At 46.0% G+C, this 143340-nt stretch overlaps 3 protein-coding genes across 7 annotated transcripts in view; 2 read left to right on the top strand and 1 right to left on the bottom strand.

The window, feature by feature from the left end:
- Nucleotides 1-48305: 48305 nt before the first annotated feature.
- PIGC (phosphatidylinositol glycan anchor biosynthesis class C) lies at nucleotides 48306-72212 on the bottom strand. 4 transcript variants are annotated; one of them, XM_060232556.1, is made up of 3 exons: nucleotides 72126-72153; nucleotides 70834-70907; nucleotides 48306-49767 (listed from the first exon to the last, which is right to left on the bottom strand). In XM_060232556.1, exon 3 carries the CDS (start codon nucleotides 49664-49666, stop codon nucleotides 48773-48775), a length of 894 nt encoding a protein of 297 aa, XP_060088539.1. In that variant the 5' UTR covers nucleotides 49667-49767; nucleotides 70834-70907; nucleotides 72126-72153; the 3' UTR covers nucleotides 48306-48772. The 4 variants fall into 4 exon arrangements, 2 of the variants coding, with proteins under 2 accessions (XP_060088539.1, XP_060088538.1); XR_009555080.1 differs by lacking the exon at nucleotides 48306-49767 and adding an exon at nucleotides 69007-69791 and having other exon boundaries at nucleotides 72126-72212; XR_009555081.1 differs by lacking the exon at nucleotides 48306-49767 and adding an exon at nucleotides 69007-69791 and having other exon boundaries at nucleotides 71793-72133.
- A 13-nt stretch (nucleotides 72213-72225) lies between these two features.
- On the top strand, nucleotides 72226-114222 carry SUCO (SUN domain containing ossification factor). Of its 2 annotated transcripts, XM_060232554.1 has the most exons (24): nucleotides 72226-72674; nucleotides 80841-80949; nucleotides 86340-86447; nucleotides 88442-88587; nucleotides 90682-90822; nucleotides 90969-91110; nucleotides 93181-93292; nucleotides 93428-93552; nucleotides 94263-94330; nucleotides 94527-94634; nucleotides 95332-95437; nucleotides 97750-97770; nucleotides 97996-98051; nucleotides 98434-98525; nucleotides 101107-101172; nucleotides 101727-101801; nucleotides 103454-103538; nucleotides 104444-105577; nucleotides 106216-106303; nucleotides 107479-107583; nucleotides 110012-110166; nucleotides 110582-110673; nucleotides 111868-111923; nucleotides 112336-114222. In XM_060232554.1, exons 1-24 carry the CDS (start codon nucleotides 72610-72612, stop codon nucleotides 112780-112782), a joined length of 3702 nt encoding a protein of 1233 aa, XP_060088537.1. In that variant the 5' UTR covers nucleotides 72226-72609; the 3' UTR covers nucleotides 112783-114222. The 2 variants fall into 2 exon arrangements, with proteins under 2 accessions (XP_060088537.1, XP_060088536.1); XM_060232553.1 differs by lacking the exons at nucleotides 72226-72674; nucleotides 80841-80949; nucleotides 86340-86447; nucleotides 97750-97770 and having other exon boundaries at nucleotides 88439-88587.
- Nucleotides 114223-140385: 26163 nt separating this feature from the next.
- FASLG (Fas ligand) overlaps nucleotides 140386-143340 on the top strand; it is a 7514-nt gene continuing 4559 nt past the window's right edge. The window contains exons 1-2 of the mRNA XM_060233066.1: nucleotides 140386-140673; nucleotides 140833-140878. Coding sequence (XP_060089049.1) covers nucleotides 140386-140673; nucleotides 140833-140878 — 334 coding nt within the window. The remainder of the gene's footprint in view (nucleotides 140674-140832; nucleotides 140879-143340) is intronic.

The following is a 143340-nucleotide window of genomic DNA, read 5'->3' as shown; positions in this document are numbered from 1 at the left end:
AAAATTGAGATCTGCCAGACAAAACTTTTTTGAACATGCTAACAAACCTGGAAGGTGGTTAGCCTACAGAATGAGAAAAGATAATGACAAAAGAATAATACTGGTATTGAAAGACGAAAATAACAAAGAGAAAGTCCAGAGACAGGAGATACGCCAAATTGTGGAACAATTTTATAAAAGATTATATGAAGATAAACAAGTTCAAAAGGTAGACTTAGAAGAATATATTAAACGAAATAATCTTAATAAATTTACAGAAGAACAACAAAAAATTCTAAATGAACCAATAACGATAAGGGAAGTGGGAGACGCAATGGCATCCCAAAAGAATGGCAAAGCTCCGGGTCCAGATGGCCTACCTGCTGAGTTCTATAAAGCCTATGAGGAGCCTTTACTGTTGCCATTTAAGCGTCTTCTTGAAAGGATTAAAGAGGAAGCCCAAATACCAGTTTCAGGGCAAGAAGCTACAATATCCTTAATTCCAAAGGAGGGTGCAGATTTGAAAGATATAAAAAACTACTGGCCAATTTCTCTTTTAAATATGGATTACAAAATTTTTGCAGCAATATTGGCACAACGCTTGAAGAAGGTTTTGCAATCCACAATACATCAAGACCAGGCAGGATTTCTTCCTAGAAGATACCTGAAAGATGTCAGAACAGTATGTGACATAATGGAATACTATGAGAATCACCCAGAGAAACAATTGGCATTAATCTGTCTGGATGCAGAGGAGGCCTTTGACAATGTTCATTGGCAATTCATGTTGCAACAATTGAAGGGAATGGAATGTGGTGAGAATTTTTTGAGAGCAATACAATCAATATATTCCTCGCAAAGGCGATGGTGAATGGTGAACTAACAGAAGCAGTTGCTATTCAAAAGGGTACAAGACAAGGTTGCCCACTGTCACCACTCCTTTTTATTTTGTGCTTAGAGATATTGAATAACCAAATAAGAGAAGATACAAGTATCAAGGGAGCGGTGATTAAAGGTGAACAATACAAATTGAGAGCCTTTGCAGATTATTTGGTTTTTATATTAGAGCAACCAATAGATTCAATTGACTGTCTGATAAATAAGATTAACCCGTTTGGCCACTGGGCAGGATTGAAGATTAATTATCATAAAACAAAATTCCTGACGAAGAATATGACGACAGAACAAATTCAACTTCTCCGACAAAAATCAGGTTTTTTGTATGAGAAAAGAATTAAATACTTAGGTGTACACATTTCAAATAAGTGTAACAGCTTAAAGATGGACAACTATGATAAACTACTTAAAGGAATTTAAAAAGACCTGGGAAAAATGGCAAGATTTGAACCTATCCCTAATGGGAAGAGTAGCCTCAGTAAAGATGAACATTTTGCCAAGATTGTTATTTTTATTTCAAACTATTCCAGTACTTTTAACTAGTGTTTTTTTTCAAGAATTGAATAAGATGGTCTCTAATTATGTCTGGCAAGGCAAAAAACCAAGAATCAAACTAAAGATATTGCAAGACTCTAAACAGAGAGCAGGCTTGGGCCTCCCAGATTGGCAATTGTATTACTGAGCTTCCGTGCTCTCTTGGGTAAGAGACTGGGTACTACTGAACGATAGGAGACAGTTGTTGTTAGAGGGACACAACCTCAATTTGGGTTGGCATGCATATTTATGGTATCAAAGATTAGAAGGACATTCTTACTTTAAAAATCACTGATTCCGGAAATCTCTGTATCATACATGGTCGTGGCTAAAACCGAGGATTTGTCAGAAAATTTCAAGATGGGTATCTCCAGTGGAAGCATTCCCTCCTCCAAATCTTTTGAAACCTAACCAGAGTTATAGATATGAAGAATTGCTGAAAAATGATAACCAACTGAAAACCAGGGAAGAGCTAGAAAACGTGGACATTAAAACGAGTTGGTGGTTGAGAACGCAAGTTGAATCTAGATATGCCAAAGACAAGACAACAGACTTTAGTACAGAACAATATCAGCTTGACAAAATCTTCTTAGGTCCTCAAGAAAAACTAATTTCCAAGCTTATAGTCATACTTATTACAGATGAAGATGCAAGATGAGATAGTAAAAGATTGTACGGTCCAATGGGCGAAAAACTTGCGGTGTAACATCATGTTAGAAGAATGGGAGAGGCTGTGGAAATTCAATATGTACAAATATGTATTTAAAGAAAATATGTACAAGATGTTTTATAGATGGTACATAACCCCACAGAAATTGTGTAAAATGTATGCTAACATGTCTAACAAATGTTGGAAATGTACTAAACATGTGGGGTCTTTTTATCATATGTGGTGGATCTGTGGGGTGGTGAAAGACTATTGGAAGATGGTTCATGAACTATTACAGAAAATTTTGAAGACACAGATCCAATTTAAACCAGAACTGTTTTTATTGAACATATATCCTGGTGATTATTCCAAAGAGATGAGACATTTGTTGGCGCACATTAACGCAGCGGCTAGGATTCTTTTGGCACAGAAGCTTCAGGAGATCCCCACGAGAATGGACTTGGTGGGGAAAATTCTGGAAACGGCTGAGCGGAACTATTTATCCCAGTTGTTGGCTGGGAAATCTAAAGAAGAGGCAAGAAAATATTGGGTGAAACTATATACCTGGGTAGACAATCAAGACTCTTAATATTCTTTGGTGTGAACTTATATCTCCTTTCTCCTGTATCTTTTATTATAATATCATTTTTATTGGAAATGTCAGCTTAAATAGATACTTTAACAAGAAGACTTACAACATAAACATATTAAAACATATTATTTAGATGCTGATGATTTAATGTAAAAAGATAATAACATGTGACAATATCTGTATTTTAAGAAAGTATATTACATGCAGATTAGATTATAATAATATTTTTATCTGTAACTATAATTTTCTATTCCCCCTTACCCGTTCCCCTCAACTTTTTAGAAAACCAATAAAACTTTCAATATTGAATTATTCGTGATGCCACAAGAAGTGGCCTTGTAATGGCCATTCCATGCTTGGCAAAGGAAAGGAGGTGAAGACAGCCTTGTTCAAATTTTTTTATTTCCTTTGAGAACTTGGTCCTAAGTCCATCTTCAGCTGGGCAGCATCAATATACATGCTAAAGAAACCTGTATTTTGGAGAAGATTTAAGTGTCTGTTAATAAATGCATAAGATATTGGGAGTGGGGGAAAAGAAAAATACATTGGAATATTGTGGATGTATAGCTATACTTACTGACAGTGGGTTTAGCATATGTAATGAGGAAAAAACCCAATATCCCCATTCAGTCCTGGAATTTGTTGGGCAGGGTTTGGGGAGGGATCTCCGTGAGATATAATGCTCTAGAGTCCAACTGTTTTCTTCAAGGAAACTGATCTCTGTCATTTGAAGATCAACTGCAATTCTGGGAGCTTTCCAGGTGCCACTTGAAGACTGGCAACTGTAGGTGGCCCAATGCTGGCCATTCACAGCCTGTTGGGCAGCACCCAAAACTTGATCTTCCATTTATAGTCTGAAGGGGCGAGACCCGTTCTTCCATAACAATCTCAGGATTTTTCTCATGTCTTTCTGCCACACAGACTGACTGTCTGAGAACTTGGATTAGCTGAGATGATGAGTTAATTAAACTGCTGCGATGAATTCCTGAGGGGACATAGATCTTGTCATGACAATCTGTGAGTCAAACAGAATTCTTTTAGAAGATTCAAAGGGACTAGGCCTTTTGATCCCATTCTCCCCACCCAGTGTGAAATTTACCACATTAAAAGTCAAAGTTTGAAAAAAAAATCAGAGGAGAAAAGAAATAAGAAACAACTTTACAAACTATGACTTGCAGTGTCCCTTAGCATATATCTCAATACTTACACCATTTTTTACAACTGGTTGCTATGCATAGTGTACTCTAACAACCCATTTTCAGCCAAGATGGAGGCCACTTGACCTTGGTTTATGTGATAATGCGGATCCTGAGTGCCAATATGGTGTTCAGGGACAAGCAGGGAGAGAGAAAATGCCAACATGAGTCACACTGGAAGCCCTGGCAACAGCATAGCCACCACAGAACTAGCAATTCCTAATGCTAACCAGCACTTTTTGTTGTTGTTGTTATCAGGAAAAGGAAAGGTCCCCCGTGCAAGCACGTGTCGTTTCCGACTCTGGGGTGATGTTGCTTTCACAATGTTTTCACGGCAGACTTTTTACAGGGTGGTTTGCCATTGCCTTCCCCAGTCATCTACACTTTCCCCCCCAGCAAGCTGGGTACTCATTTTACCGACCTTGGAAGGATGGAAGGCTGAGTCAACCTCAAGCCGGCTACCTGAAAACCCAGCTTCCACTGGGGATCAAACTAAGGTCATAAGCAGAGCTTAGGACTGCAGTACTGTAGCTTTAACACTCTGCACCACAGGGCTCTTGTGTTGTAGTTATCAAGTTGCAGCCAATTTATAGTGAACACTGTAGGATTTTCAAGACAAAGAGATATTCAGAGGTGGCTTGGCATTGCCTGCCTCTGCATAGCAACCTGGGTGTCCTTTGTGATCTCCCATTCAAGTACTAACTGGGGCCACCTCTGCTTAGCTTCCAAGATCTGCTGCAATCAGGCTAGCCTGTGCTATCCCGGTCAGAGCAACCAGCATATAAAGCTCCCTCCCTAGGCTGCTAGTAACTTTATAGGACTCACGAGGATGCAAAATAGAGTTCAAGAGAGATGCCATGTGGGCATGCAGAATGCCCAGGCAGAGACCCCGGCAGTAGCTTATGCACAAGGCCACCCTACCAGGGAACAGGAGGGGTCAGTAGGACAGAGAGAAATAGCAACAGAAATTTATTGCTGGATGTTGATATTGTAGAAGAGGTGGGAGAGGCCCAAGCCAGAGCCATGCATAAGAAACAGAACGAGCAAATGCGCTGCAAGTGTGCCAGCCATTCATGACTGGCCGCAGTAGTTCAACAACTGCAGGTGTCTCTGCTTTTCCCCCCTTTTGCTAAGTTTCCTCCCCTCTTTGTTGCAGGAATTGCTGCAGAACTTATAGCTTCAATTGGCTCGCTCCCTATTGCCAACGCAGCTGTCCCTCAGATGGTAGGAGAGGGTGTTCCAAGGCAAGCCATCAAGCAGAGGTGAGGGGAATTCTTTCTACACATGCACACCTGGAAAAAGCTGTTATTCAGATTTCATTTTTCTGGGCAGGGAGAAATGGGAGGGCCAGTGAGGTGAGAAAATAACCCAGCAGATGTGTGCTTGATAAGGACATCATCCAACCAAGAGCAGGTTGCTGATCTTTCCACCAAATAGGATCTTCCTGATTAAAGTTTATAGGTTTCCAATTTTCCACCAATCATTGCATTTATCTTAGTGGCTTTGGAAGGACTTTCTGTTTTCATGTGAGTACAGGTCTTGTGTTTGAATGAGGTATTTCTTTTGGGCTGCAGCTGCTAGTCAATTTGTATCTGCTCGCAGGCAGGAAAAGCTGAAGAGATTAGAGCAAGAGATTGGACCTTATAATTGGCCACCTCATTTTTAGACAGTGGGGGTGTTTTAAAGCAAAGTCTACAAACTGCCTACCGATCCAAGAAAGCCACATCTCGTCACCCTATTTTTGTGTAAAAATGGCACCCATTAGATGGGCTTATTAGCTCATGAGGTAGAATTTATGTTCAGAAGACTCCATAGCTTAGAGGGAGCCTTGGAAGCGAGTCAGAAAAGATTCTGCACTCAGGTTTTGGGGTCCACCTGCTGCTCCCAGTATTTGGACCAATTTGAACTTTCGTTTATTTGCAAGGTGTGTTTTCAAGTTCCGATATTTCTTTTCACAATGGACATTGTTTTTCAAGGCAATGTCATAGGGGAGGGACGGTGGCTCAGTGGTAGAGCATCTGCTTGGGAAGCAGAAGGTCCCAGGTTCAATCCCTGGCATCTCCAAAAAAGGGTCCAGGCAAATAGGTGTGAAAAACCTCAGCTTGAGACCCTGGAGAGCCGCTGCCAGTCTGAGAAGACAATACTGACTTTGATGGACCAAAGGCCTGATTCAGTATAAGGCAGCTTCATATGTTCATATGTTCAAGGCATAAATTTATCCATCCTTATCGAAAAAGCTCTGGACATATAATCTTGCCCCAATTCCTGATGTGTGTGTGTAGGGGGGGATTTTTATTATTTTTTTAGCAACTGTCTATAAAATATTGCATAAAGGAAAACGGACCCCCCACCCCCAAGCATTTCACTGTGCAACATCTGTTTTTCATTCAGCTTTTCCTGTATTATACTGTGCACTACAAGAAGGAAGGCAAATGATTTAAATGATGGATATTCAGCCTAAGAACAATATAGTGAATTTGAATGATTCCTTTTAATGGCTGCCTGCCTCCTCCAAGACAGCCTCACATTCAGCAAGTACATTCCTTTGTACCAACATAGGCCATGTGACTCTAAGGCTGTTCTGGAGTAACAGCAATCTGGTGATTTGCTGGTGTGACTGCGATGCTGGTACAAGTCCAATGCCAGTGCGACAGCACCAGTTTTGGGGGGCAAAAATGGATGGCACTCGAGTAGGGTTGCCAAGTCCAATTCAAGAAATATCTGGGGACTTCGGAGGTGGGGCCAGGAGACTTTGGGGGTGGGGCCAGGAGCAGGGTTGTGACAGGCATAATTGAACTCCAAAGGGAGTTCTGGCCATCACATTAAAGAGACTGCATATCTTTTAAATGTCTTCCCTCCATTGGAAATAATGAAGGATAAGGACACCTTCTTTGGGGGCTCATAGAATTGGACTCCCTGGTCCAATCTTCTTGAAACTTGGGGGGTAATTTGGGGAGAGGCCCTTGGATGCTATGCTGAACATTTGATGCATCTACCTCAAAAAACAGCCTCCCCATGGCTCCAGATACCCGGGGAGGTGCCCTCATCCTCCATTATTTCCAGTGGAAGGAAGGCATTTGAAAGGTGTGCGGTCCCTTTAAATGTGATGGCCAGAACTCCCTTCAGAGTTCAATCATGCTTGTCAGAACCTTGCTCCTGGCTCCACCCCCAAAGTCTCTTGGCTCCACCCCCTGAGTCCCCAGATATTTTCTTCATTGGACCTGGCAACCCTACCCACTGAACTCAATGAGGGGGGACCCCACCTCCCACCATGCCTCCCAGCCACAGAGAAGTCTAGTATTCTTACTTGGGTTGCCAATCTACAGGTGGGGCCTGGAGATCTCCCAGAACTGTGCAAATCTCCAGATGACTAAGATTGGTTCCCCTGGAGAAAACAGGAGCTTCAGAGGGTGGACTCTATGGCACTGTACCATGCTGAGATCTTCCTTCCCCGAACCCTGCCCTCTCTAGGATCCATCTCAAAATCTCCAGGAATTTCCCCAACCTGGAGTTGGCATCTGTATTTCTCACTGATGTAGTAGCCGACCACAGGCTGCGATCACACACACAAAATAATGCACTTTCAATCCACTTTTGATGCACTTCCAAACTGGATTTTACTGTGTGAACTGGCAGAATCCAGTTGAAAAGTGCATTGGAAGTGCAATATTTAGTGTGTGTGATCGCAGCCACAGTGTACCTAGGCAGTATATAACCCCCTGTCAGGTCACTCACATGGCATGAATTGCACACCACATGTTTTGGGCAGGGTCTCAGGTCTTGGCCTTTCTCATCATCCGCTATATGATCCCTTTAACTGGAAATGATGAGGATTGAACCTGAGACCTTCGGGATGCAGAGTGGATGTTCTGCCACTCAGCCTGTCCTGTTTTAAGGCTCTGTCAGATACGGTCTGAGAATTCCAAGGGGTTCTATGAAGATTTATCAGCAGGAAAGCAGAGCGAATGGTCCTTTTTGCTGCAGTTTGGGTCAGGTCCTGGCTCTGATGGGCCCAGAGGAAGAAACTGGGCATGTCTACTATGTTGTGCAAGCTTCCAAGACAGAATTTATATGACTTTTGTTCTATCAGACTTTGACCCTTTCCAATGAAATTCAACTCCTTCACTTCATAGAAACCAATGAGTAATTTCTCATTTCCATGTTTATTTTGAATTCAGCTGGTTGCCTTTCTGTCAAAGGTGTATTTCTTTTCACTACCATTTCAAACTTTTCTTATTATCTTTGGCATTCAAGGCTTTTTTTTTTTTTTTTTTTTGCTGACTGCCTCCTTTAACCTTATTTATATGGTTAGTGTTGGTCGTCCGCTGCTTTACTTGAATTGCAATCTTAATTGTAAATTCCTTTCTTCCACTTGCTTCCTTTATGCCTTTTTTGAGTGCTTCTTCGAGCTTGGAAAACAGCAACTGGGAAATTCTATTTTAAAAGACCGATTTCGCGCTCACTCTATGCCGCTCTCACATTCCTCTTCTCAGCACGGGCGTCCTTCCGATTTCCCATTATCTGCCCCCGGGGCTGTAGTAAAGATCGGCACAGAAACCTCTAAACCAGTTTCTGTTTGCTGCACTTAAACGCCGATCTTTGCTGCAGCTCCGGGGCAGATAGTGAGAACTGGAAGGATGCTGCGCTAAGAAGACGAACGGTGAGTGCGAAATCAGTCAAAAGTCTCTAAAGAGGAACTTTCTGTTACTGTGAAGGACTCCAGGACCCAACTCTGTGGTGTCACACTAGAAGCATGTGGTGCTGACGCAGGGTGAGGATATGTATGTCTGGAAAGGTCTTGTAAGCAGCTAGGATTACAAGCAGGGGTCATTTCATCGAAAAAGAGGTGCTGGAGCTCAATAGCACAACTCCTTTGCATATGCCACACACCCCTGACATCACCAGAAGGTGTACTAAATGATATCCGCTCAGCATCTACCTTACAATGTTTCTTGAGCTATCACCTTACTTCCATCATACTTTTAAAATGCTTTTCTCCTATGTGGCCACAGTGGCATGATGAAGTTTTCCATCTGTCTGCTTTATATGTTTGGGTTATTTTCCCATTTTCTGTGGGGGAAAATATTAGAAAGTTGGTCAAATCATAGAGTTCAACAAAATTCTCCCAGAGGGGGTTGAACAATAAAGCCCAGAAGCAAGTATTTGCAGGGGCAGGGGGAGAGAAAGAAAGGGCTTAATAAAATTCAGAGTGCCTGCTAGGGTTGCCAAGTCCAATTTAAGAAATATCTGGGGACTTTGGGGGTGGAGTCAGGAGACTTTGGGGGTGGAGCCAGGAGACATTGGGGTGGAGCCAAGATCAAGGCTGTGACAAGCATAATTGAACTCCAAAGGGAGTTCTGGCCATCACATTTAAAGGGACGGCACACCTTTTCAATGCCTTCCATCCGTAGGAAATAATGAAGGATAGGGGCACCTTTTTTTGGGCCTCATAGAATTGGACCCCCTGGTCCAATCATTTTGAAACTTGGGGAATATTTTGGGGAGAGGTACTAGATGCTGTACTGAAAATTTGGTGCCTCTACCTCAAAACACAGCTCCCTCCCAAGGCTCCAGATACCCCCAGATCAATTCTTCATTATTTTCTATGGGAATAAATCTCCATAGGGAATAACAGAGTTCCCAGCAGACATTTCCCTCCCCTCCCCCCACTTTCTGATGACCCTGAAGCGGGGGGAGGGCCTCCAAACCGGGGGATCCCCTGCCCCCACCTGGGGATTGGCAACCCTAGCACCTGCCAAAAATGAGGCCTGGTTACAAGGCATGGCTGGCAACCAGTGCCGCAGGGCTCGGTACTGGGTCCCATCCTCTTTAACTTGTTCATAAATGATTTAGAGTTGGGAGTGAGCAGTGAAGTGGCCAAATTTGCGGATGACACTAAATTGTTCAGGGTGGTGAGAACCAGAGAGGATTGTGAGGAACTCCAAAGGGATCTGTTGAGGCTGGGTGAGTGGGCGTCAACGTGGCAGATGCGGTTCAATGTGGCCAAGTGCAAAGTAATGCACATTGGGGCCAAGAATCCCAGCTACAAATACAAGTTGATGGGGTGTGAACTGGCAGAGACAGACCAAGAGAGAGATCTTGGGGTCATGGTAGATAATTCACTGAAAATGTCAAGACAGTGTGCGTTTGCAATAAAAAAGGCCAACACCATGCTGGGAATTATTAGGAAGGGAATTGAAAACAAATCAGTCAGTATCATAATGCCTCTGTATAAATCGATGGTGCGGTCTCATTTGGAGTACTGTGTGCAGTTCTGGTCGCCGCACCTCAAAAAGGATATTATAGCATTGGAGAAAGTTCAGAAAAGGGCAACTAAAATGATTAAAGGTTTGGAACACCTTCCCTATGAAGAAAGGTTGAAACGCTTAGGGCTCTTTAGCTTGGAGAAACGTCGACTGAGGGGTGACATGATAGAAGTTTACAAGATAATGCATGGGATGGAGAAAGTAGAGAAAGAAGTACTTTTCTCCCTTTCTCACAATACAAGAACTCGTGGGCATTCGATGAAATTGCTGAGCAGACAGGTTAAAACGGATAAAAGGAAGTACTTCTTCACCCAAAGGGTGATTAACATGTGGAATTCACTGCCACAGGAGGTGGTGGCGTCCACAAGCATAGCCACCTTCAAGAAGGGGTTAGATAAAAATATGGAGCAGAGGTCCATCAGTGGCTATTAGCCACAGTGTGTGTGTGTGTGTATATATATATATATATTTGGCCGCTGTGTGACACAGAATGTTGGACTGGATGGGCCATTGGCCTGATCTAACATGGCTTCTCTTATGTTCTTATGTTCAGTGATTGTCTAGGGAGGGACATGGAGGGCACTGTCAGTGATGGCAGGATCTCACTTCTGGGGAAATTCCCAGAATGCCTCTCTAGAAATGCCAGAAACTGTACAGTAAAACTAGAGTTTCTAGGAATTTCTAGAGAAAACTGACGTCACTTCCAAGATTCCCCCAGAAGTGACATCACATTGTTGACCTAACAGTAATTTCTTGTTTGCTTATTTTTCTCCCACTGCCACTCCAAGTGGGAAGAGAGGGTTGCCAATGAGAGCTCTTCCACCATAGTGGGAACTGGCAACTCTAGAACTTAGGGCCAGGGCTTATTTCGTAGCAGGAACTTCTTTGCATATTAGGCCACACACCCCTGATGTAGCCAATCCTCCAAGCGCTTACAGAACTCTTTTTACAGGGCCTACTGTAAGACCAGTTTCCCACTCTCCTTATGCCGCTCTCACGCTCCTCTTCTTAGCGGGGCTTCCGTCCGATTTCACACTAAATATTGTGGGGGGAGAAGATATAGGAGATTGTAAGCTGCTCTGAATCTCTGATTCAGAGAGAAGGGCGGGGTATAAATCTGCAGTCTTCTTCTTCTTCTAAGAGCAGGAGATCTCTAGCCACCAGCTACAGGTTAAGCAACAGAACTGAGCAGGAAACACCAAAGCCTCTGAGGTAAAAAGATTCTTATAAAATATGCGGTATTGTGATTTGTTATCAAATATTCAATAAAACAAATCTCCTCTACACAAAAAGCTCCACAAAGAGACGCATACAAAGTTAGACTAGAACGGAAAATCGAATAAGTCCATTCCTATATACACCCCAAAATAGGGTCTTCCAAAATATGAAAGTCTCTATTGCAGAATTTTCAAGTCCCAAAAGGTACAATTATGATCCAACAACCTGGTTCCAGCTTCCAGCAATGGGTAGACTGGTGATATTCCAGACCACATTTCGTTGATGCTTTTTACAGCCCAGTCTAAGTTGAAATTTCTGCAAAAGATGCAAGGACAAACTTCCAAGATGCTTGTGACACTGTAGACCTCCAATCAGATATTCATTCAATGAGTACAAGGAAGACTCTGCAGAGGAAGGCTACAGCAAACCACCTCTGTTTCTCACTGGCCTTGAAAGCCAGTGGGATTGTCAAAAGTTGGCTGCGACTTGATAGCTTTGTATACCCACACAAGCTGTAACTCCATTTACATGGCATGAGTCTCTTTTCATAAAGACCTCGCCTTGTTCTGGTCTCATTGCTCCTTTTCCTGTGGCGCTTCTGCTGGATTTCACAGGAGCTGCCCCACCTCTTTTCAAGTTCCCTCTGTGGCAGGCAGGATCCTCTGAAAATCGGTTTCTGCCCGCCACCGAGGGAACTTGGAAAGAGGTGGGGCAACTCACCGCCCCAGGGCAGCTTGTGTGAAATCCAGCAGAAACGCCGCAGGAAAAGGAGCAACAAGACTGGAACAAGACGAGTGGGGAATTGGTCTTTTCAACACATTGGTTCTGGTCCAAACTTTTTGGGCCACAGAAAACAGCTCTGCACCATCGTCTACATGACAGCCCTTCAGGTACTTGAAGATGGTGATCATAACTCATCTCAATCACCTCCTCTCCAGGCTAAACATGCCCAGCTCCTTCAACCTTTCCTCATGGTCTCCAGATCCTTTACCATCTTCATTGCCCTCATCTGGACACATTCCAGTTTGTCTATATCCTTCTTACATTGTGGTGCCCAAAACAACTATTTGTATTTTCTGCCTTAGGCACAAAATATTCTGGACCTCCTCTGTAAGCATCTAAATGCTACTGTTGCATTGTATGATCAAGGTGTATCCTTGTATTCAAAGTGCATTTTAAACAGCACGTGAAGCTAAGGTATCAGAATATAATCTGGGAGGCCCAGGTTCAAATCTCTGCTCTGCCATGGAAGCTTGCTGGGTGACCTTGGGTCAGTCACACACACTCAATCTAACCTACCTCACGGGGTTGCTCTGAGGATAGAATGGAGCAAAAGAGAACAACGTAAGCTGCTTTGGGTCCCCATTGGAGACAAAGGTGGGGGTATAAATGAAGTAAACAAACATAAAATAAATACATTCCCCTACATTTTTGCTTTTGGTTAGCTTTGTAGTAATTCTGCTTTGGGATGGCGTCTTTAGTTGTTTTGTTCTCTGTTCTGTTGTTAGCGTTTTTACTGCTTTAGTGCAATTGTTTTGATGGTTTGGCTTTTTATTGTTCTGTGTTGTCAATTTTATCCTACTGGTGTTTTAACTGTTTTAAGCCACTTCATGAACTTTTAGCCAAGAGGGTGGTGTTTGTTTGTTTTTTAACTCACATAAATAAACAATACTCATGTCCATAAGCAACTTTCTATGATGTATATGTGTCAGTCTAGCCGCATGGCGCAGAGTGGTAAAGCTGCAGTACTGCAGTCCAAGCTCTCTACTCACAACCTGAGTTCTATCCTGGAGAAAGCTGGGTTCAGGTAGCTGGCTCAAGGCTGACTCAGCCTTCCATCCTTCCAAGGTCAGTAAAATGAGTACCCAGCTTGCTGGGGGGGGGGGGAGTGTAGATGACTGGGGAAGGCAATGGCAAACCACCCTGTAAAAAGTCTGCCAAGAAAACATTGTGATGCGACATCACCCCAGAGTCAGAAACGACTGGTGTTTGCACAGGGGACTAACTTTACCTTTTAGTCTGCTGCAGCAAAACTCAACACAGATTCTCAGGGCACCTTTCAAAACCTAACAGATTTATTGAAAGTGTATGCTTAAATAAACCTGTTTAGTCTTCAAAGTGCCACACGATTCCTTTATGTCCTTAAGCGCTAGCATCCGATTCAGTCAGAAAAATCCTGTCCTTTTTCAAACTCAAACTTATTTGTAGCATTGTGTAGAAACTCCCAGATACATTCCTGCATAGAAATCCTCAAATCGGAAAGGCGATACCTGTGCCTTTTCTGTGTGCGCCCCTCCAAATACATTACAAACCTGAAGTTCCCATGTGCCTTTGTCTTCCCCATGGGGGTCTCTCTCTGCCATAAGCCTTGTGTGACCCAGTCAGTCATAACGGCAGTCCTGAGGAGGAAAGGGGCTGGATGAAATATACTCTTCAAACAGTTTTGCAATTAAAAAGAAATTGAAACAAGGAGTCGCTCATACCAGAGTTTTCTCTCGTACATCTGGAAAAGGTCTTATACATCTGGGATCCTTTCCAAAATATCTCTCGGTGACCACTGCCACAGTAATCAAATTCCTAATGCATTTTGCAGTAATCTCTGTCACAATAAAATTGATTATTGTCTGAGAGCTTTTGAAAAGCTAACACGGCACGGCAGGACAACATGCAGGGCCTGAAAGCGTCCTGGAGACAACAGAAACTTCTCTCCTGAAAGCGGGGGGGGGGTGGGGGTGGGGGTGGTTGGGGGGTGGTTAGGATCCCTTGCAAGTGAATTGCGGGAAGTAGGTAGGTGTCCAATTACACACCCGCTAAGATTTCACAATGAAAACAGGGATCTGCTGCAACACCCACAGGATCGTTGCCCGAGGCCTGCATGCCACCAACAGGAGCACAGGTTTGCTGAAGGGCCTACTTTGTCAGCGCTATCGCTTTTTTGGCAATCATTGATTCGTCACTGATTTCAGGGTTGTAGCCAGGATTTTACAAGTTGGGGGGGCTTTTTAAAAAGTCAGGGGGTCCCCTTTCCCATCCACTGCAGGGCTCGATGCTTCTCAGAAGCTTCCTGGGGTAGGGGCAAAAGCTGGAGGCTCTGAATGTGGCCAAATTGAGGCAGCCAACCCTAAAACTTTGGAGTGAAGAAAGGACTGCAGCTTGCGTGCTAGCAGGAGTGGGGGTGGGGGGAGTCCTTCGTCTCTCCCACCCTGGCACTTTGCAGCCAGCAGCTCTATCCATCCTCTCCTCTTCAGCCCATTCCACATGGCTTCCTCTGCCTCCCTCCTCTCTACCTGTTTCTTTTGCTGCCACCGTGAACTGTGCCCTGCTCAGCTCTCCTGGCTCTGGCTGCCACTGATGACGCTTCACCAGCTCAGCCATGGCAAAATGAAAATGGGAAAAAAAAAACCAGACTGCATGCCAGATGTCCCCTGGAAGTCAGGGGGCCCTGCCTGGATGTCAGGGGGCAGTGCCCCCACAGGCCCCCCTGTTTCTACAGGCCTGACTGATTTAGAAGGCAGTCGTTCATTTGGTTAAAGCAAAATGAAATTGTCCTACAAGAATGTTACCAACAGTTCAAAATCTACCTCGGCCACTGCTGGGTGTCAAGTGGTGAACTGTAGGGTTGCCAATCCTCAGGTGGGAGCAGGAGATTCTTCGTATGGAGGCCCTCCCCCCACTTCAGGGTCATCAGAAAGCGGGGAGGTGGGAAGGGAAATGTCTTCTGGGCACTCCATTATTCCCTATGGAGACCGATTTCCATAGAGTATAACGGAGAATTGATCTGCTGTTATCTGGAGCTCCAAGGTATGGGATTACTTTATCTTTGATAAAATTACAACTGATTCACAATTAGAATGCTTACATCTGTTAAAGATGGCTTCCATTTCTTTGGATGGCTTCCATTTCTTTGGCTAAATGGCTTCCATTTCTTTGGATGAAACGATATACATCAAATACTTCACCAAGCCTAGCAAATGCCTGCTCATTATTTTTCCTTGATTTGTAGCTCCTAATACTGATATATATACTCATCTATGTTTATTAATTTATTCATATTTTTCTTAAATTCTATTCCTTTACTCCCCGAGCTTACTAGTACTGATATGTGTACTATGTACTCCATAGCTTCTGTAATAATAATTGAGCATAATTAATGTAATATATGTATACTGTGCCCTATGTTAATCCTTTTTAATGTGATGAGTTACTGATCAATTTTCCCTATCCCAAGTTATCCTATGTTGTATCCTGTTTATAGCCAATAAAATTTGAAAGATTAAAATAAATCTGGGCTTGGGGGGGGCTATTTTTTTAGGTAGAAACACCTAATTTTCAGCATAGCATCCAATGCCTCTCCTAAAAGCACCCTCCAAGTTTCAAAAGGATTGGACCAGGGAGTCCAATTCTATGAGCCCCCAAAGAAGGTGCCCCAATCCTTCATTATTTCCATTGGAGGGAAGGCACCTAAAAAGTGTGCTGTCCCTTTAAGTGTGATGGCCAGAACTCCCTTTGGAGAGAGATTTTCTCAGGACAGATTCTAGAAAATACAGAGTATCCTTAGCGAGCTCTGACCTAGATGGCCTGGACTAGCCATGCCCTAGGGTTGCCAAGTCAAGAAATATCTGGGGACTTTGGGGATGGAGCCAGGAGACATTAGGGGTGGAACAAAGATCAAGGCTGTGACAAGCATAATTGAACTGTAAAGGGAGTTCTGGCCATCACATTTAAAGGGACGGCACACCTTTTCAATTCCTTCCTTCCATAGGAAATAATGAATTCTTTTTGGGCTCAAAGAATTGGACCCCCTGGTCCAATCTTTTTGAAACTTGGGGGGTATTTTGGGGAGAGGCACTAGATGCTGTACTGAAATTTTGGTGCCTCTACCCCCAAAAAACAGCCCCCCAGAGCCCCAGATACCCGCGGATCAATTCTCCATGATTTTCTATGGGAATAAATCTCCATAGGGAATAATAGAGTTCCCAGGAGACATTTCCCTCCCCTCCCCTCCCCCTGCTTTCTGACAACCCTGAAGCGGGGGGAGGGCCTTCAAACCGGGGATCCCCTGCCCCCACCTGGGGATTGGCAACCCTACCATGCCCTGACATGGATGGCCCAGGTAGGTTTGCCAGGTTCAGTTCAAGTAATATCTTGGGACTTTGGGGGAGGAGCCAGGAGCAAGGTTATGAGAAGCACAATTGAACTCTGAAGGGAGTTCACATTTAAAGGGGTTGCATTTCTTTTAAATGCCTTCCCTCCATTGGAAATAATGGAGGATGGGGTACCTTCTTTTGGGGCTCATAGGATTGGACCCCCTGGTCCAATTTCTTTGAAACTTGGAGGGTATTTTGGGGAGAGGCACTGGATGCTATGCCACAATTTGGTGCCATTTGGTGCAATATTTATAGCCCACCTGTCCTGGTGTCTGAAGGCGGATCACAAATCAATTTAGAATATATAGAATAAAACAAAGCCCTCTATGGCAGAACAGCCCCACTGAACCACATACAGTGTCCCAGCTTGCCCTCCTTGGGACTTCTCTCTCCCTCCTTCGGTTCACGCACTGCCACCCACTGGCCTTTGCAGGAATTACTCCCCTTCTCTCCCCTGCACTGTCCTAAGGCCTCATCTTGCGTCTGCATCTCCACCTACCACCAGGAGATCTTGCTGCACTAGTGCACCACTGCAGGGATCGGCAAAGAGAGAGAGGTCCATCAACTGACTGCAGGTATTCAGATGACTCCACCCTACTGTCAGAAGAATAGTAGAGACTTGACAGAATTACTGGTGAAGGTTAAAGCAGAAAGTGTCCAAGCTGGATTACAGCTGAACATCAAGAAGACAAAAGTCATGACTACGCAATTGCACAAAGCTGACAATGAAGAGGCTGAAATGGTTTGAGATCTTCTATTCCTTGGCTCCATCATCAGCCACAAGGGAGACTGCAACCAAGGAATCGGAAGGAGAAGGGCAGACATGAAGAAGCTAGAAAAGATCTTTAAGTGTAACAGGGCTTTTTTGAGCCGGAACGCACAGGAACACAGTTCCGGCTGGTTTGGCATCAGGGGGTGTGGCCTATTTTGCAAATGAGTTCCTGCTGTTCTTTTTCCACAAAAAGCCCTGTGTGAAACAATGGTGGCAATGGGTGTGGCTTAATATGCAAATGAGTTCCTGCTAGGCTTTTTCTACCCCCAAAAAAGCCCTGAGTATAAGGATGTGTTGCTGGTGACCAAAACCAAGATAATTCATGCTATTGTGTTCCCCATTGCTATGTATGGGTGTGAAAGTTGGTCAGTGAAGAAATCTGACAGGAAGAAAGTTGATTCACTTGAGATATGACGGGTTCTAGATCGAATCAAGCCTGAACTCTCCTTCGAAACTAAAAAGACTAAACTGAGGCTGTTGTACTTGGGTCACCTCAATGCAAAGACAAGAGTTGCAGGGAAAGCGAATAATGCTAAGAAGAGCTGAAGGCAGCAGGAAAAGGGAAAGGCCCAGCATGAGACGAATGGACTCTGTCAAGGAAGTTGTGGCCCTCGATTGGCATGACTTGAGCAAGGCTGTGAACAAGAGGACATCTGGGAGGTCATTCATAGGGTTGCCGTAAGTCAGAAACAACTTGACAGCACTTCACACACAGAGAATGGACTGCTCCCCCTCCTGGTGCTTGGTTTAGAATTGGAAATATTTATTAATAAGGAAATGCCTGCATGCGTACTCTCAGCTAGGGTTGCCTGGTCTGGCACAGGAAATATCTGGGGACTTTGGGGGTGGAACCAGGACACTATGGAGACGGAGCCAGGATCAAAGTTGTGACAAGCACCATTGAACTCTGAAGGGAGTTCTGGCCATCACATTTAATGGGGCTGCGCTCCTTTTAAATGCCTTCCCTTCACTGGAAATAATGGAGGAGGAATGAAATCTATTAATTAAAAAAAAGGAAATAATGCAGGAGGGGGAGACCTTCTTTGGGGGCTCATAGAATTGAATCCTTTTGTCCAATGTTTTTGAAACCTGGGGGGTTTTTTGAGGAGAGGCATCAGATGCTATGCCGGAAATTTGGTGCCTCTACCTCAAAGCCTCCCTGAACCCCAGATACTCACAGATCAATTCTCTGTAATACCCTACGGGAAGAGGTCTCCATAGGGTATAATGGAGTTCCCAGCAGACATTCAACCCACCCATCCCCCACTTTCTGATAACTCTGCTGCAAGGAGAGGGCCTGCCCCCAACTGGGGATTGGCAACTCTACTGTCAGCACAGTAACAGACTGGGCAAAGGATCCAAAAGAAAACTGTAGACATGTGATTTCTTCTGAGAGAGTTCCTTCTCATGGGCTCGGCAACCCCCTGGAAACCACCACCCCCACCCCTGATCTTCCTGGGATAGTCCTGGCCCCCATTTGGAGATCGGGCTGCAGCTCTTTTTTGCTTTCCTCCTCGAGAGGAGGCAGAATGCTTATTTAACTGTGGGGCTCAGCCCCACCTGCTCCATCCTGGTCTCACCCATGTGTTTCCCCCGTGCCGTGAAGCTTTGTTGGCCAGCTTAACAGTGTCATGAGCTTGCAGCCACTGCAACTGCTCCATCCCAGCCCCCTTGACAGACAGCAGTGGGAATCCACCAGGTAAGAACTACCAACAAGTTTTCCCAGGATTTTTAGGCAGTAGGTTAGCCTTAGGAACCAAGTAAGAGTTGCTGTGTAACTGGATCTGCAAGGTCTGACTGCAGAGTGAAGGGAATGGCCAAGTGTGATGAGTATCATTTCTTATTCCAGGCAGCAGGGGACTCCAGAGCAGGGGTGTCAAACTCATTTGTTATGAGGGCCGGATCTGACAGAATCATAAAGTTGGAAGGGACCTCTAGGGTCATCTAGTCCAACCCCCTGTACAATTCAGGAAACTCACAAACACTTCCCTCTAAATTCACAGGATCTTCATTGCTGTCAGATGGCCATCTAGCCTCTGTTTAAAGACCTCCATGGAAGGGGAGCCCACCACCTCCCAAGGAAGCCTGTTCCACTGAGGAACTGCTCTAACTGTCAGGAAATTCTTCCTAATGTTGAGCTGGAAACTCTTTTGATTTAATTTCAACCCATTGGTTCTGGTCCTACCTTCTGGGGCTACAGAAAACAATTCCACACCATCCTCTATATGACAGCCCTTCAAGTACTTGAAGATGGTGATCATATCCCCTCTCAGCCGCCTCTTCTCCAAGCTAAACATCCCCAACTCCTTCAACCTTTCTTCAAAGGACTTGGTCTCCAGACCCCTCACCATCTTCATCGCCCTCCCTTGTTGGGCTGGGCCATCCATGTCATAAATATAATGTCAGGTAGCAGAGATATAAACTTAATAAAGGACATAGACAAACACAATGTTTTTTAAAAACTTAAGACATGCTTAAAAGATTAGTGCTCTTGCAATATTTTGTTTATTTAACAGTCTCTGATAACTGACACCTCTTGCTCTGAATTATTGCATCAAAATTTGGAGACATAGTCTGTGCTGTTGCAATCCTGAGTATGCTGTTCAGGAGTGTGTCTGTAAGTTGCAAACCTACTTTTGATTTATTGACATTCATTACAGAAACCTCATGGTCAGTGCTTTGAGCCTAAGACACAGAGGAAAATATGAAATGGCTAGGCATTGCAAGCTTTTGTACATAAGTTGCTTCATGTGCTGGTGAGCCAATGGAGCAAACAGAGGCTTTGCTCTGTAGCTTGACTGAGCCAGCTTTGCAAAACAAGCTGTGATGCAGAAGGATGCAAGAGAGGGAGAAGGAAACAGACAACAGTGAGTGGCTTGCAGGCCTGATAGGAGCCCTCCAGGGGCCTGATCCGGCTCTCGGGCAACACATTTGGCAGAGTAATTGCCCCAAAATTTTACTCAAGTAGCTTAATGGAGCCCAGTTGGTTGTCAGAGCAGCCCAAAAGTTCACTGAGCCCCTCTTTGACAAGGTATGATAGCATTCCATGGTGCTGTCCTTCTTCTAGTAATCTGGTCCCATTGAACCTTGAATAAGGTGTTTATGTAGGAATGCCAGCCTACAGGTGGGACCTGGGAATCCTTTGGAATTACAACTGATCTCCAGACAGTTCCCCTTGAGAAAATGGATGCTTTGGAGGGTGGGCTCCATGACATTTTACCCCACTGAGGTCCCCAAATTCTGCCTTCCCCTGGCTCCAAATATCCAGGAATTTCCCAACCTGGATCAGGCAACCCTGCCCCACATCCCCTACCAGTGGCCAGGGGGGGACCTGGTAAGCCCACTCAGACCATGACATCCAGAAGAGGCTTACCATATTCCCCTGGGAAAAGGTCTGGACGTTGGCTTAATGCAGACACAGTGGCAACATACAGAAGACCTCCACCTCAGGGAAAGCCGCCTCCACTGTGGTGGACAGAAAGATCTTACCGCTTCAAAGCAGGGTTGCCAAATCCAATTCAAGAAATATCTGGGGACTTTGGTGATGGAGCCAGGAGACTTTGTGGGTGGAGTCCCGTTTGTGGGTTGGAGAACCATTTGTGCAAGCTGTAAAGTAACATTGTATTGTAATGTGTGAGCAATTGCCTTTAGCACGGGTTCCAAAGCTAAAAGAAAGCGGCCAGTGGAAGGTGAACAAAACACAGAACTGAACCTAGGGCCTGTGTAGCCATCGCACCTGTCAGACTTCGGTCTGCTACCCATAGGAGGAATCATATACAAGCGTGGTATTGTCTACGTCTTTCAAGCAAAGGAGAACTGAGACAGTGGACTGTAAAGTACTACCTTACAAGAGTGATGTGAAATAACATTCTGATTTTGAAAGTACTACCTTACAAGAGTGGTGTGAAATAACTTTTTGATTTTTCTATGGACATTTAATGAATTTTGGTTTGTGATGATAATAATATAATTGCATCATTATCAAATAAATTGCTTAAGCATTTATCTGCAACATAAAAACTCAGTGGTTTATTTATAGTATTTGCTAATCAGTACACTGCAGTTTCCAGTTTGCCCACCCAGGGCAAACTGACTTGCCAACCCGACTTCAAAGATGCTATGAACGGATTGCCAGCCCGACTTCAAAGATGCTGTGAACTCAGGGGAGAACAAGTGCCCTGAAAAATCCAGCCCATCAGAAGGGGGCAAAAAGAGAGAGGTTTGTGTAGTTTTCCCATTGCTAATAAAGTGATAAAAGTCACCTGGGGAACTTCGGTGGCACAACCGGGATTCAAAGCCACTCATCTTGAGTTCCTAATCCAGCAGTGCTCTAACCACTATACCATGCAAGCTGCCAATGAAGAAACAAAGCAAGAAACGTTAGATGGCCCCCTTAATGTAAACAGCAGCATCTACTACCACATTCCAAAAATGGCATCTGCGGTGTTTCAAACTCCCATTAAGCACTGCAAGGGCAGATTAAAGCAGATGAGATCCTGGTGAGCAGGGAACTGAGAGAGAGAGAGGATGAAATTCAGCAGCCAAGAGCTGACGGGCATGAAAATAAGGACTAGAAGCTTGGAGCCTGTGTAGATCATTAGTAAGGAAGTTGTTAAATACTGGGTTCAATGCATGAGGAGGGTTGTTGCATAGTGATCAAAGCTCTTTATTAGTGATTCACGGGGGTGGAATTCTAGCAGGAGCTCCTTTGCCTATTAGGCCAAACACCCCGATGTAGCCAATCCTCCAAGAGTTTACAAAAAAGAGCCTAAGCTATCAAAGATTTCAGGTTTTCACGGCTGGTAACATCATTAGGGTTTGTAGAATCTTTCGGGCTCAAGTGCTGGGTTCTACTGGAGAAAGTTTTCCTTCCAGACGTTTCGTTCTCAGCTGCGGAGAACATCCTCAGTGGCGTTGCAGCCAGAGCAGGCGCTCTGACCTTCTTGGCTGCTGTGCATTGAGTGAGGCCAGGGCTGCTGGAGAGCTGCTATTTCTAGGCTGGAGGGGATGTGGTGAAAGAGCAATAGGTTTGTGGATGTGCCCATTGTTTGGTGGGGCTTCCTGGAAGGGTAGCCTAAGGATTGGCTACATCGGGGGGGGGGGTTGCCTAATATGCAAAGACGCTCCTGCTAGAATTCCACCCCTGGTGATTCAGCATGTTATTACATGACTACAAAACTACTCCCAAGCACCAGAACATGTGGCAATATATACAGTTGGGGTAGGGGAAGCCCAGCCCCCAAGAAGCGGAAAACATCCTGTGATTGTGTCCTTTTTGGATCCTTCATTAGAACATGCAACCTCATTGGCAGATCCTAGGATCCTCTGATACGACCTCCTGCTTGGCCAGTTTGAATTATGTAGCCAATCGGGATGCAGATCTTTGGATCCTCTCCGTCTATTGTGTTGCTTCTCAAGTTCAGGACACAGCACCCAACATGTCCAGGCATGCCTTCACATACAGAAGAAGAAGACATTGGATTTATATTCTGCCCTCCACTCAAGAGTCTCAGAGCGGCTCACAATCTCCTTGATCTTCCTCCCTCACAACAAACACCCTGTGAGGTGGGTGGGGCTGAGAGGGCTTTCACAGAAGCTGCCCTTTCAAGGACAACTCCTACTAGAGCTATAGCTGACCCAAGGCCATTCCAGCAGGTGCAAGTGGAGGAGTGGGGAATCAAACCCGGTTCTCCCAGATAAGAGTCTGCACACTTAACCACTACACCAAACTGGCTCTCTCTACACCAAACTGGATCCAAAGAAGTAGTGCAGACACCTCAGGCAAGGAATGGGTTGAATCTGGGATAGGGTTGCCAGCTCCAGACTGGAAAAGACCTGGAGATTTTGTAGGTGGAGCCTGAAGAAGGCAGGGTTTGGGGAGGGGAGGGACTTCAATGCAGCTTTTTATTTTGATCATATTGTCTTGTATCTACCTCTTGAATTTCGCCTGTCTGAATCTGATCGTAGGATAATGGTAGAGATGTGTTATTATAGGTTTTGGTCTGGGGGGAGGGGGATTTAAAGGGTTATGTATTTCGTGACTATTTGACTGCTATTGCTGTATATCGTTTTTAAAAGTTTCATTTTAAAAAAGAGAATGTAAAAAAAAAGTGTATAATGCCATAGAATCCACTTTCCAAAGAAACCATTTTCTCCAGGTGAACTGATCTTTCTCCTGGAAATTGGTTGTAATAGGTTCATTCATCTGAACCCTAACTACAGTATTGCATAAGGGAGAGGTGGGTGTCTGTGAGGCTCAGCACCTAAGAGGAAGAGGAGGAGGATTTGATTTATATCCCACTCTTTTCTACGCAAAGGAGGCTTAGAGCAGCTAACAATCTCTTTTCCCTTCCCTTCCCTTCCCCTCCCCTCCCCAGAACAGAACAGACACTCTGTGGGGTAGGTGGGGCTGAGAGAGCGTTGAGAGAACTGTGACTGGCCTAAGGTCACCCAGCTGGCTGCACGTGGAGGAGTGGGGGACTCAAACCCAGTTTCCCAGATTAGAGTTCACTCCTCCTAACCACTACATCAAACTAGCTGTACATATGTATTTGCCTCTTTCAGGGATTGAGGGGTTGGCAGGGATTTGGTCTCTGTTCCGATTTTTAAAAGCAGCAAAAATAAGGCTGTCCATAGACAAGGTGATGTTTTTTACTTATTCAAAAGATGTCCAAGGTATGCAGGAAAATATTACTTTGTGAATTAAGCAGAAGGAAGAAAAACATTAAAAGGACCAATATGTTCCAGACTCCACCCTGCCCCCCACCCCCAATCAGCTACTGAAGCCCTGCTGAGGTACCATCTTTGAGGGGTGCACAAGTGGTATCTGTGAGATGCAGGACCTTTTCTGTGGTTGTCCCATTCTATGGAATTATGCCCCCCCCCCGGATGCTCATTATCCTCTATCACTGGCTTCTTTCTAGGGACACTCTCACCACTTTTTAAATACTGAAAGCTGAGGTTGATCAAAGACAGATTTTGTGATGCCCCTCTCATCCATCCATCCATCCATCCATCCATCCATCCATCCATCCATCCATCCATCCATCTGTCTGTCTGTCTATCTAATCGCTCAAAGGACCCCAGTGTGGTTCCTGTGAGCACCATGATGCCTGCCAACACTTTTTCTGGCACCTGCCCAAACTGCTAAGGTGGGGGCCAGGTAGGACTTCTGATTGACTTCTGGAGATTTGGTTGGCTGTGCAGATATTTTACAATGTTGCCTTTTCAGCAGCTGCCACCACTGCACAAGGATCTGCACTATATGACTGAAATTAAGCTGTGTGGTGGCAATCATTTTGTGGCAGCCATTTTGTTGCTGCCTCCACCTTGCCATGTTGGAATTCCAAATGTGCCTGCAGGCTCAAACAGGCTGGGGACCCCTGATATGTTCTGTCCCAGATCCTTTAACTGATGATGCCAGGGGCTGGGCTTCCAGGTTCAAGGGCAGCTTGGAATGGACTCTGGCTCAAGAGTCAAACTGATCTGGGTTCAAATCACAAGGAACTGAATCCAATCCAGGGCTTTTTTTGTAGCAGGAACTCCTTTGCATATTAGGCCACACACCCCTAATGTAGCCAATCCTCCAAGAGCTTACAGTAGGCCCTGTACTAAGGGCCCTGTAAGCTCTAGGATTGGCTACATGATCAGGGGTGGAATTCTAGCAGGAACTCCTATGCACGTTAGGCCACACCCCTCTGATGTAGCCAATCCTCTTGGGGTTTACAGTAGGCCCTGTACTAAGTGCCCTGTAAGCTCTTGGAGGATTGGCAACATCGGTGTGTGTGTGGCCTAATATGCAAAGGAGTTCCTGCTACAAAAAAAGCCCAGATCCCACCCCTCATTTCTCAAAGCTTGTACCTAGTTTAAAGCAATGGGGTGGGAGTAATATACACTGCAGCCATCCAGTGGCCACAAAGGACATGGCAGGCAGAATGGGAAAATGGTACCATAAAGGCAAAATCTAAGAGCTGTAAATTGTTTGCTTTGTATCAATGCCCTTATAAATCATAACACTAAAAGATTTGTGTTTATGGTTGCTACTGTGCTTCCGTGTTGGCACTGCCCACCCTGCCCTCCAGTGGTAAAGGGTGTAATGACTTGGGAGATTGAAAGGGTTGCCAGGTCTGTGTTGGAAAATACCTGGAGATGTTAGAGGTGGATCTGGGAGAGGGTGGGGTTTGAGGAGGGGAGGGGCCTCAGCATGGTCCGATACCATAGAGTCTACCCTTCAAAGCAGCCATTTTCTCCAGGGGAGCTGATCTCTGCCCGCTGAAGATCAATGGTAAAAGTGGCCTCACCTGGAAGCTGGCAATCCTAGAAATCGGGGGAGGGAGAAAGAGCTGAGATAGAAATGGCTGAGTTATAAATAGCTTTCTGGTCAATGGATGGCCAAGTTCTTGGTTTATTTGAGTGACCCATTGAAAACCGGCGCTAGGAAGGCCTAAAAACAAACTACCAACATTCTCCACTCCTTTTAACCTCCTCAGACACTTACCCACCTCAAGTAACAAAGGCTCTACAGACTCTTATTGGACCATAAGGAATGCACTCTCTGCCATTCACCAGATGCACCAAAGCCATCCCTGAAATGGGAGCAATGCCCCACTTTCTGTTGTAAATTTTGGCAGCATTATCTTGTCCTGTCTATGTAAGCTTTTCTTGTTTTCATAAAATAAATTTGTTTTCCATGACCAACATGGGTCAGTGGGAGGTAAAGCTGGATGTATAAATGGAGGCTTCAGGTTTCTTGGGTGGGGCTTACAGAGCCAGTTTGGTTAAGAGCAGTGGGCTCTAATCTGGAGAATTCCTCTATGTGCAGCCAGCTGGTATGACCCTGGGCCACACTTCTCTCAGAGCTGTTCTCTCAAGAGTTCTCTCAGAGCTCACTCTGCCCCCGCCTACTTTACTTCACAGGGTGTCTGTTGTGGGGACCAGGGAGAGGAAGAGAAGGAGATCGTAAGCCACTCTGAGACTCCGAGTGAAGGGTGGGATATAAATCTTCTCCTTCTCCTCCTTCCCTTTTTCTTCTCTTCCACCCCCCCCCCCTTAAATGTTTGGCCCTTGGCTTCAACACAAGAATTACATTACTTTGCTATGTTCCTGGTGCTATGCCATGATTGGCTTCAGCAGTAGTCAGAAACAGTGGTAAAAATAGGTAAAGGTAGTCCCCTGTGCAAGCACCAGTCGTTTCCGACTCTGGGGTGACATTGCTTTCACAACGTTTTCACGGCAGACTTTTATGGGGTGGTTTGCCATTGCCTTCCCCAGTCTTTTACACTTTCCCCCAAGCAAGCTGGGTCCTCATTTTACTGAGCTCGGAAGGATGGAAGGCTGAGTCAACCTGGAGCTGGTTACCTGAACTCAGCTTCCGCCAGGATCGAACTCAGGTCGTGAGCAGAGGGCTCCGACGACAGTACTGCAGCTTTACCACACTGTGCTACGGGGCTCTTGGAAACAGTGGTACAGGGCTTTAAATATAGTTCAGTGGGAATGTTTTCATTTATCCTTCCCTTGCCACACACGTATGTAATATGACATCATAGGGTTGCCAGGGAGGGTGGAGGGGGTAGGGCTGCTAGATCCAGGTTGGGAAGCTCCTGGAGGTTTTGGGGATGGAGCCTGGGGAGGACAGGGACTTCAGGGGGGTACAATGCCAGAGTCCACCCTTCCAAGCATCCATTTTCTCCAGGGGAACTGATCTTTTTAGTTTGAAGGTGGGCTATAATTCCAAGGGATCCCCAAGTCCCACCTGGAGGCTAGCATCCCTGTTTCACCATCGCGGAGACTGAACAGCTGAGCAAGTGACTCATTTCCAATGACTTGTCATTCCTCCCCACCACACCTGAAACTCAGCACAGTTTCCCCTCTTCTTCCCCCTTTGCACTCATGGTAGGGTTGCCAAGTCCAATTCAAGAAATATCTGGGGACTTTGGGGGTGGAGCCAGGAGACTTTGGGGGTGGAGCCAGGAGACATTAGGGGTGGAGCCAAGATCAAGGCTGTGACAAGCATAATTGAACTCCAAAGGGGGTTCTGGCCATCACATTTAAAGGGACGGCACACCTTTTCAATTCCTTCCTTCCATAGGAAATAATGAAGGCTAGGGGCACCTTCTTTTGGGGCTCATAGAATTGGACCCCCTGGTCCAATCTTTTTGAAACTTGGGGGGTATTTTGGGAGAGGCACTAGATGCTATACTGAAAATTTTGTGCCTCTACCTCAAACAACAGCCCCCCCCCCCCAGAGCCCCAGATACCCGCAAAGGAATTCTCCATGATTTTCTATGGGAATAAATCTCCCTAGGGAATAACAGAGTTCTCAGCAGACATTTCCCTCCCCTCCCCCCGCTTTCTGACGACCCTGAAGCGGGGGGAGGGCCTCCAAACCGGGGGATCCCCTGCCCCCACCTGGGGATTGGCAACCCTAACTCACGGGGTGCTGCTTGTAAACAGGCAGGGCCAGACAAAGGCTGGATTAAACCCTGTGGAGGCCCCTAGGCAGTCAAAACCCCAGGGCCCCTCGCAAATTATCTCAGAGTCGAAGCACCCGCCCTGCTGCAGCCTGCAGGCCCCTCCTCAAAAGCCCCTTTGACAAAGCTGCAGGGGAGAGGCAGAGAGAGGCAAACTTGGCGATGACACCAGCAGCAGCCGCACCAGGCAAGTCGGGCAAAGAGCAGCTCAGTTGCTGGCTGTGGGTGCAGGCTCTGAGGGCTGCATGCAGGGGGAGAAGCTGGCCTGGGGCCCCTAAAGGCATGGGGACCCATAGGCCAGTGCCTACTTGACCTAATTGTTAACCCGGCCCTGGGGCTGGCCCTGCCACTAGGCAAACAAAGCAATTGCCTAGGGCGCCAGCTTTCTGGGGGCATCCAATTGGGCACTCCCATGTGACTTGGTGACATTATCAGTGCAGGGGTGGGGGCGCCAGAAATCAGCCTTGCCTAGGGTGCCGGACAGTCTAGGACTGGCCCTGTGTTACGTTTGTGATATCTTCCCGCTAGCAAAAGAGAATCACTAGGCCAGCATAACTGTTTTTCTGCTGGGGCAGCCTGGTGCCCCAGAGATTTAGGCGCAATCGTATCCTTCCTGGTGGCTGTCACTCCAGGAGAGGATCACTGTGTTAGTTACGCTTGATAAAATAAATGTACCGCCAATAAAGGCCAGCAGGGTGGAGTGGCCATTTAATTGACAGGGGAAGAGCTTGGTGGGCCATTTTTCCTGAAGGTTTTCTGGCAGAGAGGAACAAACCAAGCCAAGCCTCATGTACCTCTGCCAGCATAGCTTGTTCCTCGGTCATTTTAACTCGCCGGCCAATGAATGTTGTACTTCTCCATCTATGATAATGACTTTCAGTAAGGAAGAATTTCTGCATATCTGTCTAAATCGTAAGCAAGGGAAACATGTTACGCTTGAAATACATTATATTATTCACTCCCGGTAATACTGCCTACTTTAAAGCTGTATTTGATCGTTGAATGAATTCTTGCCATTATTTTTTAAAAGAGAATATTAGGAATCAAAGTATGTTACAATGGAACTCATTTAACATCAATTGTGTTCTTTTGGCTTTACAAAAAACAACGCTCCTGTAAAACCCAAGTTGTAGCCCAGGGACTACTTAATTCTTGTAAATTGGCTCTAGTGTACAAGGAGTACTCACAGCACAGACCAGATACAACCTGGTAAGGAACCAAGTTTCATAATGTCTAAACCCAAGTCCCTCTAGGGTTGCCAAGTCCAATTCAAGAAATATCTGGGGACTTTGGGGGTGGAGCCAGGAGACATTAGGGGTGGAGCCAAGATCAAGGCTGTGACAAGCATAATCGAACTCCAAAGGGAGTTCTGGCCATCACATTTAAAGGGACGGCACACTTTTTCAATTTCTTCCTTCCATAGGAAATCATGAAGGATAGGAGCATCGCTCATAGAATTGGACCCCCTGGTCCAATCTTTTTGAAACTTGGAGGGTATTTTGGGGAGAGGCACTAGATGCTATACTGAAAATTTGGTGCCTCTACCCCAAAAAGAAGCCCCCCAGAGCCCCAGATACCCGCAGATCAATTCTCCATGATTTTCTATGGGAAAAAATCTCCCTAGGGAATAATAGAGTTCCCAGTGGACATTTCCCTCCCCTCCCCCCGCTTTCTAATGAGCCTAAAGCGGGGGGAGGGCCTCCAAACCGGGGGATCCCCTGTCCCCACCTGGGGATTGGCAACCCTAAGTCCCTCTCCCCCAGTCTGTTAATAAAGTCAAACAATTTGGACAAAAGTTTAGAGTAGGGCTTTTTTTGTAACAGAAACTCCTTTGCATATTAGACCACACATCCCTGATGTAGCCAATCCTCCAAGAGCTTACAAGGCTCTTCTTACAGGGCCTACTGTAAACTCCAGGAGGATTGGCTCCACCAGGGGTGTGTGGCCTAATATGCAAAGGAGTTCCTGCTATAAAAAAAGCCCTGATTAGAGATGTAGCATAGGTGGCATAGCCATAGAGGAAGAGATTATTAATTCATGTGAATTCTGACATGACATTTGAGGATTTTTGATCTGTGAGTTGAAAGCAGTATCCTGTTTTCTGTTGTGGCTGCTCGGGACTCAGTGGACAAATATCACACATTCAATTCTGGCCATCACATACAATTTGCAGGCTTCTGCCACATAGGGGTTTAAACCCTTCCATCTCCATTCTATTTTCTAACAGACTCTGTAGGCTGCAACTTATGCACATTGGATCAGACCCTTTCTGTGAAGACTGTCTCCAGAAGAGAACTTGATCCACACTATGGAGGCCATAGTCCAGTTAGAGGTTTTGTCTCTTGTCCACATGCACATTTGACCACTGTGCCATAGGGACTGCAACATGATACTGCAGAGTTGTGAATTCAATGTATATGAATATATGAGTACCAGGAAGTTTTGTGCTGGGTGTATCTTGTAGGAAACATCTCAGTAGGAAGGAGAAACTGGGGCGGATTCCCAGGTCAATGGATTCCTTTGCAAAAGCTCTGTTTTCTGTAAGCACAGAATGTAGGCTGAAAGAGCACTATCCATCCATGGGTGCTTGTTCAAACTGTTCACTTGTAGATGTGAGCAGTCAGGTTAAAACGGATAAAAGGAAGTACTTCTTCATCCAAAGGGTGATTAACATGTGGAATTCACTGCCACAGGATGTGGCGGCGGCTACAAGCATAGCCAACTTTAAGAGAGGATTGGATAAAAATATGGAGCAGAGGTCCATCAGTGGCTATTAGCCACAGTGTGTATATATATATGTGTGTGTGTGTGTGTATGTATATATGTATATGTGTCTGTATATATGTGTGTATATGTATGTATGTATATGTGTGTGTGTGTGTGTGTGTATATACACACACACATATATTGGCCACTGTGTGACACAGAGTGTTGGACTGGATGGGCCATTGGCCTGATCCAACATGGCTTCTCTTATGTTCTGGGAGAACCGGGTTTGATTCCCCACTCCTCCACTTGCACCTGCTGGAATGGCCTTGGGTCAGCCATAGCCCTGGCAGAGGTTGTCCTTGAAAGGGCAGCTGCTGGGAGAGCCCTCTCCAGCCCCACCCACCTCACAGGGTGTTTGTTGTGGGGGAGGAAGGTAAAGGAGATTGTGAGCCGCTCTGAGACTCTTCGGAGTGGAGGGCGGGATATAAATCCAATTATTTCTTCTTCTTCTTCTTCTTCTTCTTCTTCTTCTTCTTCTTCTTCTTCTTCTTCTTCTTCTTCTTCTTCTTCTTCTCCTCCTCCTCCTCCTCCTCCTCCTCCTCCTCCTCCTCCTCAAAGGCCTGTGAACCTCAACAGCCTAGATTCTGTGTTTAGCCCAAGATACTTTCCCAATCAACAGACCACAATAGTTCCGAAATGATTTTATAAATGGATGGATGGATGGGTGGGAAGGGAAGGAGGGAGATTGGATTCACACCCCGTCCTTCACTACCTGAAGGAATCTCAGAGCACCTTACAATCTCCTTTCCCTTCCCCTCCCCACAACAGACACCCAGTGAGGTAGCTGGGGCTGAGAGCTCTGACAGAAATTGCTCTTTCCAGAACAGCCTCTGAGAGTTATGACTGACACAAGGTCGGAGTTGCATGTGGAAGAGTGGAGGATCAAACCCAGTCCACGCACTTAACCACTACACCAAACTGGCCAGAAGGCTGAAGGGGAATGCCTGGGGAGCCACTGTCATGGGCCCTGAGCATTTGTGTGAGTGTCCAAATGATCTGCGACCCATTACATTTGTCCTTGGTCACAAGCTGGGGTAATGCATCTGTCCTGGGTCCCAACTTTGCTCATGAACTGTGAAGAGCTGCTGCGTTTTTTGCAAAGTGTGCTGAGAAATTCCATTCAGAACTGCTCTTCTCAAGTGTCTTGAGAGCCTTTCCTTCCTTCTCAGGAAGTTAGACATGATGTAATTCCCTCCCCTCTTGCATATGGTACCAGGCTGTTCGGCTTAAGAGCCACTTAGCTTTTTTCTTGGGAAAATGTACCTACGGCTGAAGATCCAGATGTTGAAATAATGCTGTTAATCAAACATGTGTAATGACTATGGCAGTGGAAAATGCCATCAAGTCATACCTGATTTATGGCAACCCCGTAGAGTTTTCAAGGCAAGAGACCCTCAGAGGTTGTTTGCCACCACCTGCAACTCTGAGTTTCCAGAGTAGTCTCTCGTCCAGATACAGACCAGTGGCAACCCTGCTTAGAAGAAGATGATAATACTGGATTTATATCCCACCCTTCACTCTGAATCTCAGAGTGGCTCACGATCTCCTTTACCTTCCTCCCCCACAACAGACACCTTGTGAGGTGGGTGGGGCTGAGAGAGCTCTGACAGAAGCTGCCCTTTCAATGACAACTCTTCGAGAGCTATGGCTGACCCAAGGCCATTCCAGCAACCGCAAGTGGAGGAGTGGGGAATCAAACCCGATTCTCCCAGATAAGAGTCCGCACACTTAACCACTACACCAAACTTAGCTTCCGAGATCTGGCTAGCTTGGGCAATTGCTATATTTTGTTTGAAAGACCGTATTATTGAACCGTCATATAAAATACTGTCGTAGTTGTTGCATGCCAAACTCTCCCAAAATAAAATGTAAAATAAATAAATAATCAAAAGTATGTAAAAATATTTTGGAGCTGAAAGAAAGCCTGGACACAGGTTGGGCTCCCTGAGTTTTCAGCTTCTCTGGAGGGAATGGTGATGCTATAACAGTGCTCCTTGTGAAAGGCAAAAGCATTCTGGGTTCCCAGAAGCATCTGAAGTCCGATTGTTCCCGGCACAAATGCACCACATGATTCTATCTAGCTCCACACTTGTAAAAGTCCTTTTGTATGGATTGCTTCATGAAATCTCATGAAACTTCCAAGGCATGCTTCAGTTCTCCCCCTCTCCTGCCCACACTGTTCTTCTGCTGTCCAGCTGGAACTTATAAAGGGCACAAGAGCCAAGGCAAATGTTGATCCCACCCTCTACCATTCCGTTTAATGCACCTTCAAAGCCAGGAGTCTGATCTAAATCAGCAGTGCCTACAATGCTGGCACGTCTTATTGAAGGCTTCAGTGCTGGTTTTTATAACCATCTGTGAGTACAAGCTTTGATATACAGCTGAAAAATTCTACAATATGATGTTTCATCGTACTGGAGTTTATGCTTTCTGTGAAGGAATCTTTAGACCATCATCGTATTCCTCATCCCCTCTCAAAACATTATATTTCACTTAGACTGAATATGAGTGAACATTCTGCAGGCAGAACTATTTCTTTTCCAACCCCACCCACCCCCACAAAAACCCAGGTTGAAGCAAAAAGAACAATTATCCCTCTGGAGCATCTGGTTTCTGTATTGCAATTTGTAGAAGCATAATATACAAGCCCTGGCTCAATCAACACACACCGTCGTTGATTGAATAAAGGCAGGAAATGCTTTGGCAGAACACTTGCATACAAGTGGCAATCATTTTTTAGAGCATGAAGTTCCACCGGTGGTATCTGTTGCAGAAGGGAAGCAATGGCTTGATTCCAATGTAATAGCAAACTGGTTTGCCACTGCATGAACAAACCTGGAGTATCCTCCCACTATGCATGAAAATCTGATTAGATCTTTCTGCTTTTGCTAGTTGAGCTATAGCAGCAGCCTAGTTTTTACTAGGCCGTAAATACATCTTGCATTTACTAGAAATACATCTTGCCTGTCTTAAAACAGATTAGTTATCAACTTGCTTCCAAGATGAATTAAAGATTCTGCGTATTACTTTTAGAACTGCGATACAGTGTGCTGGGCCCATAACCTGTTAGAGGAGCTGGCCGTGCACTAGTGAAAGAGGGCAATTGCTTTTAGAATAAAGTCTACACAAGGCTTGTTGCATGTTCTTTATTGTTTAAAAACATACTGTGATGGGAAAGGCATTACAAGCATTCTAGCTATCAATCTAAGCTAGAGAGAGATTCAGTGAATGTATGTTGCTCTCATGGAGATCAGAGAAAGAGAGTACAAAAAGTGGACGAGAACCAAGCAGCTAGAAGGAAGTTCCTTGAGAATAGCAATCTGGGTAGAGCAGCCAAAAGGAAAGATACAAAAGAAATGGACATGCCTACCTTATTAGGTCTACTTAAGGTTGCCAACTCTGGGTTGGAAATTACCTGATGATTTTGGGGGTGTAGAGAGTTGGGTTTGGAGCACTGGCACACCAGGAGCTGTGTTCTCCAAAGTCAATCACAAATGTAAACGGAGGCAATAGTAAACAAATCCCTGACCTGGATAGCCCAGGCTAACCTGATCTCATCAAATCTCAGAAATGAGGCAGGGTCAGCCCTTGCTAGCAGTTGGATGGGAGATCTCCAAGGGATGCCACATATATATGAATATGATAGAGCTTTTTTTTTTTTAACTGGAACGCACAGGAATACAGTTCCCGCTGACTTGGTGTCAGGGCGGGGTGTGGCCTAATATGCAAATGAGTTCCTGCTGGGCTTTTTAAAAAGCCCTATGCAAAACAAAGGTGAAATCAGGAGTGTGGCCTAATATGCAAATTAGTTCCTGCTGGGCTTTTTCTTAAAAAAAAAAGCCCTGACAATAGTCATTTATTAGCCAAAGGCCATTACAGACTCGGTATACATCCAAGACTAATAAGGTCAGACAACATCCGTCATCAACAGAATACGAGTAGAGCATTAACCAAATACTAGACAATTTGGGTGCATTCACACACACTAAATAATATGCTTTGCAACTGGATTTTTACTGTGTAAGAATGGCAAAATCCACTTGCAAACAGTTGTCGTGTGAAAGCACCCAATGTTTAAAGGGCAATTATCAGCTATTAAAATTTATCCCAGAAAACCTATAACTATTCACCCAACAAAACAGGAATTACGGCAAACCATCAGCCTAGGATAAAAACTCTAAATTGACCCATTTTTTCATTTTCAGTGTAATTAGACTGTACAGAAGTCCAGTTCCGATATATATACAAGTATTAATATTAAAAATACATTAAAATATCTCCATAAAACTCAAACCTCAGTATAATGTTGATAAAAGTTATATATTCAACAGTATCTAATACTTGTCTTGGCTTATTCATATTTTCCTCATCTTAATGGCCAACCAACCATATTGAACAACTTTAAAGGTAACTTCCCTATTCCCAGAGCCTTTTTCTGAGCAGGAATGCACAGGAATGCAGTACCGGCTGCCTTTGTGTCAGGGGGTGTGGCCTAATATGCAAATGAGCTCCTGCTGGGCTTTTTCTACAAAAAAAAGCCTGGCTGTTCCTATCAGCTATCATTATTAAAATATAATCTCTTCTATCTTTCCTGGCCAGGCTAGAAATCATAGGGAACAAGGAATACTAGTGTTGTGACATGGAGGCAAGGAATGGCAAACCACCTCTGAACGTCTTGCGCCTTGCAAACCCCACTGGGGTCAGCTGTGACTTGACTGCACTTTCCACCATCACCACTAGGGTTGCCAGGTCCAATACAACAAATATCTGGGACTTTGGGGGTGGAGCCAGGAGACATTGGGGTGGAGCCAGAAGCAAGGTTATGACAAGCATAACCGAACTCCAACGAGAGTTCTGGCTGTTACATTTAAGGGGACTGTGCACCTTTTAAATGCCTTCCTTTCATTGGAAATAATGAGGCATAGGGGCACCTTCTTTTGGGGCTCATAGAATTGGACCCCCTGGTCCAATATTTTTGAAATTTGGAGGGTGTTTTGAGGAGAGGCACCGGATGCTATGCTGCAAGTCTGGAGTCTTTACCTCAAACAAACAGCCCACCCAGAGCCCCAGATACCCATAGATCAATTCTCCATTATACCTGATGGGAACTGGTCTCCATAGGAAATAATGGAGTGCCCAGCAAACATCCCCCCCCTTGCTTTCTGATGACCCTGAAGTGGGAGGAGGGCCTCCAAACCGGGGGATCCTCTGCCCTCACCTGGGAATTGGCAGCCCTAACCACCACTAATATTAAACACAAGAGGCCAAATATGCTTATATTGGTTGGATAAGTCTTCCCCCCCCTTTCCTAATTCTTTCTTTCCATAAAATTCAAAGGAGCAAAACAGCAAGCAGAGGTTCCACAAAAGGGTATACAAACTGTTCACAAAACTGCACAGAGACTGGTCTGTCACTATGCGTTATATACCTATTGAGTGTAAAAGGAACCAAACACCACTTCTAGGATTAAAAAGCAGCTTTGAGATGGGAGATTTCCCCCTATATTTTTGTATGTGTGTGTGTATCTGCACCTGGAAGTCATAGTAACCTTTGGTGACTGACTCCTACTGTGAGCCTGGAACATATTCAGACAGGTGGTTGAACGAAGCCTGCCCGTCCCTCCCGACTGCTGGTATTCCACAGAGATCCCCCATCAAAGTACAGAGATCCCCATCAAAGTTGACCCTGCTTAGCGCTTCCAAGGTCTGGTGAGATCGGGCTTGCTTGGGCTATCCAGGTCAGGGCGAGGTGGGAGAAATTTAAAGTGGAGAATGCTTAACCCCTTCACCATACCTTATCCCTTTGCTCCCGACTGCCCCGCCCAATGAATTTTTTTTCCTTCTGTAGAGTACCAAATATGCTGGAGTTTATATGTGTGGTTTGGAGCCGAGAAGCATCAGGTGGGGTCAGCAGCTTTATATAATTTCCAAATCCTGCCCCCCACAACGCTGTTTTGTTTTCTCATTTGTAGATGGCGTAAGGGGACTGTTAACACATAGCTGAATGTCATACACACAGTTCACATCTGATTTATTCCCTGGTGCTTGGACTTTTATCACACCCGTTGTCTGTCGAGGCCCTTGCGAAGATGACATTTTAAGATGTCGCTGTTGCCAGGTTTTCTGATGCGGCTGCTTAGACAAACTTCAGCGCTCTCTTCTTACTCATGTTGTTTCCAAGGGCTTCCCTGAAGAAAAGGGAAACATTCTTTCCCCATGAGTCACTAACCAAATGGTTGTTTTTTTTATATAAACTTTCCTTTAGTCGGTTAAAATTGGAACGTGGTCATCTTTATCACCCACTCATTCCGAAACTGATTTTTCTCCCTCATTTCTTTAAACTGAACATAGCGGTACATTTCCCAGGTGTTGTGGTCTTTTGTTCTGGATTTCTCCCCCCCCCCCCCCCTTTCAGTGAACAGAGTGGGGGAAAGAGCCTCTCTTAGCAAGCACCAAACATCTGAAAATTGCGGTTGGGTGTTTCCTTTCTGCCATGTACTTTCAGCAGTCCACTCCCCCTGTGGTCTCCTACTACTTGAAGGAGAAAAGTCCTGAGATAATCACATTTTAGAACACAGAAATAGAAGAAACGCCCTGCTTGGAGCAGAGCCGAAAGCCCATCTGGTCCAGCATCCTGTTTTCCACAGAAGTCAACCTGAGTTATCATGGAGTTGTGGTGAGAGTGTCAGACGAGAGTCTGGGAAGCTCAAGTTCAAATCCCCACTCTTGCTTGGTGACCTTGGGTCAGTCATTCTCTCAGCCTATCTTATCTCACAGGAGGATAAAAAGGCAGAGGAGAGAACAATGTCACTAAGTTACTTTGAGGCGTCATTGGGGAGACAATCTGGAGATATCTGGGGAGACAAAATTGGAGGGGGGGGGGCAGCTGGAGGGCCCTGAAGCTAGCGTCCTGCTGCATCCAACCGAATGCCTTTTCGATGATTTTCCTTTTGATGCAGTTCCAGCTGCAGTCAGTAGAGGGCACAGGTTAGCAGAGTAAAATGGCACTCTATGAGCAAGGCTTAGGCCTTCAAGAACATTAAGAGAGTATTAAGAGAAGCCCTGTTGGATCAGGCCAATGGCCCAGCTGGTCCAACACTTTGTGTCACAGAGTGGCCAAAACGCAGGTGCCGCCAGCTGGTCCACCATCAGGGCCAGTTTCTCTTCTTTCTGCAAGACTGTAGCAAATTAGTAGTTAGTGTGTTACAGCAAGGTAAAACCTTTCCCTCCGCTTTCCTTAATTTTTCCCACTCTTTTCACATTCATCACTTTCTCTCTGGCCTCCACCAAATTTTTCCATGTCCCCCCATTTATTTCCAAGTCTTGTCTTCTCATCCCTGTCCTGTTTGGCAACAGTATGTACTTAATCCACAGTAACAAACTTTTGGTATAAACAGAAGGGCGGGGAAGAAATATTTCCCCATATTCTAACAAAGTGGTTGATTGATTATTGTAGAGTAGAGGGTGCAGTACAGCCTGGAGATCCGAAGAGAATCCCATCCTCGTCGCCAATGTAACGTACTCAGACGGGAGACGCAAGTAGGGCAACATTCTTTATTAGGAGCACGTTGCAAGAGAGAGAGCACGCGGGCCGGGTCCCGCTTATGTACAATCCCCGGTTCAGCCTACAGGACAGGTCAGGCCAATCCCTGACCAGTTAAACTTCCCGCCACAGCTGGTGATTGGCGGGGGATTCCGTGCCCGGCGCTGGAGGTGTCTGGGACCGCCCAGTCGCCCCTGCTCATGGGCGCGGACTGCTGCTGATACACTACAGGTAGCCTGAAACTCTAGTTCTTTTTGTGGTAAGCTGGGGAGGGGCCGAGGGGGGGGGTTGGGTTTGGCTGAGAAAACTGTGACTGACCCTAGGTCACCCAGCTGGCTCCATGTGGAGGAGTGGGGAATGGAACCTGGTTCCCCAGATTAGAGTCCATCCCTCTTAACCACTAGACCAAAGGGTGATTAACACATGGAATTCACTGCCACAGGAGGTGGCGGCAGCTACAAGCATAGCCAGCTTCAAGAGGGGATTGGATAAACATATGGAGCAGAGATCTGTCAGTGGCTATTAGCCAAACCATATTGATGGAACTCTCTGCCCAGGGCGGTGGTGCTTTGTATTCTTGTTGCTTTTTTTGGGGGGGGGGGGAGGGAAGTGGGAGGGATTCTACTGTCCTGGCCCCATTGATGGACCTCTTGATGGCACCTGGTTTTTTGGCCACTGTGTAACACAGAATGTTGGACTGGATGGGCCATTGGCCTGATCCAGCATGGCTTCTCTTTTGTTTTTACACCAAACAGGCTCTCTAACAAAGTGGTAAAAGGAAGTTTTCCCCCTCCAACATACTTAACGCACACAGTGATGGAACATTAATCTGTGTTAGTGGTTATACATGTTCAACAAAAGTTAGAGCTCCCAGTTCAGACACTGGGTTATTATTATTGTGTTGGTGGAAGATCTAATAGCCCTTTGTGAAGGCTTCTTTGCTATATGACAAATGATGTAAACATTTTTAATGTCTTTAAAAATGAGATTTATAACAAATGTCATACCCAGTCTTTCCCCCAGCGGGGACCCAAAACTGCATTGTTTTCCAGTCTTCCATTTTATCCTGCTGGGTGACCTTGGGCCAATCACAGGTCTCTCTCAGAACTCTCTCAGCCCCACCTATCTGTTGCAAGGAGAGGAAGGGAAGGAGATTGTAAGCCACTTTGAGACTCCTTAGGGTAGAGTTTCAAAGTGGGGTATAAAACCCTACTCTTCTTCCTCTTCATCGTTACAACAGCCTGGTGAGGTAGGTCTGGCTAAGCATGTTTTACCAAGCCACCTTCTATGAAGGATTGGGTATCTTAGTATTAGAAACAGGTTGCTTAAAAGCTTACTTATTACATGTTGCTTATAATTAAGGTAACCTGGTTCGGGGTGTTTTAATTCTCTTCATTTTTGGCACAGCCACTTCTATCATCATTCTGGAGTTGGTGGCAAGTTGGGGTTTTTTGTATTTTTAAAAATGTGTGTGTGTGTGTGTGTGTGTGAGAGAGAGAAAACCTGGAAGTTACTGCAACCTCTGGTGACTGACCCCTACTGGGGGCTGGAGTGGTGGCTCAATGAATTCAGAGTGGTGGCTCAATGAATCCTGCCCCTGCCTCCCAGCTCTGGTATTCCAAGGAGGTCTCCCACCCAAGTACTTGCCAGAGTTGGCCCTGCTTAGCTTCTGTGATCTGATGAAATTGGGCTTGCTTGGGCTATCCGGGTCAGGACTGAGTTGGTGGCAAGTTTTCAAATGTGTAGCACTATTTCCTTATGCGTTAAGCCTGCCACAAACAAGAGGTGCATAGCTTCCACTGCAAATAGCATTGGGGAGGGGTGTCCCACCTTGGTTAGGATATTCACACGGATCTGTCAGTTTTGGCTGTAGAACTCCCACAATCATCCTGAAGCTGGTGGCCAGATTTGAATCTCTGATGAGTTATGCCTGCCATAAATGGACAGACAAGCCAATTCTTTTACTACTGTAGATTCATGGTAACAGCAAGCGAAGTGATTAATTTTGTTATATTTGGTTTGGATCAGGATCATATTGGGGGGGGGGGCAGGTGGAATCTTTGTCTAAAGGCCCTGGAAATAGATCTGTCCTTTTATACCCCCATATGGGCTGTCAAGTAAAAAAACTGACTTATTGCGACCCCAGCAAGGGCTTTCAAGGCAAGCGAGAAGCAGAGGTGGTTTGCCATTGCCCTCCACTGCAGACTCTTCCTTGGTGGTTTCCCATCCAAGTAACAACCCTGCTTATTTTCCAAGACTTGACAAGTTCAGGCTATACCAGGGGTGTCAAACATGTGGCCCGGGGGCTGAATCAGGCTCCCGGAGGGCTCCTATCTGGCCCCCAAGCAACTGACTCTTGTCTGCTTCCTTCTCCCTCTCTTGCTTCCTTCTGCATCTCAACTTGCATTGCACGGCTTGATCAATTGCACAGGAGCAAAACCTTAATTTTTTTCCATTAGTTGAGGCTCCTCCCCCTCCTGGTCCCCTGGGGAGGGAGGGAAAGAGCCAGAGCTTCCTTTGCCCAGTTCCCTGGATCCCATGGGAGAAATACAAAGAAAGCACCTCTAAGACCAACAAGCGCTAATGTTTTAAAGGTAGTCCTCTGTGCAAGCACCAGTCATTTTCGACTCTGGGGTGACGTTGCTTTCATAACGTTTTCAGGGCAGACTTTTTACAGGGTAGTTTGCCATTGCCTTCCCCAGTCATCTACACTTTCCCCCCAGCAAGCTGGGGACTCATTTTACCGATCTCGAAAGGATGGAAGGCTGAGTCAACCTGGAGCCGGCTACCTGAACCCAGCTTCCGCTGGAATTGAACTCAAAGCATGTTTTATTTTAAGCTTATCTTTAACCGTGTTTGTCTGTCTCTGCTACCTAATCTTAGATAGGTACACACATGGCCCAGCCTGACACGGCTCGGCTCAGCCCAACAAGGTCTCGTTTATGTCAGATCCGGCCCTTGTAACAAATGAGTTTGACACCCCTGAGCTATACCATACCATTTCACATACCTCTGCCCTTTTACCTCCCCTTCAATGTCTGCTTTCCTGGGTATCCTAGCAAGCACCCCGATCCCCAGAAAATCCTCTTCTTGCCTACACTATCCTCCTCCATCACACATTCCACTCACCAAATCTGACAGGTACAAATGTGTCTGGCCAGGGCTTTTTTTGTAGCAGGAACCCCCTTGTATATTAAGCCACACCCCTCTTATGTAGCCGATCCTCCAAGAGCTTACAGGGCCTACTGTAAGCTCTTGCAGGATTGGCGCTATGGGGGGGGGTCTAATATTCAAAGGAGTGCCCATGTGGATAGTGGTATGCGGATAGGAGGCTGCTGTCAGTGAAACAAGACAGCAGCAGGTGGGCCACTTTCTGCTCTGTTTGCACCAAACAAAGGGAGAGACGTGCAAAGAGAAGCTGAAATGTAAGAGAACAGTGCTCCCCACCTCCATAACAGTATGCTATAAACCTACCCACCTGATTCAGAGGAATGGCTGGCATCCCTAGGACCAGGGGGTCTCCAGTCCTGAGCCTGCAGGCACCTTTGTGGTTCAACCACAAAATGGCTGCTGCAGGAGGTGAAGCCAATGAGAAAATGGCTGCCATGAAAGGCAGGAAAGGAAAAAGGAAAGGCCCCCTGTGCAAGCACCAGTCGTTTCCGACTCTGGGGTGACGTTGCTTTCACAACGTTTTCACGGCAGACTTTTTACAGGGTGGTTTGCCATTGCCTTCCCCAGTCATCTACACTTTCCCTCCAGCAAGCTGGGTACTCATTTTAACGACCTCGGAAGGATGGAAGGCTGAGTCAACCTCAAGCCAGCTACCTGAAAACCCAGCTTCCGCCGGGGATTGAACTCGTCATGAGCAGAGCTTAAGACTGCAGTACTGCAGCTTTAACACTCTGCACCATGGGGGTCTTATGAAAGGCAGAACCAACCACAAATGTCAGCGTATGAGATTAGGCATAACCGGGGAAGGGGGGCGGGGTAGCAGGAATGCTCAGGAACGCAGTTCTGGCTGACTTGGTGTCAGAGGATGTGGCTTAATGTTCAAATGAGTTCCTGCTGGGCTTTTTTTTGTAGAAAAACGTGTGAAACATGGGTGACATCAGGGGGTGTGGCCTACTGTGCAAATGAGCCCCTGCTGAGCTTTTTCTACCAAAAAAAGCTCTGGGCATAACTCATAACAATAACTTCAGCGTTTCAGGCAGAAGTTTTGAAACAGATGCCCTTTCAACTGAACATATTTTTTGCGCTGCCATAAAAATGTATTTATTTATTTAGGCTTTTAACCCTCTGTCCCCTGCAAGCAGGCTCACGGCGGGTTACAACAGCAGCAAATACACAATTCAATATATAAAATACAATCGCAGTAGGCAATTGAAACCGATAGTAAGGAATGCCACCATTTAACCCAGCCAACTGTGTCCTCACCTGCTCCCATGCAGGTTCCCAGTATGGTTACAGGTGGTTGACAACTAGTAGCGGCGGAGAGGGGGGGAGACAGCAGACAGAGCAGAGGGAGAAGAACAGTAGGGGAGGGCAGTATAAGTGAATCTCCAGCATCTCAACCATTTTTTTAAAAACTGCACAGGCAATCAAATCTTGAAGCCCTGCAGGGCAAAGCCCCACTTCTAAAATCACTTGAGGGGCACCAGGGTAGTTGTCTGTGGGTGCCAGTGTCCATGGAGACCCCACTGGGAATTATTGCCTTGAACTGTGTCTCCCTACTCACCTTTCGAGACTGGCTGAGTCAGCCCCGCTAATTTGCTCTTGTAAGGTTTTCACTGAACCTGAAATCTAGACCGGATCCACTGATTAATGCTCCCTTCCACGTTTATGAAAGCTTGACGTTTTGAGGAATACTTCTTGAAAAGATAAACATGGAATGTTTTAAGGACTAGGCAAATTGCTCTTGGCGTATAGGGCTTGTGCACACACTCATGAGCACTTCAAGCAAGAACCCTTCAGTAACACAAGGAAGTTGTGAAAGAAATGCTGTGTCTGGTGTAGTCCCTTCATAGGGTTGCCAGGCCCAATTCAAGAAACATCTGGGGACTTTGGGGGTGGAGCCAGGCAACTTTAGGCGTGGAGCCAGGAGACATGGGGGGGAGGAGCCAGTTCCAAGGGTGTGACAAGCATAATTGAACTCCAAAGGGAGTTCTGGCCATCACCTTTAAAGGGACTGCACACCTTTTAAATGCCTCCCCTCTATTGGAAATAATTAAGGATAGGGACACCTTCTTTTAGGGCTCATAGAATTGGACCCTGTGGTCTAATTTTTTTGAAACTTGGAGGGTGTTTTGAGGAGAGGCACTGGATACTGTGTTGCAAATTTGGTGCCTCCACCACAAAAAAACAGCCCCCACAGAACCCAGATACCCATGGATCGATTTTCCATCATACCCTATGGGAATCCGTCTCCATAGGGAATAATAGAGTGCCCAGCATACATTTCCATCCCTGCTTTCTGATGGCCCTGAAGTGAGGGAAGGACCTCCAAACTGGGGGATCCCCTGCCCCCAACTGGGGATTGGCAACCCTACCCCTTCATCAACTCCAAAGGGAGTTCTGGCCATCACATTTAAAGGGACTGCACACCTTTGTGTGGCCCCTTCAATTTTCCATTATACACTATGCCAGGGGTCCCCAACCCCCAGTCTGTGGACCAGTACCGGTCCGTGGCCTGTTAGCAACCAGGCCATGAATTGTATATTTATTTCATTATATATTACAATCTAGTAATAATAATAGGAAGAAGACGACGACGTTGGATTTATATCTTGCCTTCCACTCTGAATTTCAGAGTCTCAGAGCAGCTCACAATCTCCTTTTGGAGAGCCAGTTTGGTGTAGTGGTGAAGTGTGCGGACTCTTATCTGGGAGAACCGGGTTTGATTCCCCACTCCTCCACTTGCACCTGCTGGAATGGCCTTGGGTCAGCCATAGTTCTCGCAGGAGTTGTCCTTGAAAGGGCAGCTGCTGTGAGAGCCCTCTCCAGCCCCACCCACCTCACAGGGTGTCTGTTGTGGGGGAGGAAGATAAAGGAGATTGTGAGCCACTCTGAGACTCTTCGGAGTGGAGGGCGGGATATAAATCCAATATCTTCTTCTTCTTCTTCCTTCCTCTCTCACAACAGACACCCTGTGAGGTGGGTGGGGCTGAGAGAGCTCTCCCAGAAGCTGCCCTTTCAAGGACAACTCCCCATGTCTCTATGGGCTTTACCACAGAGTTCAGGGGAAATTCTTAAGACTGTCGGCTAGAAGTGTCAATAGTTACCCCCAAACTTGTTTCCCAAAGCACTGCCCTCAGAATCTCCCAAGAAAGATAAAGCCAGCCTCTATTTAAAGAGCCATCTCTTAAAACCCTACTAACACCAGAAAAAAAAATAAAGCATAGTGACTTAGGGAAGGGGAGAAATAACAGAAGAAAATAGATTTATACCCTGCCCTTCTCTCTGAATCAAGAGTCTCAGAATGACTTACAATCGCCTTTATCTTCTTCCCCCACAACAGACACCCTGTGAGGTGGGTAGGGCTAAGAGAGCTCTTACAGCAGCTGCCCTTTCAAGGACAACTCCTGTCTGGGAGAACAGGGTTTGATTCCCCACTCCTCCACCTGCAGCTGCTGGAATGGCCTTGGGTCAGCCATAGCTCTCACAGAGTTGTCACTGAAAGGGAGTTTCTGTGAGAGCTCTCTCAGCCTCACCCTCTTCACAGGGTGTCTGTTGTGGGGGAGGAAGGTAAAAGGAGATTGTGAACCGCTCTGAGATTCAGAGTATAGGGCAGGATATAAACCCCAATATCTTCTTATATAGTGCCATTTTCCAAATAGTTTACAGGTCTAAGAAATACACAGACATGAGAGTTCTGCGCTGTCTGTTACCCTCTCCACTTCCATTTAGTCAGGCTGAGATGCATGTTTGCTTCTGACCATGATGGCTTGCAAAGAACGCATACTTCCCTCACGGTTTCCCCTCCATTTCTTTCACCTAGCAGACTTTACAGCAGATTGGAGCGCCCCCTGCTGTTATCTTTAATCCACTGGCATTTGCAGGAATCAGTCCCTCTTTCCCCTCTCCTCAACTAGGCGATTCCACATATTCATTAGGAAAGTAACCACGTCACCCTAAAAATAATCCTAGGCTCAGCTTCTACAAGGGTATGACCGTAAAGCACACAGCAGTCTAGCAGGTCTCAGCCTTGTCTGTGCCTTGAAGGAAGCCCTCCTAGAACCTGTTTTATAGCCCTGTATTCCGTGGTGGAGAGCCCCATAGTGCAGAGTGGTAAAGCTGCAGAACTGCAGTCGAAGCTCTGCTCACAACCTGAGTTTGATCTCCGTGGAAGCTAGGTTCAGCTAGCCGGCTCATGATTGACTCAGCCTTCCATCCTTGCAAGGTCGATAAAATGAGTACCCAGCTTGCTGGGGGTAAAGTCTAAATGACAGGGGAAGGCAATGGCAAACCACCTCGTAAAAAGAGTCGGAAATGACTGGTGCTTGCACAGGGGATTACCTTTACCTTTATTCCGCAGTGAAGGAAAACCAGGAATCAGTGTGGCATTCAGGTTAGATTGCTGGATTATGTCAGTGTTCCCTCTGAACTTAGTGTGAGCTAGCTCAGTTTTTTAGCCTCCGGTTCACACATTGTTGTCTTAGCTCAGGAACAATGGCCCCAGAGCAAACTAATTTCTGCAGTAGCTCACAACTTTAATGCCAGTAGCCACAAAGTAGAATTTTTGCTCACAAGACTCTGCAGCTTAGAGGGAGCATTGATTAGGATGTGGTGGATCCAGGTTCAAAACGCCACATTGCCATGGAAGCTCAGTGAGTGAACCTGGGCCAGTTGAACATTCTCAGCCTAATCTACCTCTCAAGGTTGCTGTTGTGAGGTTGAAATGGAGGAGGGAAGAATGGAGGGGAAAGCAGCTTATAAACGTCTAAATATATAGTATAAAGGGTGCCAAAGCAAGCTGGGTCTATCTGTCTATCTAACTATCTACACACACGTCATAAATAAATTGGCATTTCAAAATGTGCCAGCAAATGCTGTTGAGGCAGACTCTTTAAACACCAGGCAGTTCATTCTGGGACAGAATCATCGGCAATTTGTTGCGTTGCCAAAAAAGCATTTCTCCGCTTGAAGTGACTCTAGGATTTCATAGCCATCAACAGACATGAAACAAAACCTGTCAGTCTTGAATGACAGCCAAGAAGAGGACAAGTCTAGCAAGAGCTATTTTATTGTTCTGTTCTGAATAATGTTTGTGCTCTACTTTGGAAGGTTCAGGGGAAAAAACACAGCTTAGTAAGGCTTTTTTTTAAAGTTAATACATTTTTTTCACCCCAAACCCCAGCAGTTAAAAAAATACTTGCCATCTCTGCTAGTGGCAGACGGGGTACCAACCACCAGAGCAGAAGGAAGGCCAAGAACAGCCATCGCAGGGCTATTTTTGTAGCAGGAACTCCTCTGCATATTAGGCCACACCTCCCTGATATAGCCAATCCTCCTGGAGCTTACAGTAGGCCCTGCACTAAGAGCCCTGTAAACTCTTAGAGGATTGGCTACATCAGGGGTGTGTGGCCTAATATGTGAAGGAGTTCCTGCTACAAAAAGAGCCCTGGTCTTTGGCCATCCTGACTGCAGCCATTGAACAGTGCCAGCTGCTGGCAGCTGAAGGTTTCTATTTTGCACGGATGCAATTTTGGTTTTACTTTGCCGCTTTCAACAGATGAACTGGAAAGGAAAAATACAAAACAAAACAAACTTTTTGAAGGCAGCACATAGTTCTGCTGTGCCTGATTTATACTGGAGGCCTTCTCACCTTAAAAAGTTAGCCTGAAAATGGGGGTTCACAGAGTAATTTTGATTCCAAAAGGATAAATGCACACTATTTTTGAAGAGGGGAATGGGGGAAGAAAAGGAAGCCATTTTCTAGGGGGACAGGCTGGCCTTGGTATTGCCTTCCTTGATCTGCACAATGACCTATATCAGGGGTGGCCAATCTGTGGCTTGGGAGCCATGTGTGGCTTTCACACTTATTGTGTGGCTCTCGAAGCCCCCACACCCCACCCCATCGGTCAGTTCGGAGGAGGCATTTCTGTCTTTAAATCACTTCTCAGAGTGGTCACAGTCTCCAGCAAGAGCAAGTTTGGTGTAGTGGTTAAGTGTGCAGACTCTTATCTGGAAGAACTGAGTTTAATTCCCCATTCCTCCACTTGCAGCTGCTGGAATGGCCTTGGGTCAGCCATAGCTCTTGCAGGAGTTGTCCTTGGAAGTGCAGCTTCTGTGAGAGCTCTCTCAGCCCCACCTACCTCACAGGGAGTTTGTTAAGGGGGAGGAAGGTAAAGGAGATTGTGACCACTCTGAGATTCAGAGTGAAGGGTGGGATATAAATCCAACATCATCTTCTTCTCCAAGCCAAGCCAGCTGGCTGGACAATGCATTAAAGTTGTTTTCTTTCCACCTCTCACTCCCTCCCTCCTCCCATCTATTTGCCTGCCTGCCTTCCTGCTCTCAAACATGATGCTCATGCCCTGCGGCTCTCAAACATCTGACGTTTATTCTACATGGCTCTTATGTTAAGCAAGTTTGGCCACCCCAACCTATATTATGTATGTGTGTAAATGCCGTCAAGTCGCAAACGACTTATGGTGACCTCAGCCAGTGGCTTTCAAGGCAAGTGAGAAGCAGAGGTGGTTCACCATTGCCTACCTCTGAAGAGCCTTCCTTGGTGGTCTCCTGTCCAAGTACCAACCCTTCTTTGCATCTGAGACTTGTCAAGACCGGGCTATACCATGCTGCCGTTCCTTCCAATGACCTATCTAAAACATACTGAAAGATCCATTCTTTTGCTTTCTGAGAAACGCCATGCCCTCAAGAGGGTTGGCCCAGATTCTCTGTTGTTGTTATTTTGCTAATGATATCCCATCAGACGGGGCTTTAAGACCCCAGCTGAGGCAGAATAGCACTGGTGCCAACCCTAAACCAGAGCAGAATCTCTTCCCCACTGCGTGGATGCTGAACGGGCCTGCACAGTGGCATCAGAGCTTCTTGTCTCCGGGGCTGACCCTTTTTGTAGGTTCTAATTTACTGATCTGAAGGACTGCCCTTAAAATACTTCTCAGCTATTTGTCTTAATTAACTTGTTGACCAGCCAACTTCCAGAAAGGAGCTCTGATGTGATTTTGGCGGCTCGGCTGCCTAAATGTTTGCCTTCTTTTTTTTTTCCTTGACGACTCTGGACGTTGTTCTGTGACGAAACAAGCTCCTGCAGTCTAAAGCTCTTTACGGTGTTTATTGTTTGCCATCACAATGGAGCGTAGAGACTTGAGCCCGAGCGGTACTTTTCCTGGCTTTGTTAACTGGCAGTTCCAAACAAAACACTAGCTTACATTGCAGCGGCTCAGATCCGCAGTGGCCCCTCAGATTCTTCCCTCGAGTGCGTTTTCAAGGATGTGCCACCACTCAAAGGTCCCCATTCAACATTTCCTACATCCCGGTATTTGTTTTTAACAATATAACAATAGCAATATTGCAATCGTACGAGACGCTACCCCAAACAGCAGCCGAGGTGTTTAGGAAAGCGTATTACCCAAGTGCACAAGGCCTTGAAGTTGTGTCTTCCGTTTTCCAAAGAAGGCCGCTGATCTTTTATCAACCTAGCGCCCCCCCCCCTTCTCCCCTGAACTGATGTTTCTAGGTTGGCATCTGCTGTGACAGCACCTCCTGCATGGGCCAGGAGTCTACATGAGGAATTTGGAGAGGTCTTCTTTGATTTCCGCCTCATCCCAAGGGCCGTGGATGTTGTTTTTGAAGAGCTGCAGCCTGATGAGGCAGTAGGGGCAAAGGCACGAGATGGAGACCAGCAAGAGGGCAAAGAGAACCGCGCCGACGCTGGTGATGGTCAGCAGGCCCCCCAGGGCAGCCGTGGCAAAGAGCAAAGTGATGACCACGTAGCCGTGAGGAGTCTGGGCTTTGAGCTTCTTCTGCAGCATGGGCCAGAGGGCGAAGATCTGGATGGCAAAAGTCACCATGACGAAGGCGTGCAGGGAGCGGGGCAGCCGGGAGGCCAAGCAGACGGAGGCGAAGATGGCCATGTTGAGAGAGAGGGTGCTGGACACGATGGCGGCGTTGGCCCCGTAGTTGAAAAAGATCAGGTGTCCGAGGAGCATGAAGGCGGACATGGCATAAATGGTGTCCGTGCTGATGGACTCCGTCAGGGTCTTCAGCACCGGGGAGAAGCCGTAGGTGAAGGCCACAAAGACCACAGAGCTCTTCAGGTCTGCCCACCGTGTCCGCCCGCTCTCACTTCTCCCCGCTCCCGAGTCGATGGCGTCGAAGAGGATGTAGCCAACAAGGGAGGACGCCAGGCCGGCCCCAAATAATTGCTGGGGAGCCAAAAGTCCCACATCCATGTACCACCAGGTGACAACGAAGACGCAGACGCTGCACAGCTGTTGGATCACTACTCCGGATTCAAACACCACAGCCTGGTACTGGTACTTGCGAGCATGGACATTCTTGCGGAGCTTCTCCAGGAAGCTCTGGTGCACGTAGTTATCGGGAAACGACTGCTTCTTGTAGAGCACCTTCTGCCAGCGTTGCCTGGGGTTCTGATCCAACTGCGTGGAGGGCATTCTCTTGACCCAAGTCGCTGCTAATTCAACCTGAGGTGCCACCAGATTATCGGACCCCAGTTTAATTCCACCTTCGCTGTTACTGACTCTTCTCTTTGCAGCTAAAAGAAAAAACGAAACAAACGTGTGGAGCAAAGTGTTTCAAGCCAAGAGCTTTTGCAGACACTCAGTCATGCACAGCCTCATTTTGGGCAGGAGCTAACAGGAGCAGAGCTCTGGAACCTCTAAATTTTATTGTGCTCTTTCTTCCTTACCCCCCCCCCCCCAAAAAAAAATCTTGCTGCTGAGCTCCATTGTTCAAACCCCCTGTGAGAATTTTGCTGAACTCTTAAGATTTGACAAACTTTCTAATATCTCCCCCCACAAAAAATGGGAAAATAACCCAAACGTATAAACGAGACAGATGGAGGCTGCTTTGGCCACACAGGAGAAAGTAATTTAAAAAGTATGATAGGAATAGGGTTTTATTATGACAATTATAATTCAAGAAACATTTTATGGTAGATGCTGAGCTGACAGAATTTAGTACACCTTCCGATGAAGTCAGGGGTGGGTGGCATATGCAAAGAAGTTATGCAAATGAGTTGTACTAATGAGCTCCGGCGCCCAATGTCCCCTCTAAGCTGCAGAGTCTTGTGAACAAAAATCCTACTTTGTGAGCTACTGGCATTAAAGTTGTGAGCTGCGGCATACCTTATTGTGCTGTGGGATATTTTTCCTGAGCTAAGACAAAAATGTGTGAGCTAGAGGCTAAAAATCTGTGAGCTAGCTCAGGCTAACTCAGCTTAGAGGGAACACTGCTGGCACCTCTTTTTCAATGAAATGACCCCTGGTCATGCACATCTAGGCTTGACAGCTCTGGATTTGGAAATACTTGGGGAGTAGGGATGCAAGTCTCCAGGTGGGACCTGGGGATCCAGCAGAACAGCCCACCTCCAGTCTGTACAGAAATGAGCTCCCCAGGAGAAAATGGATGCTTTGGAGAGTGGGCTCTAGGGCAGTACCCCACTGTGGTCCCCATCCTCCCCAGCTCCACCCCCAAATCTCCAGGAATTCTCCAACCTAGAGCTAGCAATCTTACCCCCACCCCACCAGCCGAGGAGACCTTGCAATGCTAACCTGGAGATTTGTGGAGCCCGAGGGGAAAAAGGGTTTAGGCAGGGGTGGGACTCTGGTAGGATCTAATGCAATGCAGTCTAAACCAGCCATTTTCTTCAGGAGTGGAACAAACGTTGTAAACAAATAAATAATACACCATTTTTGTAGTCTGGAAACCAACTGTAATTCTGGAAGCTGGAAAAACGAATATACCCCAAATGGACGCAAGGGGCATCACTGCAGGCGTGGATGACTCCATTTGCCCGTAGACCTGCAAGCAGCGTCTCCAAAACGTTGGGAAGCAGCAGCAGCAGCAACCCAGCAGCTAAATTTACCCTGTGGAGCTGCAAGAGAGCAGCCCCTGCTGGCGCTGGGATGATGCAGCACAGTGCAAGGCCGACCTGATTGGCTCTTATCAGAAAAGAAGAAGCTCAGTACCTTAGCGGCGCGCGAGCGCCAAGGGAGCGGCAGCTTTACCTGTGCGACTTCCGCCCTAAGGAAGGCCGCGCGACCCCTCCCTGAACTCCAATCCCGCTCGCAGGCCAATGAAACAGCTTGGAAGGACGAGGCAGGCCGAGACTAGGGTGGCCAGACCGTCCCGGTCTCCCGGGACATTCCCGGATCTGGCCACCCAATCCCGGATCCCGGGCTGCCTATACCGGGACCATTAAAGGTCCCGGTTTAGGCAGCCCCGGAGCCGGTGGGCCGCGGGCGCGGGCGGGGAAGGCGGGGAGTGAGGGAGGGAGCGTCCCTGCGCCTGCGCAGGGCCCCTGCGCACGCGCAGGGACGCTCCCACCCTCACTCCCCGCCTTCCCCGCCCGCGCGCGGGGCCCGGCGGCAGTGGTGGAGGCTTCTCCGTGGCCTCCGCTGGTCGCTGGAAGCCCTCCAGAGACTCTGGAGGGCCTCCAGCGACCAGCGGAGGCCGCGGAGAGGCCGCGGGGCACCCGGCGCTGGTCCCGGAAGGCCTTCCAGAGCCTCTGGAAGGCCTTCGGGGACCAGCGCCGGCCAGCGAAGGCTTCCCCGCGGCCTCCGCTGGTCCCTGGAGGCCCTCCAGAGTCTCTGGAGGGCCTCCAGGGACCAGCGGAGGCCGCGGGGAAGCCGCGGGGCACCCGGCGCTGGTCCCGGAAGGCCTTCCAGAGCCTCTGGAAGGCCTTCGGGGACCAGCGCCGGCCAGCGAAGGCTTCCCCGCGGCCTCCGCTGGTCCCTGGAGGCCCTCCAGAGACTCTGGAGGGCCTCCAGGGACCAGCGGAGGCCGCGGAGAGGCCGCGGGGCACCCGGCGCTGGTCCCGGAAGGCCTTCCAGAGCCTCTGGAAGGCCTTCGGGGACCAGCGCCGGCCAGCGAAGGCTTCCCCGCGGCCTCCGCTGGTCCCTGGAGGCCCTCCAGAGACTCTGGAGGGCCTCCAGGGACCAGCGGAGGCCGCGGGGAAGCCGCGGGGCACCCGGCGCTGGTCCCGGAAGGCCTTCCAGAGGCTCTGGAAGGCCTTCCGGGACCAGCGCCGGCCAGCGAAGGCTTCCCCGCGGCCTCCGCTGGTCCCTGGAGGCCCTCCAGAGTCTCTGGAGGGCCTCCAGGGACCAGCGGAGGCCGCGGGGAAGCCGCGGGGCACCCGGCGCTGGTCCCGGAAGGCCTTCCAGAGCCTCTGGAAGGCCTTCGGGGACCAGCGCCGGCCAGCGAAGGCTTCCCCGCGGCCTCCGCTGGTCCCTGGAGGCCCTCCAGAGTCTCTGGAGGGCCTCCAGGGACCAGCGGAGGCCGCGGGGAAGCCGCGGGGCACCCGGCGCTGGTCCCGGAAGGCCTTCCAGAGCCTCTGGAAGGCCTTCCGGGACCAGCGCCGGCCAGCGAAGGCTTCCCCGCGGCCTCCGCTGGTCCCTGGAGGCCCTCCAGAGTCTCTGGAGGGCCTCCAGGGACCAGCGGAGGCCGCGGGGAAGCCGCGGGGCACCCGGCGCTGGTCCCGGAAGGCCTTCCAGAGCCTCTGGAAGGCCTTCGGGGACCAGCGCCGGCCAGCGAAGGCTTCCCCGCGGCCTCCGCTGGTCCCTGGAGGCCCTCCAGAGTCTCTGGAGGGCCTCCAGGGACCAGCGGAGGCCGCGGGGAAGCCGCGGAGCAGCCGGCGCTGGTCCCTGGAGGCCTCCAGAGGCCAGCGCCGGTAGCGGAGAGGCCCGGCGCTGGTCCCTGGAGGCCTCCAGAGGCCAGCCCCGGCAGCTCCCTCCCTCCCTCGCCGCGAGGCCGCCGCCGGAGGACTCCCCGCCGCCGCCGCCGCTGGATCCGCCGCCCTGGAATAAGGTAAGGGGGCCGAAAGCGGGGGGGGCGGGGGGCGGCCTTCCTTTCTTCCCTCCCTCCTCCCTTCCTTCCTTTCTTCCTTCCTTCCTTCCCTCACTCCCTTCCCTTCCTTCCCTCCCTCCCTCCCTCCCTCCTCCCTTTCTTCCTTCCTTCCCTCACTCCCTTCCCTTCCTTCCTTCCCTCCCTCCTCCCTCCCTTCCTTTCTTCCTTCCTTCCCTCCCTCCCTTGCCTTCCTTCCTTCCCTCCTCCCTTTTCTTCCTTCCTTCCTTCCCTCCCTCCCCCCTTCCTTCCTTCCTTCCCTCCCTCCCCCTTCCTTCCTTCCCTCCCTCCCCCTTCCTTCCTTCCTTCCCTCCCTCCCCCTTCCTTCCTTCCTTCCTTCCCTCCCTTCCTCCCTCCCCTTCCTCCCTCCCCTTCCTCCCTTCCCTCCCTCCCTTCTTCCTTTCTTCCCTTCTTCCCTTCCTCCCTTTCTCCCTTCCTTCCTTCCTTCCCTCCCTCCCTATGTTGTTATGTGATGCAGAATGTTGGACTGGATGGGCCACTGGCCTGATCCAACAGGGCTTCTCTTATGTTCTTATGTGACGCAGAGTGTTGGACTGGATGGGCCACTGGCCTGATCCAACAGGGCTTCTCTTATGTTCTTATGTGATGCAGAGTGTTGGACTGGATGGGCCACTGGCCTGATCCAACAGGGCTTCTCTTATGATCTTCTTCGTGGTCTCTGTGCATCACACTGATGGGATTAAGGCGCCTGCGCCGATCACGATCGGTAACTTCAAAAGCTGCGGATTTCCGCGCCCCAGGCCCGGTGCGCATGCGCACAGCCCCCACTGCGCATGCTCACCACGCCCGGAGCAGACATCCCGCCAGTTCTCTTCTGACCGCCGCTCGGATCAGTCGATCTTTTCGCTACGGTCGGTATTTTTTCCTATCTATATTTAGATTGTGGATTTCCAGAGTTTCTTATTTTCTTTCTTATTTTAGTTTATTATTTTCGATACAAGAAGGGAACAAAATTGGATTCTCCGTTCCAGTTCCCAATTTTTCCTCGCCCTCCCCCCCCCTCACCCCTTCCCGCCACGGATGGAAAGGCGCTGGGGATTTTTCCGGAGGTGCACGAGGTGTGGCAGCAAGATAGCCCCTCCAGACGGACACTCCCTCTGCCTACTTTGCCTTGGGGAGTCCCATATTCCTGACTCTTGCATACATTGCTCGAGATTTTCAAAGCAAACCAGGAAAAATCGCGCAGCCCGGCTGGCCGCCGCTTTAATGGAGAGGGCACTTTCGCCGAAGAAGATGTCGACCACTCCAAAACCGTCGACATCCGAGTCGGTCGGTACCGACAGGGCCCTTACCGACGCCGATCGCCCCAGCAAGAAAGCGGGCTCGGCACCGAAGTCGGACTCCTCTACGCCCACAAAACGGCCTAGAGAGGAGAAGGTCGCCCACACCGGAACAAAGAAGAAGAAGGCAGACAAACCCAAACCCAGTGGACACTCTGCCTCTTCTGCCCCGACATCGCCATCGGTGCAGGCGACGGGGAAGGTTCCACCACTCAGGCTATTCGCCTCGCCTAGCCGTCGCCACAGCTCACCGACACTCTCAGCCATGTCGACGCAGATAGCGATTTCATCGGACTCCGACATCGAACTCGCCCAACGCTCGGGAACGGAGCAGAGTCCTGCGGATGAGCACCGCCCTCGAACCCCATCCCCGCAACCTAAAGGAGATGACCGGGCTACTCCCCCTAGGGGTCGGTCGCGAAGCCCACGGAGACCTCTCACCCCCCGCCATCGCTCCCGTAGCAGACGTCGGGACCGATCACATAGCCGCTCCAGGAGCCCTAGACGTCGGCACCGATCGCGTGAGTCGACCAAGGCCAGATCACCGGTAGATCGCTCACCGAGATCGAAGCCCAGAGACAGTTCACCACTTCGGAAACCACCACCCCCGATACCCTGGGACCAGAGACAATGGCAATACTTATACGGCTCTTACCAGATGCCCTCAGTTTTTCCCTGGATACCCCCCAGACAATTGGACTGGGACCAGCAATCTGAGGCGTCAGTGAGATCCAGAACCTCCTATCATACACCGAGGCATACATCATCGGCGGCACTGGCGAAGCCCCCGAGCATCGAAAAGCCCCCAAAGCAAAGCTCTCCTCGACCTCGAGGACAGGAAAAGGTGACCCCGGAACCAATTAAGACCCCGGAACCTCATCCTAGGTCAGAGCACTCAGAATCGCCAGACGACTCGAAATCAGGGGAGGAGTCTGCTTCAGAAGAACAGGGCACCCCTTCCTCCCCGGAGGAACCTTCACCTTTGGAGAAAGTCGGGGAAGAACAACCGATATCGCCATCTGAAGATCTCAAGTCTTACGGAGATCTTATTAAACGCATGGCCCAGACACTGGCTCTGACTACAGTTCAGCCCAAACCGATAGTAACGGACAATGTGTTCGATGTGGTGCAACTGGATACCTCCACAGCAGTAGCACTCCCTCTAACGTCGGTCATGCTACACACGGCCAAATCCGCATGGGACAAACCTGCGTCGACACCAATATCATCACGCAGGCTTGACCACATGTATAGAATTCAGGAATCGACCGCTGAATTTCTATTTAACCACCCTAAGCCGAACTCGGTGGTGGCCGCCTCCTCTTCCAAAGCTAGGAAGACCCATTCGACCCCCCCTGACAGGGAGGGAAAGAAGTTGGACAATCTGGGTAGGCGGTTTTATACGGCGGGTTCACTTGGCGTGAAAATGGCGAACTACACTGCATGCATGGGGCGATACCAATATGCGTTATGGGACCAGCTCTCCTCCATTTTACCTACTCTCCCAGAACAAGCAAAGACAGCAGTCAGGAAATTGCAAAAGGAGGGAACCCTACTAGCGAAACAACAAATCAGTTCCGCAAAACACGTCGGCGATATAGGGGCTAAAACCATCTCCTCGGCTGTGACACTCAGGAGGCATTCGTGGCTAAGGTCAACGGCCCTCCAACCGGATACCCAGTCGTATATAGAAGATTTACCATTCGATGGCAGCGGGTTGTTCAGTGCAAACACCGACACCGCTTTACAAGAATTGGATAAAAGCATCAAAACATCAAGAAACCTAGGGGTATCCACTTCATCTAAAACACAGTCCAAACGACCTTGGTCAAAGACTTGGAACAAGAAACCGTTCTCAAAACAGCAAGGGGACCAGCAGTGGAGACCTAAAAGCTCGGGCTCTTTCTCCAAATCTCAGTATGGTACAAAGACGAAGTACTCACCGACTTCTACGCAGACCCCTCGCCAAAAGGGGAATCGGCAACCCAAACAGAGCCTTTGACTGCCTCCCCCTATGTTCTGCCCTATCCCCGTCCCCTGGGAACCAGACAAGACTCTACCCCTTCTTCCCAGCTTGGGCCAAAATTACTACAGACAAATGGGTCCTCTCTGTTATTCGGATAGGCTACCAAATAGAGTTTCAACAACACCCCACTGTCCCTACAGTCGTCCATACCACACACTCTCCAATACTAAAAGAGGAAGTACAAGCCCTTCTGCACAAGAATGCAATAGAGGCAGTCCCACAGTGTCAGGAGAAACAGGGATTCTACTCCCGATATTTTATAATCCCCAAGCGGGATGGTGGCCTCCGGCCTATCATGGACCTGAGAGCTCTCAACATTTTCATCACTCATCACAGATTCAGGATGACCTCTCTGCAAAACATTCTGCCTTTGCTCAACCAGGGAGACTGGATGGCCACATTAGACCTGCAGGACGCATACTTCCACATAAGTATCCACCCAGACCACCGGAAGTTCCTCAGGTTTACCATCGGGAAATCCCATTTCCAATACCGGGCATTGCCATTCGGACTTTCAACGGCCCCAAGGGTCTTTACGAAGACCATGGCAGTAGTGGCAGCACATCTGAGACTGCAAGGGATAGTGATATTTCCCTATATAGACGATTGGCTCCTGGTGGCAAACTCCAAGGACCGTCTACTGCACCACATCCGGATAACCTTAGCCCTTCTACAGGAACTGGGTTTACAAGTCAACAACAAAAAATCACATCTCCAACCATGCCAGAGGACACAATTCATAGGAGCGATCCTAGATACAAGGAAATGCAAAGCATTTCTCCCACCAAGCAGAGCAAACGACATCATCTCGCTTGTGTCAGAATTTCTCCACAACCCAACGGTGAGAGCGAGACAGATACAGCGTCTTCTAGGACTGATGGCCGCAACCACTGCAGTCATCACGTTTGCCAGGTTCCACATGCGGATGCTCCAACTGTGGTTCATCAATGCATTCAACTGCCTGAGGGACCCCCCGTCACGCCGGATGCGCATTCCGGAACCAGTCCTACTCTCTCTAACGTGGTGGCACCAGAGACATCATCTAACGGAAGGTGCCCCATTTCACAGAAAGGCCCCTTCTCTGACGATAACCACAGATGCATCCCTGTGGGGCTGGGGAGCTCATCTGGACGGCATGTGCGTCGGGGACAGATGGCCTCCATGCCACCTACAATTTCACATAAACTTTCTGGAGTTGCTGGCAATCCATCACGCCATCATCTCATTCCGGAAACTACTCACCAACAGATCGGTGGCAATCCTTACAGACAACACGACGGCCCTAGCATACATAAACAGGCAGGGGGGCACAGTGTCCCGGAAGCTTTGCCTCTTAGCCTTACGCATTTGGGAGATATGCAGAGAGACGCGAACAACCCTAACTGCAGCACATCTCCTGGGGACTCTCAACTCTTGTGCGGACTCTCTAAGCAGAGGAGGTGCCATACTCCACGAATGGGAAATGAACTGGAAATTCCTTCAACCAGTTTTTCAGCAGTGGGGGACACCGGAAATAGACGTGTTTGCGACTCGCGAAAATTCAAAGTGCAGGAAGTTCTGCTGCAGGGGGGGAGCAGACCCGAGGTCGCTGGGAGACGGCCTGATATTTCCATGGAAGGGCCAGCACGTCTACCTGTTCCCTCCCATCCCGCTCATAACCAAGGTGGTCCACAAAGTTCACAAAGAAAGGCCACGAGGGATCCTAGTCACCCCGTGGTGGCCGAGACAACATTGGTTTGCCCCAATCCTAAGCATATCCGACGGGGTCTACCATCAGTTCCCGCCAGCCACAGACCTACTAGTATCGCATCAGGGGAAGGTGACTCATCACAATGTACCGCACCTAAAATTGACGGCGTGGCGGCTATAACTGCCCCGTTATCAGCCAGGGCACAAGAGGTTATTCTGAACTGTAGGAAGTTGTCCACTCGTAGGTCATATGACTACAAGTGGTCTAAGTTTGTGAACTTCGCTGCGTCGGAGGGAGCAGACCCCACCACAGCGGGCCTCTCCATGGTGTTGGACTTCATCCTCGCCCTAATCGACAAGGGACTAGCAGTATCATCAGCTAGAGTGTACTTGGCTGCCATATCAGCCAATCATGTAAACATTGAAGGCTACTCGGTGTTCTCACACCTGGACTCTAAGAAATTCCTTCGTGGCCTTGCCAGGCTGTACCCTGTGGTAAAGGTTCCAGCCCCTGCATGGGACCTCCCTGGAGTCCTACACGCCTTATCGGGGAAACCCTTTGAACCTATGGCGTCATGCCCCCTACTGTTGCTAACGTGGAAGACAGCCTTTCTCCTAGCCATTACATCAGCCAGAAGAGTGGGCGAGCTGGCCGCTCTCCGCTGTGACAACCCATACTTACGATTTAGTGCAGATGGTGTCTGGTTGAGACCAGACATCAGATTCCTCCCCAAAGTGGTATCCGCATTCCACTTAAATAAGGAAATATACCTGCCGGTGTATTTTCCGAACCCCATGACAGATGGGGAGCACAGACTCCATGCACTAGACGTAAAAAGGGCATTATCCTTTTACCTACACAGAATGAGGCCCTTCCGTAGGGACTCAAGACTTTTTCTGTCCTATGCCCCGGCGTCCCAAGGGAGCAAGGTCTCAGCTCAGAGGATCTCAAAATGGATCTCAGAAACCATAAAGCTGTGCTACTTAATAAATAAGAGACCTTTGCCTGGCCCCATTAAAGCGCACTCCACGAGGGCGATAGCCACGTCAGCAGCCTTCATGAAAGGGGTGCCCCTGAGTGACATTTGTGCAGCAGCCACGTGGTCCTCACCGCATACCTTCGTCAGACATTATGCGTTAGACCTGAGATGGCATCAAGGCACTTCGGTGGGCCAGGCGGTACTGCAGTCGCTGTCTTACTGATGAACCGGAGCACCCTCCTCCAGGTAGGACATTGGCTTGCTAGTCTCCCATCAGTGTGATGCACAGAGACCACGAAGAAGATAAACAGGTTGCTTACCTGTAACTTATGATCTTCGAGTGGTCATCTGTGCAGTCACACTACCCGCCCTCCTTCCCCTCTGCTGCCGGTCCATCAGTGGATTGTGCAGCGGTCAGAAGGAACTGGCGGGATGTCCGCTCCGGGCGTGGTGAGCATGCGCAGTGGGGGCTGTGCGCATGCGCACCGGGCCTGGGGCGCGGAAATCCGCAGCTTTTGAAGTTACCGATCGTGATCGGCGCAGGCGCCTTAATCCCATCAGTGTGACTGCACAGATGACCACTCGAAGATCATAAGTTACAGGTAAGCAACCTGTTTTTCTTATGTGACGCAGAGTGTTGGACTGGATGGGCCACTGGCCTGATCCAACAGGGCTTCTCTTATGTTCTTATGTGATGCAGAGTGTTGGACTGGATGGGCCACTGGCCTGATCCAACAGGGCTTCTCTTATGTTCTTATGTGACGCAGAGTGTTGGACTGGATGGGCCACTGGCCTGATCCAACAGGGCTTCTCTTATGTTCTTATGTGACGCAGAGTGTTGGACTGGATGGGCCACTGGCCTGATCCAACAGGGCTTCTCTTATGTTGTTATGTGACGCAGAGTGTTGGACTGGATGGGCCACTGGCCTGATCCAACAGGGCTTCTCTTATGTTGTTATGTGACGCAGAGTGTTGGACTGGATGGGCCACTGGCTTGATCCAACAGGGCTTCTCTTATGTTGTTATGTGATGCAGAGTGTTGGACTGGATGGGCCACTGGCCTGATCCAACAGGGCTTCTCTTATGTTGTTATGTGATGCAGAGTGTTGGACTGGATGGGCCACTGGCCTGATCCAACAGGGCTTCTCTTATGTTATTATGTGACGCAGAGTGTTGGACTGGAGGGGCCACTGGCCTGATCCAACAGGGCTTCTCTTATGTGACAATACTGACTTTGGTGGACCCAAGCACTGATTCAGTGTAAGGGAGCTTTGTGTTTGTGTCTTCTAGTGCAATTTTGTTCTCAGATCCTGTATTTACTTCATCAGTATATGGGATAAGGCACTTTCTCAACTGTGCTGCATAATGCAGCCTATTTATTTTGTCCTGTTGGCTCTGTTGGCTCTATCTGCGCCACCTTCATCACTTTCGGGGTGTGGATCCCCCAGTGGAGTGGTCTCCCGACTCCCTCCGCCGGCTGTTTCTGATAGCCCTGTGCCCCCTCTTTCATTTGATATGTGTCCCGTGCGGGTGCCACCCTCCCGCCGGGAGATGCCGCAAAATGAGCCCCCTTGAGGCTTATGGCGGCAGGGCTCGGGGGAAGCGAGCTAGACTGCTGTTCTTTTGAGGGGTTATAGAGTGTTTCGAGCCCGTCCCTGTGGCATCGGTCCCATCGTTGTGGGGCCCAGGGGGCCGGCGCAGCGGCACGCTGAAGCAGCCTGTCGGTCACTTCCAGGTTCCTGTCCTGCATCTTGACCGGTGTTATTAGTGACAGGCTGCTTCGGCGTGCCGCTGCGCCGGCCCCCTTGGTCCCACAACGATGGGACCGATGCCACAGGGACGGGCTCGAAACACTCTATAACCCCTCAAAAGAACAGCAGTCTAGCTCGCTTCCCCCGAGCCCTGCCGCCATAAGCCTCAAGGGGGCTCATTTTGCGGCATCTCCCGGCGGGAGGGTGGCACCCGCACGGGACACATATCAAATGAAAGAGGGGGCGCAGGGCTATCAGAAACAGTCAGCGGAGGGAGTCGGGAGACCACCCCACTGGGGGATCCACACCCCGAAAGTGATGAAGGTGGCGCAGATAGAGCCAACAGAGCCAACAGGACAAAATAAATAGGCTGCATTATGCAGCACAGTTGAGAAAGTGCCTTATCCCATATACTGATGAAGTATATACAGGATTTGAGAACAAAATTGTTTCCGGCGGTGATATTTGGGGGATTTTTGGGGACGTCACAGGAAGTGCTGTGAAGTCACTTCCTGTTTCCGGCAGGTGACGCGGGGGAAATGATGTCACAGGAAGTGATGCCACTTCCTGTTTCCGGTGGTGGCATGACATCACCGGAAGTGACGTCACCGGAAGTGACGTCACTTCCTGTTTCCGGCGGCGCGCGCGCTTCGCGCGCTCACAACCCCCCCCCCCCCCGTGTGTCTCTGGCTGGTCTTCAGACATTATGGTCACCCTAGCCGAGACGCTCTCCCTCTTTGGCCGCTCAGGAGCCGCTAGGCGGCCTCCCTGTATGCAAGACCACAGGCAGCCGGGGGTGGCTCCGGTCAGGCTGGCGGCGTTGAGGGAGGCCCCCGCCAGTTAGGCCTGGCTGGGACGCCCCGGCTTCGTTTGGTTCTTCTTCGGGGAAGGAAGCGCCCAGACGGCTGCCATCTGCTGGGGGAGTCGCTCCGGGGGAGGCGGAGGCGCCCTGGCAAAGCGAAGCCGGGCTCCAAGCCGAGAAGACGACGGGAGATATTTGGAGAGCTGCTAAGCGTGCTTTCCTGGGAGTAAAGCCCCATTGACTAAAGTGAGACTTCCGTCTGAGTAGATCTGCTTTGTTGTTACAGGCGACTTATAATGACCTCCGTAGGGTTTTCAAGGCAAGAGATGTTCAGAGATGGGCCGATTTCGCACTAGACCTTTAATCCTGATTCAGCCCTCTCCCCAAACTGACATTCTACACTTGAATCGTGGAATCACAGAAACCAACTCTATGAGTTTATGATTCTATGATTCTAGCGTAGAAAATCAGTTTGGGGACAGGGCTTGCAATTGCCTGCCTCCAGTAGATTCAGGTTTGGAAGCCGTGTTGGGCTGAAACAGCCCGACAAAGTTTGAGTTCAATGGCACCTTTAAGAGTTAGTAACAGTTTTATTCAAGGTATGAGCTTTTGTGTACATTGCAGGGCAGTTTATACCTTGAATAAAAACTTGGTTGGTCTTAAAGGTGTCACTGGATCCCAGACTGTTTTGCTGCCTCTGGTGGAGAGTTTGGACTCCCTTAGTGGCCCCCATCCAAGGTCTGATAAGATGGGGCTAGCCTGCACTACACAGGTCAGAGAAGACCTGGTTAAGGGCTGCTTTCTCTGTGGCTTCCCCCTGCTCCCCTCAGGGAGCAGTTTGGTTCCTCAAGACACAACCGCAGGTCTTAATTTCATAACCAAAGACACCCACTGTTCTCCTTTTTGGAAAACAGCCTGATGAAGGTTGTGGGAGAACCCACAAACTTGTCTACTTTTTGCGTCATTGTGGTTGTTATTAATAAAAGGCATTTGGGGGGGAGGGTTGCTTTGGAACAAGGGTTTCCAGCAACCTCTTAACACAACAGGGGGTCTCGAAATATTTCCTTCATTTCCCTGGGACACAATTTTATATTATTGCTTTTAACATTCATCACATTTATTAACATGAAGCACTGGGATTTCTCTTTCGTTCTTCTCTTTTCCTGCAGCCCCTTGGGATCCCTGGAAAGATCCTTCCTCGGGTTGCAGGAAAACAGACTGGGGGGGCTGAAGTGAGGATGGACAGGTGCTTGCGTGTGACGTTGCTTCTCTTCCCTCTATCACAAGCATAGCGATTTTATGACTTATGGCAATCCCATTGGGTTTTCAAGGCAAGAGATGTTCAGAGGTTGTTTGCCATTGCCTGCCTCTGTATTACAACCCTGGACTTCCATGGTGGTCTCCCATCCAGATACTGACCAGGAGGCCTGTAGCTATGGTGGGGCCCAGCCCATCCTTTCAACCCCCCCTTCTAACTGTATGGCTCCTCCACTGGAGCACTGACTTCCGAGGAGGCTGGCATCTCTGTAGCAGCTTTCTAGGCCCCTCTCATAGTGAAAGCTTCGCTTCCCACCCAGCCAGGGGTGACCCTTGGCCTAGCCTGGGGTATCCAGGTCAGATATGCATAGCAAATAGCTGGTAGGTGGGAATTGGTAATTTCATCTCCTTTCCCCTTGCCCCACAAGAATCCCATGATCCTAGGGGTTGGAAGTGCTTACAGAAGTGACAAGAAATGCAGGGAGAATTGTGTCACTTTTGGGCAGGGACGGTTAAGTACAGGCCGCCGTGCCATTGAATTAACCGTCAGCAACTATAGCGTCATGGCAGACTGTATTTGAATGGGTGTCTAAGTTGCTCTCCTCCCTTCCTGATGAGCAAACAAGGCAGGTTGTGGTACCGCAAAAGAAAAGCAACACGTTTATTGTTCCGTAGATAACTGCTGAATAAATAATTTGCTGAATTGGGCTTTCACAGCAGCTTGAATTGGATTGGCGAGGGCTTAAACAAACACTGCTCTGGCTGTTGTGAATAGCCACTGCGCTTTTGAGGTTTTGCTCAGAAATGCTGCGCACTGTAATGCTTGCATGTCATGGCCTTTTAACACCAATGCTTACAGTCTCCCCCCCCCCCCCGCTTAGTCTGTACTGAAGTAAGCCTGCATACCATTATAGCTGCAGAAAAGTGCATTGCTTTTTCCTGGATGTCTGTACATAGCCCACTTCTATTACCTGGGCTTCTGCCTGTCTCCCAATCTCTTGAGCCCCTTTCTTCTATCGGCAGCCTCAGCTGGGTTTGCTGTAGTCCAAGGGCATACTTGAGAACGGGGGGGGGGGGGGGGGGCTCATTTCTCAATAAATATACTTAGGATAAGGTCCCAGTGGCTGCCACCTCTTTTGGCCTCCGTGGACCAACCTGGCAATGTGGGGGAAACTCCTGTGGGGCTAGAGCGCCTGATAAGTTCTCATGAGCTCTTGTATTAACATGTCGGGTGCCTGCTTTATTGTTTTAAGAATTCAGGTTACTAATTAGTAGAGCATCGGGGAGGAATGCGTTGCTGTTCACAATGAACAATAGTATAGTAGAAAAGGTGCCCGGATTACTCAGGCTGCCACGTTCCACATACCGCTCTGAATGGTATTGTCTTTGCTCACTGGGGAGAGAATCTCCTTCCCCTAGCAACCACAACACACTGCCGTTTGAGTGCCAGCAAAATGTCGTAGGTGGCTGCATTAGCAAAGAGCATAATCAAGAAACGAACGCCACACACTCCTTTCTGTCAAGACAAAATAACACAATGGGTAAGCTTTCAAGTTCTCCAGAACTAACCGAGCAAACATTAGCACAAAAGCAGGTGGCAGAAAAGGGGGAGGGAGGAGATTTTCCAGGTCAGGACCTCTCTGCATCTTGTGTGAACGCTTGGCTAACTTCAGTGGGTACAGTGTGTGGCTCTGGGAAGCATTCCGAGAAGGAGCAACAAATGGAAACCGTTCAGCAAAATACAAAACCCAGAATATTAATGCATTCATCAATCCTAGGAGCAGTGCAGTAAGTCCCCAAGGCAGCAGGAATGCTTCTGCCAGAATGGCCAGAACTCCCTGTAGTGTTTTTATAGAATCCTGAGCAGGCCCTGACTGCAGAAACCAAAGCTCTCTTAGTGCAAGAATATGCAACTCAGCAGCAATATACCACACATTTTTCTTGGCACTCATAGGGTTGCCTGGTCCCCCCTGGGAGAATGGGGGGAGTAGAATTACCAGATCTGGGTTGGGGATCTTCTGGAGATTTTGGGATGGAAATGAGGAGAGGGGCCTCAGCAAGGTACAATGCCATAGAGGCCACCTTCGAAAGCACCCGTTTTCTCCAGGAGAACTGATCTCTGTAATTTGGAGATCAACAGTAATTCTGGGGGATCTCCAATGTCCCACCTGAAGACTGGCATCTTTAAACCAATGCCAGATCTCTACCCAAGCAACCAAGGCACTGGCAGAAAAGCTGTGGTCAGAAGTGTGGGAGGAGGCTGCAGGCATGACTTACAGCTGTTATCGCCACCTGCGCAGCCACTAGCTGAGACTGAGGTGCTCTCAGTGCTTCTGGGGTTCGGCTTGCTCCACTCAGGACTCGCCCCCCATTCCACCCCGTGTTTCCCAGCATACCACCATCTTCAAAGGTAGATCTTAATCTTTCCTCACAGTACCTGGGCCAAAGCATCCCCCTTCCAAAAAAAATCTGCTTCTGGTGTAATCTTCCCTCTCTGGGACCTGAACCCTCATATAGGAAATACTGTGACCTTTCCAGGGCATCTTTCTCTGCTCAGTGATTGGTAGTGGTGTTGGGGTGGTTTGGCTGGGCTGTCCATGCTGCTTTCTCTGCTTGTCGGCCTATCAAAGAACATGTTTTCTAAAAGGCACTTGAAGACTAGGAAAGTGGTGGTTATTAGGGGTGCTTAAGGGGCATGGCACAGTCCTTCCTATAGGGAAAAGTCGTTTTCTTCCTCCCCTTCTTGTGTTTTGTGAGTGGGTCAGGGCAGGGTGACATCATGGAAGTGTGCTGACCTCAGTGGAAGTTGGTTGGCTCTTTCCATAAATGGCTGACCAGGGAACATCATCAGCTTGCCACTCTTGTGATCATCTGGTATGGGCAGTGTCTCATGAACTTCAGGGCAATTGCTATGCTCCCAGCTCCTGTCCTCTGTTAAGAGAGGACATAAGATACTGACTGACAACACTCCAGTGATGGGGCTTGTGGCACTGCCCTAATTTCCCAACACTGATTTTTACCCCGGCATTCTTTTCAGAGTGGAATGGATTTATTGCTTCTAGCTTTAAAAAATCTTTAAAAGAGAAGGAAGAAGAGAAACCGGATCACTGTGAGTCATTCTAAACCAGATTGCCCAGTGGTTGCTATCATGGTCACCAGCATGACTTTTGCACAAGATGCCCTCACTAATAAAGTATATTTATTATGAAGTGAGTCCTGTTTAATGAGGAACTAACTTTGGTCCCTTTCTGCTTACAAGGGTTTCTCCCATAACCTTCTACATGTTCGCCAAGTATGCAGCCGCTCCCTATATCTGACAAAATGTACAAAAAGTTTATGGAAGCTCTGCAAGCATAAACACCTATTAATCTTTCGGATTCTACAAAATGCTGCTTATTTCAGAAAACTACGTGTAATAGTTCCAGTGTGGTGTCGTGGTTAAAAGCAGTGAGTTCTGATCTGGAGAACTGGGCTTGATTCCCCTTTCCTCCACATGACACCTGGTGGGTGACCTCCAGCCATCACCATTCTCTCTCAGAACCCTCTAAGCCCCACTTACCTCACAAGGTGGCTGTTGTGGGGAGAGGAAGGGAAAGTGACTGGAAGCCACTTTGAGACTGAGTTAAGGTAGAGAAAAGTGGGGTATTAAAACCAACTCTTCTGTCAGGAGCAAAGAGCAGCTCATGAAAATCTGCTCCAGGGATTTTTAATTTTTCATACCAAATTATTAACCTTTGCTTTTCTATTTTTGCTTGTATATTTGAGAGGGCCAATTCTTCGCAAAACCAATCTCATGCCTGTGAAATCTTTGAAAGGGAAGGCTAAAATCTTTCAGCACACTACTGGACTCCTTGGACTCCTCCATGACTCTCCTTCCCCTCTCAGTGGTCTGACAACATCTCTATTCAATAATGCTTGTTTTATTTAATGAGGGTTTTTTTTTCGTGTATGTGGGAATCTGGCTGCTTTGAATCGATTTAGCTTACAAAACTTGGCACAAAGAATATCTGAGAAACAGCAGCAACAGGCACTGTGTTTCAGTAGTTCATTTTCAAACACAAGAGCTCTGCTGAATTAGACCAATTGTCCATCTAGTCCAGCATCCTGTCTCACACAATGGCCAACCGGTTCCTCTAGACAGCCAACAACATGACACGGAGACGAAAGCCTTCTCCTGATGTTTCCTCCCAGCTCTGGGATTCAGAGGATTAGTGATTCTGAACATGAAGTCTCTCCTCAGTCACCACAGCTCGTAGCCATTGATAGACTTATCCTCCATGGATCTTATTTAATCCCCTTTAAAAGCTGTTTATTCCTGTGGCAGCAAATTCCACATTTAAATCACACTCTGGGTAAGATAGTACTTTCTTTTGTCCGTCCTGAACCTACTGCCCATTAATTTCATTGGATGCCCTTGAGTTCCATTATTTTGGGAGAGGGAGAAAAATTTCTCTTTGTCATCTCTCTCTACCCCATACATAATTTTATAAACCTCTCTCATGCCCCACCAGTTTTATCTTTTCTATACTGAAAAGTCCCAGACTCTTCAGACTCTCTTCATAGGAAAGATGCTCCAAACCCCCTGATTATCCTGGTTGACCTCTGTACTTTTTATTGCACTGCAATGCCCTTCTGGAGATACAGTGACCAGAACTGTACACAGTATTCCAAATGAGGCCGCACCATAGATCTATACAAGGGCATTACAATACTGGCTGTTTTATTCTCAAACCCTTTCCTAAAAATCCCTAACATAACAGTTTGCTTTTTTCACAGCTGCGACACATTGGGTTGACACACTCATCACTTCTAAAGAGGGACAAAATACATACCTAAAAGCTGACATGCTGATCGACAGCTCACAGGTACACAGGCCATCTGATGACAGAGATGTCAAAGTCCATTTGCTTTGGCAAGCAAACTTATTGGGTCAGGTTATCACAACACACTTGGCCTCTGAGCTCATTCTTAGTAGCACAGTCTCAGCTTAATTACTGCTTTGTGCAAACTTTATGAGACACAGTCCTGCCTTGGCAGGACTTCTTGTCATCGGTAGCTATAACAGAACTAAGTGCTCCCACATTGGTCAAAGGCCTTCTTCTCCAAGCATACACTAAACAGGGGTTATTAAACACAAGTGTGGCAAATTCTTCTCCTAGCAAACACCCAAATACTAAGCACATCATGTTTCACTGGCAAACACCAGTTCCACAACTGGAGCTTTGGAGTCAGTAATGCCTGTCATTGAGTGAATTTTCTTAGCCATTGCCTGTATTACTAAGTTATTTTTTTAAAAACCAGACACCTTCGATTTTACTGCCTTTTGCATGGATTTCTTCTACACTGCTAGGCAGACAGAATTTTGTTTTCTGGCTACACAAGAGGCAATGAATGTGCAAATGGCCAGTATTTACAATAACTAGTGTTTGATGACATTCAGTCTGATCCCTTGCGCATCTCTATGGACATAAATTCCAAGAGGCCACCTATTATTAGGTACCACAAGCCTCCTTTCCCCCTAAGATTAACAAATGTACTATGAGCTAGAATCCACTTCCATTGAATGCAGCTGACATTCTCAGTTGACATATAGTCATAGAGAAAAACGTGAACAGTGAGGGCTAAAGGCAATGAAATGCAATACGCAAATGGAAGGCTTGACAAATCCCTAGAAATTTAATTGGTATCCCTAGTATTTTTAAATGGTTTTATTGCAGATGTGACAGCAAGTATTAGTGGAAGTACAAAGGATTGCATTCAACCCAATTTTCCACTTGTAAAAATGGGAGGAAAGGAACTACTCTGACCACTAACAAGGGCATGTTTGGGATCATGGGACCTGCATGGACAAAAGCCATGTAGAATTGGCCTGTAATGAGGACAGTTCTTGGCTTGGATTAGGTGAGAAACCTGGCCGGATCTAACCCAAAGCATTTCATATCAGAATACTTTGTTGTAATAACATAAAAACAACCGTGAATGAAATTCCTGTCATTGCTCATTTATGTTAACCTTTCACCATTCCGTGGTCGTGGATGAACTCATTTTTAGCTAGCTGCTTTCTATACTGACTCCAACATTCAATTAATCATTATGAAATTATGGAAAATAGGGGAGAAATTAGATTAGGGATTGAAGTTATTTTTATTTATTTTTACCACTGTGTTTGTTGTCACTGAGACACAAATTACGTAATGTAAACTGATACAATCAATACGATGAGACACGTAACAAGCAATGTAATACAAAAATCTAAAGCAAGCATAGAACATTATATATGATACAGAATGCCAATACAACGCAGCACAACAGTATGACATCAATAGAAAATAATGCACTGACAACAGAATAATACATATAGCAAACATCTGTTTGCTGCTTGTGGTGGTGATGACAACCAGGGCCACCCCTATTTTCATTTGTATAGTACAGCACTTTTGTCATAGTTTCAACTTAATTATAATAGAAATTGTGAAGGAGTTAGATTTCTGTTTTGTGGCAGCAATAACTAGAAAAATTGGTCATTCAAATATGAAACCTGAGGGCTGGACAAAATGTCTGGCTCCTAAATGTTTGGGCTGGATCCTAGCGGCAAAGATAACTTGTTGAGGCCTGTGCTAACATAGTATAATAAGCAATCCTGTTCTAACTGTTGCCATCCTATGCAGAGTTGCTCCTGCCTCAACCCAGTGAAACCAGTGATCTTGGACTAGATTGCACTGTGAATTACCCTCTGAGCAAGCAAACCAGTTAACTAATTTAAGAATCCAAGAAATTGTGCAAGCTGTGCAAAAAATTCTGAAGACAGCCATCTTGGAATTAAAAGTGAGGATTCATCACAGGTTGCTACTGCAGGTTTCTCTTTTCCATCTCCTCCACCACTCTGAAGGCTATGTCTGCCAGCATAGAACTCCACAGGATAAAAAAAAGCAAAATAAAATAAAATTGTAACCATCACCAGTAGTTTGCTGGCTGCTAAAAAAGTCTTCACCTCTTCACCCAAAGGGTGATTAACATGTGGAATTCACTGCCACAGGAGGTGGTGGCAGCTACAAGCATAGCCAGCTTCAAGGCGGGATTGCATAAAAATATGGAGCTGAGGTCCATCAGTGGCTATTAGCCACAGTATATTACTGGAACTATCTAAGGCAGTGATGCTCTGTATTCTTGGTGCTTTTGGGGGGGCAAAGTGGAAGGGCTTCTAGACCCACTTGTGAACCTCCTGATGGCACTTGGGGTTTTTTTGGGGGGGGGCCACTGTGACACAGTGTTGGACTGGATGGGCCATTGGCCTGATCCAACATGGCTTCTCTTCTTTTCTCTGATTGGTGGGATGCATTATTTCTAGGATATATGTTTCAGATGGGAACTAGATGTGCTCTTGCATGAACACATGAAGTCACCTTCAGACCATTAGTCCATCACGGTCAGTATTGTCTATCGCACTGGCAGCAGTTTTCTGCAGTCTTGGGTGCTTTCCCATCACTCCTTCCCCAATCCTTAAGTGCAGATGTCAGGTATTGACATCTGGGACCTTCTGCTCACCAAGCAGATGTTCTTCCATTGAGCCACAGCCCTTCTCATGTGTCTGATGTGTGCATTCTGTGCCCAGGCCCATAGCTACAGAGGGGTCTGGGGAGGGCCAGGCCACTCCATTCAAACCCCCCTTCCATCTGCCCCCTTTGCTCACCACCACTCTGAAGAACTGCAGCATTGCTACTGGTCTCTCTGCCACATCACTCAAAGCAAGCAGCACTTTCTTCCTGGCTTGTGCACCAGACCTGCTGACTGGGCTCCTGTGACTACTGGCCCTCCCCAGCACTTATGCCTCAGGGACAGGACTCACTCCTGGGATCACCTTGCCATGCTATACCATTCCTGTCTTGAGTTCATGCTACTGACCCTGTGCCTGAAGGGTGTTACTAGCACTGTCTGAAATAAAAGCCACTTACCTACAAGCAGTTCTTCGTTTGAGGAAAAACCTCTCTTGTTGCACTTTTATCATCTTGTGAAAAGCAAAAGTCATCTGCAAAAGGGAACAGGGGAAAGTTATTTGAGAAATACAGTATTTTTTGCACCATAAGACTCACTTCCCCCCCAAAAAAAAGTGGAGGGAAAAGTGTGTGCGTCTTAAGGAGTGAATACTGCAAAAAATTCACACAAATGCCTCTAAATTCACACAAACAGCTCTAAAAACTAGGTGCGTCTTATGCTCAGGTGCGTCTTATGGAGCGAAAAATACGGTATATTTTTGTAAATTACTTCCAACCCCACCCCACCACGTGTTTATGGATCAGGTTGTCATTTCACAAGAATGTCATGTATTATTCTATTTCATTCAGTCCTCAATCTGCAAATATTTGTCTGAGGTGTTACAGATTTACTTATGGTTTTATTCTTTCAAACCATAACATGTACATGTTTAAAACAAGGCAAGGTAAAACAGATAACATTTATTTGTTTAGGAAACAGGATTTGTCTGTCAATAGTGTGGATAAGATATATTGAACCTGGAAAAGTGACAAAGACAACTTGGGCTGAAATCATGAACATTTGATGAGAGAGAAAAATAGAAACAGGAATCTTGTGGCATTGGTGAACACATTTCTAGATCCAGAGGAGTAAGCCATGTTAGTCCATTGCTACAAAATAGTAGAATCCAGTAGCCCCTTTAAGACTAACAAATTTTATTGTAGCATAAGCTTTTGAGAAACTCTCTTCATCAGATGCATCTGGTAAAGAGAGCTGTGTTTCTCGAAAGCTTATTCTACAATAAAATTTGTTAGTCTTAAAGGGGCTACTGGACTTTTTACATTTCTAGAGAGAAGTTCTTGTAGCCCACTTTTTCAGAGGCAGCTAAAAGGCCCATCGCGCGAGACGATTTGCTCCCTAAGAAGTTATGCTTTCAGACCTATCCAGGCATGGATGCTGAGCCAGTTTGCGCAGCATGCAACATCATTCACCGCAGGTGAGTTCCTGATTTAAAAAACTACGTTTCCCATAATGCCCTGAAACCGAGACGTTTCTTTGCCTGGGGCTCCTTCCCGCGTCTCTGCTCCTTTCACCGCTGCCGGGTCCTCAAACTTGCTGAAAAGACTTTACGTTGCCCTGAACGAAGCCTGTTTTGTTACATTAACGTGAACTGCCGTCGGCTATTTAACAATTCCCAACTCCAGCTTCTTCAAAAAAACCCGATACTTTCCAAGGAAAACAAAAAATGCTGCCCACACTACCTTTCCCCTACCTTTCCTTGACGTCGCCGATGAGGCGGGAATAAGATGGCGCGCCCGGTGGCTCTCGGGAAGGAAAGCAACGATTTCGCCCAATTGCTAACCGCCTCTGCCAAATCGGCGCGGCTATTGGCTTAGGAGGAACAACTGTTGGACCAACGGCCGCCGGGGTAGGCCTCAGGTAGCGCCCCAGTGCGCAGGCGCGATTCGTTTTCTTCGCTTCCCGGGCGGCTGACGCGTCACATTCCACCTCAGCGCGTCAGGACTTGAGCTTGGAACGGCGGCTGAAGGAAGCGGGGCAGGGAAGAGCGGGAGGCCGGAAAGAAGAGGCGAAGGAGGCAGTCGCTGAAGGGGCAGCCGGCGACGACCCTCACGCACCTGCCTTCCCGACTCGGAGCCGGCCCAGCTCTGCCCCGCCCCCCTAGCCTCAGCGGCATCAACCGTGGCCGGGAGGATGCGCCGCCGCCCCCTGGCCCGGAGAGGTAAACGGGGGAGACGATGAAGGAGCCGCCTCGACGGCTTCTGTTCTGGGCCTCCTGCTTGCTGCTCTGCTGCCTGCTCGGGTGAGTTGAGGAAGGGTGGGTGGGTGGCTGGCTGATGCCTTGGCCGGGGGTGGGAGGAGAAGCGGCATATCTCTAGTGCAGGGGTGGCCAAACTTGTTTAATGTACGAGACGCATAAAACAAGCAGCAGATGTTTGAGAGACGCAAAACATGAACATCAGATGTTTTGAGAGCCACAGGACAGGAAGGAAGGGAAATAGATGAGGGAGAGGTGGAAAGAAAGCAACTTTAATTTTAAATTCATTCTCCAAGCTGCCACTGGCTTGGCTTGGAGAAGTGATTTAAAGAGACGAATGCCTTCTCAAAGTTGGCCAATGGGGTTGGTGGGGGCTTCGAGAGCCACACAGTATGTGTCAAAGAGGCACATGTGGCTCCCGAGCCACAGTTTGGCCACCTCTGCTCTAGTGAGTGGCTGGTAGTTTGAACAGGGTTATGATCTGTAGTTAACACGAGGTGCCAGAAGAAGGAACGGATCTTGCGCAAAGCTTGTCATAAAATTGTAGAGTTGGAAAGTACTTCCAGGGCCATCTAGTCCAACTCTCCGCACGATGCAGGAAATTCACAAATGTCTCCCTACACACATGCACCCCCAGTGACCCCTGCTCCATGCCCAGGAGATGGCAAAAAACCCTTCCAGGGATCCTTGGCCTGGAGGAAAAAGTATCTATCAGAGTTAAGTTGCTTTCATGTCACCTTATTGTCAGACTCTTTTAACTGGAGGTGCCAGGGATTGAACCTGGGACCTTTTACTTGCCAAGTGGATGCTCTACAATTGAGCCATGGTCCCTCTTCAGTTTCACTTTAACATGTGAAAATCTACTTATGGCTGTTATACTTTAATTAGGAACACAACTCTCCCATGTGCTGCCTCTATCTGCTGTCCAGGTTGTGTCTGGGGTTATGGGGAGATTTTCAAAGCTCATTCTTCTGAATTCAGTTGGGTTACATTTTGTTGCTCACCTTCCAGTGGTAGGAGCCCTGTGTCTGACCAGGCATCTAACCTCTGCAGCCCCTTCTGCTGCTTCAGTGGACAGGTGTACCTGAAAGTTTCGAAGGGCAGGCCTTCTAAAGGGAGAGAGAGCTGCTGTCTGACAGAAGAAGTCATGCATGTGACCACCCATGGAGCTCGTGTTGCCCTTCCCTGGGTGTTTAACTTACAACTTAAACCTATTCAGAGGCCTGCTTGAACTTGCTTGCATTGTGAAAAACATTACAGCTAAATAAAACAGTGAATATAAGGGATTATCCATCTTCACACAAGCCATAAGATGTGTGTGTCATGATGTGGCCCAGAGGCTTTCATTTCAGCCCCAGTACCCCTTTCCATTTGCTGTTTACATTCAGCTGGAGCTGGAAAAGAGAGCAGGTAACAATGTGGACTAAGACAATGTCTGCCTTTAAGTTTGCCTTCCTTATCAGCAACTTGCATGCTCTCCAAGTTCCTCCTATTAGGTAATAGGTGTTTGGGGGCAGACTCGAGCTTCGAGAGGCTTCTGGTTATTTATCACATGGCAGTTATGCACAGGAAGTATATAATAATATAAAATATGTAACCAAGTTGATATGCAAACTTATTGGGCAGTCCTTCTAAATACTAATATTTAGGTTTTCAGTCCACTCAGTTACAGCTGGGGAGAGTCCATCACATTTCCCTGGAAAGCACAACGCTCACATTCCTGAGACAGAGGGTTGGCAGGTTGCACCACAATCACATTTGGTTTCTGGTATTTTGCTCCATTTTTAAACAACAGGTCTGGACAACTGCCTGAGTCTGTTCATATTCTATTAGTCGTCTTTCACACTTTACATGACAAGTCAAATCCTGAGGGCCTCTCCTTGGTGTTTATCAGGTTGGAACTGATTGCATCCATGTTAGCAACTACTCATTCCCTTTTGGTTTTCAAGAGATTAGTTGATACTGTAGGGCATCACTGCCCCAGATGCAGGCTGAAGCATTTTTTTTTTGGTGGCAGAGTTTCTGTTATCTGTTCTGGTTAGATTTGAAATACTAATGTATACAAGCACCTCAGTTGAATATGCAGTATAGGCCCACTTTCCTCCAAGCCGTGACTGTAAAGTTAAAGAAGGGAGAAAATCCTGTTCAGTCTGCTAGATGTGTATGAAACATTTCCCTTGTTTCATTGTTCTCAATATTCTCTTGTGTTTTCCTGTAGTATTTGCTTTTCTGTATTGTTTCAGAGCTGTTCTCCTTTGACCCTGGGTTTGTCAGTTTGAGAAAACAAAAATTGAGATTAGACATGAATGAAATGGAGGGAAGGACAAAGCCCTGTGCTGCAGACATTAGCAATCTAAATGGCTCCAATATAAGCATTATAAAAGAGATGATGATGTATTTAATAGAGTAGCTTTTTTTTATGGTGATGCAGGAGTTAAGATGAAATACAATTCTTAGTGCTGATTGCATGTCCACACTTCTGGGAAGCTTTGGGTGGTGTACATCCTTGTGTCTTTCTAAAACAAAATATCTGCATTGTGCTACAGTGCTTTTTGATGCAGATGTCCGTGTTAGATTCAAGATAGTATTTTTGCATAGGTGTATGCTATGGTATGTCATATTTTTACATTATATCGAAATCACTTTTAAATGTATCTCAGTCGCAGTTAATAAACAGTTCTAGCTATGAATTTGCTTTTGGGAAGTGCCGGTGGTGGAATGCTTCATATGGTTCTACTGCAGTGAAAAGTACACACAGATGAACTTTTGTGAATGCAAGTGATGTATGTCAAAAGAGTTTTAGAGTGGTGGACCAACCTGCAGGAAAAGGTTCCTTTGCTCTTCTGCTTAAACCTGCCCCAAAGTTTACACATCTGTATACTGTTGTTCGTGTAGAGACAACAGTCTTCCAGATCATTTAAAAGTAAACAACTGCTTTCTGTTTTGCTACTTGCCTGCTTACTGCTGTGTGTGGATTTGTCATGCTCTCAGCTTGTTGGGGAGAGAGAGATTGAATTTGGAGAGCAGCTGAGTGCAGACTTGGAGGCAGCCACTGAGCTGTGATGAGAAAGAATTGCCTTGAGGGAGAGATGTTTCTGTAGTGCTGTTGGACTAGGATCTCTGGATTCCTTTCCCTTTTTAGTTTCCTTGTCTTGCTTTTTCTCCCATGATCATTCCTTTTTCGTTTTGTCTTGTGTGTTTTATTTATTTATTTTTAAGTTTCTTGAGAGGTGCTTAAGTTTGCTGCCTTAGCCAAAGTGATTTCAGAGCACTATTCCTCTGAAGAGGCTTTTGTGGCTAGTGGTTTTTCTGGAGAACAGCATTACCACATTTTACCCAGAATGAAGTGCAGGAGCGCCCTGCCCTACTTACCAAACAGTCAGTTGACAAAGAGTAGCAAAGTTCTTGAGCAGAGCTCCAGGATTGATTCTGAGGCAGAAGAGAGACACGTCAAGTGCAAGTTCTGGTGCCAAAATGATGATGCAGCTGATCAACTTCAGAGGGGCCACTAAACCTAAACCAGCAGCAGGCAACAAAGGAGTCCTGGGTAAGTCCCTCTGCATCCATAGCCTTGCTTTCCTTCCTCTCAAAACAGTGACACATCCCTTGCAGTTTCTCGAAGGAGTAGGTATAGCTGTTTGTGCTTACCAACTGCACCCTTCCAGAGCAAGAAAAAGGGTTGAAGTGCTATAGGTATAATTTCTCCTCCTCGATGAATTCATCCAAGGGCCACAAAAGCTTTTAAAGCTCTTTTTGCCATCTAAGCTCAGTAACAACATCTCTACCTCTGGTGAACACAAAGGTAGCCAGGTCCTCTAAAACAGCCAGAGAGTCAGCCCTCTAGGACAGCCTTTGGTTCTAGATAGATGTTCATATCCCAGGATGAAGACTTGGTTGCTGAATCAGTAGGCTATGGTCTGTTGGATAGTTGAGAACTGCCTGGTGAGGACATGCTGACCTAGATTTCTGTTCCCTCAAGAAGGTTTCCCACTTGTGAATCTTCTGGAATTCTTCAATAACCCAAAGGAGGATTCCTGAGTGGGAGCCTTATGAGTACAAGAGGCTTTTCTCAAGTGGGAATTAATCCTTCCCAGAACTTTTGAGGAAGAGGAGGAACTTTAAGAGGGATGGAACTTTCTGTTAGCTTTCAAATGTAACACTTTCTGCCCCCAAAAAGATGTGTTCTTTTCTTAGCAGAACTCTTGACCAGACTTCAATTTCATCAGTTAATGCAGCAGTTGATCTAGTGCCATTGATTCTGAAGGATGGGGAAGGTTTGCTGTGAGACTTGTAGCTGAAAAGTCAGATTTTCATTGCAGACGCAACTGTCAGTCTAGTTGCATTTCTTTTCCTTAGATGACATAGAAGCTAAAGACAAAACAAGCCCTCTTTGAAAAGGAGGTGTGGATGTTAAAGACTTAGTCCTTTTAAACCCAAAGAGTAATTTGGACATTTAGAAATTAGTCATAACTATAAATAACTACTTGGCCCAAGCCTGAGCCTGAGTCTAAATGAGCATCTAGTCCCACATCTTTGGTATTTTTCTGGTAAGAATGCTGCGAGTGGGATGGAGACTAATGTTTATAATTGGAGAGAAGGAGTGCAAAAGTTTCAACAAGCCTGCCTTATCCACATGTTCAGACTGTTGGGCATGGGAACTTGTGACCAGAGATTAATCAATTACATTTTCCCCCTTTTCAACAGATTTTTCCTACAGAATGCATCATTGCAAATTCTCCCTGTTGTGCACCGATTCCATCGTGGAGACTGCACAGATTACTTTCAAATACATTTCTTTGTTCAAGCACCATTAAAGATATTGACCCTGAAAGTGCCATTTTTAGTAGCTGTTAATTTCAGCAATGAGAACATTTGCTCCGTTTGTCCAGGATTGTGTATGTGTACAAGATAGCTTTAGGAATTGATTGTGTGTATGTCCAAGGTCGGTATCATTTTTCCACAGACTGCAAGAGATTAACTGTCTTTCTCATTGTTCTCAAAGCCTCTGTAACAGAGGGAGGGAGATGTCCTGACACTGGATCTCCAGGAACCTTTATATATTTATATCTGTAGAACAGGTAGTTTTAAGAAGTCTGGTTGCTTGTTGAGAGCAAGAAAATATCTAAGGCATCATTCCCCAGCAGTAACACTGGGTCAAATGTGATCTTACCTAAGTCAGTGAGGATCAGTAGAACCCCATTTTATTGCATTTTGAAGCAGTGGGAGCTCCTGTGCATTGTTTTGACATTGATAACTGTGGCTCAGCCATCGTTTAAATGTAAGTCTACAGCTAGTGTACTAGCCCTCATGAAATTACCAGCCGGATTTACAAGGGATGTGGCCCTGTTCATTTTCCTGAGCCTTTAGGTGGTAATGGAAGAGTGTTGTTTATCTCCATGAGACTTCTCCAGTGAAGTGAATTAGGGCCCAAGTATGCCTTACATCAGGTACGTGGTCACCAGGGGAGGAGGGGTCCTGTCTTCCCTTATGCTGTTTTCCTGACAGCATAAAGGAAGACAGCATCATTTTGAGCGGGGGAGGGGTAGGAGCCTGTTCTGTGTGGCAGGCCCAGCCAGAATCGGTCCCCTGCAGCGCTTTTAAATGGCTCCTGTGTCGACTTGCAGCAGGATATCTGCTGCAAGTCCCTGTGGGAGCCATGTGGCCAATGTAATACGCAGCTTGCTCCTTGCCATTTTTGTCTCCATGTTCCATATCCACATGATGTGTGGTGACTTTCAACTGTTTCCTCTTTGTTTTCATTCTAGAGAAAACAACAGTGGTTCTGTGGTGAAGCAGTTGACTGAGGAATGCCTGGCCTGAGTGGGATTGCATTCTCCCTGAAAGATCAGGTTCATCATTCAGGGGTGACCCTGGATCTAGCAATGCTTCTGGAATCCCAGACAGCTTTTTTGCCTAGAGGAGACTTTTATTAACTTTGGCTGGCTTACCAATTCTGCTTGCTGCAGGAACAGAGCAATATGACTGCTGTATTTTACTCCTTGTTGACTTCCAGGTGAAACTGTTCATTGCAGTCCACTGTACACAGAATCTTTGAAGGTGGTCCCAAAAGCTAGTTATTGCCAAAGCTTGCCACTCTTAGAGAAGGGTGCATTCCCACAACTTTGTTGATTACTCTAGTATTTCTAGAAACAATATGTGTTGCCAGTTATGACCTTTAAAGTTCTTGAAAGTTTGAGTATTGACTCACCTACAGAATCTCATGTCTCATAATCTGCTCTGCTCAAAGTACCATGACAGATGCATGCAAGATTGGAGTCCAGCGGGGTTAGGGTCTTCTCTATATTGTTGCTATGGGCTTCTCGATGGGCTGCTATGTTGCCTCTCCAGAAGTTTGTCTGTTGAGTTCACTTTGCCTCATTTAGGTGGCAGGTGAAGACTGTTTATTTTGCCAAGTTCTTGGTGGTGAAATACTCACAGACCTTGACAGCGGTACTGTTTTAGAATAATTGTGTGCTTTGAGTTTGGTTCATTTTTTCAGTGCTTTATCAAACTGCTTTGAGTACTCTAAATTGTACTTTTGAGTACTGCTTTGAATACTCTAGTAAATAGTTCAGGTAGGAGTGCTGACCTTTTATTCACTTTGACCTCTTGATCAGGATTGATACAAAATTTTATTACAGTTCTTTCTGAGGGGAACTTCATATTTTAATGAATGGATTTATGATCGCTGATATGTGTGGAAATATTTTATTATATATTTTACTTTTTAATGTTCTGTGTTTGTTAATGTTTTTAACGGTTGTTAGCCACCCTGGGCCTGTCAAGGGAGGGCAGGATATAAATCTGATAAATAAATAAATAAAATTATTTAAACAGAGGTTGAATTGTTTTTTGCTTTTAATGGGTATTAATGCTTTAAGATGTATACAACATTATATCAGAAGAAGAAACATTGTACCTTAATGAAAGATAGAACACCTGGTCCTGAAATTCATTAACATGCATAATATATATATATATACACACTAGGGGATCCAAAATGTAAGATGTAAGTACATTTTTTGACTACCAAAGCTTATCATGTTTTAACAAGCATTTAAGGGTGTGTGGAAAACTCTTGTGGATTTTTTTAGATTTAAGATCTTTGCTGCCACAATATTTTTTACTCACCAATCCAAGCTTTATTTGGCATTTCCCAGCCTAATATTGGAGCCCATCTGTGTCCCTTGCTGGCAAGGCAGATTTCAGGAACAGTTGGTTTCATCCAAAGAATATTGCTTTGAATGCAGATGTGGAGGGTTGGCTCCAGCTAGCTTTTCTGGGGGTGAGACCTGAAAGAGATTGCCTTTAAGCACCCCAAAAAGGCTATGCTGGGAGTTGTGGGACCTCCATGGACAAAAGCCACATGAAATGGGGGCTGTAGAAAGGAGAGAAATCAGGCAAGATCAAGTGAAAAGGCTGGCTGGCTAAGTTTGTTTGACTGTAAATCTGCTAATGTGTTCTGTAGAATGCACATAAAGGTTAGAAATTGTAACTTATTTAACTTGTTTAACTGCAGTTACCTTGCAGCATTTGCCAAGTTTGTGTTTGTGGTTTCCTCAACCTATCATTTCTGCCTTGTCCACTTTTTGTGCTTTCTACATTCCTGTATGTGTAACATTGGCCAATTTATGTCACGTTCCTAAAAACTTATTTCCTGTTGTCAATATGTCTAAAGAACTGGAAATAAAAATGTTTCTGATGGGCATACATTTATTGTCATTCTGTGTTCCAGTAAAATTGTGTCAGGGTTAAGAGGCTTATGCCTAGGGTTTGTGAATCTATCTTGAAATTATTGTGTGGCAGGTTAATGGAGACATGTCTATGGATGTGTAGCACCGAGCAGAGCGAACATAAGAAATAGGTGGTGTCCATTTGGTTGTTTGGGCCAAAATAGACAAAAATGGCTTTAAAGGCAGGCCGTATTGCACAAGACAGAGAAATGGGTTAGAGAGCTTATTTGTGTATATTCAGTTGGTGAAATGCCATCTCTTTCTGCCTCTCAGTGGTCTGTCATTGTGCTGCTACTTTAGAATAATTGAGTAATTTGTGTTCACTTCAGAGAACAGTGGGGAGGGGGTGTCTGGGAAGGGTGATCATCTCCTTCCCCCAAAAAGAAAAAGTGTGTGCCTCTTGGCCCTCTACACTCTATGGGAATGCATTTGTCAGTTCTTAATGTTTCAGTGTGGCTCTTACATTCTTTCTTAATAGGCTTCCCTGCTGGCATGTCTTTTGTAAAGAGAGCCCTTCATCTGCATCTATGTATTCACCAAATGAGAACTATCCCTTGGCAAGCATGGAAGAAAACATCCAGGAAAAGGTAATGAAGGTAGATGCATCATTCCACTTACAGTAAATAGGTTGATAGCTGCATGCCATCAGCGCATAATATTAATTTATGAAGTTCACTTCGTAAAATTCTATACAAAGGCTGAGGTAACTTTTTTTCAACAGAAATCTACTTCCTCAGTGACTGTCTTCTGTACCTTGTTAGTCATGGAAGCAAAATTGTTAAAATGGGTAACTTAATCATTTTCTAAAGCAATTCTATGAACTTTTCAAGTGTGTATGTGTTTGCCGTCAAGTCGTTCTCACCTTATGGTGATCCTATGACCCAAGGGTGTGAGGCAGACTCAATCATGGTGGGGAACCTCGTCTTCCCTCCCTTTAATTCTGGTTGTGGCACAGAGTGAGGGGTTTGTTAGGAGCTATTTTGGAAGATATGAAGGCTTGTTTTCCTGCTCTTGTCTGCTTCTTGTACGCTTCCTGTAATGGGATAGCGACGCCTTTCATTGAATGTTTATAGGGTTTTTTCTTTTTATAGGATCTGCTGAACGAGAGGTTGAGGTCTCATTACAGAATGAAATAACATTCTCGTTGCACTTTTTAAAAGATGAATTTATTATGGCATACATTTCTTTGTGATCCAGAGCTTACTTCATTATATGCACAAACTATAATTTCAGTGGGTACCATCCCAATGTCCAGTGCCCGTTGACATCAGCCATACTATTAAGGGCTCGTTCATTTTTACGTCCTTAGCATGTGTGCTATCTCTTCTGTCATTCACATTAGCCAGTCTAGGCATCCTTTACATCAGGAACTGAAAGGTCATGTATCAAACAAGAAATATTTAGAAACCATAGAGGGAGGATTTCACCTTCCTTGAACATTTAGTAAATGGCTTAAAGGTTGCAGTACTTCGCTGAAAAGTTTATAAGGGAGTCTGCAGCAAGAGACTGCTGATCTAGATGGAGGTTGTGTGCAGATTTGACGTTATCAGGTGTGAACTCAATAGGGGCTTAGGATGACTAGGTCTCTCCAAAAAGGAATTGTTCCTTTTTATGGACACTGTACAGATTGAAAGTATTCTAGGAGTGCTGAGTAGGTAGTTTAGTCTTTTGTCCGGTTCCTGTCTTCATCTGTGTTCTGTGTTGTAAATTAACTTTCCTGTGTCTCCCAAGGCTCTGGGTCCTGTGACTTAATTGCCATACCCTCTTCTCTCACTGCTTTGTTTGTTGCTCTTCCAGCTGAATGTAGCACAACACATTGGTGTGTACTTTTTTTCCTTGATATTTTCCGGTTTTGGTCTATTGGACCCCCCCCCCCCCCCACACACACACACACATTCAGGATTCCTCTCCTCCCACCCCCCAAAAACCCAGATCCCATACTGGTAAAGTATTCTGATCTGGGATTTTTTAGAAAACCCAGATTTTTCAGGTCCAGTTGGTCCAAAGCAAAAAATACTTGGGGGGGAGGGGAGCAGCAGAAAAGCTGCTAAAAACAGCTGAGAGGCAGCTTTGCCACTGAGAGGGCCTCTTTTGGGTGGTCCCTTTAAACTGGACCGCCCAAAGGAGCTCACTAAAGCAGCAAATCCTTCAGGGGGAACTTTCGGTGCAGGCTCTGCTGGGCAGCCTGGCTTAGACCTGACTGCCCAGCAGAAAAACTCACCCAGGAGCTGATCCTGTGGGGAGACTTCTCCCCACAAGCTCAGATAGGGCTCTGCTGGGCAATCCCCAATATATTTGGGAAGTCAAAATACACAATGAGGTGTTTTTAGGGTATATTTTTGGTTCGGGTAGACTCAAATGCACACCACTATAATTCATCTATTGCTGTAGCTTGTGCTACAGTAATTTGCCTTTTTGGCTACAACAGTTTACTGTGGCTACCCCTCTGAGATTTCTGTTAATTTTCTTTACTTTTTTTCTCAGTTTGTATGAGATGGCTACCCCATAGTATAAGAAGGCTTGTTTAGTATTGAACACTTATGTTTTACTAGCTTCAGTAACGTTTTAGTGATATTTTGCAAATCGCTGTAGGCACTGTTTGGAAAAATAATCTTTAGAGTAACAATTAGAAGCTATGGCTTTGAATAGTTTTCTAGTTCTGTTGACTCCTGTAAAGCAGAAGTTGTTAACTGGGGAGTGCAGCATTTGCCCTGTGGGAAATACTGATTGATATTTGCCTTGTGGGAAATACTGGTTGATCATTCTTATTCTATTATTAAATGCCTGACTGATTTTCTTAACTACTTCATGAGATCTTTCCAGTATTAGAATTTTTAGCAGAATGAATATGAAGGTGACAAAAAAAAAGAGAACAGTCGGTAGTGAATCAGTAGTAATGGAAGGGTTTGAATAGGCTTTAAAATTGAAATGTACAATATTTGAGCAACTGATTAAGAAATTTTGATGGGAGAGTGTCTCAGCTATCCAGTGCAGTCCTGTGAGGAGGAAAAACTTTAGAGTGACGAGAGGGGTGAGAGCTGTACTTCAAACAATGGTTAGACTGAAACAAGGAAATGGAAAGAAAGCTTAGGTAGGTAAGGTGATGTAATCTGAAATCTAGGGAATATGCCCAGTCACATTTTCCCTGCAAAGAATGATAAACCTTGGATTGAAAATAACTCATTGGGGTGTTGCCAGGATTCCTGTGAACATTACAAGCTTCCACAAGAACTTGATGGTGAACTGTTACATGCATTTGTTTGCTAGTGAAAAGGAGAGGTCCCCTATTGACCACGAAAAAAATGATATGCAGGGATCTGGGATTTACAAAAGCCATGTGGGTTGGGGATTGTGATATGATGAAGCAATGGGTGTGATTAGGGCTTTTTTTTTTTTTTAAGAAAAAGCCCAGCAGGAGCTCACTTCAGGGGGTGAGCCCACATCCCCTGACATCACTAGAAGCCAGGCTCCAAGAGGTTTCTGCTGCGACGCAGCTAAGCCCTCCCCACCCCCCATGCCCAGCCAGCGAGTTGGGCTCCAGGAAGTTGCCACTGCAGCTTCCTGTGAGCATGTGGCTGCCATCTGCCGGAGCCCTAGCCATCCCAGCCAGAGCTGCGCTCCTGCTCAAAAAAAGGCCTGGATGTGATAGATTGAAATGGCCTGGCTGGATTCGACCCTTTGTGAAATTTCATATGGGCTCGTTACTTGTCGTAATGTATTTGTTAATATTCACATTTTTTCCGTTGGAAGTCTCTTGCCAGAATACTTTTTTCTACAGTTGCTACAAATATTACGTTAATATTGATATCCATAAAGCTTTAGCCATTCATGTACTTCAATGCAGGAATAACTTTTTAAAAAATTGTTCCTTTAAGGAAATAATTGCTGAAGGTATAGCTAAATTCTTGCCATTAAAAGGTTGCTACCTGATTGTTTTGGAGCACAAGAAGGCATATAAACTTTCAGCAGCATGTTGCTTTATTATTTTGATAGAAATCGTCAATCCAGTTTATGCAAAAATAGTTTTAAAATATACTGGAGTTCAGATATCAGCTAAGCTAGAAAACATCTAATGAAGCAGTAGCTACTGTGGTGCTATCCTGAAATGAAATTTCATAGAAAGTTGATTCTACATCTGTATTAATTAATTTCAGAGAAAATGAATGGCGTGTATTGTGGCATTTAATTTCCAGTGTAATGCTGTAAGATTGCAAATGAGAAAATTATTTGTAGAGGAAATTATTGATAATACAGAAGGGGAAAGGTTATCACTTGATCCCCTAGTAATACTATTGGAATAGCTAGAAGATACATATTGACAAGATGATAGGAATGACTGTTCAGATTCAAACTGTGGTGTACTGAAAGTTACCAGACTGGACCACCAACACATGAAATGGAAAGCTTGAGTAAGGTTGTCAGATGTAAGCATTTCTCTTAAGAGTTGGTTTGGTATAGTCGTTATGTCATGGAAGCTTGCTGGGTGACTTTGAGCCAATCACACACTCAGCCTAACCAGCCTCACAGGGTTGTTAATGTAAGGATAAAACAGAGAAGGGGACAACTGTGTAAGCTAGTTAGGATCCCCATTGCAATGGAAGGCAGGATTATTGTGTGGGAGGTTTTGTAATACTCCATATGCAGATCTTCTTTGTCCTTGTGACCAGGATAAAATTGATACTTTACCTCATAAAATACTGGCATGCTCCTTTTTAAAAACTTTTTAGGAATCTCCACATTTTACCTGTTTTGTGTTTATTGTTTAATAATTTTCAAAGGGGATGCTATTCATTGTCTGATGCTAGACTGTGATCTGAATATGATCTTCTCAGTTGCTAAATCCCTATTTCATTTTCCTTTAGAAACTAATGTAGTACTTTTCTTGTCATTGCTCAAGATCCATTGATCAGAGGAGTTCTGGAAAGGCAGGGTATAAATTATAAAGGAATAAGAGATAGCGGTGTTATTTCCACTTCTATTTTATGTTCTCTATCAGCCAATAACTACCAAACAGCCCTGCTTCACACTCTTTTAAAGGAGGAGAACTTTCTTTATACAGTGTTTTTAAGCAGGAAAGGTTAAAAGTGCTGCTTCCCATTCTCATTTCATCAAGCTTAATTCTGTACTGGCTTGATTCTGCTTTTGGAGCATACTCTGTAAATCTGGGGATTTCCATGCTGCTAAAGAGCTTTGCAAGCACTTAAAATGGCTTGGTTTATTTGTAGCCTGCCTGGCTCTTCCTCTCATAAGACTAACAGCAATAAAATCCATATAATGTAGTACTGTAATATCCCTTCAGAAGTACGTTTGGAAGACCAATAGAAGAGCCGGCAGAATGCAGAGATCTTTGCCTGTTTTCGAAAAACTAGAAGGGAGTTAGTTTCCCACTGCTAGTTATGGGAAAGTATTCCACAACCTTGACTGCAGCCACCGAAAGGCCTTGCTCCTTGGGAAATAATTTCAGCAAGAGAAGGCAATTGGAACAAGTTCACGCTGGCAGATCTCTGTGCCCAAGGTGGTTCATAAGGGAATAAGGGTTCGTTAATGTTCCATCATTTTGAGCCTTATAATTGTTAACAGTCAACGCCTGCACCTTGAATTTGGCTGGAAACAAATCAGATGCAGTTCTTTCAGCATGGGCATAATTTGGACTAACTGCAGATTTCCAAACTGTTTTCAAAAGCCGCCTAATGTAGTGCACAACTCGGATTATGGGATAGAAGCATTTCATAACCCTGCAGTTCTGGAAAGGAATATCCCCCCGCGCTGTCTTAACACTCGCACCAGCTGTAATTCAGAGATTATTTTTAAAGAGTTTCACTGTTTTAGTTATAAAAAATAAATTAAAGATTAGATTGCATAGTTCATTATTTAATAGTTTTAGGATTAAAAATCACTCAGAACTGGTGTGTTAAAAATAAAAGTCAAAGTTTGCCGGTGTGTTTCTTTAAAGGAAGCATGTGTATCTTTCAATTAGGAGGAGATGGATGGACACGTTGAAGTGCTCCCTTTAGAACATGATGAATCCATTGTGAGAGGCAATCCAGAAGAAGAGTGTTCGGTTGACTGCACAAAGCAAAAACAGGCAAGCCTTTTCACTTGGCTTTTGTTCAGGGTACATTTAGCAGGAACTTCATGGATTGTGGAGGCTGGCAGACATCTTTCAAATGTGCAGCTCTTTGGAAATGCACCTGATGGTGTTTGTCTTCTAGTTGCAGAACATGGAAATTTCATGGAGGTTACTCCTCTTGCTAAAGTGTATTGATTCCAAGGTCCATAAGCAAAGCTCCCATAGCCGAATAGGTGTTTAATCTCCCCCTTCTTACAGTGGGAAAGGGAGTTCAATGAAAGGTTGTTGCTCTCTAACACACACACCCTATATTTCACAGGTGCTTTTGTTGATATGGGATTAGACATTAACTAGGTAGAAAATTCATCATTTTCTGGGATGACGATAAAGTTTTTAATGACAATATTTCTGGAAACGTAGAAGCCACGGAAATCTTATGGAGAAAATAAGTGGAAAATCTGAGAAACTGAAATATGGACAATACTTTCTCATCACCTTAAATCATTTTGCCGCTTTAGCAACATAAATAGTATTTTGAATATTTATGAACTTGAAGTATAATGCCAGCGCATCCTTCAAACAAAATTGTGAATATATCCAATGCCAAAGCCCTACAGCTGCCAACTACTGCACCCTGCACATGAATGTTAGTTTTTGCTATCTGAGAGGGGGAGGGGGGAAGAATCGGAAATGAGAAATTTGAAGAGAAAAAAAGAAAGTGTATTTGAGCAGAACCAGTGTCACAAGATGGTAATAGGACTAGCAGCATTATTAGATTTACAGTTAAAGTTTATAATGCTGAAAATTACTCAAGAACTTGTATAATACCCTGTTTATGAATGAAATTAGTCTTTTTAAAAAACCAGTAGAAATATGTTGTTTATGTCTACAGTACACACAGGAATTAGCATTAGCTAATACTGTAATATGAAGATTTTTATGTAAAACCATTTACACATTCTGGGTGACTAAAAACTTTGCCTTAAACAGTTCATTCATTCCACCTCTGAGCTGGATTTGGGAGAGCGGATTATAAATCTAATAAAATAAGAATAATAAATCTGTGAAGCATGACTTTCATGCTTCCCCCTTCTGGCTGTAGCCCAAAATGTCCCCCAAAATGCAGCTCTTGAGCCACACTCAAATTTAAAAGTTTTCCCTATGTACTTTAGTTGAGTTTGTGTCAAAGCAGCCTTTGAGGTTTGGAGTATGAGAGAAGATGAGCCATGTAGCTATAATTTAGAATGTTTGCATTAGGATTTCAGTCTTTGTACCTGTCTTTTAAAATTATGTACGGCATGAAATCATCTAGGTTAAATGATTCATTTTCATTCTGTCATCAAGCCTAAGGGCTTGGATCATAAACCTTGCTTCCGTAGTAATGCTGCCCGGAGGTGGTTTCATGTGGGGCTTTTTGGCTTATGGAAAGATGCTGTCTTGGATCCAAAAGAGCATTTCCTTGGGTGAAAGGAATTCTCCCTACCGAGTGTGGCTCAAGAGCTGCATTTTGGGGGACATTTTGGGCTACAGCCAGAAGGGGGAAGCGTGAAAGTCATGCCTCACAGATTTATTATTCTTATTTTATTAGATTTATAATCCTCTCTCCCAAATCCAGCTCAGAGCAAGTAACAAGAAGGTGATATTTTTTCTGCCCATAAAAACTCTGTTGGATCTAAGTGGTTGGACTTGCATGAGCCGGATCTCCTACTGCTGGAGGAACATGCCCTTCAGTGGAGGACTGTCCCCACAGCAGAAAAGGGGAAACAGGGTGAGGGCTTCTGGTGTTCTGGCCTCACTGATGGACCCTCTGATGGCACCTGGGTTTTTTTGGCGACTGTGTGACACAGAGTGTTGGACTGGATGGGCCATTGGCCTGATTCAACATGGCTTCTCTTATGTTCTTAAGGGCTCAGCAAATACAAGGCTTGGTGTCCAGCCTAAGATTTTTCAGACTTTCCAAATACAAAAACTAGTTCTGAAATATGCTACTTTTTTTTACACAAAAATAGACCATAGAGATGGGGGAATCAAGAACACCCGAAGATGAGACTCAACCTTCAGTGGATTTAGATGAAGCTTCTTCTAGTACAGCTGCTGTCCCCGAGAAAATTTCTAGTACACCTACCTCAGAGATCTTGCCAGTCTCTCAGCCTAGGTAAGTATTTCAGTTCAGTTATCCTGTGATTCCAAATACAATGCCTTTTGTTGTGTCTGCTCTTAAACGTACACCGTGGAAGCAGTGTAGACTGCACAATGTGTCTGGAGTTTTTGTACACTTTGTGTACAAATTCAACTTGGAGATAATTGAGACTGTTTATCACTTGCATTTCATAATAGACCAATATGGGAGCTGGCAAACGGCATTTATTTGTAGGTCACTGAATTAACTACTGCTGTACAGTACTGTTGCTCTTGGCGTGGGTGCCAGCAAAGCTGAGCATTTTCCACAGAAATCAGTAGATTTCTCTTTGAGGGCCATGGGGCCTTAGAACAGGGAGGGTTATCTTCACCTTCTTCATTTTCTGCATGGACTCCTTGATGCAGCCAGGAAGGAAGGCCTGTTGTGCTCTTCCTCAGCCTGTGCAGTAGCACTTCATGAATCCCATAGGAGGTCAAAACTAATAGAGGCCACTTTTGAGTCCCCTTCTGCCTTGTCCTGTCCCCATGGTTCAAAGGGCTCCAGTCACTGGGGCCAGCTCAGAGCATCAGTTGGCACCTCCCTTTGAGTGCAGACTAATCAACTGGCATTATCTAGTGCAAACTAGCCAACTGGCATTATCCAAGCCAGGATGGTTCTGGTTCTCTGGAAGCTCTGGTTGATGAGTTAAATCCTGGGCAAGCAGCAGCCAGATGTAGGGGAAAGGAAGGATGTCAGCCAGTGCATCACACTTGTGGTTGATGGGACACAACCTCTTTGTCTAGGAATATTTAAGTAGCAACACTGACTTTTTTCAGTTATGAACTAGAGAATTCTTCATCAAGGTAGAAGCTGTAATCAAAGATAGAATTGAGGGACAATGCCTGCTGAGGGAAAATCAGCATGGCTTCGGCAAAGGGAAGTCGTGCCTCACCAACCTTTTGGCGTTCTTTGATAAAGTGAACAGGCATACAGATCGAGTAGACATTATAAACCTGGACTTTCAAAAGGCTTTTGACAGACTCCTGAGTAAACTTAGCAGTCATGGGATAAGAAGGCAGGTTCTCTGGATCAAAAACTGGTTAAATGACAGGATGCTGGACTAGATGGACCATTAGTCTAATCTAGCATAGCTCCTCTGATGTTATTAATGTTTATGTGTCAGGTTGTACAAAGAGAAAGGGAAGGCAATTGTAATGTGGGGAGAGGGAGGGAAGATGATTGTAAGCTGCTCTGAGACTCTTAGGCAACTGGATATGGACACTTTCCCTCTTTAATATTCTTGCCTTTCTGCTTGAGAGTCTGTTCTCCAGGCTGTTTCTCTCTCCCCCCCCCCCCCTTTAGCAATCTAGAGACCAAACTAGGTGCTATGGAAATACCAGTGTATGTTTTTACCTGTTCATATCTTGAGATGGCGTATATATTTTTGTTTTAACAAAAACGAAGTAACCAGGTAAAGGGAGTTACATGCTGCCACCTCTTGTGCATTACTTTGCTTCCTTGCTTTCAGCTGGGGCTGAAACTGGCTGAAAGAAATGGTGGAAGCGGATGATCTTAGGGAGGCAGGGGTTTGCTGCCTGTGCTTTAACACTGAGAGCAAGAGGAAGTTGGTGGTTTCAAAGCTTGGGAAAAGCAATTCAGCCTTTCTGCAAATACTACAGGAAACGGCATGGGTAGGGAACACTGTTGGTGCTATATGGGGTGGTCTAGCAACCCAGAATGGTAGCTGAAACTTCCCAAAATAGTCTCGTGAGATCTTGGTTGTTGTTATGCAGAAAGATTTGTTTACTCATTGTGCTCACACTTATTTTGGCGAGGGTCTTACCCATAAGTGTGTGTGTTTTTAAAGTTTGATTCCCCTCCACCCCACCCCCTGCTAGCTTGTACACTTCTCCATTTTCAGGGGAAAACTATCCTCGCCCATGGTTGACCAACCTTGCAGATCTTGTTCCTTGATTGGGGACAGGGAGGGCACCTGTTTGAAATGATTGATACTTGTGCCTTTTGCCAAACAAAAATAGCTTCTAAGTCGCCCTTGCAGAGCTCTAGGACAGGTGTGGTGTCTCTTGACTGGGAATTTAGAGGGGTAAAGACATGTTTGTTTTCTTTCAGTGCAACAGAAAATTCCAGTGCTGATAATCCCGTAGTCACCTCTGCCGAAGCTGAACAGGCAGAACCTAACTGCGATATTGGTGGGGCACTTGAGGCCGACGCTTTGAGTGAGCCTTCCTCTCTTGTGGCTTCGCCAGAGAGGTGAGTATTGGAGTAGCTAAGGGGCAGCTCTTTGTTTTGTTTTTCTAACTTTGTGACAGTCAGCGTTCTGTGCGTCCAGGTCTTCATTTATCATCTAAGGATATTTCAGGCTGTGTGTTGAGCTTTTAATGTTTGCTTGTTTTCAGCCTTGTAGGCCAGCACATAGAAAACATCTCCTCACGCACCAAGGGGAAAATGACTAAGTCAGAATTTGAACCGAAGCTTGCTGCTGAGCAGAAGACGGATCCAAAGTCAGCATTGAACGCTTCGGGTAACTTAAGAGGGGATGTAAGTACCGTAATCCAAAACAGAGGAAGTTTAATTTGCAGAGGAATTTTAACAGGGTATTGCCAATCCCGTTTGACTCTTTCTGCCATTTCGGTGATAGTTTACCGCTTTTCTTTCTTTGAAATGAATGATAGCAATTTTAAATTTGATGTAAGCATCTGTCTGAAGTAAATGAGGACCCTCACTGGGTTGGATCCAGGGATCTATCAGTGGGGAGCATTGGTGGATGCAGGTCCTTCTTCCTTGCAGTTCTCTCCAACCCCCAGAGAGTTGGCTCTTGGATTTGTGGGACCCACATATTCTTACAACTATGCAGGCCAGGAGGCTGCGGTAAGGAGGGAGCAAAATCACCTTCTCCTTTCTCTCCTGTCAATAGAACTGCACTACCAAAGGGACGAACTTGCTCTCTTCCCCTTCTCACTGCAGCCCCTGACCCATATTCCTGCTAGTTTAAATAGGTCCTTTTTATGCAGAAATCAACTTTCCTGGGCTTGGAAAAAGCTGTTTGCGGGGGGGGGGGGGGGGGGGCAGGGAATGCAGTGAAATGCCATGCTCCCTCTACCGATGACGGCTGGATCAGACCTGTTGTTCACTTCAGAGTGGCCTAATATTATGCCATTAAAGGTTTGTTTGATTGAACAGCCTGATAAAAGATGCTGCATGGCTTTCAGTTTTGGATTCTTCTTTGAAGCAGCATGCCTGTCTGCAGTCCCATTCAGCAGGAAGCATCTGTCGTACCTCCTTTTCAGTTTCTGTGCACTAGTTTAAAAAAAAACAAACCACTGGCAGATGATACTAGTATCTGAAATGCAGGAAACCTTCATACCGACTTGAATTGATTTTCCCTTTTATTTTTGTAATTCTAAACTGAGTTAATGCAAAAATATCAGTGGCATTACAAATACAGTAAATAATTTGATGCTGATCTTGACTGTTTTTGAATCTGTGACATTGGTAGTCAACTAGATTATCACTGTTTTGGTAGACAGTTAAGAAATGTAGATCTGTTCACGGATAGGTGTTCAGATTTCTTGTGTGTTTAGTACAGGTGTGCAATTTTTTTCCTTTTATTCCCCCCCCCCCCTTCCCACTTTGTTTTGGGTATATTGAACACTGTGTGTGTATGAAATATAGGTTTCCTGAAAAATCCCAGATCCCAATGCACTATTCAGATCTGGGATTTTTTTTGAAATCTCCATTTTTGAGGGGGTCCAGTTGACCCAAGAAGAAAAATTGGGAGGGGTGAATTGCTCACCAGAAGCTGTCCCCACAGGGAGCAGTTTGCTGCCTGCGGGCACAGCGGATCCTGGGCTGACTTCTCTTGCAGTCCAGTTCTAGCCAGGCTGCCAGAGAAACCAAGCTGAGGAGCTCTCAATTCCTGCCACCCAGGCCAATCCTGGGCTGACTTCTCTTGCAGCTCAGGTTAAACCGAACTGCAAGAAGGGTGAACCCCAGCTGAGACAGTGCAGAGCTCTCCACTCCTGATCAGCTGATCCTCTCTTACAGCTCAATTTAAACCCAGCTGCAAGAGGACTAGCCCCAGCCCCAAGCCAAGCTGTTGGGGACTGTCTTCTGCTGACTCTTTAAAGTGACTGCAGAAGCCCAGCAAGCAGCTAAGAGGTGGGAGCAGTCTGTTCCTGCCTCTTGCTATTTTAGGATCTACCAGGAATTTCTAAATATATCTGGGATTTTCTTGGGATTCCCTCCCCCCCCTTAGCTTTCCAGGGAAAATCCGGATACATTTGGGACACTGAAAAACACCATTGAGGTATTTTCCAGTATATTTTCAGCTCAGGTAGATCAGAATGCACACTCCTAGTGTTCAGTCAGCATAAATAGGTAAAATTCATATTGTTTAAAGTCGGATGTGTTTGCATTGTCACTTATAAAATACAACCCTCCAACAGAATTGGCAACACACCATTAAACCTAGATTTGATAATGCTACATGAACTCTGAAGGCTCATAGTGAACAGAATACTACGCAATTCAGTGCTTGCAATATTACTTACATACTATATCAGTTAATATCTCAAGTGATGATCCTTGCCCTTTTGCCTTCTTGTGCAGAGAAAAGTGGGCGAAATTGACCCAACTTCTGTGATAGCTCCAAAGGACCCAGGAGATATTCCTACATTCGATGAATGGAAGAAGCAGGTTATGGAAGTAGAAAAAGAAAAAAGTGAGCTCGCTTATTCTTTCCAGATAGACTGCGAACAGATTTTTTCGTTGTCTATTTAATAATTTAATCTTAGCTGCATGTTCACTTGACAAATACTTATGAACAATTTTCTACTATGTTTTCTCTTGTGTGCAGGTCAGGCAATGCACCCATCCTCCAATGGAGGTCCACATCCTACAAAAAAGGTCCAGAAAAACAGAAATAACTATGCTTCCGTGGAGTGTGGTGCCAAAATATTGGCAGCTAATCCAGAAGCCAAGGTAATCACGTTATTTCAAAGCCACTCTGAAACACTGCCAGATTTCTCTAATAAGTATTAAAATTCTTGAGTTAGTTGCTGCTTTGAACTTTTGGGAACTCACAAGTGTTCTGTCAGTTACACTCTTTGTGGTGTTTATTTGTCTAATAAGTATTAGAATTCTTGAATTAACTTGTTGCTCCTTTGAACTTTTGGAAACTCACAAGTGTTCTGTCAATTACACTCTTTGTGGTGTTTATTCACTTTTTAAACAGCCTTCACCAAAAGTTGGTATACAAATACTCTATTTCTTAGATTTTCTCTGTGAGATTTCTAAAAGTAGTAGTGACATAAAAGGTAAAGGTAGTCCCCCTGTGCAAGCACCAGTTGTTTCTGACTCTGGGGTGACGTCGCATCACGATGTTTTCACGGCAGACTTTTTAAGGGGTGGCCTTCCCTGCCCCCCCTCCCCCGGTAAGCTGGGTACTTATTTTACCGACCTCGGAAGGATTAAAGGCTGAGTCAGCCTTGAGATGTCTACCTGAACCCAGCTTCCGCCGGGATCAAATTCAGGTCGTGAGCAGAGAGCTCGGACTGCAGTACTGCAGCTTTACTACTCTGTGCCACGGGGCTCCTTCAGTAGTGACATAGCACAAAGATATTAGAAAAGAAAGATACTCTCCACAGCTAACTCTTCATTATATAGAATTGTGTTTTTCATTCCTTACATAGAGTACGTCAGCTATACTAATGGAGAATATGGACCTCTACATGCTGAATCCATGCAGTACTAAAATATGGTAAGTTTAAAGGCTTCTGGATTGGGATGGAGGTGGGCTATAAATATGTATGGGAATCTGACCTCGTATGAATGAAAGTGATTGTAACTTTGACATTTTAAAATTTAGTTTCCTTGGTGAGGATGTAGTGCAGAAGATAGATCAGGTGTTGGAAATTGCCCTCTGCCTTTACTCTGATTTTACTACTGTCTTGAAGGTTTGTTGTGGAGCTGTGTGAGCCAATTCAGGTGAAGCAGCTGGACATTGCCAACCATGAATTATTCTCATCCACTCCCAAGGACTTTTTAGTGTCTATCAGTGACAGGTATGGTACTTATCTGAATTTGGTTCACCTTTGCATAGAACAGAAAAATCTCATCTGTTGTAGAGATTGCATAGCTTACATGCCCTTTACAGGCATATCCAGTATCCTGCTTTAATATAATACAATATATTACAGCATGTTAAGAAATCTCTGAATCTGGATTGTGCTCACAAAGGCCAGAAAATTACTTCTTTTATAGAGACTTCATAGCTCGCATGCCCCATACCAGCATATCCAGTATGCTGCTTTAGTGTCATACAATATACAATTGAGGTACAATTTTCTTAGACTGGGAGATGTACGATTTGGCCTTAGAATTCATACCACTAAAATTGCTGTTTTCAGAATAGAGGCGTTGGATCCAATGTAGAATTTGCATAAGCCGCAGGTACTTCAGGTTGTACAATTAATACATCAGTTTCCATAGATTTTCTTCTTGAACTATTAGAGCAGGTTTTTCAGTGGCAAAGGGGCTGCAGAAGGCCAAGTTTGGGAGGATCCATTTGGCAGAAAGAGTTTGCAGTTCTTTAGATCCAAAATCCCCTTTCCTCATTAATCAGTTTAGGTTTGTGGGCTTAAATGATTTAAACCTGGCCACCTAAATGACATTACGTAGAGCAGAATGCTGTGTTCCTCTGAACTAGTTGAGAAGTCACTGTTCTCATTTGTTTCTTACACAAAGTGTTTTATTTTCTAGATACCCAACAAATAAGTGGGTCAAGCTGGGCACTTTTCACGCTCGAGATGAGAGGAATGTCCAGAGTTTTCCTCTGGATGAACAGATGTATGCAAAATATGTAAAGGTAATTTCCGCTTGCAGTGATCGCAGCCTTAATGCCTGGGTGGACAGAGTGGATTCCTTATGGATTGTCCTGGTAGTCTGTCACAGCAAACTGGAGTCATCCAGTAGACCCTTAAAGACAAAAAACAATTCTTCCAGCATGTGGATTCATGTTTACCATAGCAGGGTCTAATCTACTTACCAAACTACCCCCCCCCATGTATGATTCAGATGATGCATGCATGAGTGCAGTTTGAAAAAATATTTCCCCTTGAGAAGTCAAACTGTTTGGTATGATGTCACGTGTGTTGCATGTGCAGTAGCTTCATGCAGCTTAAATAGCTTAGCTATGATTTTTCTTTAGTACAAAGATTTTTAGAAACTTGTGCGCTATAGTGGTTAATCCCCAGACAATGTGTTGCATCTAACCAATGGTGACTGCGGGTCACATCACAGAATGGCCCTTTCTTGCTCCTTTGTCACTCTGCTCTTCACAAAATGCTGTCCCCAGAGTTTGGGGAAGCTGGGAAACAGTGCTGGGACACATCAGAGTCTGCAGTTGGGAGTGGGATTGTTCAACATTACAGAAATAAAATTAATAGGGGTAAACCTTCAGGCCTGGATGGACTCATAATAAAACATAAGGAGAATTTTTAAAAAAGTGTGCCATTACCAGTACAACATCATCAAGTTTTGGCATGAATTCATTGCCCGAATGTGGGGAAAAGCATGATTGTACTTATTCCAGAAGCAGGATAATACCTGTTGATAGCAGAGTTATATAGTCAGACTCCCTCTGTTAAACCACAATCTGAAATATTTACTGACATTTTGACACATCAAATAATTGACGCTGCTCCTAGACAGAAAGATATCTTAAAGTTTAAATGAATATTGAGTATTATGTGTAAATCACGTTTGATCATGTTGACTAATTGTAGTAAATTGCATACCTAGTCTTACAGGGGACTCTGTATGTTAGATTTTTTTTAAAAAGGTACAGGAATCCCAGTGCTAGGATTGTTCTTAATGGTTGCGAACCTGAAGTAGAGGAAGGAGGCGAAGGTACTCCCACTGTTATTTGCAATAGCTATCAATAAGAACTTCGCCAATAGCTGTTCAAATCACTGAGATGTGCCAACTGAGAAGCTAGCTTTATATGCAGTAACTGTAAAAAATCAGATACATTAAATGAATTTGGCGTTCCAATAATCAGTTTAGGTTTATAACAGAACGTAAAGCTAAATGTTCAAAAATTAGAGTGAATTGGATTAAATGGGCCAGCAGAGAGAAGGAAACTTGGCTGAACAATTCAGCATACCATGGGAGTCCCTTCTTTGGTGGGCTATCCATTTTTTATTGCCCTACTCATTGACATGGACTGAGGTGGGGGAGCTGTAAGGAATCTTGCATGTGAATGAGGAATACATGCACAACAGTTTGGAAATTCCACCTGATTTCCCAATTATCTCCAGGTTCAGTCCTCATCATACTGTTTTTCCTTCTGGTGAATAAACGGATTCATGTGTTTTCTGAAGTCTCTTAATTGCCACTAACATCTCTGGGTGCGCCCTGGTTCTGCTGTTTGTTATCTGCAGAGGGGCTAATTATTTAGTAATAGCAGGAGGCAGTGTGGTATAGTGGTTGGAACAGGATCTGGGAGACCCGGGATTGAATCTCTCCTTAGCCATGGAAGTTTGGATGAGTCACATACTCTTGGCCTAACCTACCTTGCCAGGGGTATTGTGAGGATAAAATGGAGGAGGGGGTAAGGGTATAAGCCTCTTTGGGGGGAAAGGCAGGGTATAAATGAAGTAAACAGTTGCAAGAGGCAAAAGCCTTCAGTTATTTCTTCAGCTTACCGTAGTGTTGGCGCAATCCTTGAACAGAGTTGCACCATCTGTAGCGTGTTAAAATCTGTGGGCATAGAAAGGTGTCAGATGATAGAAACAGATTCCTTATTTGACACCTGAAACGAATGCTGCTGTTTGGGGGATATTTGTTTTTAACTAATCCCGTTTGCTGCATAACTGGCAAGCATGTCAGTTCTTGATCCTGTAGTGAGAAGCTGGAGTCATTTCGCTTTGCATGTCGCTGTAGGCTGTGATTTATTTATTTATTTATTTAATGGACTTGAATACCTATCTTTCTCTTTTTCCAACTTCATTCTTTGTAGCTTGGGGGGGGGGAGGGGGGATTTGACTTGAGAGGGGACACCAGAGGAGAATGGCTACATTTCTAGGCCTGAATTGTGCAAGTAGGTAATACTATTGCTCGTGGCATGCATACGGTCTACTGACACGTTTTTTTTTCTTTTTTCCTCTCTTGCTTCAGATGTTCATCAAGTACATAAAGGTTAGCAACCTCTTAATAACGTTGACTGCCTAGGGCTTGGGTACATTCTGCGGCTGAGCACACTAGTGCATGGCTCAAGAGTTCGGCCTTTTGAGAATCTTGTTCTGATCACGGGTTATGTAAATTTTGTTTTCAGACTTGATTTTAAAAAAAAAAAAATACTTTGAACAGGAACTGTGCTGGTGCTTCCTGAGGTATTTTATTTAAATGTCTTTTGTACTTTAGGTGGAGTTGGTGTCCCATTTTGGATCAGAACATTTCTGCCCTTTGAGCCTTATAAGGTAATCTTTTGTGAAATGCTGAAGCAAAGGTTGGATAGTTCCCTGGAGCTGCTCAACATGCAGTTCCTCTCCTGAGCCAAAATCGCATTATGGGACACTTGAAACTGACAGTATTTATCATTTATTTATTTCAATAGCAGAAGACTTGAGAATTTACTGGCTTTCTGCAGAAAATTCTGAACCTAAAATTTAATGTGGAAGTCTGAAAACAAGGCAGACGTTTATATGCAATTAAACCTTGAATTATTGATTTTTGTTTGGGGGGGCAGCAGGTTTTGACAAAAATGTATTCGTTTGCAGATCACATGTCCACACTCCTTCAGTGAATATTATTTGTTATCACTTTATACAAAGTAATTAAAACTGTGGGTTCCTCCCACAGGGTGTTTGGCACTAGTATGGTTGAAGAATATGAAGAAATAGCTGACTCTCAGTACCAATCTGAACGACAAGAGCTTTTTGATGAAGATTACGGTATGTAAACCAGTGAGACCCTGATTAGTTATTCTTGTCTAGAACAGCTGGAGATTCTTTGGAACGGGTTCTTTGGAATTTAAAGTAATGGGATAAGGCAGAATGCTGAGGTGGCCAAAAGAAGTGTGGAAGAGTTGGGATGAAAGATGGGGACCTGAGGAAATATGTGGGGTTTGAAACTGCAGGACTGCATGCTCAGGATTTGGTGGGTGTAATCCAATGCAAAATTTATGCTTGCACTTATTGCTCTTGCACAAGTGGAAATGCAAGGGGAAAGGACCACAGTAACCATTTATAGGAAGTCAGACTTAATGTATGCCCACTTGTGTTTCTACTTCAGCAAGATCTTGTTCAACCAGGCATTATAACATATAGGGAGGAAAGTGCTAGGTGTTGCCCAGAGTCTTGGGTGAGCAAAACTATGCTAAGCTAGTTTTACGTTTCCCCTCTTGTGGACCTTTAGATCCAAGCTTATATTTATAGTTCTGCACCTAGATCAAGAGGAATTGAAACAGGAGAAAATTACCCAGTTTACAATTTGTGGGTTGAAATTCACAGCCATATTCTCTTCCAAGAGAAATTCTTGGGCTAGGCTGTGCCAAATTGTCTCATACAGTGATCCATAATATCCTGCCTAGGTGGGTTCTAGCAATGGCACAAAGTGCCCCTCCTTCTACCTCCCAGCGCAGCTTTGCTTGGAAGCCTGGCTGCTGGGGAGATGAGACATTGGTGTGACCTAAGGTTTATACCAATCCAATCCAAATGCATTTATTGGCATAGAAATAAAAAGTACAGCATAGCAAATTTACATGGAGTTTCAGCTATAAAAACCAATCAAACATCAAGAAGGGGAGCTCCCTGATAGTTATGGCAGCCAAAAGGTATTTTGCAACTAGGCTTGTGATATGGGAACATTGGTCAGATAGCAGAAAAAAAACTAACTTCACTTCAGGCGATCCATAATAATTAGACAGAATAGGTTTGATTATGCAGTCCCACACTTCCCCATAAAAATCACAATAAAGTAAGGCATGGGCAAGCATTCCAAGGTGCTTTCCATTACATGGGCAGACTCTATCCTGATAAGGGATGTTGGCAAACCTCCCAGACAATACTGAGGGTAGAACATTGAGTCTTGCTAACATAAAAGAGCGGCGTAACTGGGGTGAAGTAATCTGGGAAAGGTAGGCAGCAGGCAGCCCATGATCTGGGAAGATAGCAAATGCTGTATAATTCTTAACCATCCGATGGAGAAATACAGTTGTAGAGGGGGAAGAAGGCTGCTTGCGGCCTTCCTTGATTTAAAGGGGGCATTCGACTCTATTCCCAGGGATCTTCTCTGGAACAAATTGGACATCATCGGTCTGGATAAACGCCTACTTTTTCTTATTCGTAAAATGTGTTCCCTTAATAGCTGTCAAGTGCGATATAACGACCTAGGTGCATTAACTTCAAAGATCATTTCCAACTGAGTCAAACAGGGCTGTACTCTAGCCCTCTATTTGTTTAATTTATTCCTGAATGATCTGGCCCCGTCCCTAAATGCTATTGATGATCACTTCCCCAAACTTGGTCCATCCATTATCCCCTTATTGCTCTACACCGGCGATGCAGTACTGTCACGTTCGCAGAAGGGCCTCAAGCGCCTGTTACTCACTTTTACTTTATACTGCGAGACAAATTTTCTGTCTATAAACTATGTAAAATCCAAAATTTTAGTATGTTCAAAGTCCTGGAAACCACAAAGCTGGTGCCTCAAGGGAAATAATACTGAACAGGTGAAAGCTTTCAAATACTTGGGGGGCTTTTTCCAATATAATCATAACTGGACATTACAACGCAAGCAAGCTGTCATCTCATCAAGGTGTAGTTTATCTGCAGTGGTTAGCTTTTTTTTTTTACAACAAGAACGGCAACCAATTTGTCCCAGCTGCCGTCCGTGTTTTTAATGCTAAAACAGTTTCTCAGTTGTTATATGGGATCCCCATTTGGGTTTGCGCCCTCAATTTCCAACTTGAGCAAATTCAGGCAGCATTTTTATGCCATATTTTAGGGGTCCTCAACTGTGTCAGCTATGCTGCAATGTGCCTAGAGACTGGAACCCATTTGATTGAGACCAGGGCATGGCTGCTAACTATAAAGTTTTGGCTACGGCTACACTTTAGGGCAGACCCTGCTAGTTATATCCATATGATGCTAGCGGATTCCTTCGTTTCCACTTGATATAGTCAGATCCAGAAGAAAATACATTTCATAGGTGTACCCTTGGACAACCTCTATACGCTAAGTGAAACGCAGGCATTCAGAATCCTGAAACAGAGGATCTTGGATATTGAGAAGCAGTCCCTTTGTTTTTCTGGACATAAAACATGTTCCCCTTTAGCATTTGGCTTATAGCTGTATCCATCATCTCCAGTGTTTATCTTTGACTGTTTGGGCTTAAGACTGTCAAAATATTGCATGGTCTTGTTCCAATTAATTGTGCTTCTAAGCCAGAACACCTTGATCAGACCATTTTGCAACTGCCACAGGAGGATTGTTGCTTGCCAGTGAGAGCACGTTTTTTTCCTGTTTTAAACAGATTATCATTTGGACTACAATGCGGGTGAAGAAAAATCTTCAAAGAACCTAATTGGCTCTGCCACAAGTGAGTACAGTAATTAGCACCACACCTTGACAAGCACTTCACACACTTATGTCTTTAAACCTGTTTTTTTTTTCCCACTGAAAAAACTAAGGTGTTGGTGATATTCTGTTCTCCCCACCCTTTCTTGAGCCTTCAAACATTTTCTTTTACTATTCCAGTGATTTCTTTGGAAGCATATTGAGAGATATCTCTAACTTTGTGTCTCTGGGATTGGAACAGGCACACACCATATTTGGCAGAATGGTCTGCTTGTATGGTTACTGAGCCATTTAAGCCAGTTTTTTCTTTGAAGGGGGTGGGTGATCTGTCCCACTTTATGCACATCTCAATGCAGACAGCAGTTTGAAATTATTTTAGACGGAAAAGTCTTAATTGTAAGCAAAAACTGAAAATGGTTTATCAGTCAGAAAGTAGGCAAAATGCTGGTTCATTCTTGTGTCTCACTTTGGCACCAGAGGCAGAGAGCTTATCCAACTAGCCCTTGCCAGTCCAGTTAGGATAACCAGGTGAATAACTTCCTTCATGGCTTTTTTGTCTTGTTTTGTTTTTATTAGATGCTATTTTAAACATGGTGAACATTGCTGCTAACATACTCGGAGCGAAATCTGAAGAGCATTCCACCGATCAGGGTAACTCAGTGCTGTGTGTTGGCTGTACTCATATTTTAAAGATGGTGATGGTTACTTTGCTCATGCGGTTGAGGATTTCTCTTTGCTTCTTCATGTTCCATTTGTTCAAGCCAAAAATTGGGTGACATATTTTTAAAAGAATAGCGGCAGAAATATGTTTTATTCATCAGCCAGATTGATATTTGATCCTTGTGCGAATTACAAAAAGAAGTTAATCATTATTGTTTCATATGAAGTTCGCTACCACATGCCACCAAAACGTGCCATTTACAGGGTGGCATATTTTTTTACTTCATGAAATACTTGGCAAAATTTGAGCGCAGTCAGGCAGTCAGTGGACAAGGCTTATCCAGTGTATTGACCAGTAATTCTCAAGCAGGTTGAAATTCCAGAACTTTCATAACTGAAAGGTTACTAATATCCAGTCAATCTTGAGTCCCTTCACTTTTCTCAGTAGAAAATCATGGTCTTTGGGAGGCTCAATATAAAGCTGTGCCCAAGAATCATTAGTTCTCTGAATGCCAAGATTCCAACTACTTGGCATGTGGACATGGTGCTTTTCCCTCACTTCACAGTAACTGCTCACATCTCAGTTTTACAGTACCCTTACTCAACTGACTTAGGAATCTCTCATTTTAGTAATTAGGGTGCTAATTAATTGCTGTCTCAATCACCCACCCACCGAGCTTGCCCAGCACAGTTTGGAACCCAACCCATCATCTTACATTCCGCAACCTCTCTTCAGAAAATAATGTAGGTACACTGTTTAAAGAGCCCCATAGTGCAGAGTAGTAAAGCTGCGGTCCTGCAGTCCAAGTTCTGTTCACGACCTGAGTTTGATCCCGGCAGAAGCTGGGTTCAGGTAGCCGGCACCAGGTTGACTCAGCCTTCCATCCTTCCGATGTCGGTAAAATTGAGTACCCAGCTTGCTGGGGGGAAAGTGTAGATGACTGGGGAAGGCAATGGCAAACCACCCCGTAAAAAACTCTGCCATGAAAATGTGAAAGCAATGTCACCCCAGAGTTGGAAACGACTGGTGCTTGCACACCTTTACCTTTACACTTTTTAAAAGATTAATGGGGAAGGTTTTCCCTTTCAGACTTTGGGAGCGCCTGTTTTTGTTTGTGGCACATGGTCTCTTCCTTTGCCTCTTAATTTACTATAAAAGTACAGTGGGTACTTGGCCATTAATAACCTAGTTTGTATGCAGCAGAACTTTCACCAAATCATCAAGGACGCATCAGACAATTTAAACCAGAAAAGGAGGATATTAAAGGTTTTCTGTGTGCAAAAAAAGAGCATCAGAAATTCAGAAGCTTCAAGAAAATGTGGCTACTTGATATCCAGTTTCTCAGAAATGTAGGCAGGCTGCACCCCTCACCAGTCAGTTCTCTGTGCCATGTTTTAGAATTGCCTAGATACCGTGGTGAATAACACTTTCGGATGCTGTGATAACAAGACTGCTGTTCAGCTGATGTGCCTTATACTTAGAATTATCCCCAAGATTCAGTAATGTAACACATATTCTTAAGAACACTTTTACAAGCTTTTGTCCCAGTCATTTCACAGTCCTTTCATTGCTTCATTATTTATGAGCTGTTTTTATAACTGTCAGCCTATTCTGCATTAACAGTACTCTCTTTTTAAAATAGGAAATGAAAGTGTTCCTGAAAATACAACTGCCACATCCAGGGTAGTGCCAAATCTGCTGGAGCCAACTACCACTCCTTCTCTGGAGTAAGTAACTCTTTGTGTAATTATGTATTTGGAATTTTTAGCATGCCTTATCTCAGAGGCTGGATGTATTGCAGAGCATTCAGTGCAATAGAAGCTAATACTAAAACTGCAAAAAAAGGTTTCACCTGTATCTCAATCACATCCTCTACTTTCTGTTTCATTTTGCCCACTCCCATGTCTTTAAACTTCAGCTCAGTTTACTTGGCCTCTAAACCAATAATTGAGTGATTTAATAGAATGCATTTTCCTTTTCCCCAGTAGTCAAACCCTAAAGTGTTGACACAGGGGTGGCCAAACTGTGGCTTGGGAGCCACATATGGCTCTTTCATATGTATTATGTGGCTCTCAAAGCCCCCACTGTCCTGTTGGCTAGCTTGGAGAAGGCATTTGTCTCTTTAAATCACTTCTCCAAACCAAGCCAGCTAGCAGCTTGAAGAATGCATTTTGCTTTCTTTCCCACCTCTCCCTCCTCCATCTATTTTCCTTCCTTCCCTCCCTCTGACGTTCATGTCTTGTGGCTCTCCAGCATCTGACATTTATTCTATGTGGTTCTTATGTTAAGCAAGTTTGGTTACCACTGTACTGGAGTAATTTAACTCTGCCCCCTTTCTGTCAATCTGATTCATTTGCCCTGTACTCAAAAGACTTTCATTCTGCATCCCTCAAATTGCCCAAAGAAAACAACCCCAGCCAACTTCAAAACGCAGTCTGAGTGACCCTCAGCGATCCGGTTGCATTCAGGCTTCAAATTCCTTGAAAGACATAAGGTGGGAATCAGGATTTGTTTTTAAATATTTATTTTATACGTATATATACCCACCTTTCTCTTGAGCACCTCAGGACACATAGTGGCACCAGAGTTGGCCAAGTCCAGCTTTTGACTGTTCTTTTCAATCTGGTTGTAGGCTTGTTGCTTCAGAGATACCACAAACCGAGAAGGAGCCGTTAATCGTAGATGTGGCAAAAGAGAGCCCAATTGTTCAGCTTGTGCAAGAATACGAAGAGGAAGCGAGCCGATCAACCGTGACCCTGCTGCCCAGCGATGAGCAAGAAGAAGAGACATTGTGGTTTGAATCGGAAACACAGATCTATTGCTACGAGCTGATGACCGTCTGTTGCATCTCCACTTTTTCGGAATATCTGTACAAGCGCTGTTCAGCCATCATAGCGCTGCATCGCTACCACAGCAAAAAGGATACCAGTTGGAGAAAATCGTACTCTGCCATTTTCCAGCCCCAGTTGGTTTCAACCAAATCTTTGTACACATCAATACATGAACCCTTTCCAGACAAATTGGAAACCCCTGTTCCAGAGCCACCTGAAACCATTGTAGGCATCCTAAGCAGTGTATCAACCGAACCTACGATTAATCAGACCGAGGGAACTTTTGAACTGGAACCCAGTCACCCTCAGACGGTGTCTCAGTCAATCCTGTTGGATGTCACTGCAGGAGCCAAGTCGCAGTCCACAGTGGATGTGTCCTCTGAGCCCACAAAACCGGAAGTTGTGTCTGAAGCTCCAGAAGCTCCTCCCCAGGAGGAAATCTCTGCTGAAAAAGACGAAGCCGTTGGGTCTGTTACAGAGAAACTGCCCGAAACCAGTGTTGTAACTGAAGTCAAAGAGACTGGAGAAGAGAGGACCTCTACTGAAACAGTCTCCAAGCCATCAGAGACTGTTATACAGTCAGAATGTACTGGAGCAGTAGAAAGCAGCGATGGGGAAACAAAGGCAGGTTCCTTGGAAACGGAAAACCCAGTGACATTGCCTGCTGTAGAGCCATCTTCATCAGAAATAAAAGATGATGACACAGCGGTCGAGGAACCCTTTCTCCCTATCCCCGTCTCTGGTGGATTACCACGGACTGCTACCGACTTCTATGCTGAACTGCAGAATTCTACAGACTTGAGTTACACTAATGGGAACCTTGTTCATGGATCTAACCAAAAAGAGTCTGTCTTTATGAGGCTCAACAATCGCATTAAAGCCCTGGAAGTCAACATGTCTCTCAGCAGCCGCTATTTGGAAGAACTTAGCCAAAGGTATGCCTCATAGCGGGAGCTCTCTGTTCTCAGTTCTAGTCCATTTTCAAAAGTTGATTGAGGAACTAAACTCTGTGAAACTAATTCAAGCCTGCTCTTCCATCAGAATGTGAGTTCTGCAAAACCTCTAGGAGGAAATGGGTCTCCTGGCCCTACTGTACGTAGAATGAGCATTCACATACTGTGCGTTTGAATACCTGTGGCTCTTTAAGCTTGTAAGTAGAATAGGTATGGCCCTAGGAGAAGGCTTGAGATGCTTTGGTATGTTCGCTGTGGTATAATTTTGTGTGTACATAACTAAGAGTAAGATATGTCAGATGCACTCATGGGGGTTTGAAGACACAAACTCAGCTTATGCAGCAAAAGTTTCTTCTGCATGTGCCCCAAGCTGTTGAATTTTGCTTCACAGCATGAAGTGTCTGCGTATTAAGAAAAATGATCTATACTAGATTAATTTGGGAACCGGGTTTTCCTTTCAAGTTATTTTTGTAAGGTTGTTCCCTGTCAATTAAGGGGTTGGGAAAGGGAGTGGGAACATTGATTGTTCTTGCTAAGTCACTTCAAAGCAATGAGAAAGAAGTTGCTTTAGCACGGAGATGACGATACTGTCTGAGATTTGTGTGTGACTCGCTTTGTAGATACCGTAAGCAAATGGATGAAATGCAGAAGGCCTTTAATAAAACAATAATACAACTTCAGAATACTTCACGCCTGGCAGAACAGCAGGTACGTTTACTGTGCGCAATTCAGTTTCCCTGGTTTAGGGGTCACTTAATGCCACAAGAATGAAGGGAGGTACTTGGCCGCTAAACTCTGTTAAACCTGCAGGCTACGAGTTCTGATTTATCGCTGCTTGAGTTCTCGCAGGTTTATAAGCAGCGCATGTTTTATTTGGTCCGTGTTCATTGCTTCTATAATTCAAGCGTTGATCGTGAGCTAGAGATTTTTCTTTCATTTTGTTTTGCTGCTCAGGAACATTTCTGCTGCATCTAGTTGCAGATGCTTTCCTCTTGCTGCTAGCAGCCTGTCCTTGAGCAAAATTTTAAAGGACAGTTTCAAAAAGGGGGGGGGGGTCTTTCCCCAGTATAACAGCTGTGCTGCAGTTTCAATTAGTCTTACTTTCTTAAGCTGGAAAGAGAAAGGTCATGTCTCCTCTGGATCAAGCTCACGGTGGCCGCCTCTGCTGCAGCATCTTGTAGATGCTGAGCATAGTCCTCAGCTCAGCAGCCCTTCTGAGAACTGTAAAAACTGGACGGCTTTTCTGTACCCTGAATAAACGATGCAGTTGCATTTTTCTTTTGCTAGCCACTGAGAGAAGAGTTTCCCTTGCTTGACTTGTTGGAAGTCTTGAGGTTTCAAAACTAGGCACAGTCAAACATTTTGGCCATACTGCCCTGACCTGAATAGCCCTGGCAAGCCCAGTCTCATCAGAACTCAGAAGCTGAGCAGGGTCGACCCTGGCAAGTATTTAATTGGGAGACCTTGAAATGCCAGAAGTTGGGAGGACGGGGGCAGGCTTCATTCAGCCACCTCTCTGAATGTCCTCCAGGCCCCCAGTAGGATTTTGCATACTTTTTTGAGTGCAGGATAATGAGCGTTGCTCCTCTTAGCAAAACTTCAAGGGTGTTTCAGTTCTTTTCAAGAGGAGGCCTGTGGACTAGGAAGAGCTTGTAGTCGGCAGCTGTTAAAAGCCACCAGAGAAGTGGCCTCTGCTTTGTTTTATTCCCACACTCTTAGCTATACTTTAATTCCTCCTCACCTTGGGTCCAGCTTTTGTGACTCACGTTGTCTGTGGTCCATCTCAGTGGCTATAAGGGCAGCATTCCTACTCTACCTAGAAAGCAATCCTGCATAGTTAGATTGAAAAGGGGGAGGATATTTATTTTATTTTCTTCATCTAGGATTTGAAGCAGACAGAGGCCATTCAACTTCTGCAGGCACAGCTGACCAATATGACACAGCTAGTTTCCAATCTGTCCTCAACTGTGGCTGAACTCAAAATAGAGGTAAAATCACTCTTCAAGAGGAAAAGTGTTTTGTTTTTATGAGATACTGAACTAAAACCCTGGCCATTTTTTTCACTCCATATACTTCTGTTGATTGTACAGTTCTTAAATTTGGTGAGAAAGGGGCCGGCACCATATACAGGTTTCACTCAGATTGAGCCGTATGGCTCCTGAACGCAGACTGTTTGGGGACCAAATAGAAATAGTCCTGAATATACTAATACATTTGCTTATTCTCCAGATCAATATACAGTCCACGTGTTACACTTTTGAAATTTTTCTGTGCTAAGAACACTGCGTGTCCCTGTCAGTCCCTTTGGGGCCTGACTTTCTGCCATTGAGCTCTGTGCAGAGCACACTACCTTCGGCTGCCGCTTACCCAAACTTAAGAGTATTGTGGATCTCTGAAGCACTACATTTTTGAAGTCCAGGCAGCAAATAACAAATGATTTATAGAATTTTTGCAGAACTGCAACTTGCAAGGTTAAAGTATATAGTATAGATGGATTTACTTAGAATTTTCCTCATATTTGTTCTCATATGTTTGGACTGTACGAAGCACTAGTGAATGCTCTTCAGTTGAGACAGTCGAGTCGCGTAATGTTAAACAAATGCAGGTGCTATTTGTGAATGGTGTGGAAAAGATAAGTCCCAGGAACTGTACACTCCAATTGCTCATAGTCCCTAATCCTGTATCCATAAACCTAGCAGAGTATTATGAAGGATCCAAGTCCTATTGGAGTATTATAGAGGATCTAAATAGACATTTTAACATACTGGAGTACATTTAGCATCCTTAGGATGAATTTTGTCCCCAAACGAATATAAAGGCCTACCTGTGCATATTCCCCAAATAGAATTGATCTTGAGACATCATATCTTTTGAACTTTCATTTACAACTACCATGTGAAAAGGAAGGTTTGAGCTACCTAATTTAAATACCTGTTATATGGCATTTTAAACAGCAAAAGCAAACACTCCGAAGAACCCCCTCGTTTCCCCTATATGGATATAAATAAAAGCTTTATTTTATTCTCTATCTGATTAGGAGTCATTGGGCTCATAGCATATATGTACCCAAATGCATTGTGCTCTGCAATTCAGACAGCTAGGAAAAATAACCAAAAGAAACTGGATTAGCAAAGAAATTTGCTGCTTTTATCCTGTAGAATTGACACTATGGGGCATCCATAATACTAAAATATTCCAAGGAGGAGCAGTGGTGTCTGCAGGGAAAGGGCTGAGCTTGCTGCTGATGTACTGGTCTCTAGGTAAAATTTGTGCAGCCCAGGCTGCTGGATTCAGCAGAACCTCCTCCCTCATAGCATTCTCTCATGTGCAGCAGGACAATCTGCAGCAGAAATACCATCCTTTGTATGGATTGTTTGTCACTAGATAAGCATGAATAGCTTAAATAAAACGTGTCTGTTCCGCTGTTGATTTGGTACTTGAGCTAGGATTCCTGTGCTTATAACTGCCTGAGCAACAGCAAGCTGTTATCGCCTTTGTAAAACAAGATTATAGACATTAAGGCAGATTGTTTTAGCTTTTGCCTTAGAATTCATCATTCCCTATTGGCCTTCAACTTTTTCTCTTATGAAGTGAGTCTGGTGGGTGGAAGGAATGGAAGCTCAAAAGCATACTGTGCTGTAACCATGCCATGCAACATGTACTTTGAGGTTGACACTGTTGTGAACTGTAAGGGGTTATCAAGAAAGGGTTACATTTGATTATGCTTAAATATTCCGGTCTTGTATTTAAGGTAGGGTATCTCCCTGCCCCTATCAGGTAAGATCAGTGATACCTGACAGAGCCAATAACAAACCCAGAATCCAACGCCCGAAGTAACCAAAACCAGGGCTTTTTTGTAGCAGGAACTCCTTTGCATATTAGGCTACACCCCCCTGATGTAGCCATTTCTCCAAGTGCTTACAGTAGGCCTTGTAAGAAGAGGGGATGTAGCCTAATATGCAGAGGAGTTCCTGCTACAAAAACCCCCCTGACCAAAACTGAATGTCAGAGAGTACTCCCATCATAATCATTGCGAGCTCCAAAGACTCCCCAAAAAGAGTCCTCCTACCTTAATGTTAAAATGGAAGGGACCAATTAGGTTTCCTGGGGAAAGTTTTGGTGCCATCACCAAAATTGTCCTTTTGCTTATCATCTGAACACTTAGGCTTGGCGGAATCCTAAACTGTGTGAAAACATTGATTTTGCTGCTATGAAAGTCTTTCTGTTGGCTCAAATTATTGTTCACAGGAGGTAGATTTGAATGACCTCCAGGTTCTTAAATCAGAAATTAGGATCCAAAATGATGAAACTGATGGATTTTTGGACCTGTCCCTGTTGAAGAGGCTGGATACTGTGTTGCAGTTGCTTAACTTGCATGAACATATTTGACTTATAATGTACCAATTTCTCTTTTAGGTTTCTGATCGCCAGAGCTATCTTGTCATTTCCTTGGTGCTCTGTGCCATTCTAGGCTTGATGCTTTGCATACAGCGCTGCAAAAATAGGTCAGAGATGGACAACAACTACTGCTCAGAACTTCTCAAAAATAATCACTATCCCAGTCCAAAAAGGTAACAGACGACAACTTGCTTAACGTTTTCTGTCTTCAGATATTTTTTCAAATTTGGGTTTTCCCTCTGCTGTTTGCATTCACAGCCACCTATCTCTTCTTTCAGTACTTGTTAGAAAATATTCCCTTTGTCTGTTCAGCCAGGATATTGCAAGCCTCAATGTATAGCAGAAATACAGAAGAGGATAACATTTACCATATTAATTCCTAAATGCTTTGAGGTGATTTAGACCTTGTTCCCACTTTGTAAGAGAAGCCTCTGTAAGCAGTTAACTGACCAATGCCAGGGGATTTCTTCTGATCCTTATTATGGGGGAAAATTTTGGTTCCAGGGTGGGGCAAGGAAATCTTACTGCTGCATTTTAAGGATTTTTATTGCTGAAGAGGAGATTAATTTTGTGTGTTGTTACCTGCAGGTGTTTTTCTTCCTATGATGATATGAACTTGAAAAGAAGAACCTCTTTTCCACTCACCAGGTCTCAGTCTTTTCAGCTGAACAGCAAAGAAGGTAGGAGTGCCAGTCATTCAACTGTGCTGTCTTTAGGGAATCATGTTGTAAATTTTGTACTTTGTTCCACTATGGAACAGTCATTATTTTTATTCATTCATTTATTTATTCATTCAATTTATTTCATTGTTGCTTAAGACTTCTGTTGTATTTGGTTTGGTTCAGAACAAATTTAACACAGATCTAGGCAACAAGATGCCTCCATTAGGTTGCCGTGTTTCTGGGGTCAAAAATACGGTTTTTGCATCTGGTTAGAGAAGAGATTCAGGACTGGTATTTAGGGGAGGGATGGTGGCTCAGTGGTAGAGCATCTGCTTGGTGAGCAGAAGGTTCCAGGTTCAATCCCCAGCATCTCCAACTGAAAAAGGTCCAGGCAAGTAGGAGTGAAAAACTTCAGCTTGAGACCTCTGGAGAGCTGCTGCCAGTCTGAGTAGACAATATTGACTTTGATGGACCAAGGGTCTGATTCAGTATAAGGCAGCTTCATATGTTCATATTGAGAGGATGATAAATTTTACAGAAAATAAAGAAGTCGCAGAGAGCATTTGGCCAGTCAAATTCAGAAGACTTTTGCATCTGTTTAGAAAAGAGGTTAAGGCCTGGCTTGCTCCCAGTATCAACACTGAATTGTAACAAGAAGCTGATAACATTGAAGAAAATAGGAAAACTCCTGAGGAGGAAGACTTTTGATGAAACAAGCCTGTATCCGAGTGCACATGGGATGGATTTTTCTTTGTAATATTGTCAAGTTGTACTACTTCATAATGTGTACAAAAGATTTATATGGCTCTTTAAATTTGTTAGCCAGCATATAACTGTGTGTGTTTGGATTTTCTCTAATATGAACTGTGACACCAGGTTGTTGTTTTTCTCTGCATGTTTTCTGGGGTCAGCATAAGTTGGCCAGCTGACCTCTAGTCTGCCAGGGGCCTCTCACCCAAGCAGACCATCTCATCCCAGGCAGATTCACTCAAAGGATTTTATGTTTCAGGCAGAGCGGTATGCTTTCAGAGGAAGGCTAGCCTGCTCAGTGTGTTTGAAAGCCTATGTGATGTATTCATTTTATTTGCTTTAAACATATCCCACCTTTCTCCCCAGTGGATACTCAGAGTGGCTTACATCATTCTTCTCTCCTCTGTTCTAAAAATATGTTTGGAATTGAGTTGTGTCTAACTTCTTTTCTTTCCCTTGTAGTGGACCCGGGTGATCTGTACATTGTAGAGCCGTTGAAGTTTTCGCCAGAGAAAAAGGTACTTTGTTTTAAATGAAAATTCTGTCAAAAGTGCAAATACATTCGCCATTTGATCTGTGTTGGTTCTTTAGCTTGTGTAATTGGTGGCTTTTAAAAAAAAAAAAGTGCTCTGTTCTAATGCAGCTCCTTTTGTGATCTCTGCTTGTGTAGAATATGCAGAAAGTAGTGAAAGAAAGGGGAGGGGTTGTGGCTCTGTGAAAGAGCATCCGCTTGGCATGCGGAAGGTTCCAGGTTCAATCCACAGCATCTCCAGTTAAAGGCCTGAGAGGCTGGAGAGCTGCTGCCAGTCTGAGGAGGGAATACTGACCTTCATGAACCAAGGGTCCAGTTCAGTGTAAGGTAGCTTCACATGACAGTTCTCCCTCTGAACAAAGCTTGCTTATATCTTTCTAATTTCTCCTTTTTTTTAGAAGAAACGCTGCAAATACAAAACTGAAAAGATTGAGACGGTCAAACCAGCGGTGGAGCCCATGCATCCAGTAGCGAATGGGGAAATAAAAAGCAGGAAGCCCTATACAAACCAGAGGGACTTCTCCAATATCGGCGATGTGTACCACTCTTCGTACAAAGGTCCCCCGTCAGAAGGAAGCTCAGAAACTTCCTCGCAGTCTGAAGAGTCCTACTTCTGTGGCATTTCGGCGTGCACGAGCTTGTGCAACGGACAAATCCAAAAGACAAAAACGGAGAAGAGGGCTCTCAAGCGGAGACGGGCTAAAGCTCCGGAGCAGGGGAAGCTCATAAAAACTTTAATACAGACTAAGACGGGGTCCTTGCCGAGCCTGCATGATATCATCAAAGGAAACAAGGAACTGACTGTGGGAACACTCGGCGTCACAGCCATTTCTGGGCACCTTTAAAATGCATTGAACTCTTTGTAGCAGAGAGCCTTTTTTATGACAAAACTTGTATTATTGGGAGGGGAAAAGGTTGGTTAATGCAAAGCGTCTCAAAATCATATGGTGGCTCTTTTCTTAAGGATTGTGTAAATAACCAACCTTGGTGGTTATAAGCTTCAGCTTTCTCCAAGCTGATTTCTGATACGGATAGCTGGAGGGAGGAAAACTGCCTTGGGCGGGGGCGGGGGGGAGAGACACGGCTCGTTTTATACAGTTTTTTTCACAAATGCTGATGCTAAGATCTTGAAACCCAGTTTTGGGCGGAACAGAGTTTAAAAGCATAACCCCTTTCCCTTTTTGCTGTGTTCCTATTTCTAGCACCTTCCCATATTTATGTGCCTTTTGTCTATTTATAATGCCACTGGAAGAGGGGGGGGGAGGCATTTTACTTGTAAGTTTAGGTCTTCTGAAAAATGCAACACTACCATGTTTTTAGGAGAGTATGCTGTCCTCCAGTGGGAGTCCGTAATGTGCTTTGGATAAGTTAGAAATGCATTGCCAGGGTAGATTTTTTTCTCGTCGGATCTTTGTTTCGCAAAGGCAGTTGGGGCCAATACCACATACATCTGATGTAGCAGCTAACGTTCCGATGGTACAATAATACCCCTGCAGGATGTGATGTTAACAAAACATGCCTTTGTTGCCTAGACTGACTTGATTTAACTCTTGTTTAATCAGCGTTTGCGATCGCTGATTCTCTTCCTGTACTAAGAAATTGGGAGGAAGAACTGTTCTGTGTTGGTTCTGGTTGCAGTGGGGGGGCCGTAAACAAATGTGCAAGTCAGTGTCGAGCTCTAGGTTGTTCTGTTCCAAAGGTATGTCCATAATGTTTGCTTCTCTATTTTTATTGGCTAACCCATGTGCAGTGTGCTTGTGTGTGGGTTTTTTTTGTATTTTTCTCATGTGTGGTTTTGTTACAAAGTTGGGTTTGTATGAGTACATCTGAGTGAATGTGACAAAAAGGTCCTTATTTGAGAGGTTCAAGGTTCATGTTGTATAAGATATAACTTATTGAGCACTTTTAGTCGCAATCTCTTTGTGGTTTTCTTTTTTAAAAAACAGCTAATGCCTTTTCCTGGGTATTACACGTAAATGTGATTTATTTAAAAGGTATTGTTTTGCTGCTTTCATGTTAGTTTTGGAATACATTTTACAGTAATGTCCTTTAGAGCCTGCACATCTAGCCAGTCAAAGCATACGGACCTAATTTTTTTTTTAAAGAATGAATTGACCGGGAAGGGGGCGGGGTCCAAACCAGAAGGGAGATCAGAAGGGGTTCTACTATTTTGAGCGGACGCATAGAAAATTGTGGCACAAGGAACTTGTAATACATGACTACAAATTTGTAGTGCCAGTAGAAACTGTGAATTTCCAAATAAATCTGAACACTTGTCTTTAAAACGTGTTTTTTCTTTTCGTGGATTACTTGGTAAGCTTCCTTAGTTGGGGAGCTTTGGAGTCAGTCAGCAGTTTTCAACTAGGGCAGGACGGTGCAATCATTCTCTTTTGATCATTGGAGGGCAAATCTGATTGCCATGTCACATTGCTGTATTCATCCAGACCTCATCAGAGTTTGATATCTTTTGGATGAGCACTTGAATAACCCCCTCCCTTTCATCCTCGTAATACAACTGTCTGGGCTGGCTTTCCCGCTTCACTTGCCTAGGGCAGCCTTTTGTACCATCTGCCCGCCCAGTGGTTAGATCTCTCTCAGAGCAATTCCATCCCCTTCCATTGTTCTACTTTAGCCCTCTGTCTTTGTGGGGGAAATGTGCCGTCTAACCATCTGATTTTCAAAGCATCAGCTGAGTTGTATTTTATTTTGTAATATGTATATTTATAGCAGCCTCCAAAGATGTGCATAACTATATACATTCTCACTGGCAAACAAGGAAACTGACAGAAAATGAAGTCTGAAATGCACTAGACTAGCCTCACCCTGCACTTTTGTCCCACAATTTTCAGTTTACAGGGAAATTAGATACTTTTGTCTCTAGGTTTATACCCCCTCCCAGGCCACAGAAATGGGAAGGGGAGCCACCTGGAGTTTGATGGTTGCTCTTTGCTTCTGGCCTTTGTTCCAGGAGAGAAAACAGATGTCACACAGCAACAGCACGATTGCACTCCTGTTACCAACATCTGCCTTATTGGGACAACAGGGACTTGCATTCTTTATCCAAGACTACTTCATGGCTCTAAGCCTGTTTATCAGTTGTGTCATTCTTTATATGCGACTTAATATAAAGGGGTAGCTGTACATGCCCCTGATGATTTCCAGCCTGGACCGTATAATCTCTCTGGGCTGCTCTTAAAGTTCTTGGAAACTTTAGTTCCAACTTTAGATGGAAACTTGAGAAAATGTTCGTCTACTTCCACTGGCTTCCTCCTCCTCTTAGTTCAAAGTGTGAGCTTTTAAAGATCTAAATGACTTAATGCCCCCTCCCCCACTCAAGTGTGAACCTATTTGGGCACTGAAGTCAACTGGAGAGGTTTTACTTTGGATCTCACTGCATTCTGAATGTTGGCAAACAGGTACTTTCTATAATTCTTTAGTAGTGGACCTGAGACTATGAGCTCCCTTACCTGGGAAGGTTGATTGGCCCAAGTCATTTGGAGTTTTAGGAACTGTGTTAAATCTGTTCTCTTAGAACAAGACTTTGTTTTACCTTGATTGTAATGTCTGCTATGCAGTTTCCTGATTTTAGCGAAGCTGACTGTGATGGCTTTATAAAATAGGATGCGTGAAGCTGTTCTGGTTCTCCCTAAGAGGCGGAGGACATCTTGGGTGTTTCCCACCGTCCAATCAGGGAGGCAGGAATCTTAAAAACTTCCTGTGGCTGTGGGAACCACCCTTCACTTTATTTCCTGCTTCGACGGAGAGTATTTATTTATTTATCTGGGATTTATATCCCGCCCTTCCCACCGAGTGGCTCAGGGCGGCTTACAACATATGTAAAACTAACATAAAAATAAATTACACTTTAAAATTAACATTTCATATTAAATAATTAAAATCCAACATTTGTTATAAATATACATATCGTTAAAAATCAGACAGCGGTCGTGAAGCTACACTCTATTCAAATTCAAATACTGATTCGGTATACTGTCTTCAGCATTCCGGTGTTCCATATTCAATATTCAGTAGTCAGTATACAGGGATACAGGGCCGGTTAGTTGTGGGCCAGCCGGAAGAGGGTTGTCTTACAGGCCCTGCGGAATTGAGTAAGATCCCGCAGGGCCCTTACCTCCTCCGGCAGCTGGTTCCACCAAAATGGAGCCATTACAGAGAAGGCCCGGTCCCTTGTGGTCTTCAAGCGGGCTTCCTTTGGCCCGGGGACAACCAAAAGATTTTGAGATCCCGATCACAGTGCTCTCTGGGGAACATGCGGGGAGAGACGGTCCCTCAGGTAGGCAGGTCCTAGACCATATAGGGCTTTAAAGGTAATAACCAGCACCTTGTACCGAACTCGGTAGGATATTGGCAGCCAGTGCAGAGCCCGAAGTCCCGGCTGAATGTGCTCCCATCTTGGGAGCCCCAATAACAGCCGGGCAGCGGCGTTCTGCACCAGCTGCAATCTCCGGGTTCGACACAGGGGCAGCCCCATGTAGAGGGCATTGCAGTAGTCCGATCTCGAGGTGACCGTAGCATGGATCACCGTTGCTAGATCGTCGCGTTCCAGGAAGGGAGCCAGCTGTCTTGCCCACCTAAGAGTAAGCATTTAGGATAGGTTCCTATCCCTTTGACTTTAATCTATCTGTTATCTTAAAAAAAATTTCTTCCTCCTCCTTACCTTGCTGTTTCTTTCCCAACTAACTCCTCCAGCCTCTTACGCTTTTTCCAGCTACCCCTTCAGCCTCCTCTGCCTTCCTTCCTTCTGATCTCTGCCTTCCCTCAACACTCTCGAGCGGCGTGGCAGCAGCCCCGAGCAAAAACAAGCCACGGCAAGCAGATGAACGAGAAATGACGCATTGGGCAAGAGACGCGTTCATGGACGATGGCCCGGTTTCCGACGCGTGGCGCGGAGCCAAGAGACCATCCTCCAGAGCTGGCATGACCGCTGGGCTTGCCTCGGCTACCGGCAACGTGCTCTGTAGGGGCAAGGCGGAAAAGAGCACACGCAAGCGGCGCTGGTCTTCCCCAGCTGCGGAGGAGGCTTCCTCATCAGGGCTCTTCCCCGGCACTGGCGGCCATTTTGGGAATTGCAAAAAGGCGCGAAATGGGAACAACCAGCAGCCCTGCAGCTTCCAGGCACAGGAGCGCCCCAGTGACAACCTCCAGGCGGGAGACTTTGTCCTGGATGGCACCCACCCTGATCTGGAAGCCACGCAGACCTATCAGCCCCAGAGGGGCTTGGGTAACGTACCCTTAATGGGACCTTCATTTCTTTCTGAATTTTTTGGAGTCCATAAGAGAGACTGTGGGTGCAGCAGTCAGGGGAACTGCCCATAAGAGACCGGGGTCCTTCAGGTCAAGTTCCTCTTCCAGGTCACCATCTCCCAAGAGACCCAGGGAGAGCACGAGCCACCCTAGGGCTCAAAAGAAGTCCTTGGTCAGTGGCCAGCTGGAAAGCGAAAGATCCCTTTCTGAGGGTCGCTCTGAGGAGTCTTATGGGGGAGATTGGGAGGAGGGCGAATTCTTATCTGATGAGGAGATAGAGAACATTACAGTTCTGGAACCCTCGTCACGTTTCTTCAAGGCAGAGGAGTTCCAACCCCTCCTGGCCAAAGTGCTGTCTGCCCTAGACCTCCAGGTGTCCCCTGAGGAGCAGGAGTCTTCCAGCCCACTAGTTAATCCCAAAAACAAACCCAAGGGGAACACGGAGTTTTTTCCTAGATACAGATCTTCTGATAAGGTTTTTCCCTTTCTGGAGTTCTTCGAACGCCAGTTAAAGTCTGAGTGGGCCAAGCCTAGTGCTAACAGACAAGTGCCCAATTTTGTCAAGAAGCTTTATGAGTTACCTGCCTTTGCTAACAATATGCTACAGGTACCGTTGGTGGATGCCCCCATCGCAGCCTTGAAGTCGCATGGCCTGTTAGCGGAGGATGGCCATGGCTCAGTGCGAGACAACTGGGACAAAAAGATAGACCTGGCCTTGAAGAGGAGCCACAAAACTATGGCCCTGGCCATCAAGGCGGCGGCGACCAACTCTATAGTCTCTAGAGCAGCGATTGTCTGGACAAGGCATCTAACTCAACTATTGCCAGATGCGGATAAAAGGATCCTGGAGGGCACCAACAGACTCCTTAGGGCATCTGAATTTTCAGCGGACGCCTCTCTGGATGCTCTTACGTTCTCCGCTAGAGCGATGGCGTCAAACACCGTAGCGAGAAGGGGCCTATGGCTTCGGGCTTGGCCGGCAGACGTTCACTCGAAGTCAATTGTTTCAGCCTACCCCTTTCAAGGAGAAAAGCTGTTTGGAGATGCCCTGGATAAGATCCTGGTGGAAACACGGGATAAGAAGGCCATGCCCAAGTATCTGAGACGTTCCGACAGTAGAGGGTTCGGGTCTAATTCTTTTCCTACCCCCGCCAGCTTCTCCAAACCTAAGCAGGAATATAGGACATCAGCTGGGGACAGCCCAAACAGAATTTCCGAAAGGGCTTTTCCAATCCCCGATTCCAGAGAAACCAGTCCGATAGGTCCGACAAGTTCGAGAAGGGATCCAAGCCCAATAAAGCACGACTGGAACTCCATTCCAGTAGGGGGCTGCCTGCTGCATTTCCACCAAATGTGGGCGGCTTCAAAGGTCGATGCCTGGACTCTGGAAATTGTTTCGTGGGGCTACCCGATAGAATTCAAAAGGACACCTCGGGATCGCTTCATAGTATCCCCTCTTCGTTCAAACCCAGCACGAAGGGACATCACTTTCAAAGCAATACACCATCTACTGTAAATCGCGGCAATAGAATCAGTCCCTCCGCTGCAGAGATGTCAAGGTGTCTATTCTATCTTTTTCACGGTGCCCAAGAAGAACGGGGACTGGAGGGCAATTCTGGATTTGAAATTTCTCAACAGACATATCAAGCTCCGCCATTTCAGAATGGAGTCCCTCAAGTCGATTACGGAAGCTCTGCAGACGATGATGACCCTATCCTTCATTCTTTCCAATGAAGGGAAAGTATTTAAAAAGTGTGTGGTTCCCTTAAATATGATGGCCAAAACTCCTTTTGGAGTTCACTCATGCTTGTCCCACCCTTGCTCCTGGCTCCATCCCCAAAGTCTCCTGGCTCCACCCTCAAAGTCCCCAGATATTTCTTTAGTCAGACCTGGCAACCCTAAAAGCTGCTGAGAGAGGTCATCCATAGATTTGGACTGGATTGCCACCAATATGCAGATGACAGTTATCTCTCTCACACTACCAGCAGACCCCAGGGAGTCTGTGGAAACTGAACAGGTGTCTGGAGACGGTTTTGGAATAGATGAAGGTTAACAAGCTGTAACTTAATCTGACAAAGTGGAGCTGCTACTGATAGGGGGAAGACCTGACCCAGGAAATGGGTTAATATTCTGTCCTGCATGGGGTTGCATTCCCTCCTAAAGGAGCAGGATAATACCTTGGGGTGCTCTCGGGCCTTGGCTTCCTGTTGGATAAACAGGTAGCAGCAGTGGCCAGGGGTGCCTTTAACCCAGGGGTGTCACACATGCAGCCCGGGGGCCGAATCAGGCCCCCAGAGGGCTCCTATCAGGCCCCCGTGCAACTGGCTGTCACCTGCTTCCTTCTCCCTCTCTCTTGCTTCCTTCTCCATAACAGCTTGCTTTGCAAGGCTTGCTCAGGAGCTACGAAGCAAAACCTCTAATTGTTTTCCATTGGCTGAGGCTCCTCCCCTTCGGGAGGAAGGCAGAGCTTGCTTTTCCAGGCTCTCTCAATCACCCAGCAGAGCTACTGAGCCAAGCCTCTCTTCCTTCTATTGGCTGAGGCTCCTTCCCATCTTGGTCTCCTGGGAAAGGAAGGAAAGAGCCAGAGCTTCCTTTGCCCAGTTCCCTGGATTGCATGGGAGAAATACACAGAAAGCACCTTTAAGACCAATGAGTGCTAATGTTTTAAGTATGTTTTAAGTTTTTAAAAAAATATTTAATTGTGTTTGTGTCCTATATCACTGCTACCTAATCTTAAATAGGTACACACATGGTCTGGCCCAGCCTGACATGGCCCTACCCAACAAGGTCTCATTTATGCCAGATCCAGCCCTCATAAGAAATGAGTTTGACACCCTGGCTTTAACCACTTCACCTGGTGAGCCAGCTGCAGCTCTTCCAGGGCTAAAAAGATCTTGCCATTGTGGGGTACACCCCCTGGTAACAAGACTACTGCAATGAGCTTTCTATGGGGCTGCCCTTGAATAGTGTCTGAAAGCTACAGTTAGTACAGAATGCTGCATATGGAGTGGTCATTGGAGTGTGTCGTAGGGACCAGAGGACTCCAGTCTTGTTCCATTTACATTGGCTTCCAGTTTCCTTCTGGGATCAATTCAGAGTGCGGGTATTGACTTTATGGCTCAGGGCCAGCATTCTTTAAGGACTGCCTTCTCCCATGTGAACTGGCCTGTTTACTCCAGTCATCTTTGGTGGCCCTGCTTCAGTTGCCCCTGCAAGATGGTTGCAAGACAGGCGGTGACTCAAGAATGGGCTTTCTTGGTTGTGGCACCAAAACGTTGGGTCTCTCTCCCCAGGGAAATTCATTTTTGTGCCTTTTCTGCTGGTGCATGAGGACTTTTGTTTGTTTCACTTAGCATAGCCTCGACAATGTTCACCCTGACCTAGATAGCTTGGGTTAGCCTGATCTTGTCAGATCTTGGAAGCTATGGGAGGGCGGCGGCTGGCTAGTATCAGGATGGAATACCTCAAAGGAATACCAGAGCTGTGGCTTGGAGGCAGAAAGAGCAAACCACCTCTGAATATCTTTTGCCTTGAAAAACCCTACGGGGTCACCATAAGTCAGCTATGACTTTACCACACTTTTCACCACCAATAACAGTTAACTGGCCCTCCTCCCCGGTTCTGGTGTTATGCGTTTACATTGAATTATTTTATAATTTTAGATGTTTTTGATCAAATGCTTTCACGTGGGCTACCTTGTGGGCCCTGATTGGGTGGAAATGCAGCACAGAAATGTTGTAAATAACATTTTGAAATGGAGGCGTAAGGGCAATCCTAGGTTTGAAGCGACTGAAGAGATACCACATTAAAGAAACAGTTTGAGGTGGGTGGCATTTAAACAATCGTTTCAGCTCTAAACAGACAATTTTCTATTGCCTGTTGAGCTATGTGAGACTTACCTTTACATTCTCATTAGGGCAGTGCACAGGAAATACCTGCGGTTTGCTTACAGTCACAAGTATTTCCAGTGCAGAGCAATCCCTTTTGATCTCACCACAGCACTCAAGCTCTTAAGTTCCTGGTTTCTTTGATAGCCCACCCGAGACTGCAGAAAGCATTTCTGTACCTTTTATCTAATATCCTCATTTGGTACAAGGTACGTTAGATCCTCAGTGACATTCAGACCACCATGGAATTATGTTGTTGAAGGCTTTCACAGCCGGAGTCCTTGGAATTGTCTGCTGTAGAATGGCTGTGTCAGCAAAACCTGTAAGGAAGGCCCCCATGGCTCAGCTTAGCCTGCAGAAGATCCTGGGTTCAACCCCCAGCATCTCCAGTTGAAGAACCTGCCAGCTGGTGATGTGAAAGGGCTCTGCTTCAGACGCTGGACAGCCACTGCCAATCTAAGTAGACAATATTGACCTTGAGAGACCTAGGGCCTGATTCAGTGGAAGAATACTGCTCACTGACTCCCACAAGTGTATCAAGCACATCAGAATTTGTCTGTGCATTATTTTCCTGTCACAGGAAGGGTGGGGGGTAGATACTGGCTCTGATATGCCATATTCAGACCAGTCAAGTGGAGATTATGCTCAAGACAGGAAGTATACTTTCGCATTAGGCCTCCAGAGAGAATATCTTCCCTTTTATGATCAGCTCATAACCTCAACCACTAAGTAATATTACCGAAATTGGCTTCCGTTGACCTACTGCATCAACTAAAATAATTCTCTCTGATTAATAGACCTTGACCTGGATAGCCCATATTAGCTCAATCTTGTCGGGTCTTGGAAGTATTTGATTAGTACTTGGATGGGAGAACACCAAGGAAATTCAGAGCTGCTACACAGAGGCAGGCAACAGTAAATCACCTCATCTTCATGGTCCCTGTGCAGTATCACACATGGATTTTGGGCCTGTCCACAAACCCGACCTCGGAAATCTCCAAAAGTTAGCATCAGCATCTTTTTGGTGGGTTTTTCCCTCTGCTCTGGGGAGCAATGCCTGGCGCTGAGGAGAAAGCTCCGCCCCTGCTCAGTTTCTTCCTTAACACTGCCTCGTCTGCATGTTTCTCCACCTTGTCGCCTCAGTGTTTTCACCTTATCTAAAATTTCTGTATTGCCCTCCCTGCGAGCAGGCTGAGAGCAGTGTACAAGTTCATACAAAAATACATTAAAAACAATCTAAAATACCAAGCCATAAAACCTAGTGCGAAATTTCTGACCCCCAATTTTCATTAACATGGTGGGGGGAGATGAGAGAGAAAGCAGTTAAAAAGCCGGCTGTTAAAACTGTTTTAAAAACCTGTTGTTAAAAAAAAGTTGCTGTTCTCAAGCATATGCTTGGCAAAACATCTCTGCCTTGCACGCAATGCAGAATTGTAACAAATCCTGCAGAGCCCCGATGTTAGTAGGCAAAGAGTTCCACCAAGTTGGAGCCAGGGACGAGAAGACCCCGGCCCTGGTTGAAGACAGCCAGATGCTGTTTGAGCCAGGGACTTCCAGTAGGTGTTCCAGTAAGCGTAATATTCTCTGGGAGGATGCGGCCCCATGGGTACGTTTGTCCCTGGTGCTTACAAATTAAATAAATAGAAGCAACCATCTTAAGAGTAGGGCCTAAAACACCTAAAATGCCCTGACATCTGGATCAGGGCAGTTCATTGATGCTGCTGTTATTAGATCTGTCAGCTGTTGACCACCAGCTACTGTCTACCCGTCTTGCCAACATGGAGATTTAGGGGTCCAGCCTGCAATGGTTGGTCTCTTTCCTCCAAGGTCAGGGACAAAGGGTGGTGATAAGAGAAGAATCATCCCAAAGGCAACCACTTATATGTGGTGTGCCACAAGGGGAGGTTCTGTCCCCGATGTTATTTAACATCTACATGCTCCCCCTTGCCCAGATTATCAGTAGGTATGGGCTGGGGTGCCATCAATACGCAGACGACACCCAGCTCTATCTATTGATGGATGGCCCATCCGACTGCGCCCCGGACAGCTTGGACCTGGTACTACAAGCTGGCATCTTGGCTCAGACTGAGTCAACTGAAGTTGAATCTGATGAAAACAGAGAGCACTGCGTTCGGGAGCACAGAATCTGCTATCCATCCCCAAACCCAGGAAGGCCGGATTGAGCACTTCACAGGCCAGGGCCTTCTTGGTGGCAGCACCAATGATGTGAAACGCCCTCCCAGAGGCCATAAGGGCCTTGCAGGATCCCTCCCCATTCTGCAGGGCCTGCAAAACTGAACTTTTCCAACTGGCCTATAATATCTAATTGGGATTGGGCTGCCACTTTCATGCTGCTGTGCAATACTAGTTACAAGGAACTGGGACCATCAGAAGGATCACTGTCAGAAAAAAAGAAAAGAAACTGTGACATCAATATAATTTAGACTGCCGAAGAAAGAAAGCTTTCTGTGGTTTTTTTAACTGACCTCGATAAACGATATTGCTTGACATTTGTGTCTGGTGAAAGAGTTTTGTGTTTCAAGGAATGGTGCCTTCCAGAAGCATATCTTCCAGGAGCGGAGGGGGACAAGTTGCTGCATTTGTTCACTGTTCCTTCACTGGAGGTCATCCCTGTTGTGTACTGGACTCAAGTGAAGACTGTTTTAGGAGTTCCTGCCTGGCTCATTGGAGGATCCATACGAACTGAGCTTGGGGGCTTGGGAACATTGGGCAGCAGAATTCAAATCCCTGCTGCCCTGCACCAATCCAAGCCCCCCGGATGGTTTGAATGAACCAATAACGTGCTGGCGTGGGAACCCAGTGTATATAGTTGGCCCCGTTGGCTTAGTCCTCCAGTCTTTGAGTACGGCCATCTACTATGCTATATCGAATAAAGAGTGTGTTATCACTTCCACCTCACCTCATCAATGCATAGAACACTGTATTATAGTCCCGCCTAAATTTAGAGTTGCCAGATCCAACTCAAAAAATACCAGGGGACTTTTGGAGTAGAGCAAGGAGACTTCATGAATGGAGCCAGGAGCAAGGGTGTGACAAGCATGACTGAACTCCAAGGGAAGTTTTGGCCATCACATTTAAAGGGTTAAAAAGGTAAAGGTAGTCCCCTGTGCAAGCACCAGTCATTTCTGACTCTGTGATGACATTGCTTTCACAACGTTTTCACGGCAGACTTTTTACGGGGTGGTTTGCCATTTCCAGTCATCTACATTTTCCCTCCAGCAAGCTGGGTACTCATTTTACCGACCTTGGAAGAATGGAAGGCTGAGTCAACCCCGAGCTGGCTACCTGAACCCAGCTTCTGCCGGGATTGATCTCAGGTCATGAACAGGGAGCTCAGATTGCAGTACTGCAGCTTTACCACTCTGTGCCACGGGGCTCTTATTTATTTGTTTAAAGGGTACATGACCTCTTAAATGCCTTCCCTCCATTTGGAAATAATGACGGCTAGGGGCACCTTCTTTTGGGACTCATAGAATTGGACCCAATGGTCCAATCTTTTTGAAATTTGGGGGATGTTTTGGGGAAAGGCACCGGATGCTATGCTGTAAATTTGGTGCCTCTAACTCAAAAAACAGGGGGCCCCAGAGCCCCAGATACCCACAAATCAATTCTCCATTATAGCCTATGGAAATCAGTCTCCATAGGGTATAATGGAGTCCCCAGCAGATATTTCCCTCCCTGTCCCCCACTTTTTGATAACCCTGAAGTGGGGAGAGGGCCTCCAAACTGGGGTAATCCCCTGCCCCCGAATTGGGATTGGCAATCCTACCCAAATTAGGCACCGCTCAGTCATATCCCAAAAGTTAACAAATGACTTCTTGTTTACTCTGAAGAAAAGATGGATTTTCTAGCTATAAATTGTGGTTCTTCTGGTGGAAAGGAGGGCTCTTGTCCCACCACTCTTGTGACGCCATCTTTCTCAATGCTGGGTATGTGGGAGAAGACAAAGACTCCCATTATCTCAATCTCTCCTTTCTGGAATAGTTTAACCTGCAAAGTCCCAGCCTGAGTTCTATTCCCTGGCCATGTTCAATGTTTTTTAACCTTTGGGTGATCCGAAGTTTCAGTTTTATATCACCTGAGACTGTCCTGTTGTTGTATAGTTTCCATGTTTAAGGTTCGCAGCTTATTTAGGTTCTGCTGAAGAGTAGGGGGAGACCCATCTGCCCTCTGAGAAGGCAATTTTTATGCCAACAACGGCTAACTTGACTTGAGAAGGCAATTAAGTGTTGGCCCCACCTCTTAATCTTTGGGTGCCCCACCCCAACCAGTTAGCAAATGACCCAGTTTGCTCAGAGAATAAGAATGTATGTTAAAACAATTCTTCTAATCTTCAGTAATTGGTATGGCCATGGGTCTGTGTTTTGTTTTCATTTTGCTGAATCTTATAGAAACTTACTCCTAAATTTCTTCTGGGATGTGTTGCTGTAACGAAGTCAAAATGTTAATTCTGAAAATAGTACCCAGTTCTACCCCCCATTTTTCCCAAAAAGCTGATCTCAAAGCACCATAACCATTTCATGCATTTTGTTTAATAATCCTCTAGAAATGGTCAACTACAGTTTCAAATTGTTTTCCATTGAAGTGTTATACTAAAAATCTTGTCTGACAGTATTGGCATATAGATGTCCCGTGTCCTGCCATACATCTAGACAGTTCATTTTGTTAGAGCTATGACTATTAATTCACTTTTGTTATGAATTTCCCAGATTCTTTTCAGGTTTGATTGTACCAATTTTTTAAAAAATTAAAATAAAACATGAATGCTGTATCGGGTTGAACTGTGTCAAAACACTACAGAGATTTTTTGGAACTTGTGCATCTTCTTCGTGGTCTCTGTGCATTCACACATATGGGTAATCCGCAGGATTGGCCCCGACCTCGGAGAGTTCAAAGCAATCTTGATCGTAGATCTGGCGCGCCTCCCACTTGTCCTGGGAGGAGACAGCTACTGCGCATGCCTGGACAAGGGGGAGGTGCTTAGCCACTCAGTTTCTTCCTTACCGCCGACCGGATCGCACCTTCCTCGTTGATCTCCAACTTCTTCATTGCAATCTCCAACAACTACCTTCTCTTCGCTTCAATTCTTCATCTTCTACTTCTCCTGGTATCGTATAAAAAAATAAAAAAAAAAAAAGCCTCCTCTTACTATCTTTCTGGACTTTCCCCCTCCCTCCCCCCCCCCTCCCGGGCGGATGGAAGGAAGGGACAAGATAATCTTTAAACGCTGTACCAGCTGCTCATCCAAAATCCCCTCGTCCGACGGCCACTCTCTTTGCCTGTTCTGCCTTGGAGAGGCACACCGTCCAGACTCCTGCGTGCACTGCAGCCAATTTGGTAAACAGGCCCGCAAGAACCGCGCCGCGAGACTCAAGAGCCACCTCATGGAAACCTCACTCCGACCGGCCATGCCGCGTGGCGGACAACAACAACCCGCGCCATCTTCCCCACACCTCGTGGGAGAGGCGCAGTCGGCAGCTTCCGTGGCACAGACTCCCTGTAAGCCTAAGACCGGCAAGCACTCTAAGAAGTCGGACGACCCCAAAAAGCGCCGCCGCTCCGATTCCGCCCACTCGGACCCGACGGGTAGCACTAGCTCAAAAAAGCATAAGACCCGCCCTCTCGACTCGGCCTCGAACCCGACCACCAAACCGAAGGCCCCGAACCCGACCGCCACTGCCTCCGGATCGATGCCGAAGACTCCGACGTCGAAGTCGACGGCAACACCGTCAATCACTCCGTTGGAAATCATCCGCATCTCATCAAAGTCGCCGTCCATTCCGAATTCCCCACCAGACCAGCTGCTGGATACGCACTCTACCGCATCCGTTAGGACCCACACTCTCGACCCCACTAAATTCATAGATCTCTCACAGCCGATAGACGCCCACGCGCTCACCAGAGAACCCTCGACCCCGAGAGATCCCCTGACTAGACCTCGATCTCACAGTCGCAGACGCACCAGGTCCCGCAGTCGCCGACACACCAGGTCCCGCAGTCGCCGACGTACCAGGTCCCGCAGTCGCCGCCGCACCAGGTCCCGCAGTCGCCGCCGCACCAGGTCCCGCAGCCGCCGACGCTCTCGCAGCCACCGCAGGGGGAGACACTACTATTACTCTCCATCGAGATCTAGGTCTCCATCCCCACGGCACCGAAGACGGCACCGACGATCACCATCCCACGATCGCCATTACCACAGCTACCAAGAGTCTCCGCGCTACCGAGATCGCACACACAGACTCCAAACTGCATCGATCGAATCGCTTCACCACCATGACGACCCTACGGACCTCGGCGCCGAACCGAAGCTCCCGTCACCACTAGAATCCCTACACACGGCTCCCAAGACAACACCTCAGCCCGACCTACCTCAAGGAACCGACGACGGATCCGAGGAGGAACTCTCCGACTCCGACCACTCTTCGGGTTCGGACCTACAATCCCCAGACTCCGACATAGCCAAGCCAGCAGACTTATCACCGTCTGAAGGCCCAAGATCCTACCTCGACCTTGTAGCAAACATGGCAAGCTCGCTAAATCTAAAGCTCAATACAGACGCTCCCAGAGTCTCGGACGTCGTTTTTGATCTAGTCCACGCGGATCTTCCATCCAGCTCTTCTCTCCCAATGCTCCCCGTTCTACTAGAAACACTCAAAGAAGCATGGGACAAACCGGCATCGGTACCGCCAACATCCAAGAGGGTTGAAGCGCTGTACAAGATACACGCACCTGATTCCAAGTTCCTGTTCACCCACCCGGCTCCGAACTCGATCATTGTACATTCGTCCTCGAAGTCGAAGCAGACTAGACACCCGGTACCACCAGAACGGGAGGGCAAAAAACTCGACACGATCGGAAGAAAGATTTACGCCCTCACTACAGCCACAACCAAAATCCTCAACTACATGGCATGCTTCTCCGCATACACCCACAACCTGACCACCTCCCTCGCCGCATTGGTACCATCCCTGCCCGAGGCATCCCAAAAGTCAGCCACCACCACCCTGCAGGAGATGGCCAGAGTAACCAAACAGCAAATCAACACTGCCCGTCACGCTGCACAGTGTTCCTCCAGAACCTTGGCCTCAGCCATAGCACTCCGCAGACACGCGTGGCTCAGGTCCTCCTCCCTCCAACCAGACATCAAATACAAAGTTGAAGATTTGCCCTTTGATGGCCTTGGCCTGTTTAGCTCCTCTACAGATGACATCCTCACATCTGTAGACGATGGCAGGAAGAGGGCAAGACGACTGGGAGTCTCCCAACCTCTGACCCAAACCAATCGACAAAGGAACTGGAGGTCCAACCAATACAAAGGGAACAGATCCCCACGGCAACAGGAACCATGGAAGCGCAAACCACCGCAGTCCAAACCTTCCTTTCAACACAGACGCCAAACAACCAAGAAACCTTCAACCACACCCAAACCGTCTCTCTGACCTCCCTGCCCCGAGCCGTCCAGTCTCCCTCCATCAGCCAAACCCATCAACACGACTACAACCATTCTACACTGCCTGGAGGACCATAACATCGGACGCCTGGGTCCTCGCCATCATTCAAAGAGGCTACCTAATAGAGTTTACGTCCACTCCAAAGCACCACCGGTTCCTCACCACACCCCCGTCCGCACCCCTGCAGACGGAAATCGCGTCTCTGCTGGACAAAGGCGCGATAGAACCAGTCCCACCCCAATACCATCGCACCGGCTTCTACTCCCGGTACTTCCTGGTGCCAAAAAAGGACGGAGGACTCCGACCCATTCTCGACCTCCGCAAACTCAACCTACACATAACCTACAAGAAATTCCGTATGGTCACGCTTCAGGCAATCCTCCCGCTCATCCCAGAACGAGCATGGATGGCGTCCATAGACCTCCAGGACGCCTACTTCCACATTACAATCAACCATCATCACAGAAGATTCCTCAGGTTCGCCATAGGGAAGCAGCACTTCCAGTTCTGCTCCCTTCCCTTCGGTCTCTCCACAGCACCAAGGGTCTTCACCAAGTGCATGGCAGTAGTAGCAGCCACATTACGCCAGCAGCAGATATCAATCTTCCCGTACATAGACGACTGGCTGATCGTCGCCCATTCCAGGGAGCAACTACAACTGGACGTCTCGACCACCCTCTCCACCCTGGCCACCTTAGGCCTCCTAGTCAACCTCTCAAAATCCAAACTAGTCCCTACCCAGAGGATCCAATTCATAGGAGCAGACATCTCCACGCTCTCGCAAACGGCTTTCCTACCTCAGGACAGGGCACTCGCCATAATGTCACTGGCCAACACTATCATCGCCCAGCGCTCCCAAACAGCGCTCACCTTCCAGAGAATGCTAGGCCTCATGGCAGCAACCACAGCAGTTCTGCGGTTTGCGAAGCTGCACATGCGTCCCCTCCAAATGTGGTTCGTAAGAACTTTCCGCCCTCACACACAACATCAATCCACACTGCTCACCCTTCCACTACACATTGTACCATCCCTCAAATGGTGGACCAAGGAACGTCACCTCTACAAGGGCATGCCATTCAAGCAGACACCGCCCTCGGTGATTGTAACCACAGATGCCTCCAACTGGGGATGGGGAGCCCACTTGGAGGACCTCACGGTGCAGGGCCAGTGGACAGACTACGAACGCTCTCTCCACATAAACTGCCTGGAGCTCATCGCAGTGCACAAGGCTTTGCGGTCCTTCCTCCCATCGCTAAGGAACCAGCACGTCCAGATCACCTCCGACAACATCGCCACAGTCTTTTACATCAACAGGCAGGGCGGCACCGCCTCCGTCAGACTCTGCAAGAGAGCCCTAGCCCTGTGGCATTGGAGCATAAGCCAGGGCATCTTCCTCACGGCCGTACACCTACCAGGGGCCGAGAACACCCAGGCAGACGCCCTGAGCCGCCACTCCACCAACAACCACGAGTGGTCTATCAACAGCCGATACATCAGACAGATATTCAGCATCTTCGGACAACCGAAGATAGATGTATTTGCTTCACCGTCAAATGCCCAATGCACCCGCTTCTACATGAGAGGTCCTCCATCCCACCTCTCCAGGGGGGATGCCTTCATACAAACTTGGAAAGGAACACTCCACTACCTCTTTCCGCCCATTCCACTTATCACCAGAGTTCTACAGAAGATTCAGGTAGACCACACAAACTGCATCCTCATAACTCCATGGTGGCCGCGCCAACCCTGGTTTACGACCTTGCTGCTCCTGTCCAACAATACCTTCATCCAGCTCCCTCAAACACGGGATCTCCTCTCTCAACAGGGCGGCAGGGTCCTTCACCACAACCCGGCATCGCTCAAATTAACAGCCTGGAGAATCAGTTTCTAGACTTCCCTCCGGAGGTCCGTCAGGTCCTAGTGAACTCCAGAAAACCATCTACTAGGAAATCCTATCTATTTAAGTGGAAACGCTTCTCACACTATGCCTCACAGCACAACTTCGACCCCAACCTCGCCACTATACCTCAGGTACTAACTTACACCCTAACGCTCTCCAGAGCGGGTCTGTCGTATTCTTCCCTGAAGGTACACCTGGCAGCCATCTCTGCCTTCCACCCCCGCATCGATGGCACAACGGTATTCTCTCACCACGCGACCAGAGCTTTCCTCAAGGGCATCATTCGCCTACACCCACCAATCAAACAAGTTCTACCCACCTGGAGCCTGTCCCTAGTCCTGAGCCAACTCATGAAACCACCCTTCGAGCCCATGGCCTCCATCCCACTACACCTGCTGTCATGGAAGACGGCACTACTTACGGCCCTCACCACAGGCAAGAGGGCCAGTGACATCTGCGCATTCAGAGCAGACCCACCGTATACGATATTTCATAACAGTACGGTGGTCCTCCGACCTGACCCGACCTTCCTACCCAAGGTCGTCTCTACCTTTCACCTAGGAAGACAGTCCACTATACCAGCCTTCTTCCAGCACCCCGCGGACGCGGGACAAAGGGCACTCCACAACCTGGATGCACGGAGAGCCCTAGCCTTCTACATAGACAGAACCCGCCAAATCCGTAAAGACCCTAGACTCTTTGTCACCTACGCTACCCATAATAAGGGCAGCAGAATATCTACTCAGAGACTCTCCAAATGGATTGTTGCTGCCATCGAACTCTGTTACCAGCTGGCAAAACAACCAATCCCTCAACATATACGAGCCCACTCAACCAGAGCCGTGGCTACCTCGTCTGCCTTCATGAAAGGCATCCCTATAGAGGACATATGCGCTGCAGCCGTCTGGTCCTCCACATCTACCTTCGCCTCGCACTACGCTCTCGACGTCCGTGCCCAGCGAGATGCCTCCTTCGGACAAGCAGTGCTACGATCGATCTTCGACTAACCACTGTGAGTACCACTATCATTACGTTACGCTCTAACCCTTCATGTTCTTACAGGTCCAGCACCCACCTCCGAAGAAATGGCTCGCTAATCACCCATATGTGTGAATGCACAGAGACCACGAAGAAGATGGACAGGTTTCTTACCTGTAACTGGTGATCTTCGAGTGGTCATCTGTGCAATCACACAGACCCACCCAGCCTTCCCCGCTGCTGGAAGCTAGTAAGCACAGTTATTTCCACCTATCCGGCGGCGGGAAGAAACTGAGTGGCTAAGCACCTCCCCCTTGTCCAGGCATGCGCAGTAGCTGTCTCCTCCCAGGACAAGTGGGAGGCGCGCCAGATCTACGATCAAGATTGCTTTGAACTCTCCGAGGTCGGGGCCAATCCTGCGGATTACCCATATGTGTGATTGCACAGATGACCACTCGAAGATCACCAGTTACAGGTAAGAAACCTGTCCTTTTTTGAATTTTCATCTGTTCTAGCTTAACTTGTTCTTTTCACAGTCCTCTGCTTCTCTTGACATTTGGGAATATTACCATGTGGCTGGGGGTGTCTTTAAATGTAGACAAATGAAGCCACCGTTCATTTTTAAAGTTCTGCTTTGTGGTTGTGCTATCAAAAATAAAAATTAAGCACTGACTTCAGTTAAAAAGCCCCGTGGAGCAGAGTGGTAAAGCTGCAGTACTGCAGTCGGAGCCCTCTGCTCACAACCTGAGTTCGATCCCAATGGAAGCTGGTTCAGGTAGCCGGCTCCAGGTTGACTCAGCCTTCCATCCTTCCGAGGTCGGTAAAATGAGTAACCAGCTTGCTGGGGGGAAAGTGTAGATAACTGGGGAAGGCAATGGCAAACCACCCCGTAAAAAGTCTGCCGTGAAAATGTTGTGAAGGCAACGTTACCCCAGAGTCAGAAATGACTGGTGCTTGCACAGGGGACCACCTTTATCTTTACCTTATCTTGTTCATCCAGCATGATTTTTAAATTAATCCACTAGGTCAGATCTGCTTCAATATCCTTCAGTGTTGTTTTGTATTACTATATGTTGTATAATTTTAGATATTGGATCAGTCATATTTTAAGAGATGAGAGATGGGGAGATGGAATAAGGCGCTCTACAAATATTAATCTTTCCTTAGCCTTAGACTACACATTAGGATTCCTAGAAGTGTAGAGTCAGGATATCCCCTAACTTTGATGCTGGTGGGTGTCAGCAGTGTTGGAAAAGTGAAGGTCTGTGCACTGTTTTCTACCTCAGACTTCAAGATATCACTATAGATTTATTAGTCAGACAAGTCAGGACACAGAGCATCTTTTCCTTCCTGTTATCTTACCTCATTAAAGTAGAATGCTATTCTTAGGAACATGTTTCCTTCTGGCAAATCTGACTTGACACACTCTCATGTACACACACACACTTCTCTACCAAAGATGGAACAATGGATACAGGGCACATTTAACCTGCATCTACATTCATCCTACTTAGCTTTGATTTAGTTTCTATCTCTTATCTATCCTGTCTAGATCCGAATGGGTAGTCAGCCATGTTGGTCTGAATCAATAGAACAAAGTTGGAGTCCAAAGACATCTTTAAGACAAAAAAAGAGGGTGAGCTTTTGTGTGTCAAGCACACTTCATCAGACAATATGAAATGGAATGCAATGGACAGTAACATATAGAAAGTGTGCTTGACTTAGCATGCAAAATTGTGAAAACATTTAACAGATTAAAAGAATAACAAGTTTAGTTTCTGGTTATCATCTGCCTGGGTTTAACTGCTGGGGGGCAGCAAAGGCAATAAACATGTCAGAATTGGAGACTGATGGTGAGAGTCTATGTCATTAGGTTTCTTAATTCTAAAGAGTAATAAATTTAGAGTCTGTTGTCATGCTCAGGGGTGTAAAACTCATTTGGGGAAGGACGGTGGCTCAGTGGTAGAGCATCTGCTGGGAAGCAGAAAGTCCCAGGTTCAATCCCCGGCATCTCCAAAAAAGGGTCCAGGCAAATAGGTGTCAAAAACCTCAGCTTGAGACCCTGGAGAGCTGCCGCCAGTCTGAGAAGACAATACTGACTTTGATGGACCGAGGGTCTGATTCAGTATAAGGCAGCTTCATATGTTCATATATATATATATATGTTATGAGGGCCAGGTCTGACATAATGAGACCTTGTCAGGCCAGGCCATGTGTGTCATAAAATGTAATGCCAGGTAGCAGAGATATAAACTTTATAAAGGACAGAGACAAATACAATTGAAGATTTTTTTTGAAAAACTTAAAACATGCTTAAAATATTAGCATTCTTGCAATATTTTGGTTGTTTGTCTCTAATAACTGACACCTCTTGCTCTGAGTTATTGCATCAAAATCTGGAGACAGTGTCTGTGCTGTAGAAATCTAAAGTATGCTATTTAGGTGTTGTTCAGGAGTATCTGTAAGCTGCAAACCTAGTTTTGATTTACTGGCATTCATTACAGAAATCTCATGGGCAATGCTTTGAGCTGAAGACCCAGAGGAAAATATGAAATGGTTGGGCGTCGCAAGCTTTTGTACATAAGTTGCTTCACGTGCTGGGCAACCAATATAATAGAGGCTTTGATTTGTAGTTTGATTGAACAAGCCTGGCAAAGCAAGCTGTGATGCAGAAGGAAGCAGACAACATTGAATTGCTCACAAGCCTAATAGGAGCCCTCCGGGGGCCTGATCTGGCCCACGGACTGCATGTTTGACACCCCTGGGTTAAACTGACATCTTTCTCTTAGAGGTGTTCCTGTCCACCTAATTCCATTCTAATATGTAGCATAGTATTACAAACAGTATTCCAGTACACTAATACAAACAAGAAATACTCTAGAATACAGTGGATGTATAACTCTATTTGATGAGAATGGGTTTAGCATATGTAATGAGAAAAAAAAAATACTCCTGTTGACTCCTGGAGAGAAGTTTGTTCCCAGTGTTTGCCATAATTTTTCATTTTATAATGGACTCATTAGTTTTATAAATCTGATTACTGGCTCTGTGTAACTTTGTAAACTTGCTAGCACACTCAGCACCAAAATTTGCTGTGTGGTAGGCTGGTGCACTCTGCTACATTGATAGTGGTTCTGATTAAGAACCGTACTGGTGATGATGTCCATTGTGTTTTAGCTGATATGGTGGCTTCATGGGGTAATTTGTGCCCTGTGAGATGGAACATCTTTAGAACTAGAGAATTCCAGCAAGCAGGAAGAGAACTTGTTTTCCAAATGCCCATGATGATCCCAGTTTGTATCAAGACTGTGGCACAAGGGGATAAGAGATTCAGTCGTCCTCCCCATGCAATTTTTTTATGGCTACAAAACAGCCCCAAAGGATGCTGTTTGCCCCACTGGGAGGCTGTACATGTAGCATCAGTGCACAGCTGCCACAGCTCTGGGGATATAGTCCCATATCTTCTGAAAGGGGATCTTAAAGATGCACAGTTGGAAGAAAACATGCTGGGGAAGTATTTCCTTGGGCTTCAGCAGGGATATTAGGAGATCCTGGGGGGCATACCACAGGACAAAGAATCATCCCAGGTCATTGCTTGGTACCCTGCAATAGAAATGAAAGAAGGTGGTAGAGAGACAGCAGGGTGATACCGCGAGCAAGGGCTTTTTTTTGAGCAGGAATACGCAGGAATGCAGTTCCACCTGGCTTGGCATTAGGGGGTGTGGCCTAATATGCAAATAAGTTCCTGCTGGGCTTTTCCTACCAAAAAAAAAAAAGCCCTGCCAAGAGCATTTGCAGAAGAGAGGGAGAAAGAAGAACAAGAGAGTCTTTATGGTCTCCTACTTTGACAAATTTATTCCTCCATTATCCCCCTGTATAATTAAATCCAAACATATTGTGACCTATAAACTTCGCTTATTATTGCTGTATAGTCTTTATATGAACTGTTAACTTCCATGTCAGTATATCTGAGCAAGTGTGCCTGCACAAAAAAGCTCATAACGTAAATAAACTTTTGTTGGTCTAAAAGGTGCTAATAGACTCAAAATTCGTTCTACTGCTTCAGACCAACGCAGCTGCCCATAGGGCTGCCAAGCCCCCGGTTCCCAACCCGCCGGCCAACAACAGGTATCATAGTTTTTCCCTCCCAAATGGCTAGAGTGTCTGGAAAAACCATAGAGTTTTTCCAGAAACGCCTAGAGTGGCTGTGCGCGGCATTGCGGGCATGATGACGTCACTTCCGGGTAATGCCATTGCATCGCGCATGCACTTTGCATGCGTGCAAAAGTCCCCTGCTCCAGAACACAGGGAACTTGGCAATCCTAGCTGCTCACCTGGATCTATTTTCAAGCTAAGGGTTTTGGGGGGTTTTGTAGAAAAGGCCCAGCAGGAGCTCCCCCGTGCCTTCCTTAGTGTGCCTGACACAGCAGACATGCTGGGGAAGACTTGAAGTCATTGGGGAGGCATTTAAAGATGCCTCCCTGCACCTTACCCAGTATGCCAGCCAGAGCTCTGGCCAGCCCAGTCAAAGTTCTGCTCCTGTGCGTTCCCACCCCAAAAAAGCCCTGTTCATGGTCTTCTGATTAAAAACAGTGCTGGTGATGATATCCACTGTGTTTTACCTGAAGTCATTGGGGAGGCATTTAAAGATGCCTTCCTGCACCTTCCCCAGTATGCCAGCTAGAGCTCTGGCCAGCCCAGGCGGAGTTCTGCTCCTGTGTGTTCCCACCCCAAAAAAGCCCTGTTCATGGTCTTCTGATTAAGAACAGTGCTGGTGATGATATCCACTGTATTTTACCTGATAGGATGGCTTCAGGGGGTAATTTCTGCCCTGTGAGATGGAACCTCTCTCTGTCTGTGTTTGCTTCAGTGTACATAGTTGTGGTTGTGAGGAGAAGATGCAAAGTAGAGGTTGGTGTGGAACATCTGAACAAATGTCAATGGTCAGAGTGTTCCAGAGCTTGTGGAACCGTTGAAGCACACAGGCGAGATAACAAACTGCTGTGGGCAGATGAATCAGTGTTTCCAAATGGGAGGCCTTCTTCATGTTTGGCTTGAGAGGGCTGGCATCATCGGTGTGTGGGAGGGTAATTCCCTTTGTAGTGAAGAGTGTCCACCTGTCATGCTTGGCTTGAGAGAGGCTTTTTCAAAGATTTGGAGGCAGGTTGAAAAAATGAATTTCTACTCCTGGTGTGTACTCCCATCCCATTTTTGCCTTGCTAAAACAGACCAGGGAAGAGTGGTAGCTTAATAGTAGAGCATCTGCTTGGCATTCCGAAGGTCCCTGGTTCGAGCCCCAGCACCTCCAGTTTAAAGGATCAGGTAACAGGTGATGTGAAAGACCTCAACCTGAGAACCTGGAGAGTTGCTGCCACTCTGGGTAGATATTCCTAGACCAGGCATCTGATTTAATGGAAGACTGTGTCATGTGTACAAGATTATGTAATCTTTTCAAAATCACAGGAAGTTTCTTCGGCTGATAGTTAGCCACCATAAGAATGAAGAAGAGTTAGTGTGTTCCTAGAGAAACATCCACTTTCTCAAATCCAGGGCTTTTTTAGGTAGCAGGAATTCCTTTGCATTTTAGGCCGCACACCCCATATGTAGCCAATCCTCCAAGAGCTTGCAGTAGACCTGATAATAAGAGCCCTGTAAGCATTACTGATGTAACTAACACAAATTTGAGCAGACTTCGGAGGATGGTGAAAGACAGGAGGGCCTGGTGTGACTTGGTCCATGGGGTCGCAAAGAGTTGGACTCAGCTGTGCGACTGAACAATAACAAAAGCTCTTGGAGGACTGGCTACATCAGGGGAGCGTGGCCTAATATGCAAAGGAGTTCCTGCTACAAAAAAAGCCCTGCTCAAATCACCTTCAGCTCTTTCAAAAGTTGTTGTCTCCCTTCAGCTTTGGTGAAAAAGGGAAGGTATTCTTTTCCGGTGTGTAAAGTACTGGGTCGGCGCAGTAAGAGACCAGAGTCGGAGAGTGATTTCAGCAAGCTTTACTTCAGGAACACCAACACAAACTGAGCTCTATTCAAACCTCCTGCTCCTTTATACAATTCTTGCCCCCTTCTGATTGGACCTTAACTATGTACATGGATTGGCTATTTACAGAGGCCTAAGGGCCTATCAGGGTACAGTATGAGCCTAGATGTTGATTGGCTACTTATGTTTCAATCCTTCCCCTGATTGGGCACGCTTAGGCCTTCTCTGGAACCCTGGTGTGGAGTACAAGCTTGGCTTGTTCAGTTTCCCTCCAAAAGTAACAGTTCTCCATTTGAACCTAGGACACAACACCGTGGTATATCAAATGTTAACCTAACCAAAAAAAGAAGAGATTCTATTTATACCCCATGCTTTATTTGGAGTCTCAGAGCGGCTTACAATCTTCTTTCCCTTCCACTCCCTACTCCTGTGAGGTAGGTGGGGCTGAGAAAGCTCTGAGAGAACTGTTCTTGAGAGAACAACTCTGTGAGAACTGTGACTGACCCAAGGTCACTCAACAGGTGCAAGTGGAGGAGTGGGGAATCAAACCCAGTTATTAGAGTCTGTGCACTTAAGCACTACACAAAACTGGCTCAGTAGAAAATATATACTGAGTATAAAATAATAAACCTCCAGGCGATCATGACCATGGGATGGGGGGGGATCAAGGTAGTAATAGCTGAATATGGAAAAGTTAAATACTTGTGTCATAATTCCGCTTTAGAGAGGAAGTGTGGCGTAGTGGTAGGGCATCTGCTTTGCCTATGAAAGGTCTCAGGTTCAATCCCTGGGATCTCCAGTTAAAAGGGATACCATAATAGGTTCAAGGACCCCAGATGGCCACTGTACTGACTTCAATAGATCAAGGGTTGCATTCTATTTTAGACAGCATCATATTTAAGTACAGACTAAGAAAGAAGAGGAAAAGGCAAAACACATAAAATTTTTTTTTTCCTTTGCAGGTTTGAAATGAGCAAAACTTTCAGAGTTTTTGAAGTCCCCCCCCCCCTCTCTAGGCAGAGAGCAAGCAGGAAGGGGAGAAGTCAGTGCAGTTCCTTTCCAGACATACTCAGCCCACCTTTGTACAAATGCTTATAGTTTTAGCAGGGGAGATAATGGGTGGGTCAAACTCTCCCCGCTCACCCAGCAGAGAACAGAGATTTGGAAGAATTAAATACCAAAGAGACTCCAGGAAGGAGATTCCAGGAAACTTCAGGGAAAACTTCTCTGACCTGGTCAGGGAGTGTGGGGAAAAAGAGATGATAAAACTCTGGAAGTGAGGAGGAAGTTCTCTTTTGTGCTGAATTCATCAGAGCAGACAGAACTCTATGGAGAAGGCAGCCATTAGCTATTTGTTGGCCTGAAGATCTGAAGGTAGCTTCAAGGTATGGCCTCTCTGTAGAAACCTGTAACTTCCGAAGTAAAGCAGCCTGTCCTATATATCTGATAGGTCATGTATAGAGACAGAGACAGAGGAACTGTGTTTTATACATTTCTTTTGAATCCCTTGCTCAGTATGATGCTGTGCTAAATGTTTGTGAACCTTTTATTTTTAATAAATACTTTATAACTTTTTATGCTGATAGTGGTTCTCTGTACCACATAGACCTCCACTGTCTGGGACATGCTATTTTAAAAGGAAAACCAGAGGGAAGGCAGTCAGTTGGCAAGTGGCTATTCATAGAATCATAGAGTTGGAAAGGACCTCCAGGGTCCAACCTCCTGCATAATGCAGGAAATTCACAAATACCTTTCCCACACACAAACACAGTGACCAATGTTCTCTCTAAGCTGCAGAGTCTTTGTGAGTTACTGGTATTAAAGTTGTGAGCTACTGACATTAAAGTTGTGAGCTACCGCATAAATTATTGTGCTCTGGTGTCATCCTTCCTGAGCTAAGACAAAAATGTGTGAGCTGGAGGCTAAAAATCTGTGAGCTAGCTCATGCCAACTCAGCTTAGAGGGAACACTGCCAGTGACCTCTGCTCCATGCCCAGAAGATGGCAAAAAGAAAAAATCCAGGATCCCTGGCCAGACAAAAACCTAGGTTCCCTGACCCCAAACCAGTGATCAGCATTTCCGTGGACATGTAAGAAATCGCCACAAGAATTTGGCACTGATCTTGGAAGGGAAGCTGGGAGTCCCAAAGCTCCCAGTGGACAATTCCTACAAAAGTGAAGCGGTGGCAGGAGGTTACCTGAGAGTGAGAAAACCCTCTCCAGGTGTTGAGAAAACCTTGGAAGGGAGGGTGGAACCAGTTCTGCAGGCCAGAGCAGACCCATTCCACAACACATCCCTTTAGAGAGGTCTTTAAAAATACATTTATGGACACCATTCAGTTAGTAATGGGAAGTTCCTTCCACATCCACACAGCAGAGAGATGAAGCAAGAATCTGGAGGCATCTGGAAGAGGAGAAGCAAATGTTAAGGATATGAGAAGTCTGGAGAAGGGCAAGAAGAGCCATTTAAACTCTTTCTGAACAATGTTTTGAAAGCATCCAGACCGAAGGACCAGGCTAAGTGGCTAGAGCAGGCAAGAGACTTAAGGGGGGGGGGGGAGAAACCACAAAATGTTACTCTGCTGAGAGAAAGATCATATCCAGGAAAAGAAACGATAGTCTAGCTAATTTATGGTTTGACTCTTTTGCTCGGTTTACGATGCCTGGCTCCGCCCAGTTTTGCTTGGATCATTTTTCCATTTCACTCGCAAGACTTCTCTCTTGAGCCCCGCTGTTTCTGTGCAGCCTGGGCAAAGCTCTCTTGCACCAGAGTGGTGGGTGGAAGTTCTCTTGAGGTTTTCTGCTGTCAACCAGAAATGCTTTATAGCGGTGGGTGCAGGTGCAGTGTGGGGGATGCAGCGCAAGAAGCAAAGTACTTCTCTGATGCAGCCTCTGAGCTGAGCCCGGCGGCAAGGTCTTGAGACTCCCGGCCCTGGTCTTCTATTGGGTTTTCTTCCCGCCATGCAGCAGAACCCTCCGACTCCTTATCCCGAGGTCTTCTGGACAAACAACAGTGCAGTTTTGGGCCCCAACTGTGTCCCGCTGGGCTTGTACCCCACCGGGGCTGGGCCCAGGCCCTGTCAGAACACGTGCTCTTCTTGGCCCGTGCCAGAAAGGAACAGACAAAGAGCGGGCTCTAAGGACGGCACATGCCTATGTTTCCTGGTGGCTTTTCTGCTGGTCTTCTTGGCCCTCATGGGGGTTGGATTAGCAATGTTTCAGATCTTCCGTCTGCAGAAGGAGTTGGAGGTAAAGTTGGAGCTGAAGGGGGGGGGGGGGTCACAGTATCCAGAGCCCCAGAAACATTCCTGGATATGCATCTCCTGAGGACAAGGGTTTTCATTTAAAATGGCATGGGGGTGATGTTCTGTTTTCCCACACATGAATGTATGCCTCTTCCCTCCACAGCTCTCCGGGAATGGACACATGCCTCAGCCTCCAGAGATGCTCAAAGGTGAGATATTCTTGCCCAGGGAAGGGGGCGTGCCGCAGTTTTTCCGAATGCAAATGTGTCGCTTCAGATTCTTAAAAATTTATTTTCTGAAATAGTGTGGTTGCTAGACTTCTGATCCCGACTAACAGAACCAAGATCCTGGACCAGGAGTGGCCAGACTTGTTTAATGTAAGAGCCACATAGAATAAACATCAGATGTTTGAGGGAGGGAGGAAGGCAGGCAAATAGATGGGAGAGGAAGAGGTAGAAAGAAAGCAACTTTAAATGCATTTTCTGGCTGGCTTGGAGAAGTGATTTAAAGAGACAGATGCCACCTCTAAGCTGGCTGATGGGTTAATGGGGGCTTTGAGAGTCCTGGACTGTCTAGATATCTGTTGAACAACCAGATCTAACTTTTCAGGCAATGCTTAATCAACACCAATAATACTTTTAATTTCTACTTCTCCTTTTCCATCTCCCCCACAGCTTTGGCAGAAATGCAAGGGGGCAGACAAAGGGGTTTTGTCTCTTGGTGTCAGCACCATTTTTTGTTGCCTTTGCCAACCATAAATTAACTAGAGTGTCATTTCTTTTCCTGACTGACAGATGTTATCTTGAAAAACTATAGAAATGTCTGTTCCTTTAAAAAGGGGTTTTAAACCAACGCATTTCCATGTGAAAGTGGCTTGAGCAGCCAATTGGTAGTGCAGTGATCCAGCCAGGTTGGGTTTCGATTCTAGCTGTAAGATTCTCAGACTGTAGGGTTGGGTTTCGATTCTACCTGTGAGGTTCTCAGACTGTAGAGACCCTTGGAAAGACCGTTGGAAAAGAAAGCCTTTCTACCCCAAGATAAGAATTTGGGGGAGGGGGGGGATGAGGTGTGAGCGTGCCTTAGAAGATTTGGGGCTGTTCCCTGAAGAATCCACTGTTTTGTTCTGTGACCCTATTCTTTGGCACCAGTACTTTTTAGTGAGGTGAAACAGATGGTTGGTGTTGGGCTAAAGTCAGAAGAAAGAAGGAGAATCCAAAATCCAAAAGTTTAAATGCAGTGCTAGATCAATCCTAGATAAGGATCATTTCATAGAAAAAGAGGTGCTGGAGTTCATGAGCACAACTCATCTGCACAGCTCATTTTCGTGTGCCACACACCCCTGACATCACTGGAAGGGGTACTAAATTATACCAGCTCAGCTTCTACATTAAAATGCTTGAATTATAATTGCCATAATAAAACCTTACTTCCATCATACTTGTTAAATGACTTTCTCCTATGTATCCACATATATGAGCATATGAAGCTGCCTTCTACTGAATCAGACCTTTGGTCCATCAAAGTCAGTATTGTCTTCTCAGACTGGCAGCGGCTCTCCAGGGTCTCAAGCTGAAGTTTTCACACCTATTTGCCTGGACCCTTTTTTGGAGATGCCAGGGATTAAACCTGGGACCTTCTGCTTCCCAAGCAGATGCTCTACCGCTGAGCCACCGTCCCTCCCCACAGTGGCATGAGGAAGATTACCATCTGTCTGCTTTATATGTTTTGGTTATTTTCCTATTTTTTGTGGGGGGGAAATATTAAAAAGTTGTCAAATCTTAAGAGTTCAGCAAAATTCTCACAGAGGGTTGGAGCCCAAAAGCAAGTATGGCGGGGTGGGGGGTAAGAAAGCAAGAGCACAATTAAATTTAGAGGTTCTGGAGCTCCACTCCTGTGAGCTCCTGCCCAAAATGAGGCCTGATCCTAGATGACCAGTGTGACAATGGAAAGAAACCAGTTATTGTCTCTGTAAGAATGAGCTGCTTGTGCAAATGAAGAGTACAAGGATTTCACATCCAAAAATACTATAATCTCCAAAAATGAAAATAAAGTTTAAAAAAAAACAGAGCAATCCTACAGAATTTAGATACTTCAGCAGCTAACTCCCCATTGCCACCAATGTGACCTGCAGATTTGCCTGGATCACACCTACAGATTTTTTTTCCCAGAGCTGAGCATAATTTTCCCCTTCCGGTCTTTCATTGCTGGTGCAGTGACTATCACCCTGAGCAGAGTGTGAACAGTTAGCACATACCTCTTTTTTTCCAGTTAGTGTTTCAGCCATACAAGAAAGGGTAAGGGTACATCTTTTCACTTGCATCTTGCTGTAACCTGTTCACATGTCTGGCAGGTGTGCTTCTGATTTACAAACTGACAAAACCCAGATGATCCAAGGAATGAGTGTAGAACACTGAAAATGTGTGCACTATTCTGGAAACAATGGCTTTTATCATACCTACAACTCTTGAGTGACAGTCAGTTTGGTGTAGCGGTTAAGTGCGCAGACTCTTATCTGGGAGAACTGGGTTTGATTCCCCACTCCTCCACTTGCACCTGCTGGAATGGCCTTGGGTCAGCCATAGTTCTGGCAGAAGTTGTCCTTGAAAGGGCAGCTTCTGGGAGAGCCCTCTCCAGCCCCACCCACCTCACAGGGTGTCTGTTGTGTGTGTGT

The sequence above is a fragment of the Heteronotia binoei genome, chromosome 2, assembly GCF_032191835.1.
Source record: "Heteronotia binoei isolate CCM8104 ecotype False Entrance Well chromosome 2, APGP_CSIRO_Hbin_v1, whole genome shotgun sequence".
In the NCBI taxonomy this organism is placed as follows: Eukaryota; Metazoa; Chordata; class Lepidosauria; order Squamata; family Gekkonidae; genus Heteronotia; species Heteronotia binoei.
Note: the sequence above shows the minus strand (reverse complement) of the source record. Positions and strands in the feature narration are given on the sequence as shown.

What these genes read in the sequence shown, in the direction of transcription:
- SUCO (XM_060232554.1), top strand. Translation starts at nt 72,610, where the DNA reads ATGAAGGAGCCGCCTCGACGGCTTCTGTTCTGGGCCTCCTGCTTGCTG. An exon ending in AAGAAAACATCCAGGAAAAG is followed by an intron (nt 80,950 to 86,339) that starts GTAATGAAGGTA and finishes TCTTTCAATTAG; the next exon opens with GAGGAGATGGATGGACACGT. An exon ending in TTGCCAGTCTCTCAGCCTAG is followed by an intron (nt 88,588 to 90,681) that starts GTAAGTATTTCA and finishes GTTTTCTTTCAG; the next exon opens with TGCAACAGAAAATTCCAGTG.
- PIGC (XM_060232555.1), bottom strand. Translation starts at nt 51,023, where the DNA reads ATGGAGTCATCCACGCCTGCAGTGATGCCCCTTGCGTCCATTTGGG. An exon ending in GCCCCTTGCGTCCATTTGGG is followed by an intron (nt 49,768 to 50,977) that starts GTATATTCGTTT and finishes TTTTTCTTTTAG; the next exon opens with CTGCAAAGAGAAGAGTCAGT.